This window comes from Schistocerca nitens, chromosome 8, assembly GCF_023898315.1.
Source record: "Schistocerca nitens isolate TAMUIC-IGC-003100 chromosome 8, iqSchNite1.1, whole genome shotgun sequence".
NCBI classification, from domain to species: domain Eukaryota; kingdom Metazoa; phylum Arthropoda; class Insecta; order Orthoptera; family Acrididae; genus Schistocerca; species Schistocerca nitens.
In genome coordinates this window covers 359,988,534-360,132,712 of record NC_064621.1, presented here as the reverse complement: position 1 = coordinate 360,132,712, position 144,179 = coordinate 359,988,534, and the positions used below count along the sequence as shown (strand labels likewise).

Sequence of the window (144,179 nt, the reverse complement as noted above, 5' to 3'; positions counted from 1 at the left end):
CGTGCTGAAGCTCGGCCGTTCGTAAGTGGCAGGTGCACCATTAAAATTTCTTACATTTGTGCCTAGTTGAATGTCTAATTTCTACATCTACATCTACATGACTACTCTGCAATTCACATTTAAGTGCTTAACAGTTAACTCATAATCAAGTTTACCACGTGCTGAAGCTCGGCCGTTCGTAAGTTGCAGGTGCAGATTCCATGTCGTATATCTACTATACAAACCTTGTGAATCGGATAAACCAATTTCAAAGCTAGAGCGTGAGCATAATGGTGATAGGCATCTCTCGGAACTATTTCTTTCGTGCGTATGTAGATGAAATGATTGGATTATTGTGTTCCACTTCCCTTTTGTGTGTTTTTCCTTTTTTAATTGCGCTATTCTACCATTTTTGGAGAATTATTTAGTTAAATTTTTCATTCAGGCGCCAGTCATGTGTATTCATAGGATGTGCATCAAATTCAGTAATGAAATAAACGTGCTACATAAAAGATAAACCCTGTGTCCATTATCTTTCTCATTGATGCCAGTTTTCAAATTAATTTTCTATTCCCTGATTTTTTTTATATATGACTACAGTGCTGTTCATTTTGTCAGTTTATTTTAAAAAATTGCATTCTTATTATTAAATTCTTAATTGAATTAGACACATAGTTTCCAGTTCGGTCTTCTCTTAATTGTTAGGAAGGGCTTGGGCTGGTGGTGACCCTGTAATTTTTAAATTTATGATTGTCCTTATGAAGTGGTTTAACCAGAAATTGTGCACAAGGCTTACATCCACATTATTCTTGGTACATAATGTATGTCGAGCCTTGGCTAGGATTCATTTACAGTTCTACATACATACATTACATGTGGCGACCCTGGCCTAGGATGCGCTAGACCTGCGAAATTCTGATGTAAAGTTAGATTTAGCAGTGTGTTAACTATATGCAAATTTTTCCACAGCGCTCAAACAACTTCTGTGTTGCTTGAGAGAAAGAGTTTGTCTCAACGTTGTGAAAAGCATTGTTTGTTGTCTACTGTATTTATGTATATTTTTGAATTTGTGTGACATTTTGATATGTTATTGGTTTTTTGTGTGTGCCAAAAATGAGTACTGGCTGCATTGCAAGTAAAATAATCGTGTGTTGTCGAGGTCAGGGGACGTGTAACTTATTCTTTTTTTATTATGTGGATTTTTGAATTTTAAAATTACGGATAGACGCGACCGTGCGAAAAACAATAGTCGTGATAATCAGGACGACAATAGTATCAGGCTGAACGTAAATAATGAACCTTTAGAACACACAGAAAACGGGATGTTGAATGCAGTTGAGCAAACTGAAGAGTAGAAACTCGTGTGAATCCGGATTGTCAGAAACTACAGGTCACTGAGAATCTTGATAGGGAAGATAAGAGTAATGGAGCCAGCTTAACAGTGCGCTGGAGAAATGGGCCCGCTTTTGCAGAATATGATGGGTCAATTAAGTAAGATCGACGAGGTACATAAATCTACGAAGGAAACTGAAAAGCGATTGGAGGCGACAGAAAAGCGGTTTGATGTTGTGATACAGTGTAGTAAGCACACACAGAAGCGATTGGAGGCGATAGAAAAGCAATTCGATAAACTAGAGAATAACATAGTAAATAATCTGAAAGAGTTACAGATCACGTTACGAGAAGAAATAGCTATAGAAATTGGGAAAGCTGTTAGTGTTGTGGAGCAACGTTTCGGTCATGTTGAAAACGAACAGTCAAGGCTTAACAAGGTGGTCGAAAAACAGGCACGCATAATGACCGAGAAATTCCAGACTTTGGAAACTCAGTCCAAACGGAACCCTGCAGAGCTATTGTCCAAGGTGCAGGTTGCGAGCGCGCAGTTTCTGGAAGCTATTAAGACCCAAGTGGACCTGAACAGCGGCGCGATTAGTGCTCTCCAACAAGTTCTGGATCGAAACAAACAAGAAAATGCTTCTAAAACCCAAGATCTGTGAAATGAGCTTGCAAAGATGGTTGAAGTGGTAGGCAACAGTCCAAGGGCAGGTATTAGTGAAAATACCAAAGAGGTCCGGTCTTTGCTGAAGTTTCAGCATGGACAATACCAAATAAATCGACAGCAAGCGGGGGTAAACCGTGATTTGAATAAACGTGTGGGGAACCTCGAAACACGTATAAAACAAGGTCGAGGGGTAGCCGGACGAAATAAAGCACACGGAAGTGCTGAGAGGGACTCTGGGCATGAGGACGGATGGGACTCTAGCGATAACGATGCCGCCGGAAATACATGGGGACAAACAAGGAATACATGCAAATGTCCGTCAACTGCACATACGGTTCACGTCCACGCTGTCGCGGCATGCTACCAGTGTTAAAGACTGCGATGGAGCTCCGTCTGCCACGGCAAACTGGCTGACACTGACGGCGGCGGTGCACAAATGCTGCGCAGCTAGCGCCATTCGACGGCCAACACCGCGGTTCCTGGAGTGTCCGCTGTGCCGTGCGTGTGATCATTGCTTGTACAGCCCTCTCGCAGTGTCCGGAGCAAGTATAGTGGGTCTGACACACCGGTGTCAATGTGTTCTTTTTTCCATTTCCAGGAGTGTATTATTTCTTCGTATGTTCCACAAAACTGTCTATTTTTAAACAGAGCATTAGAGTGCTGTAGTGGCTAGCTCATAATTTCTGGCATATCCCTTGTGCTAGTGCCACCAGTCAAATGCCGCACAACTTTCGAGAAAGTCGATAGTATATCGAGCGCTTTGGCGTATTGTGAAATCTCGAGTCTGTTCGAACGCAACTGCTGTTTGCTTAGCACTAGTGATGGGATAAATTGCGATTTCTCGATATCAGTGATTTCTGTGAATGCTACTTTTCAGTATTTGTTATTCTTAACTGTGTATCCCTCCACACTCTACCACTGCTACAAGACCACCTAGTCACCTACAATAAAGTCAGAGGATTTAGATTTCTGATGGCACTATTCAGTTTTTAAAATTAATCATTAAATTGTGGACAGTTTCTAATGTACAGCAGCCCATGAAAGGCAAATACACATCAGATGATAATTCTAGCCCAATCACAGGACCTACTGACTCCAAACTTCTGTTTCTTGATAATTTCAAAACATATCTTAACATCTGGCATGCACTGCCTACTCATGGAAAATTAACCAATGAAACATATACTGTTTTCTCTCACACACTTGCAACAACAGTTGAATTACGCAGATACATTTTTAACACTTACAACTGGTCCTACATTCTTACACTAAAATTACACAGTGATGCTTTAGAAGCAAGATTTGGAGCTTATAGAAGGCTAAGTGGCACCACGTATAATGTTTCAGTCGAGCAAATCTTGGAATCTGAGAGGAAGCTCAAAGTAATAAGTCTACTAAAGCTCAATTCTACTACACATGGTGAATTTACATTAAGTGATTTTGCAGCAAAAGTAAATTACAGCATAAAACACCAAAAGTATGAAAATTTAGATAAATTAGAAACTGCTCTAGAGGAACTATCAAACATTCCCATGATGGATGAAGATTTGAAAGTCTTGGTTTGTATTGCTAGCTACACCAGCAAAACAGTGCTTGAAAAGTTGCGCAAAGGTGGAAAATGTTCAGGTTGTGAGCTTTAGTTACACGCTTCACTTATAATTGCTATGTAGCTTCTATTTTGCAAATTGTTATTAGTGTCCAAATATGCCATTTACATGTATTGTGTAGTAGTTGTTTGTATTTGATTTTGAGTTGCACCTCCAAATTTTACTTCATCATAGTACTTATTGCATAATTTGTGACTTTAGTAACAACTTTTTATTTAAGTTTGAATATAGAAAAATACATAACAATACGACATTTCTTACCCAATTTAGAATCTACTTTCCATTTATGAAGTTTAGAAATAATTTGTATTAGGGTACCGCTGAAATAATTGGCCTAAGACTGCCGCCATCTTGGTTTCTGTGTTGTGGTCTGATGATTGTAGGTGGGTGGTCTTGCACTGCTATTTCTGCGATTTCTGTGACTCCTGCGATTTCTGTGACTCCTGCGATTTCTGCGACTTATCACAGTATGAAAAAGTTACACTTGTTCACACAGAAAATTGCGTCTCAACAAAACTGTCATTCGTAAGTATGTTTTCGATTTGTTCTTCCGTTGGCTTTTCTTTCGTATTAAAGAAACAACTGTGAAAATATTAATAGTGTAATTAATATGTAAGTAACCATACATTACCGTGAAGGCCCGTCCACATGCAAAAATCTGTCTGCGCAAATGTCTGCGCACATCACATCTGCGCAGACAGATCGTTGCGTGTGGACAGAAGATTTACACCAATCTGAGGTGTGTGCAAACCTGCAAGTTGGAGTTGGAGCTTCGACCATAGATATGGTCGAAGAGTTGGAGGTTTGAGCGAAACCTCTCAAATCTGTGGGTTCAAACCACATCTGCGCAGACAAGTTGGAGCGTGTGGACAGGAGATCGCCGCACATCTGGCGCGAAACAGCTGTTTGCTCAGTCTAGTGTTTGTATTTGTGCGCACAGGTCATTAAAATGGCCGATACTCGTCAGTGTTCTCGAGAGTTTGGTAGTGAATTCATTGAAATATATAGAAACCACCCCTGTTTGTGGAAGATTAAAAGTAAAGAATATAGAGACCGAGACAAAAAGACAGCACCATACAATGCTCTAATTGAAAAATTGCGGGAAGTTGACGCCTCGGCAAACAGAGAAACAGTAATAAAAAATAAAATAAAAAAAAAATTCGTTGCGAACTGTTTACCGAAAATAGTTATCCAAAGTTCAGAAATCTAGAAGATCTGGTGTAGGACTAGATCAAGTATACCAGCCAACGTTATGGTATTTTGATCCGTTTGGCTTTCTTAAGGTTCGCCCTGCAAATCTCGCAGTAAATTTACGTGAGAAAACTGCTTTCGCTTTAGCAGCCACTGTCTACATCATTTTGACCGCTTTCTCTGTTTCCTGTGGTTGGTCTGAATGTTTTTTGCAACACAAGTTGCGAACACAGACCACAACAGAACTTCCTCCATTTCTATATTTAAAAATTACTGAATTAAATTTTTGACGTTTACAGGGAGCGTAGTTGCTTGCCACTGATATTTCTTTTCTACACCGACAGATGGCGGGCGAGTAGTAGATTGGGATTTGTGTCGTGTGAACACATCACATTTGCAGCGATCTTTTGCATGTACAGACATCTGCGCCGATGTCTGCTCAGACAGATTGTTGCATGTGGACCGGGCTTTAGTAGTTCGTCTTTGGAAAACGAATCCTAAAGTATTGTTATGTTCATAGGTACCCAAACTACATTTCAGTCACTCAGTAAAGCGATAATTCAAAATATCATTGTTAACAGATCTGGAGAAACTGCCACTGCGTCTTTATACTGTCTTCGTCAGACGAGAGGTTATTTTGTTTTTTGATGAACTTAATTACTTAAATAAGATCGTTCTTGCACATGTGAAAAATTATGCAAATGGAAAGGAACATAACGGAAACTATTGAGAGGAGAAGGTTACTATGAAATGGTAGTTTAAAATAAATGAATGGTAATGGACAAAGAGTGTATGCCGATGAATCCCGAAGGGAAAAAGGAAACAAGGGCAGACACCTGGTGACAGATCTCAAGGGATTTATGGACTCCCACAAATCTCCAGAGCAGTACTGGGAAGACTGTAAACTATGGAGACCGTGAAGCGAGAAACACATTAGATTCAAACAAGTTGACTGACAAAACAAGCCACAAATGAAAGGAAAACCTGATACAAGCAAGACAGTGTTTAACATATGTTTTCAAAGACAATCAAGGCAGTTCACAAAATATCGGGAATAAAGCTGCAATCAGTCACTTAGGCATCCACTGAATACTACATTATATTTAATCCTTTCCACATCATCTTTCATTAGGAGCTGCACGAATGTGATTTCTAGTAACAGATTTTGTTTTGTAGACTCAAGATTATGTCTGTAAAAGCCAACAAATCTTTCTTGGACATGGCACCTTTTACTGCTACTGCCATAGACATGTAAATTCACACAATGTCACCATGAGTGGTAAAGAAGACTCACACCATGAATGGTGTGACTAACAAATTGAGTTTCAGCAGCAGTACAGAGTAATATTGATTCTTCTGAAACAATATCACTGGCTCACATTTTTACTGAAAACACACTAACCAGCTACATACATACCAGTTTCCTCAAATAGCATTTTACCATCAGTTCTTGGTGATATACACCAAAATCATGTCACAGTATTTATACACCAAAATCATGTCACAGTATTTGGTTTCAGTATTTCAGTTCTGCTCTGGGACTTGCAATGAATGAGATATACCTATATAATAGATAGGATGTGCCATCATTCTTATATGGCCCACAGCTAATATCAGGCTGATGGCATGTTTTTCTGTGGAACTTTGAAGCATTGTTTTCTGGACAGCACAAATGCCATCAGATGATTTCGAGAAATATATTGTTGTCAGTATCTAAAGTCAGGCAAACTTTTCAGTCTACTCTTTGTTCTCCACATACCAATTTCCAAACTGCATCAGTGTTGATGGAAATCATATTGAGCATTTAATCTATGAATAATACATGTGTGTTGGTTGCTTGTTCTTTATTCTTCTGCCATTTTAATGTCTTATATTACTACACTTTTGAAATCAGTTCTAAAATAGTACAATTCATGAAGTTGTTATATTAGAACTAAACTGATTAGACAAATTTGGTGTCAAATTGGCGTTCCTGATTCCTTGTAAGGAGAAATTAAGTTTTGAGTGCATTTTTTAAAATAACAAGTAGAATTTTGTTTTATTTCTCACATTTCCTCAGTGTGACTGATAAATAATGTGCTTATGAGTGTTGTCACATAGCAGACTAGTGTAACAACGGTTCCTTATTGGGCCTCACGAGCTCTATTTTTATTGTCGAATAATATTATGTCACTATATAGTGCAAGCATGCGAGGCCAAGACTGGCACATTAATATTGCGCTATATTTATGCCGAGGAGAAATCAGTTAGAGCTCTCCCTTTGTGGGGAACACATCAGACTTCGATAGCATAGAGCTTGCATGTACTGTGACTGCAGTAGCTGCGTGTTGCAAAAAGAAAAACAAGACGAAGCAGCGATGTGTGAAAATGTGGATTGAAAGCTGTTCTATATATGGCCATACTAGCACACTAAGAGATCTCGGAGAGCCAAATGACTATCGGAATCTTTCAATGAATTGCTGAACCTATGTATAAAGAAAAGGTACTGTTCATATATTTGTCAGATTTCTCTTTCCGCAATGCTGAAAGCAGTCAATAAACTTGAAAAGAATATAATACATTAGAATAGAGGGCAGGCAGGTTGCACTATTATATATTTCTGCAACAAATAATTAAAGCTTCTGAAACAAAGAGACAAATGGTTGCAGAGTTATCTCCCTGCACTTAAACATCTTTTTCGAATGTTTCTACAGCTAATTACTGAATAAGTATTAAACATGTAATTAGATTATTCCCCTGGATGCAGTTCAATAGATGTTTTCTTTCATCTAGTCTTTTCTGATGTATTCAAGCTCATATGGCATTGCTCTATCAGTTGTTCACGTTGTTGTTGTTGTTGTTGTTGTTGTGGTCTTCAGTCCAGAGACTGGTGTAATGTGGCTCTCCATGCAACTCTATCCTGTGCAAGCCTCTTTATCTACAAGTAACTGCTTAAACCTACATCCTTCTGAATCTGCTTAGTGTATTCATCTCTTGGTCTCCCTCCTTTTTACCAACCACACTTTCCCTCCAGTACTAAATTGGTGATCCCTTGACGCGTCAGAACGTGTCCTACCAACCGATCCCTTCTACCTCCTCATTAGTTATGTGATCTACCCATCTAATCTTCAGCATTTTCCTGTAGCACCACAGTTTGAAAGCTTTTATTCTCATCTTGTATAAACTATTTATTGTCAATGTTTCACTTCCATACTTGGCTACACTCCACACAAATACTTACCTCTATACCCGATGTTAACAAATTTCTCTTCTTCAGAAATGCTTTTCTTGCCTTACCAAGTTTACATTTTATATCCTCCCTACTTCGACCATCATCAGTTATTTTGCTTCCCAAATAGCAAAACTCATCTACTACTTTAAGTGTCTCATTTCCTAATTTAATTCCCTCAGCATCACCCGATTTAATTCGACTACATTCCATTATCCTCATTTTATTTTTGTTGATGTTCATCTTATATTCTCCTTTCAAGACACTATCCATTCTGTTCAGCTGCTCCTCCAGGTCCTTTGCTGTCTCTGACAGAATTACAGTGTCATTAGCAAACCTCAACGCTTTTATTTCTTCTCTAAGGATTTTAATTCCTACTCCAATTTTTTCTTTTGTTTCCTTTCTGCATGGTCAACATACAGATGAAGACATCGGAGATACTCTACAACCCTGTCTCACTCCCTTCTCAACCACTGCTTCCCTATCTTACCCCTCTTCTCTTATAACTGCCATCTGGTTTTTGTACAAATTGAAAATAGCCTTTTGATAACTTTATTTTGCCTGCCTTCAGAATTTGAAAAGAGTATTCCAGTCAACAGTATCAAAAGCTTTCTCTAAGCCTACAAATGATAGAAATGTAGGTTTGCCATTCCTTAATCTATCTTCTAAGATAAGTCGTGGGGTCAGTATTGTCTCACGTGTTCCAACATTTCTACGGAACCAAAATGATCTTCCCCGAGGTCAGCTTCTACCAGTTTTCCACTTGTATGTAAAGAATTAGTGTTAGTATTTTGCAACTGTGACTTATTAAACTGATAGTTCAGTAGTTTTCACACCTGTCAACACTTGCTCTCTTTTGGATTGGAACTAACATCTTCGTCTTGAAGTCTGAGGGTATTTCACCTATCTCATACACCTTGCTCACTAGATGGAAGAGTTTTGTCATGCCTGGCTCTCCCAACGCTATCAGTAATTCTAATGTATTGTTGTCTACGCCTGGCGCCTTGTTCCAACTTACGTCTTTCAATGCTCTATCAAATTCTTCATGCAGTATCATATCTCCCACTTCATCCGTCCTCTTCCATTTCCATAATATTGTACTGAAGTACATCACTCTTGTGCAGACTCCACCTTTCCGCTTCTCTTCCTTGCTTAGGACTGGTTTTCCATCAGAGCTCTTGATATTCATACAGATGGTTCTCTTTTCTGCAAAGGTCTATTTAATTTCCCTGTAGCCAGTCAGTATCTGTCTTACCCTAGTTATATATGCTTCTAGATCCTTACATTTGTCCTCTAGCCATCCCTGCTTAGCCATTTTGCACTTCCTGTCGATCTCATTTTTGAGACGTTTGTATTCCTTTTTGCCTGCTTCATTTACTGCATTTTTATATTTTCTCCTTTCATCAATTAAATTCAATATTTCGTCTGTTACCCAAGGATTTCTACTAGCCCTCGTCTTTTTACCTACTTGATCCTCTGCTGCCTTCACTATTTCACCTCTCAAAGCTACCCAGTCTTCTTCTACTGTATTTCTTTCCCATGTTCTTGTCAATTGTTCCCTAACACTCTCGCTGAAAATCTCTGCAACCTCTGGTTCTTTCAGTTAACCAGGTCCCATCTCTTTGAATTCCTACTTTTTTTCAGTTTCTTCAGTTTTAATCTACAGTTCATAACCAATAAATTGTGGTCGGAGTCAACATCTGCCCCTGAGAATGTCTTACAGATTAAAACCTGGTTCCCAAATCTCTGTCTCACGATTATATAAGCTATCCAAAACCTTCCAGTGTCCCCAGACTCCTTCCATGTAAGCAACTTTCTGTAATGATTCTTAAACCAAATGTTAGCTATGATTAAATTATGCTCTGTGCAAAATTTTACCAGGCGGCTTCCTCCTTCATGCCTTACTTCCAGTCCATATTCAGCTACGATATTTTCTTCTTTGCCTTTGCCTATTATCGAATTCCATTCCCTCATAACTATTAAATTTTCGTATCTCTTAACTATCTCAATAATTTTTTTATCGTATCATACATTTTTTCAATTTCTTCATCATCTATGGAGCTAGTTGTAATATAAACTTCTACTACTGTGGAAGGTGTGGGCTTCGTCTCTATCTTGGCTGTAATAATGTGTTCACTATGCTGTTCATAGTAGCTTATCTGCATTCCTATTGTTTTACTCATTATTAAACCTACTCCTGCTTTATCCATATTTGTTTTTGTATTTATAACCCCTACCCCCATAAACCATGGACCTTGCCATTGGTGGGGAGGCTTGCGTGCCTCAGCGATACAGATGGCCGTACCGTAGGTGCAACCACAACGGAGGGGTATCTGTTGAGAGGCCAGACAAACGTGTGGCTCCTGAAGAGGGCAGCAGCCTTTTCAGTAGTTGCAGGGGCAACAGTCTGGATGATTGACTGGTCTGGCCTTGCAACACTAACCAAAACAGCCTTGCTGTGCTGGTACTGCAAATGGATGAAAGCAAGGGGAAACTACAGCCGTAATTTTTCCCGAGGGTATGCAGCTTTACTGTATGGTTAAATGATGATGGCGTCCTCTTGGGTAAAATATTCCGGAGGTAAAGTAGTCCCCCATTCGGATCTCCGGGCGGGGACTACTCAAGAGGACGTCGTTATCTGGAGAAAGAAAACTGGCGTTCTACAGATCGGAGCGTGGAATGTCACATACCTTAATTGGGCAGGTAGGTTAGAAAATTTAAAAAGGAAAAAAGATAGGTTGAAGTTAGATATAGTGGAAATTAGCGAAGATCGGTGGCAGGAGGAACAAGACTTTTGGTCAGGTGAATACAGGGTTATAAATACAAAATCAAATAGGGGTAATGAAGGACTAGGTTTAATAATGAATAAAAAAAATAGGAGTGCGGGTAAGCTACTACAAACAGCATAGTGAACTCATTATTGTGGTCAAGATAGTCACGAAGCCCATGCCTACTAAAGTAGTACAAGTTTATACGCCAACTAGCTCTGCAGATGATGAAGAAATTGAAGAAATGTATGATGAGATAAAAGAAATTATTCAGGTAGTGAAGGGAGACGAAAATTTAATAGTCATGGGTGACTGGAATTCGAGAGTAGGAAAAGGGAGAGAAGGAAACATAGTGGGTGAATATGGATTGGGGGAGAGAAATGAAAGAGGAAGCCGTCTGGTAGAATTTGGCACACAGCATAACTTAATCATAGCTAACACTTGGTTCAAGAATCATAAAAGAAGGTTGTATACATGGAAGAATCCTGGAGATACTAGAAGATATCAGATAGATTATATAATGGTAAGACAGAGATTTAGGAACCAGGTTGTAAATTGTGAGACATTTCCAGGGGCAGATGTGGACTCTGACCACAATCTATTGGTTATGAACTGAAGATTAAAACTGAAGAAACTGCAAAAAGGTGGGAATTTAAGTAGATGGGACCTGGATAAACTGACTAAACCAGAGGTTGTACAGAGTTTCAGGGAGAGCATAAGGGAACAATTGACAGGAATGGGGGAAAGAAATACAGTAGAAGAAGAATGGGTAGCTCTGAGGGCTGAAGTAGTGAAGGCAGCAGAGGATCAAGTAGGTAAAAAGACGAGGGCCAGTAGAAATCCTTGGGTAACAGAAGAAATATTGAATTTAATTGATGAAAGGAGAAAATATAAAAACGCAGTAAATGAATCAGGCAAAAGGGAATACAAATGTCTCAAAAATGAGATTGACAGGAAGTGCAAAATGACTAATCAGGGATGGCTAGAGGACAAATGTAAGGATGTAGAGGCGTATCTCACTAGAGGTAAGATAGATACTGCATACAGGAAAATTAAAGAGACCTTTGGAGAAAAGAGAACCACTTGTATGAATATCAAGAGCACAGATGGAAACCCAGTTTTAAGCAAAGAAAGGAAAGCGGAAAGTTGGAAGGAGTATATAGAGGGTCTACACAAGGGCGATGTACTTGAGGACAATATTATGGAAATGGAAGAGGATGTAAATGAAGATGAAATGGGAGATACGATTCTGCGTGAAGAGATTGACAGAGCACTGAAAGACCTGAGTCAAAACAAGGCCCCGGGAGTAGACAACATTCCATTGGAACTACTGACGCCCTTGGGAGAGCCAGTCCTGACAAAACTCTACCATCTGGTGAGCTAGATGTACGAGACAGGCGAAATACCCTCAGACTTCAAGAAGAATATAATAATTCCAATCCCAAAGAAAGCGAATGTTGACAGATGTGAAAATTACCGAACTATCAGTTTAATAAGTCACAGCTGCAAAATACTAACGCGAATTCTTTACAGACGAATGGAAAAACTGGTAGAAGCCGACTTCGGCGAAGAATAGTTTGGATTCCGCAGAAATGTTGGAACACGTGAGGCAATACTGACCCTACGACTTGTCTTAGAAAATAGATTAAGGAAAGGCAAACCTACATTTCTAGTATTTGTGGACTTAGAGAAAGCTTTTGACAATGTTGACTGGAATACTCTCTTTCAAATTCTAAAGGTGGCAGGGGTAAAATACAGAGAGCGAAAGGCTATTTACAATTTGTACAGAAACCAGATGGCAGTTATAAGAGTCGAGGGGCATGAAAGGGAAGTAGCGGTTGGGAAGGGAGTGGGACAGGATTGTAGCCTCTCCCCGATGTTATTCAATCTGTATATTGAGCATGCAGTAAAGGAAACAAAAGAAAAATTAGTAGGTATTAAAGTCCATGGAGAAGAAATAAAAACGTTGAGGTTCGCCGATGACATTGTAATTCTGTCAGAGACAGCAAAGGACTTGGAAGAGCAGTTGAACGGAATGGACTGTGTGTTGAAAGGAGGATATAAGATGAACATCAACAAAATCAAAACGAGGATAATGGAATGTAGTCGAATTAAGTTGGGTGATGCTGAGGGAATTAGATTGGGAAATGAGACACTTAAAGTAGTAAAGGAGTTTTGCTATTTGGGGAGCAAAATAACTGATGATGGTCGAAGTAGAGAGGATATAAAATGTAGACTGGCAATGGCAAGGAAAGCGTTTCTGAAGAAGAGAAATTTGTTAACATCGAGTATAGATTTAAGTGTCAGGAAGTCTTTTCTGAAAGTATTTGTATGGAGTGTAGCCATGTATGGAAGTGAAACACGGACGATAAATAGTTTGGACAAGAAGAGAATAGAAGCTTTCGAAATGTGGTGCTACAGAAGAATGCTGAAGATTAGATGGGTAGATCACATAACTAATGAGGAGGTATTGAATAGAATTGGGGAGAAGAGGAGTTTGTGGCACAGCTTGACAAGAAGAAGGGACCGGTTGGTAGGACATGTTCTGAGGCATCAAGGGATCACAAATTTAGCATTGGAGGGCAGTGTGGAGGATAAAAATCGTAGAGGGAGACCAAGAGATGAATACACTAAGCAGATTCAGAAGGATGTAGGTTGCAGTAAGTACTGGGAGATGAAGAAGCTTGCACAGGATAGAGTAGCGTGGAGAGCTGCATCAAACCAGTCTCAGGACTGAAGACAACGACAACAACAACAACAACATTTATAACCCTGTATTCACCTGACCACAAGTCTTGTTACTTCTGCCAATGAATTTACCTAATTCCCACTATATCTAACTTTAACCTATCCATTTCCCTTTTTAAATTTTCTAGCCTGCCTGCCCAATTAAGGGATCTGAAATTCCACGCTCCGATTTGTAGAATGCCAGTTTTGTTTCACCGGATAATGACATCTTCCTGAGTAGACCCCACCTGGGGATCCAAATGGTTGACTATTCTACCTCCAGAATATTTTACCTAAGAGGACGCCATCATCATTTAACCATACAGAAAAGCTGCATACCCTCAGAAAAAATTAGACTGTAGTTTCCCAGTTTCCCCTGCTTTCAGCCGTTTGCAGTATCTCCACAGCAAGGCCATTTTGGTTGATGTTACAAGGGCGTACCAGTCAATCACCCTGCAACCCCTCTTCAGGAAACACATATTTGTCTGTCTTCTCCGCTCCACTGATTGCACCTATGGTACAGCTATCTGTATCTTTGAGTCATGCAAACCCTCCCCATCAATGGCAAGCTCCATGGTTCATTGGGGGGGGGGGGGGGGACCGTGTGGTGGGGGGAGGTTGTTCATGCCTTACGCAGTACAGTATATTATGAAATATACTGAGCATGGATCAATATTTTTAAAACTGAACAGTATCCTTCAATATATTGTGGAATCCATCAGTATCACTCTCAGATGGCCAGTATTACTGCGCAAAAAGTATTGAGCATGTGATGGACACCTTGACATGTAATGAAAAGCCTGATCCAAAATCGAGAATGTTGTAATGTATAATAACTACAGTTTCAATTTTGTCAATTCGTCATTTAATGATGTGCGCATTCATATTCTGCCCCATGAACCACAGACATTGCCAAGGTGCACTGGCTTGTGTACCTTAATGATATGTGTAGTTGTACTGTATGTGCAACCACAATTGATGTTTATCTGTGGAGAGGCCAGACAAACACGTGGTTCCTGAAGAGTGGCAGCAGCCTTATTACTAGTTGCAGGTGCAATTCTGGATGACTGACTGACCTGTCCTTGTAACATCAGTCACGATGGCCTTGCTGTGCTGCTATTGTGGATGAATGAAAGCAAGCGGATGCTACTACCATTACTTTTCCCAAGAGTATGCTGCTCTACTGTGTGGTTAAATGACAATGGCATCCTCTTATGTAAAATATCCCAGAGGTAAATAGCCCCCCATTCAGATCTCTAGCCAGGAACTACTCAGGAGGACGTCATCATCAGATAAAACAGAACTAACATTCTACAGATCGGACTGCAGAATGTTACATCTCTTAACCAAGCAGGTAAATCAGAAAATTTGAAAAGGGAAATGAATGGATTGACATTACATATAGTGGGGATTACTGAAGTGCGGTGGCAGGACGAATAGGACTTCTGGCCAGATTAGTACAGGGTTGCATATACAAAATCAAATAGAAGTAATGCAGGAGTATATCTAATAATGAATTAGAAAATAGTAATGCAGATAAGCTACTATGGGCAGCATAGTAAATGAATTATTGGAGACAAGATAGGCACAAAGCTAAAACCAACCACAGCAGTACAAGTTTGTTTGCCAACTAGCTATGCACAAGATGAACAGATTGAAAGAACATATGATGCAGATTTTTAAAGGAGATGGATATTTGATTGTAGTGGGAGACTGGAATGCAATAGTTGGAAAAGGGCAAAAAGGAAAAATAGTGTGTGAACATGAACTGGGGGAAAGGGATGAAAGAGGATACCATCTATTAGACTTTCTGCACACAACATAATTTAATCATTGCTAATACCTGGTTAAAGAAAAAGAAAAGAAAGAAAGTTGGACACACAGAAGAGACCTGGAAACAACTGAAGGCTTCAGACTGCTTATATAATGGTAAGACAAGACCTTTCAGATCTAGTTTTTAAACTGTGAGACATTTACAGCGGCAGATGTGGACTCTGATCCCAACTTATTTTTTATGAACTGTAGGGAACAATTTGCAAAAAGGTAGGAAGGAAATTAAGAAGATAGGATCTGAATAAGTTAAAAGATGCAGAGGTTACTGAGAGTTTCAAAGAGATAATTAGGCAACAATTGACTGAAACAAGGGAAATGAATAGATTACAAGATGGTGGGTAGCTTTGAGAGATGAAATAGTGAAGGCAACAGACGATCAAATACGTAAAAAGATAAGACCTAATAGAATTCCTTGTACAATACAACAGATATTGATGAACGGACAAAATCTAAAAATACAGCAAGTGAAACAGATGAAAGGGAACATAAACATCTAAAGACTGAAATTGACAGGAAGCACAAAATGACTAAGAAGGCAAATGTAAGGCTATATAAGCAAGTACAACTAGGCGAAAGATAAATACCACCTACAGGAAAATCAAAGCGGTCTTTGGAGAAAAGGGATGCAGTTGTATGAATATCAAGAGCTCAGATGGTACTAAGCAAAGAAGAGAATGGTGGAAGGAATATATTGTGTATCTATACTCAGCAAATGAAGTTGAAGACAGTATTATAGAAGACAGGGAAGAGCTAGTAGACAAATACGAGGTGGGATATGATGCTGCACGATAAATTTGACAGAGCACTGAAACAGGGTTTATACACGGATAAGGAAAAGAAAAATTCTCGGATTTTTCCCGGATCTCCCAGTTAAAAACGCACTTTTTCCATGTGACAATACAATTTTCCATAAGCGACAGTGTACTTTCCCTCGGAGGTGTAAAAACAACAATCATTTGAATGGCAAAGGTTTTATACACCAGTGAGAATTTCCCGGCACTTTAGAAAACGAAACTCGGCAAGGGGAAAAGAAATGCGTTTTGGAAAGATCTTTGATGTGCAGCAACATGTACGCTGCATATTTTCTTATTACGATACGCTGCACGTTTTCACATTACGAAAGTGTAAATTCCAATTCCACCAAACACAGCACATTAGTTTCCGAAGCATTGAAACAGAGATTGCAATGCACTATTGTAAGCCAATCATAACTCATGCCACGTGATCTCGTTAGCCAATCACAGCAGATATCCAGAGCAGAGGACACATGATGTACTCAGCCAACAGCAACATCACTGTTAAGTAGCGTGAATGCACATATAGGAAAAGTTAATGGTTTAAATTAATGTACATAGTGTAGCTCCAAGAAAAGCCAAGCTTACACATATAATGTTGGTCTCGAAGATTAACAAAACAGAAGCTAGGCTTTCACATGTAACATTGGTCTTTCTTTGCGTGTGTTACACTTTAAAGCGAAGTTTACACGACGACATTGGGTTGCGTGGACTGAGTTGCACGCAAGGGTCTCATATATGACTGACACGGCGACACCAGTGTACACTTCAGTTTCGTCGTTTTGTGGGTCCCTGAGTCGTGTCTGAAATGGAAGTTTTGGCAGCTGCTCGTCGCACGACTTGTGATGGAGTTAACGCTTGTTGCCTGGAATCGCTGCACAAGAAAAAAATAAGAAACGTGTTTCAATTCATGACTAGATGAAGAAAAGACGTCAGCTCGGTTGCTCAGCATCTTTGCTGAAATAATTTATAACGGAAGATCGAAGAAGTTCTTTTAATGATCTTATAATGTCACCAGAACTGTTCAAGTTTCCTCTAAATAGAGTTAATTATGCGATAAGGAATAAAGGTACTGTAATGCATGAAGCACTGTCGCCAGGACTGAAATTTCGCATCATATTGCGTGCATTACAATCGAGCATCATATTGCGTGTATTACAATCGAGAACACTTGGCATGCTATAAGAAACGGTTTTAGTTGGTGATGACGCTATTTCATTAACACCGATAATTATTAACATTAATACCAATGATTATTAACATTAACACTAATAATTATTCGAAACTCGCCACATTAACAAGAGAATGGTTTGCAAACTACTCTCTCGAAGATAGATCTGTACAGTGGCAATATGACAAAATTCTAACGTATGTGAATGGGGAGCACTGCAGCGACGTTTTAAATAGATGAATATCGAATAAAGAATGCAGCTTGTTGAATTTGTATAGCCTTCAAATTGTTCAAATGGCTCTGAGCACTATGGGACTTAACATCTCAGGTCATCAGCCCCCTAGAACTTAGAACTAGTTAAACCTAACTAACCTAAGGACATCACACACATCCATGCCCAAGGCAGGATTCGAACCTGCGACCGAAGCGGTCTCGTGGTTCCAGACTGCAGCGCTTAGAACCGCACGGCCACTTCGGCCGGCTGTATAGCCTTCCCTTATGTCAACAATATTCCTTAACAAAGAGTTGCCCAACTCAAACGATGGCATTTTAGTGTTGTAGACGAGAACATTGTCACAGCCAGAATTACTCTTGCTTGTATTTTTTTAATTCAGTTGTATATGTGCTCCTAACTCAATAAATTTTGCCCTGCACATCAGATATTGTCAAGCCATCTATGTTATGACCGCACATGATAGTCTCAGGGGCAGCAATACGTTGCTTATTTTTGTAATCAGCATCACTGAAATCCCACAAAAACCTATGCAAAGAATAGATACCCAAAAAGCGAACATTATTCTCCGTTCTCCATGTCATATTTCAGTTTGTCTACACTCTACGAACACACACAACCTCATAACTCATACAACTAGTGTCGCCAAAGTTGGAACACTCCGAAAGTGTTTAGTTTCACCAATGAGTTGCGCAAACGCACGGCGCGCATGCGCAGTGGCCGGTAGCGCAGTTGCCTGCAACCTAGTGTCGTCGCGTAAACTAGGCTTAAGAAACATCAAACAAATGTGCCAGTAAAGTTTCAAACAATGACATTAATAAATCTTCCTGGCAGATTGAAACTGTGTGCCGGGCCGAGACTCGAACTCGGGCCCTTTGCCTTTCGCGGGCAAGTGCTGCATAGGAGTTTCATAAAACATACTAAAATGTATAATTTGGCTTTAACGACACATTCGTATATCCAGATTCACAGTGAAGTAGGCCCCAACATGATATTAAACTTTTCAGTGGGCTTTTCGAAATGCAAATTTTCTTGGAGTACCAGTACTGTATTCTCTCATGTTTGATTCTTTATTATGGCATAATGCCATACGTGGCAGAAGATGAAAATGTTCACTTGAATTTCAGTGAACTGTTGAAACTAGCCAATAGTGTGGAATGAAACACTTTTTTTTCTTATAAATTGACTGCATCTGCGGAAAAGATTAATAAAAGCCACATTTATTTAGCAAATCAACAAAAATAACTTCATTGTTGTGCAAGCCCATTAATGCTTGACTGCCAAGAACGTGGAAATTAAATAAAATCAGAAAACTGACCCTAATGAACAGCCTTGAGTAGTTACGTGGACGTATTTTAATTCACTTGATAGCTGCCAGCCACAGAAATCCGTTTAGTTTTCATTTGACATGTGAACTGTAAATAAAGAGGAATAGGGCATCAGAACACAGCAAAATCACTAAACGTAAATACGGTTCATCATCCCCTCCACACTAAAACCCACACTGTTCTGCGCATGCGCGAATTTGGCAGCTTGGGTGCAACAGAAAAAAATTTCTGTAGCATGACCGCTTCAGCCACACTTCAAGTAGCCAGAAGTGGGAGAAGGTACTGCTCATACACAACTCAACTGCACCCGGTGGCAACTGCTCAAAATGAACTTAATGTAAAAAGTTGCGACGTCACACTCAACGGAAGCAGTTAGCCGATATGAAGTGTTTCATGGTCTTCGTCCTAAAGCCTCTGACACATTTTGCTGTTTATCTGTTATTATCAGTCAAAATTACAAAAATTTAACAAAAGACTAAAACAATGAAAAATTCCTGGAATGCTGGAAAATTCCCGGGTTTTTCCCGGTTTCCTCCTGGATAAAAAAATTCCCGAATTTTTTCCCCAGATCTCGCAGAGCGTATGCACCTTGTGAAAGGCTTAACCTGAAACAAGGCCACTGAAGTAGTAGCTAGAACTGCTGAAATCCTCGGGAGAGCCAGAGATGACAACACTATTACACAAAGCGTGCAAGATATATGAGACAGGGGAAGTATCCTCAGACTTCAAAAATATTGTAATAGCAGAGGTTGAAAATACCGCTTCAGTTGTAAATTTCTTTTATTTTCACACGACTGGTTTCGAACTGTTATAAGCCCACCCTCAGGTGTCATGCTGGAAATAGCAAAAGAAGGGGGAAACTTTCACACACTGCAACACACACAAGAAACAAAAAACAGAAAATTTCTTAGTTTTAAAAACTTTAAAAAAACATTTGGAAACCGCCAGTCGGGCTAAGTGCTGTGAAACTTATGTCAATGAGGAAGTGGCACCAGACAGTAGTACAGACGACTGCCTGGGTAGGGAAATATACAAATGATATCACAACACACTGCGCTGTAGTCCCCGAACACTGCATGTACCAGGCGCAGTGTGCTGCCTATAAGCGCAGAACAGGGAGTAGCGGATGTGAACGAGGAGAAAAATTGGTAAACCAGAGTGGCAAAAGTGCTGCCATCTATTGACGGAAGAACGCGGGGCCACTAGCCCGGTCATTCACAATTTGAATTTAGTGGTTTATATTTGAAATGAAGAAAAAACAAAACAAAAAAATTACATACAAATACACAAAATAAGTTAAAAGTGCACTATGCTTAGTAAAGGAGTGTATTGAACAGGTCGGTACAGAACTGTGGTACAACTGTGGTATTAGCTCTCATTACTGATCAACACGGAAAGTAGCGAAACCTTATAGTCTATACTGTCAGGAAGCAATATGTCAATTAATAGCTAGCAGCAATAGCACTAAAAGGACACATTAAGAGTGGGGTCAATTTGAAACTGCAAACCAACAGTCGACAACTAATCGAGGCTTACATTAGATAAGACCTGAAACGCATTTTACATCATGAAAGACAGGTAAATTTTTAATTAGTGAGGGCACAGATAATGCCACAATATTATAGTGTGCCTTAGTCATAGGATAAAATGAAAAACATGCAACTTTTATTAAGAGAGGACAATTTTACAGCTATGTAAAATGAACTGTGTGGACTTTGTGGACCTCACTATAGGAAAGAGGCATATGCCGTACATACGTTAAGCCTACTGAAGTAAAAAGAAAATCACTGACTTGATAAACAATAGTATACATGTATGGCGTACAGTAATCAGGGACCAGAAAGAGAAGAAAATGAGGCTAGACGCTGCTTCAAAAAAGGAAAGTTGTTCAGCAGGACTGCATGTTTAAGCGCAGTTTGCTCGTTCAAAATGCCAGATGAATCACGGAAAATGCTGTGGACGATTTCTACTTCTTCTAAAATTTTTAAAAGCGAGCCCTGTTATAACGCTCGGTTGCAGATGTTCTTCCAACAGGATTGTTTGAAGATAGAAGTAATTCCAATTCAAAATTCAGTCCTCTAAAATAGTGCATTCCATTAACGATTTAACAATTCAAAATTTTAGGGAAAGCTTGCCACAGTTAGATTGGGATGAGGTGTACAGGGAACATGACGCTAATTTAAAATTTTACCTACACTATTGGCCATTAAAATTGCTACACCAAACGGGTATTCATTGGACAAATATATTATACTAGAACTGACATGTGATTACATTTTCACGCAATTTCGGTGAAGATCCTGAGAAATCAGTACCTCTGGCTGTAATAACGGCCTTGATACGCCTGGGCATTGAGTCAAAGAGAGCTTGGATGGCGAGTTCAGGTACAGCTGCCCATGCAGCTTAAACACTATATCACAGTTTATCAAGAGTAGTGACTGGCGTATTGCGACGAGCCAGTTGCTCGGCCACCATTGACCAGACGTTTTCAAATGGTGAGAGATCTGGAGAATGTGCTGGCCAGGGCAGCAGTCGAACATTTTCTGTATCCAGAAAGGCCCGTACAGGACCTGCAACATGCGGTCGTGCATTATCCTGCTGAAATGTAGGGTTTCGCAGGGATCGAATGGAGGGTGGAGCCACGAGTCGTAACACATCTGAAATGTAACGTCCGCTGTTCAAAGTGCAGTCAATGTGAACAAGAGGTGACCGAGACGTGTAACCAATGGCACCCCATACCATCACGCCGACGCGAGTATGGCGATGACGAATACACGCTTCCAATATGCGTTCACCGCGATGTTGCCAAACACGGATGCGACCATCATGATACTGTACACAGAACCTGGATTCATCCGAAAAAATGACATTTTGCCAATCGTGCACCGAGGTTCATCGTTGAGTACACCATCACAGGCGCTCCTGTCTGTGATGCAGCACCAAGGGTAACCGCAGCCATGGTCTCCAAGCTGATAGTCCATGCTGCTGCAAACGTCATCGAACTGTTCGTGCAGGTGGTTGTTGTCTTGCAAACTCAGTGATCGAGACGTGGTTGCACGATCCATTACAGCCATGTGGATAAGATAATCATTTTTTAAGTGTTGTAGAGCAAACAGGATCCAGCTATTCATTAGAAAATGCAAAGCAGTATATGGAAGAGGCAGTACCTATGCAATTTGATTAAACTGAAATTCAACCCACCTTTCCTACTGAAATTAGGAAAATAATAAATTCACTCAAAAGTAAAAGATCACATGGAATTGATGGCATTTCCAACAGAGTACTAAAAGCTTGTTCCTAACAAATAAGTAGGATTCTCAGCCACATATGTAGTAGCTTACTGAAACAGGGCATTTTTCCTGATAGACTGAAATATGCTATTGTTAAACCACCGCATAAAAAAACGGGATAGATCTGATGCAAACAACTACCGCCCAATCTCACTTCCAACAGCTTTATCCAAAATGCTTGAAAAAAGTAATGTATTCAAGAGTAGCATCACATATTTGTAAAAATGAAGTACTAACAAGATGTCAATTTGGTTTTCAGAAAGGATTTTGAACAGAAAATGCTATATATGCTTTCACTGATCAAATATTAAATGCATTGAATAACCGAACATCACCCATTTGGATATTTTGTGATCTCTCAAAGGCTTTTGATTGTGTGAATCATGAAGTTCTTCTAGATAAGCCTAAGTATTGTGGTATGAGTGGGACAGTGCACAAATTAACAGTTCAGATAGTCTCAAAAAACCAGCAGAGTCCTCTAACTGGGGAGGTATCAAGAATGGTGTTCCACAGGGTTCAGTCTTAGGTCCCTTATTGTTCTTAATATATATTAATGACTTGCTATTCTATATTTATGAAGATGTAAAGCTAGTTCTGTTGCTGATGATACAAGTGTAGTAATCACACCCAAGAAGCAAGAATCAGCTGAGGAAATTGCAAATAATGTCTTTCAGAAAATTATTAAGTGGTTATCTGCAAATAGACTCTCCTAAATTTTGAGAAAACACAGTTTTTAATATTCTGTGCAGTAAATGGCATAACACCATTGATAAATATAGACAAAGAATGTAAGTCTGTTGCTAAGGCAGAATACTCAAAATTTCTGGGTGTGTGCACTGATGAGAAATTGAATTGGAAGAAACACATCGATGATCTGCTGAGGGTTATTGCAAATTTTGGTGATAAACATATCAGTATATTAGCCTACTACACCTGTTTTCATTCACTGCTTTCATATGGCATCATATTTCAGGGCAATTCGCCTTTAAGAGAGAAAGTATTCATTGCACAAAAGCATGTAATCAGAATAATAGCTGGAGCTCACCCAAGATCACCTTGCAGACATTTATTTAAGGAACTCGAGATATTCACAGTGCCTTCACAATACTTATATTCACTTACGAAATTTATAATTAATAACCCATCCCAAATCAAAAATAACAGTGAAGTGCATAGCTACAACACTAGAAGAAAGTATGATATTCACTATTCTGGATTAAATCTCACTTTGGCACAGAAAGGGGTGACTTATGCTGCTACAAAAATCTTTGGTCATTTCCCAAATAGTATTAAAAGTCTGACAGAGAGCCAACCAACATTTAAAAGCAAATTAAAAGAATTTTTGAATGAAAACTCCTTCTACTCAATAGATGAATTTTTAGATATGAAGAAGTAAAAAAAGTTAATTAATTAATTATCTTGTGTAAAGAAAACTTATGTTAAAGTGACATGTTCATTATGAAATGTTGTATTCATGATCTATGGAACAAGAATATATAGAATGCAGGTACTGACAGGCATGAATATTATTGATCAATTAGTTTCTAAAGCCATGGCTGCAAAATACTGACACAAATTATTTACAGAAAGATGGAAAACTGGAAGAAGCTGACCTTTGGGGAGATCAGTTTGGTTTCCCGAGAAATGTTCAATACATGACGCAATACTGACTGTATGACTTATCTTAGAAGGTACATTAAGAAAAGGCAAACCTACATTATACCATTTGTAGATTTGGAGAAAGCTTTTGCAAACGTTGATTCGAACACAGTTGTCAAATTGTTGAAGTTAGCAGAAGTAAAATACGGAAAGCAAATGTTATTTAGATATTGTACAACAGAAACTGAACGGCGGTTGTAAGAGTTGAAGGGCGTGAAAGGGAAGCAGCAGTTGAGAAGGGAGTGAGACAAAGGTTGTAGCCTATTGCTAATGTTATTCAATCTGTACAATGAGCAATCTGCGAAGGACAGCAAGGAGAAATTTGGAAAGGAAATTAAGGTTGGGGAGAAGAAATAAAAACTTTTCGGTTTGCCAATGACACATTATCTTTTCTGTGCAGGTGCACAAACAAGCCCAAACTCCAATGGAAATCAAATATCTCTGTGAGTAGTGATGGTAATAGGCTGGGGCATTACGTCAGTAGTATGTAGATAAGTTGGAAATTTGAGTCATTCATGCTCCATGCCCAGGTAGCAGAGTCAGTGGTCAAGGCGATCGTTTGCAAGAAACAGAAATATACAGGCTCGAGTCCTGATCCGAAACAAATTTTCAACTTTCCCCATTGATTAATTACAATGTCCACTAGCAGCTAATGATGTTATTCCTTTGATTAAATGTCATATAAAGGGTGCAGGGTACGCAATGTTGTCTGTCCTTTTGGACATGTCTGAAAGAATAGGCACCATATATATATAATAGAGGGAAACATTCCACGTGGGAAAAATATATCTAAAAACAAAGACGATGTGAATTACCAAACGAAAGTGCTGGCAGGTCGATAGACACACAAACAAACACAAACATACACACAAAATTCAAGCTTTCGCAACCAATGGTTGCTTCGTCAGGAAAGAGGGAAGGAGAGGGGAAGATGAAAGGATGTGGGTTTTAAGGGAGAGGGTAAGGAGTCATTCCAACCCCGGGAGCGGAAAGACTTACCTCAGGGGGAAAAAAGGACGGGTATACACTCGCGCACACACACACATATCCATCCGCACATACACAGATACAAGCAGACATTTGTAAAGGCAAAGAGTTTGGGCAGAGATGTCAGTCGAGGTGGAAGTACAGAGGCAAAGATGTTGTTGAAAGACAGGTGAGGTATGAGCGGAGATTGACGCCTGGCGGATAACGAGAAGAGAGGATATACTGAAGGGCAAGTTCCCATCTCTGGAGTTCTGACAGGTTTGTGTTAGTGGGAAGTATCCAGATAACCCGGACGGTGTAACACTGTGCCAAGATTTGCTGGCCGTGCACCAAGGCATGTTTAGCCACAGGGTGATCCTCATTACCAAAAAACACTGTCTGCCTGTGTCCATTCATGCGAATGGACAGTTTGTTGCTGGTCATTCCCACATAGAAAGCTTAACAGTGTAGGCAGGTCAGTTGGTAAATCACGTGGGTGCTTTCACACATGGCTCTGCCTTTGATCGTGTACACCTTCTGGGTTACAGGACTGGAGTAGGTGGTGGTGGGAGGGTGCATGGGACAGGTTTTACACCGGGGGCGGTTACAAGGGTAGGAGCCAGAGGGTAGGGAAGGTGGTTTGGGGATTTCATAGGGATGAACTAAGAGGTTACGAAGGTTAGGTGGACGGCGGAAAGACACTCTTGGTGGAATGGGGCTGGATTTCATGAAGGATGGATCTCATTTCAGGGCAGGATTTGAGGAAGTCGTATCCCTGCTGGAGAGCCACATTCAGAGTCTGATCCAGTCCCGGGAAGTATCCTGTCACAAGTGGGGCACTTTTGTGGTTCTTCTGTGGGAGGTTCTGGGTTTGAGGAGATGAGGAAGTGGCTCTGGTTATTTGCTTCTGTACCGGGTCGGGAGGGTAGTTGCGGGATGCGAAAGCTGTTGTCAGGTTGTTGGTGTAATGGTTCAGGGATTCCGGACTGGAGCAGATTCATTTGCCATGAAGAGCTAGGCTGTAGGGAAGCGACCGTTTGATGTGGAATGGGTGGCAGCTGTCATAATGGAGGTACTGTTGCTTGTTGGTGGGTTTGATGTGGACGGACGTGTGAAGCTGTCCATTGGACAGGTGGAGGTCAACGTCAAGGAAAGTGGCATGGGATTTAGAGTAGGACCAGGTGAATCTGATGGAACCAAAGGAGTTGAGGTTGGAGAGGAAATTCTGGAGTTCTTCTTCACTGTGAGTCCAGATCATGAAGATGTAATCAATAAATCTGTAACAAACTTTGGGTTGGCAGGCCTGGGTAACCAAGAAGGCTTCCTCTAAGCGACCCATGAATAGGTTGGCGTACGAGGGGGCCATCCTGGTACCCATGGCTGTTCCCTTTAATTGTTGGTATGTCTGGCCTTCAAAAGTGAAGAAGTTGTGGGTCAGGATGAAGCTGGCTAAGGTAATGAGTAAAGAGGTTTTAGGTAGGGTGGCAGGTGATCGGCGTGAAAGGAAGTGCTCCATCGCAGCAAGGCCCTGGACATGCGGAATATATTTGTGTATAAGGAGGTGGCATCAATGGTTACAAGGATGGTTTCCGGGGTAACAGATTGGGTAAGGATTCCAGGCGTTCGAGAAAGTGGTTGGTGTCTTTGATGAAGGATGGGAGACTGCATGTAATGGGTTGAAGATGTTGATCTACGTAGGCAGAGATACGTTCTGTGGGGGCTTGGTAACCAGCTACAATGGGGCGGCCGGGATGATTGGGTTTGTGAATTTTAGGAAGAAGGTACAAGGTAGGGGCGCGGGGTGTTGGTGGAGTCAGGAGGTTGATGGAGTCAGGTGAAAGGTTTTGTAGGGGGCCTAAGGTTCTGAGGATTGCTTGAAGCTCCGCCTGGACATCAGGAATGGGATTACCTTGGCAAACTTTGTATGTAGTGTTGTCTGAAAGCGGACGCAGTCCCTCAGCCACATACTCCCAACGATCAAGTACCACGGTCGTGGAACCCTTGTCCACCGGAAGATCACAGATAGCCTGGGCTTCAGCAGTGGTGATGTTGGGAGTAGGATTAAGGTTTTTTAAGAAGGATTGAGAGGCAAGGCTGGAAGTCAGAAATTCCTGGAAGGTTTGGAGAGGGTGATTTTGAGGAAGAGGAGGTGGGTCCTGCTGTGACGGAGGATGGAACTGTTCCAGGCAGGGTTCAATTTGGATAGTGTCTTGGGGAGTTGGATCATTAGGAGTAGGATTAGGATCATTTTACTTCATGGCAAAGTGATATTTCCAGCAGAGAGTACGGGTGTAGGACAGTAAATCTTTGACGAGGGCTGTTTGGTTGAATCTAGGAGTGGGGCTGAAGGTGAGGCCTTTGGATAGGACAGAGGTTTCAGGTTGGGAGAGAGGTTTGGAGGAAAGGTTAACTACTGAATTAGGGTGTTGTGGTTCCAGATTGTGTTGATTGGAATTTTGAGGTTTTGGGGGGAGTGGAGCTGGAAGTGGGAGATTGAGTAGATGGGAGAGACTGGGTCTGTGTGCAATGAGAGGAGGTTGAGGTTTGCTGGAAAGGTTGTGAAGGGTGAGTGAGTTGCCTTTCCAGAGGTGGGAAACCAGGAGATTGGATAGTTTTTTGCGTGGAGGGTGGCGTGCTGTTCTAATTTGCGGTTGGCCTGTAGGAGGATGCTCTGAACAGCCGGTGTGGATGTGGGAGAGGAAAGATTGAGGACTTTTATTAAGGATAGGAGTTGGCGGGTGTGTTCATTGGCTGAGTTGATGTGTAGGTGAAGGATTAGGTGGGTGAGGGCAATGGATTGTTCAGTTTGGAACTGGTATAGGAACTGATGGAAAGAAGAGTTACAGCCAGAGATGGGAACTTTAAGTGTGAGGTCTTTGGGGGTAATGCCAAATGTAAGACAAGCCTGAGAAAATAGAATATGGGAGCGTAATCTGGCTAGGGCGAAGGCATGTTTGCGGAGTGAATGTAAATAAAACTTAATGGGGTCGTTGTGGGGGTGTGAAATGGTATTAGAAGGTGGAAAGTGTAACATGAGGCTGAAATGAAAATGGAAATAAAATATATGGGGAGAGATAAAGGTGAACTGGAAAGTAACTGGAGATCTGGTGTGAAAAAGGGCGAAAAAGTGTTGGTTACAGCTGGGCTATGTCGGACTTGGGTTGGTAGACAACGATGTGCACAAAGGTTAGGTGATTGTGTTGCCGCCAAAACACGTGGAAGGACAGAGGAATTCGGGAAAATTTCGAAAAAACTGCGTGTAAATGTATTAAAAGGAGTGGTTTTGTGGTGGCAGATTGTGAAAATGAGGCTAACAATTGTCTGACGAAGAAATAATGACGTTAAAACCTGTGGGAAGCGGCTAATAATGATCAGTGATGTGGGAAAAACGGAAATGGAAAAAAAGCGAAAGTTATTAGAACTAGCCGAAATGGCTGTTTAATAGGTGAAAGGAACTGTTTGTGAACTGGAAACGGTGTATTTTATAGCAGAGGTAGTGTTGAAAGCGGATTATTTTTTTTGTTGTTGCGAAAGCTTGAATTTTGTGTCAATGTTTGTGTCTCTATCGACCTGCCAGCACTTTCGTTTGGTAAGTCACATCGTCTTATATATATATCTAAAAACAAAGATGATGTGACTTACCAAATGAAAGTGCTGGCAGGTCGACAGACACACAAACGAACACAAACATAGACACAAAATTCAAGCTATTGCCTCATCAGGAAAGAGGGAAGGAGAGGGATAGACGAAAGGATGTGGGTTTTAAGGGAGAGGGTAAGGAGTCATTCCAATCCCGGGAGCGGAAAGACTTACCTTGAATTTTGTGTGTATGTTTGTGTTCGTTTGTGTGTCTGTCGACCTGCCAGCACTTTCATTTATATATATATATATATATATATATATATATATATACAAAGATGATGTGACTTACCAAACGAAAGCACTGGCAGGTCGTCTGTGTATGTGCAGTTGGATATGGGTGTGTGTGCGAGTGTATACCTGTCCTTTTTTCCCCCTAAGGTAAGTCTTTCCGCTCCCGGGATTGGAATGACTCCTTACCCTCTCCCTTAAGACCCACATCCTTTCGTCTTTCCCTCTCCTTCCCTATTTCCTGATGAGGCAACATTTTGTTGCGAAAGCTTGAATTTTGTGTGTTTGTTTGTGTTAGTTTGTGTGTCTATCGACCTGCCAGCGCTTTGTTTGGTAAGTCACAGCATCTTTGTTTTTATATATATATATATATATATATATATATATACAAAAACAAAGCAGACATATTTGGTTGTGTCTGTATATGTGTGGATGGATATGTGTGTGTGTGTGCGCGCGATTGTATACCCGTCCTTTTTTCCCCCTAAGGTAAGTCTTTCCGCTCCCGGGATTGGAATGACTCCTTACCCTCTCCCTTAAAACCCACATCCTTTCGTCTTTCCCTCTCCTTCCCTCTTTCCTGATGAGGCAACATTTTGTTGCGAAAGCTTGAATTTTGTGTGTATGTTTGTGTTTGTTTGTGTGTCTATCGACGTGCCAGCGCTTTCGTTTGGTGAGTCGCATCATCTTTGTTTTTGGATGTATTTTTCGCACGTGGAATGATGTGACTTACCAAATGAAAGTGCTGGCAGGTCGAAAGTTGCATCCAATCTTCACCACCACAAGTATGAAGAAAAAATACTGTTTCTAAGATCAGGCCAAACTCCACAGAGTGATGTTTATATCTTCATTAGAAGATACAGTTTCTTTCTACCAGCCTTGAAAGTGTATTTACAAAATTGTTTCATTATTATTATAAAAATTCAATGAAAACCTTAACAAGCCATATATCACTGAACTCCTTTTTCCAAGAATTTTTGAATGTATCAGTATCTCAGTAGGTGTGTTTTTGAAAACTAAATACAGAAAGGCCTTATCATTATCAAATATCACATTATTTGACTAAATACGAGCCTCAGTACAATTAATGAAACTACACTTTTAGAAAATGTGTATGAAGATGTAATGAGCACAATAATATTATGACCATCAGGTTTTTTCAGCATATTTGACGATTTACGTGTTTGTGTGTTTTATAGCTGAGTTTATTTCTACATGATATTTCAATAACTTCCCTAGTTTTCTTCGTGCAAAGTTGAGTGCAGATTTCAATGCTAACTGTTTGGTTGGGGTCAAAACAGTGCGGGATGAAATCTATCCTCAACATCAGATGTTGATAACTATGGAAACTGTCAAATAGTGTAACCCAGAGACTTGAAACAAGAATAATGGCTCTTTCAATGTCTTTTTCATGCCATTTTCAGCAATACATAAAACTGCACAACGTATACCACATTTTTTGGGTGTTATTTGCTTTCTGTAGGTAGTATGAGATCAGAAAATCATTTTCATTAAAGATAGAGGGGTGATGATGCTATTTCTGAACACAGAGTTTTCCAAGAACATCTACCACCATGATACTTTGTGGGGGGTCTCCCTTTTGACTTCAGTTTTTACTGCAAGGTCTCTCTTAAATCACTGTATATACAATGGAGACTATATGAAAAATATTTTATTTGGAGTACTCCATTCCTCATTTCCTTGGCAGAGGATAATGTGACTACTGGTGATCTGCACGATGTTTTCCATGTCGTTGTCAAGAGCTCCACTTGGTTTCCAACATTCTCTTTTGACTCTTCCCTACCATAAGCATTTTATTATCTACTAGGTTGAACAGTCTAACTTGCTGGCCCAATCATTAGTCATGCCAAATTTTTGTTAATATGATGAAGTTCAACAGAGGATGAACACTACAGACAGTTTGGACAAGCAGCAGATGCTTCCATAACGTGCGTGCAATATTTAGTTTCTTCATGTTAGTTGTATTAAATTTCCCAGATAACACGCATATCATTATTTCATATCTGATCTGATATGTACACTGCCCTGAAAGAACATATATACAACTTTGAACTCACTCTCACTCTTCCAACTCATCTACACTTGGCACAAACTACTCAGTAACCTATGTCCTATTCAAACCTATGCTGAGTTTGAGAGGAGATTAAAGTTTTTCCTGTCATCATTGGCATATTTCTCCATCTGTCTTCCTACAGCCAAACAGCTTATCAGTATATCTGTCCTGTGGCCAAACTTCTCCATTCCCTATTCTTTAATTTATTGCTCTCCTCCGAACAAATTACATCTAATCTACAAACATACTGTCCAAGCCTTTGTACAGTGCACGGCAGAGGGTACCACACACCACTACTAGTCATTTCTTTGCAGTTCCACTTGTGAATACAGTGAGAGGCAAACAATTGTCTAAGGGTCTCCATACGAACCCTAATTTTGCACATCTGATCTTGATGGTCCTTACACAACATGTATGTTGGTGGCAGTAGAACTGCTCTCTGCAGTCAGCCTCAAATGCTGGTTCTCTAAATTTACACAATAGTGCCTTACAAAAAGAACACCATCTCCCCTCTAGGGATTCCTATTTGAGTTCATGAAGCACCATCGTAATACTTGTGTGCTCACTGGACCCACCAGTAACAAATCTAATCTAGCAGCACACATCTGAATCACTTCAGTACCTTCCTTTAACCTGATCTGGTGTGGATCCCAAACACTAACAATTCTCAAAAATTGGTCGCACTAGCATTCTATACACTGTCTCCTTTGTGGATGAGCTACTCTTTCCCAAAATTTTCACAATAAAGCGATGTCGACATTTCACCTTTCCAACTACCAACCAGACATGTTCATTCTATTTCATTTTACTGTACATTGTTAGACCTACATATTTAATCAATGTGACTGTGTCAAGCAGCACCCTATTAATGCTGTATTCGAAAATTGCACAACTGTTTTCCCACTAATGTGCATTAACTTACATTTTTCTACGTTAGAGCAAGCTGCCATTTGTCACGTCAACTAGAAATTCTAAGTCATCTTTTATACACCTACAGTCACTCAACACCGATGCCATACCGTACACCACAGCATCACCACCAAACAGTTGTAAACTGCTGCTCACCCTGTTTGTCATCACATCACTTATGTATAAACAAAACAATAGTGATCCTATCATCTGTGGCACTCCTGATGATACCCTCATTTCTGATGAACACTCACCTTTGAGGACAACTTATCTAATTCTATTGCTTGAATGGTCTTAGAGCCATTCATAGATCACACATCTGGAAATCTAAATTTTCATCAACACTCTGCACTGGGCACCATGTGAAACGCTTTCTGGAAATCTAGGAATACGGAATCTGCCTGCCACCCTCCATCCATGGTTTACAGAATATTATGTGAGAAAAGAGCAAGCCAAGTTTTGCACGTGTGATGCTTTCTTAATCTGTTCCGATTTGTGAAGAGAAGCTTTTCTGTCTCAAGGAAATTTACTATATTCAAACTCAGAATGTGTCCAAGAATTCTGAAGCAAACTGGTGTTAAGGATATTGGTCTGTGATTATGCAGTAGTCATCTGCACTTTTTCCAGTCACTTGGGACTTTGCACTGTGTGTGAGACTTGCAACAAAAGCAATTTAAGTACGAAGCCAGCACTGCAGAGTACTCCTGTGTAAAACTGAATTGAAATTCCATTAGGACCTGGTGGCTTACTTTTTTTTCCATCTCTTTCAGCTGCTTCTCTATGGCATGGATGTCTATTTCTATGTTCTCCATGCAGGAGTCTGCACAAAAGTCAGATGACAGTATGTTTGTACAATCCTCCTTAGTGAATGATTTCTTAAATGTGAAATTTAAAATTCCAGCTTTCTAAAGACACAATTCTTCTGGTCTTGCTTTCATGGCTTTCTGTTAGTATATTCTCTCTTTCACGATGCAGGAGAATTAAATCACCTTAATGCAACTGACATTTGCCCTACCACCACCAATTTTGTATCCACTGCAGAATAGAGGTCCATCTATTATGCGCTCCAGCGAGAAACACTCAGGCTGCTCCTGCATGCTTTTTTAATGTCACCACTAACCTTGCATTAGTTCATCTTTGTCCTTCCTTCTCTCTGGAAATACAGCAAAGAACTTCCGTAGCATCCCTAATATTAATTCACCTCCCTTGACATTACTGTAATAAGTATGTTCACAACTATATCTCTATTATGATGTGTAACTTATGTACTATACTCATTGTGATAGCACATATAATGAGAACCTCTAAGGATGTGTGGTTAAATGTAAGATAGGGCCTGAAGGTCCTAATCTTATCAGAAAAACTAAATGCTTCAATGAAAGACAGATATAGAAATGGACGAATGAATCCCCAAATGATGTCGTGCACTTCAAACACAATGCTTGTCTAATACAGTTAATTATAACTATTACATTATGGAAAGGATAGATTGTTACTCACCACATAGGAGGCATTGAGTCACAGACAGGCACAATGAAAAGACTGCTTAACATGTTGAGTGGTCTTTTCCTTGTGCCTGTCTGCGACTACCACCACCTTCACGTGCTGAGAAGCAATCTATCCTTTTCATAATTTTCTGTTACATCATGGACTTTCTACTTTTTAATCATAACTTTTCTGTACATGTTGTAATGGAACGAATCTAACCAAATGTTGTTCTGAAAAAAATAGCTGTCTGTTGTGATTCATTTCCCACTGCTTTCTACATTTCTTTCTTTTGCATTCTCTCTCTCCTAACTGAACCAGTTTTCCCTCTCAACAGAATTCCCCTTGCCTGCTTACTTTTCACCTCTGAATTAAAATATAATGTTTATGGTTTGCACAGTTGCACTAGTAGTTTTGAGTTTTGCTAGTGATACTGAAGTTTTACTCACATCAACTGTTAAATATACCTTTATTAATTTTTCCCATATATTGTGTTCATTTTATTGTACCATATGACATTTTGAAATATTATTTCATAATGTTTTACATACTTTGGTCTCGAAATAATATTTTTCTAAAGATACTATTACCTACAATCTTACATATAATCCTTAATTTAATTTTACCCTGCATGTTTCACCACAGTCCATGGTGTTGTGGAGTTTCTATATGTTTGTAACATTAGTCCTATCCTGGATACAATTTACATCATGATAAATAAACACTTTTTATTTGTCTCCGATAATGTTATTTAATATTGACTATTACAAAGGGGAGCGTATTTCCACTAGGGGTTTATGATGAAATTTAAGCTGTCAACACTGGAGTATGTTGAAGTTTTGTCTGCCCTAATACATTGCAAAAGATAAGTTGTACTATCCAACGCCTGAGTTTTACGAACGTGAGTTCTGAGTATAATTACAATATTACTACAAGTATAAATCATAGAGGGGAGATAATAAATACTTAGAGAGAGGACAGTTTTGTACTATGTAGCGATTTGATCTAATAAGTAACCGGTAAACAGAGAGAGAGAGACAGAAAGACACACACACACACACACACACACACACACACACACACACACACACACACACACAGAGAGAGAGAGAGAGAGAGAGAGAGAGAGAGAGAGAGAGAGACGTTGGGGGAGTGGGGGAGTCTTATCATGTCTAACTTAAATGCACTTGTAACAACACACTTACAACAGCTGGAGACCACGCAAGAGTAAAATGAGTACTTCTTTGCTCCAGTACCTGCCCAGTGATATTTTATGAAACAATGAAGAAATTTTATTAAAATGAATTAACTGGAAGTCATAAATTTTTTGCACTAGAGCACATACAGCATGCAATAACTCAAAATTACATTTTTATGGATAAGCAGATTCTTCTGCCACCTGCTTCATTTATCTCAGGAATAATCCTCCTAACATTACTGTGACTAAGGAGACTTCACAACTCTATTACAGCTTTTCACCTTGCAAAAGGAAAGTTTGCTTTTGTAGAGGAATTTTAAGGGTGAAGGGTGGATTTTCACACAATGTGAAATCACTAGGATTTATCTCAACAGTAATCCACATACATACATAAAATAAAGATTTCTTTATAATGTCAGTTGTGTTTGTATCATATTTTTTCTACAAAATGATCTCTCTTGTAACACTGGAGTAACACATACAAAAAATTATGTAAAGGGCAATATCACGCACAAACTTGCAAGATTTATAAAAGGACACACTTTTTTTCTGAAAAATATACCTAGCTAGGTTAAGTCTCACCACATTTATGCATCAATAACATTTGAGAACCATCAACAATTTTTGTAATTCACTCTCTCCTGCATAACGTTTTGAGATTCACACAACTTTTCTGACATATAGTTTTCATGAAACTCCGCACAATCCCATTCATTCATAGAGTTGTGCAACTACTGCTACCAAGACTCTTAATCTTCCGCTACGATACAAATGACTCAACAGTACAGTATTAGTATAACAGCATCTGCTCATTTTGATTACTTCTACAGCACAGACTGGAGTATTAACTCTTTCTGACTTCACTATAAGACTCAGAATTTCTATCATATCATATGAAACACATTACACAAAATTGTAGATGGCAATAGTAGTAGATGCTTAGTGATGGCACGCAATTTCTTTCTAAATATTTGAGGCAAGTAACACAGTTCCACAAGTTAAGTTTTTGCAACAATGCAAAATAGTGTACAATGAACTGAAAGTTATAACCAGTTTTCATATGTCACTGTTGTTAAATAATTAAGAAGCTGTATATAAAATCTCTTCATTATATACAGAATAATGTATATTAAGCTAATGTAATCTGAAACTGTCATTGCAGAACAGCTAACAATCTGACATATTTTAAGCACTGTACTAATCTGTTACTATCAAGTTATCTTCAAATTTTCATGAATACTTTCCTTTGTACTGAAACAATTAGTGTAAACAATTAAGCAATACCTAGCATTAAATTATATTTAGAAGTCAATTTGTTAAGATAACAAAAACACACGAAACAACATTAAAAGAGAGCACCATTTGACACACACACTAATATTAACAGTCCATTTTTCAACAAGAAAGAACATTTCTTTAAAAAAATACACAAACGGCAAAAGATGACACCACAAATATGAACAAACTTCTTGTTTTTCAGTAATTGTCTTGTCTTTCACTTTCTCTCTGAAACCTTTGATTCTTATGAAATGAAACTTTGATTAGCAAGACTCAAGCTTCAGCATATAGTTTCGTGCACTGCTGTTTTTAAATCTGTTTTATGTTGAGTCAAGTGAGGATTCTTCCGTATATGTTTCCTAAAACAGCTTATCCAATAGTTAAAGTGTGTCACAGTGAAATTAATAATGTGGGAAACACACTGTCAAACAAATGAGAAGTCTCGACTGGCGATCAACAATGTGCTACAGAACTAAATAACTCTGATAATGGCACACTTTTTCAATAAACTTTCACATTTTTAGCATCCTAAACAAATTATCACAGAATTATCTGGTTCTTGTACTTGTCACTAATTTTAAAGGAAAGAATACACAAGGCCACAAAAATGAAAATGATAATGTTTGTACAAGTTGAAAGTGGAACATGCAATGGAAAAACTATATATTTAATTGGTTTCAGTTTTGGTAACATTTTGTTTTTATAATTAAGGTCTATGAGCTGATTTACATTATGTTCCTTTGGCCACTCCCAAATGGTCACAAGAGCAGAAGCCACTTACTTGAAAAGCTCACATATTTACTTCATCTCTTTGCTTGTGCAAACTGTTACATTTTTGTTTTCTAGTAACACAAAAGAGTTGTCTTCTCTAGTTTCCATGCATTTCTATAAGAAATCCTAGGAAGGTTTCATTTATGCAACTTTTATCTGCACATCAAATAACTAATTCATTTTCAAAAAGTAGCACAGGTCATAGCGAAACACAATCACTTTAAGGAGACACAGAGTAATAATGAGAGATATTTGTCTGTAGTCCATGTCTCAAATTACAAAAGAATGTGTCACACAAATACAGCAAAAGAATCTTAATTCAGCATTTTTCATTACTTCACACCGTTTAAGGCTCTCCACGATGTGATTTATGGAGTACAATGTGTGAATGAATGAATTAATTATTAAAGTTCATTAAAATGGTTTCCATATCTTTTGTCTGCAACATATTATAAATTTTAATTAAGTATGAGCACAATGTTGAATGAAGATATCACAATAGGACATGTCAGGTATTACTTCCTTTGGGGAGGGTGGGGGTGTCAAATTTCCGTGGGGGGTGTCAAATTTCTCAGACATTTCACAAATAAAATGCATTATGCCTAGCAAAAATTAGTAATCTTTTTCTCCATATAGAGAAAATGTTGAGTGCACAGACAGACAAAAGAAGACTGCTATACATGTGAGCTTTATGCAAAAATGGTTCTTCTAATGTAGAAAACAAACACCCATTCATGGAAACACAACTCCCATAAATAAAAACCATGTGTGGCCAGTGAGTCTGGCTTCAGTGGTGAGAGACAGTTGTTGTACTTGGCTGAATGTGTTTGGGTTTTCTACATCAGAACACAGCCTTCTGGCCAAAAGGTCAAACATACAGTGTCTTTTTGTTGTGTCTGTCTACAGCTCAACATCTCCTCTGTATGGTGAGTAGAAAACTATCCTTTTCATAATAGTGTTACTACATCCTGGATTTTCCATTGTTTAACCTTTTTTTTCCATTTGAAGAGCACAGGGAAAGAACATGCTTTGTCCACTTTTTTCCAAAAGTATGTTACGTATACCATCAGATGTAGGCTTCCGTGTTGTTTAATATTTGTAATCAACCAGTGTGATAATATAAACAGTCCACATTCTATAACTCTACATTAGGGATGCAGGGAAAGAACGCTACTGAAAACCATTGCTTTAGTCTGAGACATTCTGTTCAGTAATGCAGGTGTAGTAAGTGACTCATTTCAGTGTGAATAGTTAATTATTTATATTGAATGATGTGTACTTCATCTGAGGATGAAAGACAAGAGTCCTTCAGACTCCCACAGTGTTAGGAAAACCCATAGATGAGAGCAAATGAGTACAGTCATGAAGAAATTAAGAGTTGAGCCACACGAACTAGGAAGAGGCTGTAACTGTGTGTTAAAGTGTTTTGTGGTAGTAAGGGCTGGAGAAAGATAAAATATTATATAAAAATTTAGTGATATGGGACACTGGAATGAACTCATTGTATCTGATAGGTCTCATTACAATACTTTCACTTCAAGAGTGCTATCAAGGGAGAATGAAGATGAAGCTCAACTTTGAGCATACTACACACTAGAGTGAAAGGTGACGACATTGTACATGAAATTCCTATATGCAGAAAAGCCTTTATGAGGAAGTACATGGAGTACCAAGGCAATGATTAATAAAGGGTCGTAATTTTTGAAGCTGGGCAAGACTGCTCATGCTGAAAGGAATATGCGTGGCAATAGGCTATAGAAAATTGAGGAAGAAGTAGGAATGGCAGTTAATGATCACATTCATTCATTTAAGGATAGATCATGTCATTACAACAATGACAAGACCAAGAGGTTGTATCTCCCAGAGGAACTTTTGGTGAAAAAAAACTGCATTAAATGTTCCAGGAAAACTACCCAAATTTTCATGTGTCATATGAAATGCATAGAACAGTATTTAAGAGCAAATTCAATATAGCTTTTGGGTATACAAGGCATGATGCATGCTCAACCTGAGATAAGTACACTGCTGAGTTGAAACTGTGATGAATGCAGTGTTACCTGAAAATTTAAAAGACGACATGAAAACACAAGTACTGAAATAAATAAATAAGATCACTATTGATCAGAAAGTACACAAATTCAAAGGTGAAACATTTTATTCCAGAAAAAGACATTCATTTAAGAGGCCAACAGTCTAATGAAACAGAAGCAACCTGCATGGACAAACAAAGAAATGTACGCTTACCAAACATAAGTACTGACGACGTCTATTACACAAGGCAGTTTCAATGTTCTCAGCTTTCAAGTGCAACTTCAGTTTTCTACAATTACATTGAAGATATTGAAAGGAAAGGGGCCAATGAAGTTGTTTCCAATCTAAGTCACTTTGTGACAAAATTATTGGACAAGAAAGTCAAATGTCTTGAAGTCTTTGTGATTCATCTTCATCCCAGAAAAACAATTACATTGTACCAAAGTATCTTAATTATTGTGTGAGTGAACTGAAACTTTTGGAAACAATGGAAGTAGCTTCCCCTACTACAAGACACTATTTTTGGAGTGTGATAAGAATATGGGACTGATTAACGTGACAAGCATTAGCAGGAGTTACAGTGGATAGTGTGCAGATAATGGTTAAAGCTTGATGTAAAACTAAGCTTTTTAATGTTGTGCTGGTCAATTAAGATATGATACAAAATTGTGGGTCATTTCTGAAGAATAAATATTTGAGGAAATGTCCTTTCCTAACAAGACTGGTTAGAGTGATAGTCATCGTAAGAAATATCTGTGCGTCATTCAACATCAAGAAACTGATAATGAAGCTTAGATTTTATAGGTGGTGAGAGCTTCACAGTGACTTCAAAAGTAGCAATCGCTTGAATACCCATCTCCTGCTTACAGGGGTAAAATGTAAAAATATAAAAATTTATTTCAGTATAATTTTGTATAATGCCAACAACAATAATAATAAAATGTATCTATAGGTCCTCTGGCAACATTAAAAGAAAAGTATCACAGACCTCCAGGTTTTGAAGGAGTATTGCAGAAGAGAACCAAGAGTGTTTTACATAAACATTTTACACTAGGCTGAGAAGTGTATGTTGGGACAAGGTGATATTATGTTTAACTCTAATTACCACTTTGCCACACGAAGTTAAAATAGCGAAGAGAAATTGCTTACCAAGAAGTGTCTTTATTCCAGAATGAAATTTTCACTCTGGAGCAGAGGGCACAGTGATTTGAAACTTCCTGGGAGATTAAAACAGTGTTCCAGACTCAGACTCTAACTCAGGACCTTTGCCTTTCACGGGCAAGTGCTCTAAAATGTTTTAATCAGCCAGGAAGTTTCATTTTAGTATCTTCATTGTTTCAAACATTGTTTTTCATTACAAAATAATCAAACACAATTTCTAACAAAAAATATAGGTTTTCTTGATTATATTCTATTCTGCGGTATACAAGTAGCACATTTTTCCTTTGTTACACATGAGATCACTTTAAACATTATGCCAATAAAATTACAATTTAAATATCTAAGGAATCAGTTTATATTTAATTTAATGCATATAATGTGTCCTTCCAAATGACTTTTGTATTGATTAATTTTGTTCATTATATCCATGAAATTCAGTTTCAAACTTTCAAATTTCTCTCCTGAACAGTTTGATAATATGGAGAAAGCACATTCCTTTCCTGTGCTCTTCATCTGTCACCATCAAAATAAAAATTTAAGTGCCTATTGTATTTGATATCTCTCACTAAATCTAAGGTTTTTAATCTGATTACAACAGAACAATCCTGAGAGAAATAAATGGCCAAATGATAGTGTTAACCACGAAAGAATTCCTGCCTGACTGGCAGTTTTCCAGAATCAGTTACTTTTCTGACCATTAATGTTAGCACCCTTTCAGTCACTTATCATTATTCCACAGTAGCCATTTGTTATTTGCTTTGCATCAACAATATTATGGTCCTAAAATGGAAAAGTCCACATGCATTGCTCTGTAAATTCTATTATAGTCTCAACACAGATTATGAGAAGCATGATTGTCCACAAGATGTAGGAGTGGCAAAAGCCAGCAATGAGATCCTCACCCATCAATCACACAATTACTGCTGATGCCAATCTATACTGTAACCAATTTCACAGCAGAACACTTTACCCCAGCAGATGAGAAGTGATTTCTAGAAACTGTCATTTACTTGAAATGTAGTACATATGTATTGTTTTGGAGTGGAAGGTCATGAAATGCAACATCTGTAGAAAGCACTGTAGCCAAAAATATTTAATATTTCTTGTCTTGTGACAATTCTGAACGTCAGCAAAACGATAATACATCAAAAAAATTAAATGTTTATGAGTTGACCATCATGGTGCTGACTGTTTAACAAGGGACAGACATTTGCTGCTATCGTGAAAAAATAATTTTCAGCATATGTCAGTAAGGAATGCAAACATGAAGGAAACAAGTTGCACAGTAACTATAATAATGAAATTACTTGTGTTATTAATTTTTGTATGTATCAAAAAGAGAGTCTCGAAATATGACATTTTGTTCATTAGCAATCAACATAGATTAACAACAAAGAGGGCAGGTAGCATACTTCTTCCGGAGGCAAACTGTATGGTACACATGTCCACATGGATATGCAGTAAGGCCCTGCCCTTCTCTCAGCAAAACTTGTGATCCTAAGGGCAAGCAGCATAGAGCACATGTATCACGAGAGAGGTCAAGTCGTGCTCCCCAGTGATGATTATTTGCTCTTTCTGTGATGTTGTTATATCCTGTCTGTTTCAAAACAAATCCATCTTCACGAAGAGCTTTGTTGATCCTGTCTGCTGCCTGCAGATACAAGAAAAAGCAATAATTATCTCCTTAATGCCAAGTTAGGGTAACCTGACAGTTAACACTTTGAATTTTTAGCTTTTCTTTCAGAACAGATAATACAAAAACAACTTACAAAAAACTCTTAGAAATAATAATTAAATTTCACACGCATGGTGCACGATTTTACTCAAGCAGCTTGCTACATAACTTCTTCATAAGGCTGAAATCTTTAATGCTACACAAGCCTTATTAGTACTGTTCCATACCTCTATCATCATATTGTAACATGTGCAATATTATACTGTGAACAGCATTTATTTTCCTGAAAGTTTGTCCATTATAAATTAAGTAATGAAACGAAGCACCTGCATTAAGCAGTTAGATTTGGGGAGAAGTGCAATAATGTGAATCCTAATACACTGAATGAACAAAAAGTGCAGCAAAAAACAGGTCATAACCTCTTTATCGAAAGATGAAGTGAGTTCAGAATCCATGTTATATAGATGTTTCATATCTACCTCCCCTTTTGCATGTGAATAACATATTTTATGAACAAGCAATGCACACAGATGGATGAAGTTTACAGAAGCTGAAACCAGCGTTAAAAAGCACAGGTGGTGACAAACTGTGGCTACTGACATGAATTGTAAAAGACTGGACAGCCTGACTGGTGCAGACATAATTGAGTTACCAATTTTGCGTAGAAGAAGAGTGTATCTATTCAAATGCTCAATTTACCTTATAGAGATGTCGAGCTGCAGAGATGCACAACAAAATGACTGCTGTACATTTGAAATTTTGGCTAAAAGGCCTTGCAGTAGAAAACACATGCACACGCATGTGCACACATTTACGCAAGCATAACTATACCCATGACCACTGTGTCTCAGGCCACTGAGGCCACACTGCAAGCAACTGCACCTGATGGGAAAAGCAATCCTTGGGTGGTGGGGGTAAGGAAGACGCTGGGGTGGGGGAGGGCAGGGTAGGGGTGGGGGAGGGTGTAGTGCTGCTTGTGGGAGCATACAGTGGCGTGATGGGGACAGTGTAGGGATCCTAGGTGCAGTCAGGTGGCTTGAAGGAGGGGGGGGGGGGGAGCAGAAAAGGAGAGAAACAGAGGAGGGGAGAAAGACTAGTGGATGTGTTTGTGGAATTTTGTAGTTCTGTAGTGGCAACATGTAGGGAAATATGTGGGTGAAGACAGGACTACCAAAGGTTGAGGCCACGGAGGGTTGAAAGAACTCTCCCTGCACGATATCCTACATTCCAATAACCCCACCACCACCACCTTCAACCATCGCTAATCCCTGTCCTTCACTTGTCTATCCCCTTCCCTTCTCCGACTCCAGCACTACACAGCCTTTAGTTCCCGAGTCTGTTCACTACAGTCCTACACAGTCCCTGCATGCACCCACAAGCAACACTACACCTTCCCCAACCTCTACCCTTCTATCCTTCCCCCTCCTCACCCCAGCCTCTTCCTTATCCCCACCATCAAAGATCTTCTCCCATCAGGGGCAGTTGTTCGCAGTCCAGCCTTTGTGGCCTGAGAAAGTAGTCATGTGTATGTGAGTTGTGCTTGCACTTTGTGTGTGTGTGTGTGTGTGTGTGTGTGTGTGTGTGTGTGTGTGTGTGTGTGTGCGCGTGTGTGCGTGTGTGCGTCTCCTTTTCATAATGTTGTTGTCATTCTGTTGTGCATTTTGCATTGTTCAAATGTGTAATGTCAACTAAGTATGTCAGTTACTAGAAAGTTACTTTAAATTGTCCATTACTTTCAGAACAGATCTTATATTAAATAGTGGTTGTGTTTTCAAGCTTTGTGAAGAAGCAATTGTGAAATTGCTTCTTGACTGTCGGCATAGTTGGGCATTATGGAACAGCTGAACTACTGTGGAAATAGCCATCATGGATAGCAGCACATATGTTCCTAATGGATTGCAGTGGAAGTAAGTAATGACATGCAAACAATGAAACGTGATGTAATATTCTTATGTCACTGGTCCCTCTCAACTGCGCAGAAAATTCCATGGAACACAGAAGCAACACACTGGTACAATGAAGGAGGGGTGGGGAGATTTCATTAACAAAAATTGCCTCAAGGATTCAGGTTCTTTACAAATTATTTGAGTGGATCTTGCAAAATCCTCTAGCTCCACAATTTTGTTTACTTGTTGGTGAAATATGATTAATTCTGATTTGCTTAGAAGAATCATTGTTCCTGTCTGGCTGTAAAACTAAACTGTGATGTGCTTTAAGAAAAATTTTGACAGTCAGTCATTTTCAATTCAGCATCTTTTAATGTTTTCATACCTTGCGTACGGTTATCTCATAAGCACGTCAGAAAGTCAGTCCAATGTTAAAATTAATTATGACTGCTTAACCATACATCAAGGAACTCCTCTATCTTTGTTTGCTGTCACCATTTGTGTGAAGCTGTAAAAAATTAATTCAGGAATTTCATATGACACGAAAATACAGAAATTAATATACTTATCTGCTACATGGTGTGTGTTACACCCAAAAGTGAATAAATCAGTTAGCATCACGAACATGTAGATGAAAACAACGGCTACATGAGAATAGACAGATGTAATCTCCAGTCCTGGTCTATCATGAGATATATAACTGTGGCACTCAAATGAAGTTCATGAAGACAGATTCTGTACAGGGTATAAGAAGTTATGTCCTACTGCTAGAGACTTAACCCACATTCTACTGCAATGGTGAGAATGATCAATTAGGAATAGGGTAAATCAATCACCTTTGTAACATATCTCCACTTAATGATGTCTTATGGAACAATTTTCTGGGTTAACACATCACTTAGACAAACACATTGACTGCAAGAAAATGAGAGGTAACCATAACATCGATGTTCACTCACAGTTATCTAGCAGGTAGCTCTTCAAGAAGCTTGGAATTTTAACTACACCTTTACAACATGTATAGTCCCTAATGAAATTCACCCTAAACAATACATCACAATTTGAGAAGGCTACCAATGTCAGTACCTACATCATCAGAAGAAAAAATGACCTTTGTTACCGACTACTAAAGCTGTCAATGGACCATAAAGCACTTCAATATGCATCAATGAAAATCTTTGATTACCTCCCCAATAACATCAAAAGTCTGGTTGGTAGCAAAGAAAGTTTAAAATTTAAATTAAAATCATTTCTTCTGGATAATTTTTTCTATTCTACACAAACTTTCTATTCAAAAATTGATAGCTTATAAATAAATGAACTAGTTTGTAAGTGTAGTTGCATGAATGAATAGGACTGAAAAATAATATGTTCATTAAAGTTAAAGCTAATTATGTATACATATCACATACAGTAAACTGATTCGTTCCACATCATTTTGTAAAAAACATTCAAATAATCTACGGAACATGTAATTAAATAACTTTGATGCACTTAACCTTGTACTAAAACAATGTGAGTAGTGTGAATAATGTTTTATGACAACGCTAAACAATGTATGTAAGTACTGCAGCTTAACTGTTGTGGGTACACTCTTCACTGCAAAATTTCAACATAGTTCATGAGAAAATTTTGAGTACGTACTGGAAGATGAAATACTGCAACAGAAGAGTTGCTGTGTTGCTTGATTGTTGAAGTCAGTTGAAGGGAATCCGAAATGAAAATAATCAATTCAGTCAAGCACTTGTGTAATACCACACTATGAAGAACTGAAAAACTGATATTTGGAGTTCATGCTTTTTAAAGATACTGGAAGATTTGTCAAAACTAGTTCAAAAGGACTGCAGACTGTCTCATTCAAAAAGTAATAAAATAAAGAACACAGGTGGACGGTTTTTTTTTTAGCTAAAATGCCTGTATCTGGTAGCCACTACTCCAGCAGAGATTGTGGGAAAAGTTTTTTGTCACTCATATGAGCAGAGCAGTGTAGTACAAAGACTATTCTACAGAGTTTTGTGAAGACACTACTCCTGTCTCTTAAAGACTCTTCTGTAAAGAATTCCATGAGATGAAACACGACTATGGCATGACACATGGGCCAAAATGGCCCATAGGATTACAGGAAAAACTAAGTTTTATCTTATCCTGAAACAGCTGAGACCGCAACCACTACACCGTCCACTCAACTGAAACATATTCACACTGGTGCTCTGGGCTCTCATGACCTCCAGTGTTGACCAAACAGCCTCTTTAACTTACTGCATAGGCCACAAAGGCCAATGTGTCACACAAAGAGTTAAAGAATTTAAAATTGATGATAGGTTGCTTGTAACATGACTGGATTTGAAAATTAAACTGTCATCAGACTAAGACGTAGATACTGTAGTGTACCAACCATATATGGGCAGAATACTGTGAGCCTGAGTTGTGTATTGCAGCAGGTGAGTGCGGAATGTAATCACCACAAGATTTCAATAATCCGATGCAATGTTGTAGGCAGGTCAGCTTACTGAAACAGCAGGTTCAGTGGTACTGCATGGCCTCATGCAGCAAGGGAGGTTACCACACTGGCACGGGCTGTGGTGCTTTGGGATACATGGTGGATAGTGGCACACATACACAACAGGCCACCACTGCTGACTATAAATACTGGACATTTTGTAATGAAATTATTCTCAGTCTCTCAGCTTTACCAGGATGACATGGATGGGCCAAATGAGGTTGCCACATGGACCTGACAGCAGAAGCAACCAGTGAGAGGTCACGGCAGGTCAGCAACTCTACGCCCTAAGTCCATCCTGGACTTAGAGCCATGGTGCAGCAGGCCATCCAAGACCTACTTTGATTTCTGCCTAGGGGACATCAGATTGCTCTCCATGCACACCAGCCATATACCGCCAGCATACGACGGATGCCTCATCTTGTTTGGCATCCCTCACTATGACCTAGCCAAGTCTCTGTCTGGAGCCATAGCAGATATGACAGCACTGAGTACACATGTCGCTGGTGCAGAATCTGGCTCGGCTGACTTACATAATGAGGTGCTTGTGCTTCACATGGCATGCTAGCAGCCAGCCCAGCAGAACTCAGCAGCCAGGTGGCCACTCACCCAGTGTACTAAGCAGTGCAGATGCTTCAATAAAGGACTTGCCACCTTTTCCGCTGTTTTTCTCTGTAGCCTCCTGGACTCAAACCTTGCCTGAGGGATGACAGTTATCACTGCAACAACCCTTTTTTGGTTATAACTGTTTTTTTCAGCTCTGGTTTAACCCAAATGTGAAAACTGTTCAAAATAACCAGTTTATGAAATAACCAATTTTCAGTTTCTTATTGCTATTATTTCCAGCAACAAATATAGAAACTGAATAAATAAAGAGTGAACAATTTTAAGACTCCTCCAGACTTTTGTATTTTAAATTTATAAGTAGCCACAATAAGTCAAAATATTAAATAAAATAAGCAAATAAAAGAAAACTTAGTCATTCCACCATTTGCTGCTCTTCTTAAAAAGTGGTAAGCAGTTGAACACTACAAAAAACACCAGTTTCTTTCTTCTGATTCATATTTTTGAATCTCTAATCAAAAATCATGTTGCAATCGAGTATCACATCATTATTTGGGCATTCGAATAGCTGGTGGTAAAGCTGAAATCTGAGGTTGAAGAACTCCATTGTTCATGTTAAACTGTCCGTTTCTAAGGACTGCAAGGTGATAAAGCCATATCATGTAGACACAGGTAGCTGATCAGCTACTTTCTACTTTTATTGTAAGCTATGAATGAATTGTTAACTTTTAAGTTTTCTTTTTATATGATGTCACAAGTTTGTTGTGCCTCCTTCATTTGTAATGTTGTAAATCAAATGGAGCATTGCACTCCATTGCTACTGCACTTTGGGAAATATTTCGAGACTACGGATGGTGCCATTCTGTAATAGAACCGATGTCAGATGACGAAAGTGGGACACTACCATATATACCAAGTGGAGCAAGTCCTGCAAACTTCACACACACACACACACATACCATCTAAAGGTGGCTACATATGCAACTGTATGTTGACAAGCACACATCATCAAGTGTACCTGCACAAGCATGCAAAATTTCCTTGCCCTTCCACATGAACAAGCATGCTTGTACAAGTCACAGCTTGTTTACCAGAAAATGTTGAGCTCAGATGATAATCTGGCTTTGGCAGCCTTTTACTTTTATTATGAAGAAAAAACAATCAGAAGAGGAAATGTATTATGAGGAGTAAAAAGAGGGGAATGAAATGAAAATATTATTCTCATATTAACTATTTGTGGTAGACACCCTATAGAAACTGTGTTAGAGTATTGCTGTTTCCCTTCTCTATTTCTTCATGTAACATTGTAATCTTTAACTTTCCTTTGTCCTACATTACAGTACAGCCTTTGTAGGGTGTAATTTAACACTACCAAATAAAAATGAAATCATATCACCAATGAATGCTTGCACAAGCCTCCCTATTCTTGGTACATACGCACAATCATGCATAATCAAAATTTGATCAAGCATCATGCTGCTTGTACAGTCCTGATGCTTTGGCAAATTTATCCTATGCACATTCGAGAATGCTTCAGCAAGCACGCTTGTCCACGTGTGCTTGTCAAGCATGCAGATGTAGCTGCATTAATAGACCAAGCCATGTGGTAACAATTACACTATTGTCTCAGCGATACTGTACCAATTCTTCATATGCCATGTGTTGCTCTTTCCAGCTGTCAGCATTTATTAAAAATAGCATTGATCACTTTTCCCATTTTCTATAATAACCAGATATTTCAAACCAATGGACATTTAATGAATAAACATTACTCTTTTTTAATAAGTTTTATTTAAAAACGAAAAATTTCAGCACTGCTGATAAAGCAAATTGAAAGACCAGTTTTTTTACCCAGTTATTGGGAAAACATAAAGACCACCTGATACAATCTAAATCAAATGAATACCAAAAAATACAGTTATTCAGAATTAAAATATCAGTATTGGTTTTAACAGGTCACCTTTTCCCATTCCTACCTTGCCTCTACCACCAGTTTGCACCATCCTGCCTCTAAGCCACCACTCCCTGCCCTGGGGGCACTATAGTTTGGTTTCAGAATTAGTTGTGGTATCTTCACTCAAACTGGTGTCTGGATCACAGCCTATGGTGTTAACACAGTGCAGTGAGTGATGTATCACTTTGTTATCTTTTGGAGGATGTAATAGACATTGAAGTGAAGTGTGACCGTGATCATAACTCGAAAATTACTTTGTCAAGGATGGAGGAGCCAACTGACTTATCTGAGTTTAGGAGTAATTGCAGAGAGTAGTATTTGGTGTCTGTAAGGTGTACACACTGTAACTTGCTTGGGCATACTGTGCCACACATGGAGTCAGTGCCTCTAGCCTATTATGTGTATTGTCAGTGTGGTCACACTGCAAGGCAAGAATAGAGATTCTAGATGGCTCATGATAAACAAAAAAAACTAGTTTCACTTTATTGTGTGTAATGGAGAGTAGTGTCGTGATGGCAGAGTCAGACACGCCAGGTTTAACAAGCTGCAAGCAGTATGGATATTGTTGGAATAGGTGGCACAGCTTACAGCTGACAAAATTCAGTTGTATGGGAAAGTGATAGCTAGTGACAAACAGTTTGCATGGCTTCAGGTACCACATCAAGAGGTGAATCCAGCTGCCACAGGATTAATTGTTCCCTTGTTTTGGAAAATCATCTGAGGATGGGAGTCACTGACTGATACTCAATTGTTTTGGGCAGCAAAACTGCGACTAGTGGGAGATGTGAACACATACATAAAGCACACACAGGAACTAAAGAATGCAGAAATTTTGAATGGATGGAAAAGGGGTGTTTGCAAATATGCAAAAACAGAATAGTGTGAGATATTTTCACGAACAGTTGAGCACAGTTGTGTAGAGGCATGGCGAAACTGTGGAAGATATTGCAGACATAATAAGTAAAGGTAAAGAACAAAAATGTACAAAGAGACAGGTTGCTACTTACTGTAAAGAAGTGAGACATGCACCATTCACACACAAACAACTACCAACTCCAGCATCTCCGACAACTATCATGTGGGATGCAAGCAACAGTCTGGCGGGGTGGGGAAGGGGTAAGGATAGTAGTGTATGGGTGGGGACAGAGAGAGGAACACTGTCTGCTGGAGTGTGCAGGAACTAGACTGCCAACAGGTGCACCATCAGGGGGCAGGAGGTTGTGAGGCAGGGAGGTGGGAAAAAAAAGAGGGGGAGAGGAGTGGGGAAAATCAGGTGAATGCATCAGCAGCGGGCTGCAAATTAATAGGGTGAGAGATGAGAATGGGGAGGAGATGATAGGACAGAGGGGGTGGAAACTATTGGGTGGAGGGTGTGGGGACAGTGTGTTATCATAGGTTGACGCCGGGTCAATTAGGGAGCAGAGAATTTGTTGTAAGGATAACTCCCATCTGCTCACTTCAGAAAAGCTGGTGGTGGAGGGAAGGACCCAGATGGCTTGGGTAGTGCAACAGCCATTGAAATCAAGTGTGTTATTTCCAGCAGCATGTTGTGCCCCAGGTTGGTCTACTTTGCTCTTGGCCATAATTTGTGGTGGCTGTTCATCCTGGTGTACAGCTGGTTGGTAGTCATACCAATATAAAAAGCTATGTAACGATAGCAGCAAAACTGATAATTAACATGGCTGCTTATAAACCCTGCCATAGTGATCCCATCCCACAAGTCCAACACACAATCCTTGCTTAAAGCCTTAGGCCCCTCCCTGAACATCTCCCCTGAATCCATTTCCCTCCTCACCCCTATGACACCCTGCACACTCACCTTTTACATGCTCCCCAAAATTCGCAAACTCAACAATCCTGGACACCCCATTGTGGCTGATCATTGTGCCTCCACTGAAAGAATTTCGGCTCTCACTAACCAACACCTCCAACCAACTGCCTGCAGCCTAGCCTCCCATGTGAAAGACACCAACCACTTCCTTCACCGAATCACCACCATCCCCCACCCTTTACCTCCTGGATCTCTGTTTTGTCATGTTGACGCCACATCCCTCTACACCAACATCCCTCACACAATGGCCTTACCACTACTGAACACTACCTTTCCCAACATTCTTCAGACTCCAAACCAGCTGCCTCATACAGCTTACTAACTTTAACCTAACACACAACTACTACTTATTTGAAGGGAAGGTGTATAAACAAATCCACGGCATCTGCATGGCACCCTCCTATGCTAACCTTTTTACGGTCCATCTAGAGGAGACCATCCTAGCTTCCCAAAGCACCAAACCTCTTGTCTCGTTCAGGTTCATCAATGATATCTTCTGACCTGGAATTGGGGCCAAGACATCCTATCTTCATTCCTCCACAGTGCCAAGACCTTCTCTCCCATCTGCTTTACCCAGTCCTCCTCAAACCAGCCAGCCATCTTCCTAGATGTTGACCTCCTCCTCTCTGATGGATCTATCCACACCATTGTCCACATTAAACCCACCAACCACCAACGGTACCTGATTTTGACAGCTGTTGTCTCTTTCACACCAAAAAAATCCCTCCCATACAGCCTGGCCACCCAGAAACTGCAATCTGCAGTGAGATTAACTCCCTTGCTCAGGACACTGACGGATTCACCAAGGCCTTCAAAGAAAGGCACTATCCCCCAGATCTAATCTGCAAACAGATCTCCGGTGCCATTTCCCCTCACATCCCCAATCTCCCATCACCCCTAAGTATCACCCTTTTACCACCCAGTGCCACCCCGAACTGGAACAACTGAACCATATCCTTCACCAGGGCTTTGATTACCTATCATCATGCACTGAAATGAGGGACATCCTACCCAAGATACTTCCCACCCCTCCTAAAGTGATGTTCCATCGCTCACCCAACCTCTGCAACATCCTAGTCCATCCCTATGCCACTTCCAAACCCAAACCCTTGCCACAAGGATCATATCCCTGTGGAAGACCCAGCTGCAAAACCTGCCCAATCTACCCATCCCAAATTTCCTATTCCAGGCCTGTCACACTTTTATCCTACCCATCAGGGGCCAGGCCATGTGTGAAAGCAGCCACTTCATTTACCATTCCTGCTGCAATCATTGCACAGCTTTTTATAATGGTGTGACTACCAACCAGCTGTCCACCACGATAATGGTCACCACCAAACAGTGGCCAAGAGCAAAGTAGACAAACGTGTGGCACAACATGCAGCTGAACATAACAAACTTTATTTCAATGGCAGCTTCACTATGTGAACCATCAGGATCCTCCCCTCCACCACCAGATTTTCTCAACTGCGCAGATGGGAGTTATCTTTACAACACATTCTCTACTCATGCAATTATCCCGGCCTCAACCTACACCCTCCGCTCAACAGTTTCCACCCCATCTGTCCTATCATCTCATCCCCATTTTTGTCTCCCACCTTCTTTGTTTACTGCCCTCTTTAACACACCTACCCGTCTTTTCCCGCTCCTCTCCTTTTTTGCTCCTTTTTCCCCCACCTCCCGCCCCACAACCTCCTCATGCTGCAACTGGTTGGCAGCCTAGTTCCTGAACACTCCATCAGGCAGTGGCCATCTCTCTCCCCACCCGTACGTTACTATCCCTTCCTCTTCCCCACTCCCACCAGACTGCTGCTTGCATCCCACGTGACAGTTGCATTCTGGTCCAAGATGCTGTCAGTCTGCAACTTGATATGTCTTCTTTATGGTAAGTAGCTATCTGTCTTTTTCCTACATTGTTGATATTCCTTGCTGGATTTCCATTGTTTGAAAGTTAATGAACACACATACAAGTTTGGGGCAAAGCAAATGCAATTTCATTACAAGAAGCTGAGTAGAGGGTGCTCAATGCTTTTTGAGGAAGTTGCTGTTGTACATGTCAAGAGGGGTGCGTATAGGTGCAGCAAAGGATCTGTATTCTGCTATTAGGTTAGTGACGGAATGAGAAGAAACTGACATATCAGCAGGGGTACGAGACAGACGTGGGGTATTTTCTGCGAACATAGAGTGTTACAGGTGTGGACAGCTGTGCTGCCAGCCAAAGAGAACCACAGAATGGAAGGTATCAGCAGTAGATTTTTGGTAATGGACATAGGGTGGACGAAGACGTGAAAAGAAGCCTTCAAATGCAAATGGGAACTCTAAGTCCACCTAAAAGCATTCCCGGTAAAATTAGATACAATGAATACACTTGCAAAGATGGAGTGTGCAGTAGTGGGTGTTTTAAGAGGTAAGGAATATAAGTTTTTTGTTAAACATGAGGAGATTGTGCCAGTCACCAGTGATGACTTATTGGGTCAGAGGCAATGGAACCTGTCATGCTACAGGTTGAAAGGGTGGGCGGGTTGGTTGGTTTAAAAGGGGGGAAGGGAGGGGAGGGACCAAACTGTGAGGTCATTGGTCCCTTGTTCCCAGTAGAACAATTACCCAAGGGAAAAAAGAAAATAAAGAAGACATACGTCAGGAGGAAGGAAACCCCACAAGAACGACAGAAGGACAACAAACACTACAATGGACAAAACAGGATGGGAAAATCACAGACAAGCAAGAAACAGGGAGAAGAGATTAAAAACAAGAAAGCAGATTACCATGGCTTGCTGACCATGAGAATAAAGAAGGAGAAGCCAGCCACTCTGCAACACATTAAAACCTCCACCCTAAAAGCTCCAGGGTGGAGGACACAGAGGGACAAAGGACATGCGCTAAAACTCAGATCAAATGATAAAACCAACCCACACGAATAAAACGTAAAACTAAAGCTGCTGTTGAGGCAGTGTTGCCCAACACCAAAGATAGGATACTGGGAAAGTTAAAAGTCCGCCACATAGTGGCTAAAAGTGGGCAGTCCAGCAAGAGAGGGACGACTATCATTTGGGAGCCACAGTGACACTGAGGTGGGTCCTCGTGACGGAGGAGATAACCATGTGTGAGTCTCGTATGGCCAATGCGGAGCCAACAAAGAACAACTGATTCCCAGCAAGAAACCCACAGGGAAGACTTCCACACATTCGCAGTCTCCTTAATGACACACAGTTTGTTGTGCATACTGTTATGCCACTCCATCTCCCAAAGCCGAAAAACCTTGCGTCGTTAAGACAGAACGCAGGTCAGTTTCAGAGATGCCCATCTCCACGAGCGGTTTCCACGTAGCCTGTTAGGCCAGCCTGTCAGCAAGTTCATTGCCTGGGTGTCCTGGAGTCCACACAAACACCTCTGAATGACTGGATCATTCCAGGACAGAGAGAGACTCCTGGATGTTCGCTACCAAACAATGGTGGCCGGGGGGGGGGGGGGGGGGGAGGGGGGCACTGGTCGATAGCTTGTAAGCTGCTCAGGGAGGCAGAAGAACACAGAAGAAACAACTCACCATAACAGGAACGGATGTTCTGAAGTGCACGAGATATGGCCACAACCTCTGCAATGAATATACTGCAGCCAGCAGGCAAGGAATGCTGTTCAATATGGCCTCTGTGGGCATAGGCGAAGCCAACATTAATGTCAGCCATTGGGCCATCGGTGTAAACAACTTCAGGGCCCTGGAACACATCAAGAATCAAGAGCAAGCGACAGCAGCGGGGTTAACGGAGTCCTTAGGGCCATGCAAAAGGTCCAGACGAAGCTTCAGCAGAGGGGTGCACCATGGACATGTACATAAATGGACCTCAAGTAGAGTTGGTAAAGGGAAGGACTCCAGTTCGGAGAGAAGGGATTGCACGTGAACTGCAATCTTGATCCCTGACCTGGGCCGCTTATGTGGGAGACGAACTGCCACAGCTGGGAAAAGGAGACAGTAATTCAGTTGCTCAGGAGAACTACGAATGTGTGCAACATAACTGGTGAGCAGTTGTGCACGTCAGATCCACAATGGCGGGACTCCAGCCTCTACTGGGACACTAGTCACCAGACTCGTTATAAAACCTCCCATTGCTAGGCGAATGCCACAGTGGTGCACTGGCTCGAGTAAACGCAATGCTGAGGGAGCTGCCAAACCGTAAACCAGACTCCCATAGTCAAGGCAGGATTGAACAATGGCCCTGTAGAGCTGCAGCAGCATAGAGCTATCTGCACCCCAGCTGGTGTTGCTCAGGCTGCGGAGAACATTGAGGTGCTGCCAGCACTCCTGTTTAAGCTGACGAGTGTGAGGTAGCCAAGTCAATCAGGCATCGAAAACCAGTCCCAAGAATTGATATCTCCACTACAGTGAGTGGATCATCATTAAGATAAAGTTCAGGTTCCAGATGAACAGCACGATGCCGACAGAAGTGCATGACACACGACTTCGCGGGTGAAAACTGGAAGCCGTGGGCTAGAAAATGCAGAAGTCATCCGCATACAGAGAAGGGGAGACCAACGGCCCTACAGCTGCTGTCTAGGCCACTAAAAATAGAGACACACTCAATATGGAGCCCTGCAGAACACCATTCTCCTGAATATGGGGGGGGGGGGGGGGGTTACTATGGGAGGCACCAACTTGGATATGGAAATTACAGAGCGACAGGAAATTGTGGATAAAAATCAGGAGTGGGCCCTGGAGACCCCACTCATACCAATGTGGCAAAGATATGATGTCGCCAGGTCGTGTTGTATGCTTTACGTAAGTCAAAAAAGACGGCAAATAGGTATTGGTGTTTGGAAAAGGCTGTTCGGATGGCAGACTCGAGGGACACAAGACTATCAATGGTAGAGTTACCCTGGTGGAAGCCGCCCTGACATGAAGCAAGTAGGCCACGTGACTCCAGGACCCAACCCAACCACCGACACACCATATGTTCCAGCAACTTACAGTGAATGTTGGTGAGGCTGATGGGTCGATAGCTATCCACATCAAGAGGATTTTTACCGGGTTTTAGCAGCGGAATGATGGTGCTCTCCCACCAGTGTGATGGAAAGATGCCATCGCATCACATCCGGTTGAAGATGACGAGTAGATATCGCTTGCAGTCAGATAAGAGAGGTTTAATCATCTGACTGTGGATCCGATCTGGCCCAGGAACTGTGTTGGAGCAATGCGCAAGGGTGCTCAGGAGCTCCCACTCTGTAAATGGGGCATTATAGTTTTCACTGTGGCATGTAGTGAACGACAGGACTTTCCGTTCCATCCACCATTTGAGGGTGTGAAAGGCTGGTGGGGGGTAGTTCTCTGATGCAGAGGCTCAGCAAAGTGCTCGGCAATTGTGTTTGCGTCGGTAGAGAGCACGCCATTCATGTTAATGCCAGAGACAACCGTTGGGGTCTGGTACCCAAAACGATGTCTGATCTTCGTCCAGACATGTACCTCTCCCAACACTCCTGTTTCCGTTGTTTTATAAGCAGGCGAACGTGGGCACAGAGCCGCTTAAAGGCTATTAGGTGCTCTAGGGAAGAGTGCCGTTTATGTCGCTGTAGAGCTCGCCAATGCTCTTTAATTGCCTCAGCGACTTCTGGCGACCACCAAGGGACTGTCTTTCACTGGGGGCACCCAAGAGAAAGAGGGATGGCATTTTCTGCCATGAAAATTATTGTTGTAGTGACCTGCTCAATCACAACATCGATGGCACCACGTGGGGGAGATTCAATGGTGACAGCAGAGGTGAAGGCTACCCAGTCTGCCTTGTTTAAAGCCCATTTGGGTAGGCATCCATGGGTATGATGCCGGGAGAGTGACAGGAAGATGAGGAAGTGGTCACTACCACACAGGTAGTCATGCTCTCCAGTGGATAGATTGGAAAAGTCCTGGGCTGCAAATTGATAAATCAATGGTCAAGAACTACCATGAGCCACAGTGAAATGTGTGGTGGCCCCAGTATTTAAGAGGCAGAAGTTGAGTTGTGACAGTAAATTTTTGACCTCCATACCTTGGCCAGCAAGCATGGTGCCGCCCCACAAGGGGTTATGCATGTTAAAATCTCCCAAAAGTAGGAAAGGTTTAGGGAGCTGATCAATCAGTGCAGCCAATACGTTCAGGGGTATCGCGCCATCTGGAGGGAGATATATGTTGCAGACAGTTATTTCCTGTTTCATCCGTATCCTGACAGCCACAGGTACAAGAGGAGTTTGAAGGGTAACAGGTTCACTACATACCGAGTTCAGGACATAAACTCAAACTCCACCTGACACACTATTATATTCGCTGTGGTTCTTTTAATATCCCCTGTAGCTGCGAAGGGCAGGGGTCCGCTTTGTCAGGAACCAGGTTTCCTGGAGGGCAATGCAGAAAGCCGGTGTAAAGATTACCAGTTGCCATAGCTCAGCCACTTGGTGGAAAAAACCGCCGCAATTCCATTGGAGGATGACGTGATCGTGAGACTGGGAAGGCATGAAACACTCAATGAGGCAGTCTACGCCTCAGGGTCATCTGCTGCTGCCGACTTATTTCCTGAACAGGCTATATCCATTGTGTCTGAGGGTCTGGCGAGATCTAAGTCCTCAGTGGATGCCAGAATCTTCACATCATCCTCAGACGCAGAGCTTGTAGGCAGCAGTGGTGTGGGTGCCACCGCAATTCCCTTGGTCTTGGAGGATCTTCTTTCTGGATTTCTCTTGCTAATTCTTGGGTTTCTCTGGCTGGGAGGGCTTCACTAATTCAGTCTCCGGGACTGAGGATGATAATGAAGCCCTACAACCAGCTGCTTTTGGGCACTTCAGCCACTGGCGGATGTCATCTATCCCACTAGCAGAAACCTGGGAAGGGGGTGACCCAATGGACCCCTTCCCAGTGAGAGGAGCTGAAGAAGACTTACGCTTCTCAGGCCAAGAAGTGGGGACTGGTGTCCCCGATGGTTGGAGGGACAGAGCTCTCGAGGTAGGTGGTGCAGGAACAACAGGGAGGGAAGCGCCTCCCACCATCAACGGGGTAGGTGTAGTCTTCTGGCTCAGAGAGCTGACTGGAGCTCATGGAACTGATGGGGCTACAACTGTTCTCGTAGCGGTGGCATAAGAGCAGGTCACAGCCACAGGATGTAGGTGCTCAAATTTCCTCTTGGCCTCAGTGTAGGTCAGTCGGTCCAGGGTCTTGTATTCCACGATTTTCCTTTCTCGCTGTAAAATCCTGCAGTCTGGTGAGCAAGGAAAATGAGGGTTCTCCACAGTTGACACAGATCAGAGGTGGGGCATATGGAGTATTGGGATGGAATGGACGTCCACAATCTCGACATGTGATGCTGGAAATACAGTGGGAAGACATATGCCTGAACTTCCAGCACTTGAAGCACCACATTGGGGGAGGGATATACGGCTTGATATCACAGCGGTAGACCATCACTTTGACCTTCTCGGGTAATGTGTCACCCTCAAAAGCCAAGACGAAGGTACCAGTGGAAACCTGAATATACCTCGGACCCCGATGGACGTGCCGGACGAAATGAACTCTCGTCGCTTTAAGTTGGCACGCAGCTTGTCGTCAGACTGCAAAAGAAGGTCCCTTTGGAATATAATACCCTGGACCATATTTAAGTACTTATGAGGTGCAATGGTAATGGAAACATCCCCCAGCTTATTGCAAGTGAGTAATGCCATGACTGAGGAGAGGATGCTGTTTTTATCAAGACTGACTGACCGCATTTTGGACAAGCCGTCCACCTCCACAAACTCGTCCTCTGAATGTTCTACAAAAAACTAAGGTTTCATCGAGACAAAGGAGTCCCCATCAGCTCTCGTACATACTGATTCATGGATATTATCCTCGAGTTCCTCTATCGTGTGAGGATTTGTTGTGTACACTTTGTCCTTCAGTGCACCCCACAAATAAAACTCGCAGGGAGTTACATCAGGACTTATAGTGAGCCAGATTGTGTTACTACTCACTCTTTCATCAAACACATCGTGAATTGCGTTCAAAGAAACAATGGCCATATTAGCCCTTGCTGAATCCTGTTGAAAAAATGCGAAGCTTCATTCTCTTTCACCCAGTTTGTTAAAAAAGGTCACAAAATGTTTTGCACATAACTTTCTCTTGTAACTGTCATTGAAAAAAAAAGTCCTATTTTTCTGTCCCACTAACTGTTGCACCACATCCCTATTTTCTGATCATGAAGGGGTTCCTCATGAAGAACCTGCACTCCAATGTCAACAGTTTTGGGAATTAACATACTCATGAAAATGGAACCAAGCCTCATCTGAAAACAGAATGAGGTAATGATCCATTTCACCCTCATGAACTCGTCTTAAAACACATTCACAAAACTTAAACCTGAGCGCAGGATGGTCAGGTCAAAACTTCTTGTACAACTGATACTTTATTGGGTCTTAGGCCAAGCAGCTTAGCGCCTCTTTGTACAGAGGTGCATGATCTTTGTGTTGGCTGCGAAACAATTCTGAGAGACTTTTTAGGGGAATTTTCCAGGTGGTATGCAATGTCATAGAGATGAGCTTCTGCGAGCACTGTACGTTCTCGTTTACACTTCTTGTCTTGAACACTTCCCATTTCATGAAATTTATTCACTACTTTGTAAACTGCATCACGACTCTGAACTCAAACACTTGGAAACTTCTGTTGAAACTATCTTCGAGCAGTATGAGTGGACTCTGTAGACACATACGAACTGCAAGTAAACACTCATGGTGGAATTAAATAATTCACTCTTGCCATTGTTGCCTTTGCAAACTTCACTGTTACACTCATGATGCTTGTTTCACCGCTCGAATGACACTGGCTGACAAGGTGCATATTTCTGTATGGCCCTCAGCCTAAAACCCACAAAAAAAAAGGGAGGGGGGCATATGGTGGTCCTGTAGGACCCATTCGACTGGCAGGCGCAACTTCCATGGCCAGTCTGCAATGCCCAGGCATGTGATCATCAGATAAATGGAATACCCTGTATTACTAGAATCTGTTGATTGGCTAACAATACGAGCCCCTGACTACCAATCCATTCTGTGAAATCCATGCATCAATAACACTTTCCATTTCATCAATATCTGTGGTGCAAGTTTTAGGTTATTCATCCTGTATAAGCAGTCTTGGTTAATCTAAAGGTAAGAACAAAGCAACAAATTATTACATCCACAGTTCTCTCTCTCTCTCTCTCTCTCTCTCTCTCTCTCTCTCTCTCTCAAGTTAGTGGTTTGTAACTATGTGACGATCTACAACAACAAACACATCACAATGTTATAATCCAGTAACAGAAAACAGGTTCTTGATGAACAGAAACAGGTGTATGAGAGAGAATGCTCAGAGTGAAATATCTGAATCATATAGAAATAACAGCATAGTGAGAAACAGAGGGAATGATATAAAAGGAGGAGGCACAAAACTGGTGTTTTATATAGACTAATAAGGTCACTATCCTATGGAGAAAATTTCAAAATTAGTAGGTGTAAAGGAGAAGGGACAGAAACTGGAAACAAAATTGAAAAATTTATAAGATGGGTAGTACCTGGAATTTATGTATGAATACGAGAATGGAAGGATAAACGAACCCATGGAAGGGATAGTTTCATCCGAGATCAGGTAAATCCATTACAGGACTGACACAAACTTGCCTCCTGTGCTACCGTACATACAGACCTATTCTACAGTATCAGTTTGCAGAATACCAGTGTGTAATGGATACTGACTACTAGCAAATGTACCCAGGGTCATATAAAATGAAACTACAAAACAATTTTTTCACTTATTGGAAAATTAGCAAGTTCATCACAGATATAAATGGATTATTTTAGGAGATGTGAGAAAGGTTTGCAGTAGTGCTGATCTCATCGCAAGACAAAACTTTTAAAAAAGTAATTGTTTCTGGGAATCAGATGATTCAAAGCATGGTATTTTGTAAGAGAATGAATACATATTTATTGGTTTTATAGGCAACCATTATCATGCTTAGAACAAGAGCGGCAATATGAGATATTTCTCATTATCTCATCTCTACCATTTTTAGTAGACAATAAAGCATTTTATAAATACAGTACAAACTGTTACATAAACAGGAGATAGAATTAACTCTGTTTACCTTATGAGACAATTTTTAAAAAAGACTGCATGTGGTGGAAATATAACTAAGAAGATAATGAATATTTTCTTATTTCTTTCAAAATCAATGTCTGGGCAAACAGCTACTTCGATAGAAATATTCCAGGAAATAAATATTCCACAGCTGAAGTTGGCTTCTTTATTTTGTCACAACCAGTTTCACGGCTAAGCCTCATTATATTGTCTTTGATCAGCTCCTGCTTATTACTGTTAATATGATGGAAAAATGTAGTTTCGTTTAACAGCCATATGTAATTTCAGACTTCATTTCCATTATTTTTGTGGACTTTCTACAATCATTAATGCTGTTTGATGACAATGATGTCAATCTTTTGAAAATGAGATTTTTTTATCAGAATTGGCTGTGACTAAATAAAGAATTCAACTAACCTGTGGACAGGTTATTTCCAGAAACATTATCATCAACTGTGGAACCAGAATGATTTTCCCTGCAAGAATGGAGATGATCATGAAGTTCAATAGAAATGTTTTAACATGAGATAATGTAATGGTAAACATGAGAATCACTAGCAAAAAACATTAATCAAAATAAACATAGCAACATGAGGCACAGAAAAAAGGGTTTCGGTTTAATATAGGAATATGGTAAGGAGAAATTTAAATATCAAATTTCCTAAAAAACAGTTTCAAATTTTCTTGCATGTATCATTTACCTTTGATGAGAAAGTGGCGACTTTAGATGAATGTCCGGACAGCCCTTGTACTCTATCAACAACAGCACTTTGTAGACCATCCTTTTTTACATTTACCATGGCTGCAAAGATGCAGGACTGGAAAAACCTGAAAAAAATTGGTCATGACAGGAAACAGTCCACAAAATGAGACCAAAATTGTTCCCCTCCCCCTTCACCCTTCAACATCTAAGTGCAGATAATGTTTTCAGCTAACATACATGTTAACAGTATGAAAATAAAATTATTTTCTTATGGATTTAATACACAGTGAATCAATATACACCAGCTGACCAAAAAAGTGAAGCACCCAGAATGATGATGATGATTATTAGTGTTTTAGGGCAAACAACAACAAGGTTATCAGTGCCCGGTGAAGCACCCAGAAGAGATGGCAGACGTCAATATAACTTAATACATGTACACATGATCAGCAAGTATCTAAATACATAGAGCTGCAATTCTCTGTGACAGGTACTATGGCCAACAGAGTGCATTAGTGTCGTTCATGTTAAGTGTTGTTGATAAGTCTGATCCGGTATATAAGGGGTGTGAACAGTGTCAGAAGCTGAGAGGTCACTTTGAAGATCATGGAGATGACGCCTGTGTGTAACAGCATCGTCAGCACCTGACAGAGTTTGAAAGGAACCGCACTCTGGGTCTCCATTTGGCCAGCTGGTTGAATCGTGCATTATCCTGATTTGGGAAGGGCAGAAGGAAGATTAGAGCTTAACATCCCAGCAAAAGTGAAATAATTAGAGATGGAGCACAAGCTCAGATTACGAAATGATGGGGAAGGAAATTCACCTTGGCCTTTTCAAAAGAACCATCCTAGAATTTGCCTGGAGTGATTTCGCAAAATTACAGAAAACCTAAATCTGGATGGCTGGAAGTGGATCTGAACTGTCTTTCTCCCAAATGTAAGTCCAGTGTACTAACAACTGCGCCACCTCGAGCTGTTATCTTGGGTGACCTCGGGCTGTTATCTTGGGTGTCACCTATGGTTCAGCCACCAATCAAATAGCAATGTACCGTCCTTGTTGTACACCAGCAACACAACCACTGGGAGTTCACTATTCTCTGAGCTTAATGCCAAACATTACACAGTTCCTCAATAAGAGTTTCATTCGATGAGTGCACAGTACACTCTGGGCTATACCGCATCCCGACTGTCGAGTCGCCTCGAGTGCATACACCACGGGCTACATTATGATACCCTATTAGGGCATGCCAGCAGACTCAATTCAGTGACTACATCTAGCATTAACAATATGGTTTATAATTTCTAACAAACTTTTACTGTATATTGTGTCATTCTCACATCAAATCTGGACAATCCTTTAGATGGATTATTCCGAAGCTACTTTATGTTGAACTTGCTTGATGTGTTGTGTTGTGTTAATAAAGTTCCATTGTTCTTCGGCTAGCCAGGGACATCCATTCATTAGTAGTGTGCATCTCTCTCATCAGTTGGTGACACAGATAAAACTTTTATATAACATTCTTGTCCTATCAGTAGCCAATGACTTCCTTTGTTCTGGGACCGTGAACCCTGACAACCAAGAACTCCCAGCTACATTCTGTCTCAAACCAAACCACTGGTTGGAGACTAGCAGCAGACAAAATAGTGAATTACTATCCCATATGTTGGATAGGTACCGTGATTTGGAAGCAAGGACTGCTGACGGTGTCACAGTGTGTTCAGCAATGAACCCACCACATTCTGCACTACCCCAGCGAACACTGTTGCCCTGTATAGCTGTGACCTGGAGAGGTCCCTTCTTCCAACTTTTTGGAGAGAGACAGCGGTATTACTCGTTGCGTCATGGTGTCTGGAGCCATTGTGTATGGCTTCCGGTCATGGCTCATAATGATTGAGGGAACTCTCACAGCACAATGGTAAGTAACAGACATCCTGTGTCCTCATCCTTGCCTCTCATGCAAATGTATTTAGGTGCAATCTTTCAAAGGAACTATGAACATTCACACAAAGCCCTATGAACTGCCTTAATGATGTTGCGATTCTTCCGTGGCCAGCAAAATCCCCAGACATGTCTGGAACAGAACACGTGCGGGATCACTTCGGACATAAACTATGCTAGTGATAGTATCAGAAGTCAGAATATTAAGAACCAGTTGTAGGCCACCTTGCCTCAGGAGAGGGGTACTATGGCTTCTCAATGAAATCAATACATGCATCCAGACCACAAAAGGGCCACAGGGGAGAGGCTGCAACATCATATTGGGCTCATGCTACCAAGTTCCTTGTAAACTTGAGTCAATTTGTAATCACTGAAATAACATTGTATATCTTCTCAACCCATGAAGTTTCACTTTGTTTCATCCACACCTTCTGGGTACTTCACTTTTTTTTGTCATGCAGTGTATTTCATGAAAAGGACTTGACACACAAACTTAAATAGCGGCTTATTTTTAAATACAAAAGAATCGGTCAGGATTCAAATACTAAATACCTGCTTTCTTAATTAGGCACTTTCTTCCTACAAGAGCAGAGCCACATGGAAAATGCTACAGGTAGTGGAACAGGGTGACAGTACTCAAACAAACCAGTAATGGGAATGAAAGTGCAATTACCAAGATTTTTATTCATTCATAGTAGACACATAATGACAAGTGAAACTTACTAATTAGGAAATTGGCAGTTTTATTGTAACACATATCTTCTCCTAAAGTTCAAGCAGCTTTCCAAGGATTCTACCAATATTAAACACACACACACACACGCACACACACACACTGGCAATACTAAACCATAAACCTTTTCTATTACCAGAAGTGTTAAAATAATAGGTTACCTGGAAAGTTGTTTCCACCTTGTTATTAACAACAACATGTAATCAAATACTGTGTACACCTTATACCAAAATTGTCAGTTATTTCACAGCACATGAATTTTTTATACTGATGCATGAACTTCTGCACATAATCATCACAGGGCTATGTCACCAGTGGCCTTAAGCATGATTTGATGGTATCTTTGAAAATGCTGTAGTAAGAATAGCTATTTTTTCAAGACAGAGGAGAGGTGCATATCACTGGGAGCTAAGTCATAACTATATCTAGCACAGCAAAGTAATTTCAATCTACAGCTTGTCAATCATTCTAGAATTTTTATTTAAATGCTTACATTTGGAACCTATGTTTTATCACGTCACAATGTCACGCAGAAAATGATCACCTTCATCTGCGCACCACTGCAGAAACGTGATAGCTGAAGCAATGCTGAGGGTCTCACAATAACAAGAAAATTTTGGCAGATAAGTTGAGGTAGCTTAACCTGTATGTTATTACAGCTCACAACTGTTCACGGATGAGGAAACTTGTTGAATAATTACCGCAATTGCAAACTGTTAATTTTCTCCATATATTCTGCCCATTTTTTGTATGACTTCATCAATGACTAAAGATGGTTGTCTATTCAATGCCTCATCATGCACATCATTTAGTCCATCCCCTAACATTCTGCACAACTGTTTCACATCACTATCACTCATGACAACCTCTCCATACACCGCACAAATTTCACAGTGAATTTAAACCTTGTTCCTTCTGACAAAGTCCTTTATCACAACTCTGCCATCAAGGAATTCTTACAATGACATTACAATACACCGACTCTTTTGTGTGATTTATGTTTGGCAATATAAACTTTTCTAACATGAACAACAAAATCAGTTCAGTGAATACATGAGAGAGAATGAGGTTTATCTTTAACTACAATGCATAAAAGTGACCATCACTCTACAATAGTCATTTTCACTAAGTTTTTGAAAGAGTGACAAACAGCATGTTTTCTAGTAGGCGTATCGTTTAAGTCATTTCTTCTGGGAATCTCCTATTTACTGCAGTTATACTTCATGTCTACATAGCTGTCCTGAAAGTAAATCACTATAGTGAAGGGAATATTAGACAAAACTGTCCACAACAATTACCTCAGTTCTGCGTAAGTTGTAATAACTGTAAGCCATTAAAACGCATCGGGCAAAACAAAAACCATTCATAAAAAAAATATTTTTACCTATTCACCTGATTTGTAGCACCAAACAAAACATACCTTGGTTTTATGTAGTACACAGAAAGCCAAATGGAGAAAATAATGCAATAACTTCTAAAAACATTAAATCTTACCCTGTGGTGGATATATCTGTTCGCATAATAACAATATTTGTGCCGCAGACAGAGAGAGATTCTTTTACTTTTGGTTCAAATAAAATGCAAGAACAGCATAAAATCACCGTTCAAATATGCACAATGTAGTTTTACCAATTCTCCTTCAGGCAATGAAGACTTTGTAAATTATTTGTGTTACTTAAAAAGATTTTTCATAAGCTGCGGTTACTACCTCATGTACTTCACAATCTAGCCCATAAAATATGACTAAGCTGAGATTATGAAATGGTCACAGCCACACAAAATCCCAACAGCTGACATTCTCTCATTAAATGTGGTAATTGGTGATGATGCAAACCGCTATTTTATTGTATCAGTCCAAAAATCCAAAACTTTCTCTCTATAATGTAATAAATGTACACTTTCTTTTCTTGGAACAGACATCATAGTGAAAAGTGGCTTGTTTTAATCTCTCTGCAAAGTAACCCGGTACTGATGTTGTTGTTGTTGTTGTTCTCTTCAGTCCAGAGACTGGTTTGCTGCAGCTCTCCGTGCTACTCTATCCTGTGCAAGTCTCTTCATCTCCAAGTACCTACTGCAATCTACAACCTTCTGAATTTGGTTAGTGTATTTATCTCTTGGTCTTCCTCTATAATTTTTACTCTCCATGCTGTCCTTCAACACTAAATTGGTATCCCTTGATGCCTCAGAAAATTGTCCTACCAACCAATCCCTTCTTCTAGTCAAGTTGTGCCACAAATTCCTCTTCTCCCCAGTTCTGTTCAGTACCTCCTCACTCATTTGTTACATGATCTATCCATTTAACCTTCAGCATTCTTCTGTAGCACTACATTTCAAAAACTTCTAATCTCTTCTTGTCTAAACTTTTTATCATCAATGTTTCACTTCCATACATTGCTACATTCCATACAAATACTTTCAGAAATGACTTCCTGACACTTACATCTATACTCGATGTTAACAAACTTCTCTTCTTCAGAAATGCTTTCCTTGCCATTGCCAGCCAACATTTTATATCCTCTTTACTTTGACCATCATCAGTTATTTTGATCCCCAAATAGAAAAACTCCTTTACTACTTTAATTGCCTCATTTCCTAATCTAATTCCCTCAGCATCACTCAATTTAATTCAACTACATTCCATTATTCTTGTTTTGTTGATGTTCATCTTATATCCTCCTTTCAAGACACAGTCTATTCCATTCAAATGATTTTCCAGGTCCTTTGCTGTCTATGGCAGTTACAATGTCATTGGCAAACCTCAAAGTTTTTTTTTCTTCTCCATGGATTTTAATTCCTACTCCAAATTTTTCTTTTGTTTCCTTTACTGCTTGCTCAATATACAGATTGCATAACATCGGGTATATGCTACAACACTGTCTCACTCGCTTCTCAACCACTGCTTCCCTATCGTGCCCCTCGACTCTTATAGCTGCCATCTGGTTTCTGTACAAATTGTATATAGCCTTTCGCTCCCTGTATTTTACCCCTGCCACCTTCAGAATTTGAAAGAGAGTATTTCAGTCAACAGTGTCAAAAGCTTTCTCCAAGTCTACAAATGCTAGAAACGTAGGTTTACCATTCCTTGATCTATCTTCTATGATAAGTTGTAGGGTCGGTACTGCCTCACATGTTCCATTTCTACGGAATCCAAACTGATCTTCCCTGAGGTCGGCTTCTATGAGTTTTTCCATCCATCTGTAAAGAATTCATGTTAGTATTTTGCAGCCGTGACTTATTGAAGTGATAGTTCGGTCATTTTCACACCTGTCAACACCTGCCTTTTTGGTATTGGAAGTATTATATTCTTCTTGAAGTCTGAGGGTATTTCGCCTGTCTCATACATCTTGCTCACCAGATGGTAGAGTTTTGTCAGGGATGGCTTTCCCAAGGGTATCAGCAGTTCTAGTTGAATGTTGTCTACTCCTAGGGCCTTGTTTCGACTTAGGTCTTTCAGTTCTCTGTGAAACCACGGAGTATCGTATCTCGCATTTCATCTACACCCTTTTCCATTTCCATAATATTGCCCTCAAGTACACTGCCTTTGTGTAGGCCCTCTATATACTCCTTCCCCCTTTATGCTTTCACTTCTTTCTTTAGGACTGGTTTTCCACCTGAGCTCTTGATATTCATCCAAGTTGTTCTCTTTTCTCCAATGGCCTCTTTAATTTTCCTATAGGCAGTATATATCTTAACCCAATGATATATGCCTCTACATCCTTACATTAGTCCTCTAGCCATCCCTCCTTAGCCATTTCGCCCTTTTTGTTGCTCTCATTTTTGATACATTTGTATTCCTTTTTGACTGCTTCATCTACTCCATTTTTATATTTTCTCCTTTCATCAATTAAATTCAGTATTCTTCTGTTACACAAGGATTTTTGCTAGTCCTCGTCTTTTTACCTACTTGATCCTCTGCTACCTCCACTATTTCATCTCTCAAAAATACCCATTCTCCTTCTACTGTATTTCTTTCCCCCGTTCTTGCCAATCATTCCCTAATGCTCTCTCTGAAATTCTCTACAACCTCTGGTTCTTTCAGTTTATCCAGGTCCCATCTCCTTAAATTCCCACCCTTTTGCAGTTTCTTTAGTTTTTATCTACAGTTCATAACCAATAGATTGTGGTCAGAGTCCACAGTTGCCCTGGAAATGTCTTACAATTTAAAATCTGGTTCCTAAATCTCTATCTCCAGGCCTCTTCCACATATAGAACCTTCTTTCATGATTCTTGAACCCAGTGTTAGCTACGATTAAGTTATGTTCTGTACACAATTCTACAAGGTGGCTTCCTCTTTCATTACTTACCCCCATTCCATATTAAAGAACTACTTTTCGTTCTCTTCCTTTTCCTACTATCAAATTCCAGTTCCCCATCACAATTAAATTTTTGTCTCCCTTCACACTCTGAATAATTTAATTTATCTCATCAAACATTTCTTCAAACTCTTCGTCATCTGCGGAGCTAGTTGTCATATAAGCTTTTACTACTGTGGTAGGCATGGGCTTTGTGTCTATCTTGGCTACAATAAAGCATTCAGTATGGTGTTCGCAGTAGCTTACACACGCTCCTATATTTTTATTCATTATTGAACCCACTCCTGCATTACTCCCATTTGATTCTGTATTTATAACCCTGTATTCACCTGACCATAAGTCTTGTTCCTCCTGCCACCGAACTTCACTAATTCCCACTATATCCAACTTTAGCCTATCCATTTTCCTTTTTAAATTTTCTAACCTACGTGCCCGATTAAGGGATCTGACATTCCACGCTCCGATCTGTAGAACACAAGTTTTGTTTCTCCTGATAATGACGTACTCCTGAGTAGTCCATACTCGGAGATCCGAATCGGGGGACTATTTTACCTCCGCAATAGTTTACTCAAGAGGATGCCATCATCATTCAACCATACAGTAATGCTGAATGCCCTAGGGAAAGATTACAGCTATAGTTTCCCCTTGCTTTCAGCCACTCGCAGTACCAGCACAGCAAGGCCGTTTTGGTTAATATTACAAGGCCAGATCAGTCAATCATCCAGACTATTGCCCCAGCAACTACTGAAAAGGCTGCTGCCCCTCTTCAGGAACCACATATTTGTCTGGCCTCTCAACAGATACCCGTCCACTGCTGTTGCACCTATGGTATGGCTATCTGTATCACTGAGGCATTCCCCACAAACGGCAAGGTTCATGGTTCATGTACTGACATTACAGGGTCAAAACTTTGTAATATTGTTATTTCTCAGAGTTGGTAATCTCACTTCTTTGCATGTGTGACAAGGTTTGAAATCCCATGCTTCTTCACCTGAGATTGTATTTTTATTCTGAATTCAGAAAGAAATTATTTCACCTGCCTTTTAACAAAGTTTATAAAAATGACAACTAAATGCACAACATTGTTTATGGCAGTGGTCTTCTCGAACATAAATACAATAGTAACTGGCTATTATCTTTGATTTTGAAGCACACTGCTGGGGGGGGGGGGGGGGTAAACCCTTTAGCAGTTTCCAATTCATTCAAGATTTATTGCTGCAACAGTGCATATGGAGCTCATGAAATGATTATATTTGCAGACCAATGGCAGAAGCAGTTCTGAGGTACCAGGTATCCATCCACTCTCGAACACCCATATTAGTACTTGATGTAGTCTCCAAGCGTGGCAATGCTGGCACCGACTCTGGAATCCAGTCAACTATACAGATGGTGAATACTGTTATTCCACATCTGCTCGACCTGTTCATGTAGTTCTGCAAGAGCTGCTGGTTGAAAAATTGCACTAGTTACTTCTCACCCATCAGATCCCACATGTGCTGGACTGGAGACAAGTCTGGAGGTCATGTTAGCCAGGGAAGTTGCATGCCTTGCAGAGCATGCCAAGTTTCAGTGGCAGTGTGTGGGCGAACATTATCCTGTTGGGTAGACACATCACCTTCCTATAGCAATAATGCCAAAAGAATGGGTCTACCAACATTCTGCATGTACCAAGCACTGATTAGTATGCCCTCTGGAAACACAAAGGGTGAATGAGAGTTGCAGCGTGTTGCATCCCAGACCGTAAGGCCTGGGATGGGGTCAGCGTGTCTTTGACAAATTCACTCTACAAGACAACACTCACCAAAGCTGCGATGTATACACAACCAACAATCATTTGCATGCAGGCAGAGTCTGCTTTAATCGCTGAAGGCCGCAGTGTGCCATTCCATCTTCCAAGTGATCCTCTGACAGCAACAGTCCAGCAGTGCACATTGATGCTGTGGCGTGAGTGGAAGACAGACTAGAGGTGTGTGTGCCCATGGTTCCATTGCCAGTAACAGGTTCACAACAGTTTGTATTGACACATCTGGACTTACAAGACCTCCTATCTGTACTGTGGCAGCTGTACAATCCGCCCCTGTTTCCCTTACAATACAATGATCCTGGCATGCATCTGTGCTGTGGGACATCCAGAACCTTAGCTATCGATCTGAGAATGTTCACGTGACCACTGATATCAGCACTGTTGCACAACTGACACAGCACATCCAACTTGCGTAGCAATTTTCTGAAAGGACCATCCCACCACTCTGAAGGCCACAGTTTGACCCCTTTCAAATTCACTCAGTTGGCTGTAGGAAGCACAAGTGCATCTTCCTGGCACAATTGCCTGCTCACTTCACATGTTTGCACCACACTGAGCCTTTTGGATATGAGCATTCCCTATTAAAGGGTAGACATAGATGGCGCTCTGTTACCCATGCCAATATGATACCTCTTGGCAAACGATACTGAAACTATTATCAGTACATCTACTATCCTCCAGCTGACATACGCCATCATCAGATCAAAATAGACATTGTCTTTTGATGTGTATTAGTTTTCTTTTTTTTTCTGGAAATGTATATCTGACAGTGATTATAATACACATAAAATGAAAATTAAATTAATAAAACATTTAATATTACAGAGAGACACAAAGGCTGGCCAGTACTTACTTTCAGGAGGCTCAATCCCAATACATGTAACAGAAATACTTCAAGGCAATTTCTTCTAGTTTTTGGAACCATAACCTACTAGAAAGGAAGTAGGATTGATTGGAGAATGTAGGTGTGGGAAGGTAATTTCAACAGCAAACAGAGACAGGCCCACATGTTGTGAAATGGAAGGGAAGCAGGTAGAATCTCAATAAAAATGTATTATTTTTTCCCTTTTCCCACTTTCCATTTACTCTTGCTCTTTTAATCTATTTTTACTTTTGTTTCCTTTTTTAACCACTTTTATTTTCACTCCTTCTTTTAACTTATTTTTACTCTGTTCCTTCTGTCTCTGAAGTGAAGCTGGCATAGTGTTTACCACTGTACTACCAGTGACATTTTTGCCACACTTCCTCCCCTACCTACAGTTTGAGTGACCTCTCACTCAACCCCCCCCCCCTGTTGTGGGTAGATATATGTGATTATAGAAACTGTGACAATATTGATTAAATATTGATTATCCATGACTTGATCTGTTTGATATTCCATGCAATATGTTTCTTTGTGTGAAATAAATCGATGTACTGTAATCATGGTGCTGTACATCCATAATATTCTGGTGCTGAAACTTGGAACAAATTACGATTTCCTGTGTGATATTGACAATTAACAGCTTACTTCACCCTGCAGCAAACAAGAGATGACATCTAATATAATATGATCACATGAATTGCTTGCTTCAAAATAGTGTATGTGGTAGATTCGGAGACTCTTTCTTATACTAAAAGTTTGACACCTTCACCCTGTGTAGCTAATTTGACAGCAAAAGCTTCTTTCATTATACATCTGAGCATAGACTCTTTCAGATTTCTACGCAATTCACACACACACTCCAACAGTTTTGCAAAAGCAGTCTTTAGTACGACATAATCCCAGACGAATTAGAAAAATAGTTAGCACAACTTCAGAGCGAAGTGAGTGAGAAAGAGGGCTAATACTATGCAGTTTTGTATGGCTCTTGTTGGACTTACCACAGAAAGCCCATTTGACAATTTTGAACACTACACAGAAGCTCATTTCATTACATTATGCTATTCATAATTTTCTCTGTGACCACAAATATGACCAGACATGCTCAACTGCTAGGAATATGTAAGACTTCATAGCTATAAATGAACCCAAAAATGACTTCAAGTTTCAGCATATTTTAGTCAAAGTCCAGTGCACAAGCATACTCAGGATTTTATTATTGGTGATCTTCAAAATTTTGTAAATCATTATTTGGAGCTTTAAAAGTGTCTTTATATGTCTATATATGATGTTAATTATTAGAGAATATTTTCATTAGTAAAAATGTATTTTTTTAACATAATTTTAAAAAATTTTAAGGCAAGGGGTTAACTCTACATGAAAATGATATTTAACTTGTAGGTCCCTGTGGTTACATCGTGTTCAGAGAGGCACATAACACCTATTACTTCAGAATTTTCCGTATCATCTGTGCATGTAATAAACTAATCTATTTTGTTTTTCAACTCTCTAATGTTCTGATGAAACAAACTTTATTTTTCTGGAAACTGTTACATGTATTATGGTTTTGTACTGCTCCAATTTCTTTCAGCACTCTTTGTTTGTGATCTGACTCTAGACTAAAAAATGTGCCCCCTTGGTTCCAGAAATTACAGGGATTCTGTCTTGTGTGCTTGTGCCCCCCCCCCCCCCTACACTTTCTTTGAGGTGTTCAGCTAATCTTTCCTTCCCCCTCCCATTCAGTGTAGGCCATGATTAGTGTATACCCATCTCCCAATCACAGCAACAGGTAATGAGACTTATGTTTCAGTTAAAAGCAATTCGCTCAGCTCTTTGTTTGCTTGGCTAACACCCACGTTAACCCAGGTCTGGTTATGTCACTGCAAAATCTTGACAAACCCCACACATACGAGACTGGAATAGAAGGGAGAACCGATAGAGGTACTCAAGGTACCCTCCGCCACACACCGTCAGGTGGCTTGCGGAGTATGGATGTAGATGTAGATGTAGACAAAAGTGTAGAAGGAAATTATATCACAATTGATGAAAAGATTACACACCACTTTCCCAGCTACCTTTCAATCTTAACTGCAGCCTCGCACAAAGGACTCGCTAAAATGCACAAAACAAATTTTCCTCAAGCTGCTTTACTTTTTGAAGATAACATGTATATGGATCATTTTGTAGCAGGTGCTGATGATGACAATTCAGTGATTAACTTACATTACATGTTTACCTCACTCATGGCATAAATCAGTCTATCTATGGCGAAGTGGGCCACAAATTCAGGCCAACTGATTGCCATATTTCAATCAGAATGTGTTGTGAAGACTACAGATATGGAGTACTTGGGGTCCATAGGACACAGAGGCTGACATGCTCAGACTGTCCACAATGTCATTGACAATATTAGAGAATGTCCTGCCACAAAGTGAGAAGTACTTTGAAGCACTGCCAGATTCTAGACCCACTGGGTCTGTTGTTGCCTGTGTCCCTCATGGCAAAAATAATTTACCAGGAAATTTGGCCAAGAAGAACTGAATAGGTCAAACTCTTACCTCTTGAACCTGCCATATGCTTGTAAATGTGGATATCAACTTTGCCAGCTCATTCGCACATAAAAATGCCCTGAAGGGTTGGTGTTTCTGAAGACACTGAATCAGAAATCCATCTATTTTCTGATGCATCAGAAAAGGCATAAGGTGAAGTCCTTTACGTACGACATCACTACAAACATAAAATCAATTCATTTAGTTTGCAGTAAAGATGGACAACCTTCCATCAAGAGAAAAAAGTTCCCATGTCTTGAGCTTCTAGCAACATTTCTTGCTTCAAGACTACTTTATTATCTCAGTAAGGCCACGAGCTATGACACAGGTTGTGCACCACTGTGGACTGACTCATCTGTAGCCTTAGGAAGGATACGAAATGACCAAAATTGATGGAAGGCCTTTGTGTCAAACCATGTTATCGACATATAATGACGAAGAAATCCATCACAGTGGAGAGACAGCCCTTGTGAGGAAAACCCAGCTGATCTGATCTCCAGAGGTACCACTGCAGACAAACTTCAGCACACTACTATATGGTTCCATAGGCCTGCTTGGTTAGCAATGAATCCGACACAGTAGGATTCTGGGAACAGATGGTGGGATCTGTCAAATGCTGCCTGAGAAATGTTTTAGGACAGTCACAGTTAGATGAAGGAGGTCTCAACACAATCCTGGTCAAAGGAAGCAGCACTAAATTCTAGACCTATTATTCAAGGGGAAAAGAAATCTCAACCACTGAAACCTGCTCATTTCCTTGTAGGTGAGCAACTCACAACATTACCCACAGGCCCAGAACCACCAGTTACAAAGGATATGTCCAAGGAGTTTCAATGACAGCATAAGATGGTTGAACATATCTGGAACAGGTGGAAGAAAGCATACGTGATTCTGTTCAAAAACTTTCATGAAACTCATCAACCAAGGTCAGGTTCAGGAAGACTTCAGTTGGATGATGTCATTCTTCTTCAAGAGGATGTTCGCCCATAACGCTTGTGGAGTAAGGTGCAGGTAGATCTTCATGACGGAAGAGACAGGAAGATGTGAACTGTAACATTATGAACTTCTGAAGGGTCCATAACCTCACGTCCCATTCAACTGCTCATTTCTCTTGAAACTGACGAGGTTGGGGAGGATGTTGCAGATCGATATTTGTAATTACATACACTCTGACAATACTGATTATCCATGACTTTATATGATACATATTTCATGATGCACATTCCTTTGTGTCAAATAATCAAATGTTGTATTGGAATCATAGTGTTGTGTGTCCATAATATCACTCTAATCAATTCGTCCTCTCTCTCACAAAAAGGGAGCTATTTTAAATGTTTTATTTCACCGTACTTGGAATTGCGCCTCCTAATGTTAGTTACCGCCTGATCACAGTAAAAATATCGATGAATCATCATGTTATTTTTAATATTCAAATTTACATTATTAGTTTGTTTTGGGATTCAACATTACTCAAGCAAGGTATATAACTAAAATGACAGAAAATCAAATGTGTTATTACTTAAGGTATTATACAGCAATTACAAACACACTGGTCAGACAAATTAAGAAATCAAATGTATGTATAAGACATACAACATTCTAGAATAAAGTATTTTATTAAATTAATTAATTAATACTGTACTGCACTTACTTTGCATCAAGTTCGCCAGGCTGAATCTGTGGACTATGCTTCCTGAAGAGAGAGGTTGCTCCATGAGGGCCCAGGGTTTTGACAATCAAAGCACCCAACAAAGAGAGAGACAGTGATCCACGGAAATCCTTCTCTACCGTAAACGGGTAGCTACAGCCCAGGCAAGTACCAGAGCGAAAAGTAAACACCAGAGATAAAACATGATTCCAGAAACTTACATCTGCTTCAGATAGATATTCTTCTAAATCTTGTATACTGCCCAACTGCACAATCAATTTTAAGTCTGTATCTGACCTATCACACTTCTTATGTAACATATGATACCAAAAATGAGGAATCTGTTTGCATAGAAGTAATGCTCGCTCATGATCAGTCCTCTGAAAGTAATCTAAAACAATTGTACCTATTTCAATAAATTTAACTTTCTCACTACTCGGTGTTTCCAGAGGATATCCACACTTGCATGTCTTTCCACAATCCTGGTTAACTGATTCTAAAGCTGCAGTGATGAAATTTGCAAGGAAGCTGTCATGTACCGAATCCAGTACAGTGTTTCTGAAGTTAGGCAATTTAACAACACAAGAGAGGAAGAGAAAATGGCAGTGACGTTTTGCAGATTGTTCACTTTCACCATGTTTCACCATATATTGCTCCAACTTTATGGCTAAATAACAAATATCCTTTACATACATTTCCTTTCGAACTGAATTGTACATTTCGGTCTGACCCATCTGCATTGTAATGAACAGAGCATTAAGTAGCAGCAATTCTGACCAACCATTGCTACTGTCGCTCTTCTCTATACTTCTAGAACCAAGAAAATTTGATGCACCTATCTGGACTATATTTAGTAACACAGAAAGAGAGGTAAAGTAACAAGGCACTTCCAGTTTCCTTAAATCATCAAGAACAGTCTCAGGCTCAATTATTTCTGAACACAATGACAAAAATCTACCAATAGCAATATCTAATTTTAAACTATCTTCTGAAATAACAGTAAAGTAGTCTTTTAGAGAGCTTTCTGGCAGTTCTATATCATATAAGAACTCTTTTAAGTGTTTGACTAGAGATTTATGCTTCAAAACATCATGAACTAAGAGTTTCATAGTTTCAAGTCTCTCTGGAGGAAAGTAGTGGTGAAATGGAAAGGCTGTTCCCACTACCAAAGAATAAACACTTTCATCCAAATGTTCACTTTCATCTTTAAAATGTGAATTGTCACCTTTGCTACAATCTAGTTTAGTATTCCTTCTGTTTATATAATGGTTATATTTACAAGAAATTGCTATGACACTACTACAAAAATTCATTCTTAGTGATTCCGTATCAGCAATATCAATTCTATGATATTCATCACAGATGTTAATCAAATCAGATAAATTCAAATTTGGATACTCTAAGACACTTTGTTTTTCGTATGCTCTTTCTGAATTAACAAGAGAATTATCTTCAGTTAACTGACAATCAGACAAAGCTTCAGATGGCTGAGAAGAGTTTTCCTGAGCGAAATTCTTGACCTTGTCTTCCAGAAACTGCCACTTCTGCTTCAGAGACTTTGTACTGTTGGTAATTGTCCATGTAACTGATTGTCCTATTTCTCTCAGTGCTTGAACTGCTTCCTGGGATGGTACAGCAGATGTTTGAAAATCATCACTACATTTGCTATCAAGGTCCATATAATTTCCACAACTTTCTTCTGTTATCCATTTATTCATGTTGTTATCAACAAAAGGACGTTGCTGATCAATCAAACTATTTGTCACATCTGGCAGAGAACTGTGACTGACACATCTTTTGCTGTTTTCAAGTTCATTAACTGTTTCTAATTTGTGTGAACTGTTTCTTTCAGGGGAAAGACTTAGTGATCTTGATTTATCTTTGAGATGTTCTGTTCTTCTTACATTAGGGACATCGGAAACAGTGTTCTTCTCATTGCACAGAAAGTAATCATTACCGACAATGAAAATTCCTGAATCAAGACGCTGAGCTATCTGTTTCTGTTCAGCATGTTTTGACAATTCTTTGAGAAGTGGTGATAGTGACAGGACTAAATCTTGATCAAGTTCCAACTTTTCTGTAAGATCTGCTAACACACACAGTTTTGGAGACGAGTTTATTGCTTCCAATAACCATTTCTCATGAAGTTTACACATTAGACCACATAATGTATACTGTTTACGAAAGTACAGTAGTAACAAGAATTTCTCCAATGGATGAAGTGTAAGTACATGCATTTTCCCTGTGGCTGTCCAGACGTAAATGCTATTGTCTACTGTGACAGCATCCACAATATCAGTAAAGCTGTTATTCCACAGAATCACCCTGGCGGTATACGGATCAAAAATGTAAAGTCCATCACTTTTGAAAGTAAAGAGAAAACTATCAGATAAAGTGAGCAGCTTAGCAAAATTAAATGACTGCTGATTCCAACAGACACTGGAACCTTCTAAACTGACTGGCAAATTCTGACTAGAATAACTTATAACTGGTTCTGGAGGTACAGCAAGAGCAAGTTTGAACTGATGTGTGCTCAGAACAGTTCCATCTGATGCAGCTTCCCAAATACGTGATCCAGGTCGAGCGCAAAACATATGTGGTTGTCTATCTTCGACATGCTTTGCAAAGCAGCCTCCAAATTCCCCTTCCCGAAGCTTCTGTCCTATCTGCCTATATTGTTCTCTAATTGTATCACAGATAAATGATCGTGTGAGTGTTGACACCAATAGAAGTCCATCCTGTCCATCCATTTGTACCACACGTGAATCAAGCTGCATAAGCTGGAATGATGGTGTGCTAAAAACATTCTTCCCCTGCAAATAACAATATTGTTACAGTTAATACTTATAGCACAAAAAACACTGTTTCTGTGTATAAATAAACATTACTATAATCACTTTCCCTAGCAGATTACAGATTACAAAACAGGCATTTCACAGACGATGAAAGATTCAGAAGATGTAACTAGGAGCTCAGTACTCAGTATCGTATGAGATACAACAATGATTGATTTTTATTACAAAATAAAAACAATCATACAACAAAATAATATGCATTCTATCAACACCTGGCAACAGACTCCTCCTAGGCATTTATCAATATATAGTTAAACTAACAATACTGAAAGTACCAGCCCTATTTTAAGCATCAGTAATGCACATTAAAAATGCAGAACCAATAAGAAGATACTTATCCTCATTTCCAGTACGAAGCTTTCTTTTCAGCAGAAACATTATATTGGATAAGACAATGGATGATGGAGAAAGAATAAAACTCAAAACCATGCAGTTAGTATAGTCTGTCTATAACTGGAAGAGCAAGCAACATTTGTGTTGGGGGAAATGGTCTTTCCCAGAAAAATGTTCAGGGCTGGTTTAAGAACATTTTTCCATGCAAGAAATGCAGATCTGGCCTCCAGCCTACTACCCTCCCCCTTCCCTTCCCCTGACATTACATTAGTAGCCTTTCCCTGGGCAACAGACATTCTTCTATTTGAAAAATAAACTTTTTGATTAAGCATCCATGTAACGGGATTCAAATTTCACCCAAGTGCTCTTGATTCACATCAGCCTATGCACATTAATGCCATTTATTCAAAGCCCTCTGCTTCACATGCTTCTACTGCTCTTCGTGTGACTCACGTTTCGCCAGACACTTCCTCTCGCATTCAGCACGGTGCGAGGAAACTTTTGTTTGTGGACGTTCTGTTCCCATGCAACTGGACACTGGTGCGTCAGTTTCTTTACCGAACCGATCAACGTGTGACTTGCTTGGTTTAGTCCCGCTTCGTCGTTCGAATTCCACACTGACTGCATTTACTGGACAGGAAATCTCAGTGCTCGGCGTGTGTAGTTTGCAAGCCATGTATGGTGCAACGACAAAAGCCATCTCTTTCCATGTGCTCCGCTCTAGTGATGCTACAAACATTTTTGGCACGGACGCATTTGAACTTTTTGGCCTCGCAATTCAGGACAATGTACTTTGCATCAACAATAGTGACCATGCAGACAGTGTTGCCGCACTGTGCGATGATTTTGCTGAACTCTCTTCTGATGGCCTTGGTTGTGCCACAGACTTTGCAGCAGATGTTGTAGTTAAAGACAATGCCATGCCTATTTTCCAGCACGCACTGTGTGATGCCGTAGCTGCTGAACTTATGTATTTGCAAGACAGTGGTGTCATTGCACCTGTTTCTGCTTTGCCATGGGCTTCACCTATAGTGTGTGTGAAGAAACCAAACTGTCGTCTCCGTATTTGTGCTGACTAAGTCTACAGTAAATCCCCAGACAGTCCTAAAGACATTTTTGATATGCTTGGTGTGGGAAAATTCTTTTCCATGATTGACGTGCAGGACGTATACTTTCAGATTCTGCTCGACAAACAGTCGCAGCGCTATTTTGTGATCAATACCCACCTTGGATCGTTCACGTTTCGCCACCTTCTGTTCGGTAGTGCTTCGACTCCTGCTATTTTTCAGTCTTATTTGCAGCAGTTGTGTGCCACTGTCCCTGGTTGTTCCAATTATCTGAACGATATAGTTGTATCAGGTCGCACCCCTGACGAACATTTGCAGAATTTGCGTGCCTTATTTACTGTACTTTTGCAGGTAGGACTAAAGTGTAACAGAGACAAGTGCAAATTTTTTCAAACTGAGATTCAGTATTTAGGACATATGATTAACGGACAGGGTATCCATCCCTCACTGTCACATCTCAGTGCAATTAGGGACTTGCCAGCACCCAGGAACTTGAAAGAACTTCAGTCTTTGTTGCAAAATTACATATTACATTCAGTTTATACCAAATGCAGTGCAGATTGCAGCACCTTTGCATCTCCTTAGGCGTAAGAGTGTTTCTTTTGTTTGGTCTACGGAATGTGACGCTGCTTTCCATAAACTCAAATCTGCTTTGTTGAGTGGTCGCTGTTTGATTCCTTTCGATCCCTACAAACCGCTTGTTTTGGCTGTCAATGCATCTTCTCATGGCATTGGATTGGTTCTCTTGCACCGCATTAATTCTGTTGATCGCCCGATCGCTTTTGCGTCTAAGTTGCTCAGTTCTGCCCAGCAAAACTATTCTAAAATTGAGAAAGAAGCTTCAGCTATTGTCTATGGAGTGACAAAGTTTCATGATTTTTTGTACGGTCGCAAGTTCTATTTGGTCACCGACCATAAGCCTTTGACGCCGTCGTTTCCCCCGTCAAAGCCAGTTCCAGCGCATACGGCACAAAAGTTGCAACGTTGGTTTTTGTTTTTGTAAAACTACAATAACAAAATTTTGTTTCGGCCTATGGCCCAGCATGGCAATGCTGATGCTTTGTCTCGTCTACATATCGGTCCTGACGCAGTGTTTGGTTCTTCCAAATTGTCATGCATGTTTATAGATTAGCAGGATAAGGAATTAGCTGAATGGCCTCCATCTGCTACGCAGATTCGTGGTCCACTTGTTTGACGTTAATTTGCGCAACATTACAACTTGTCTGTACACCACGAACTGACAATGATCAGTCTCGTGTGGTTGTACCTCATTTGTTGCAGTCGGAAATCCTCCGATTGCTGCACGCTGGTCATTGGAGTATAGTACAGACAAAGCAATTAGTGTGTCGTCACTACACTTGGATCAACATTGATAAACATATTGAGAATTTGCTTGCTAATTGTCGCTCTTGTGCAGAGCATCAATCTGCTTCTTTGTGTGGCCGACTCCTACTGTGCCTTGGCAGTGCATCCATGTTGATTTTGCGGGTCCTTTCTGGGACACCCGCTGGTTGATAGTTATTGATGTGTACAGCAACTTTCCTTTTGTTGTGCCTACTACATCTGCGAGTACTGTTCACGCTTTGACGTCTATTTTTTGTATTGAGAGCCTTCCTGAAGTTATTGTCTCTGACAATGGCCCCCAATTCGTGTCCTCAGAATTTGAAGCATTTTGTGCTGCTAATGGCATTCGCCATCTGACCTCAGCCCCGTTCCACCCCCAGTCGAACAGTGAGGCTGAACCCTTTGTGTGTACGTTTAAGTTTAAGATGAGCAAGTAGCGCACAACGCACGCTCGCAAGCACACACTGGACTTTCCTTTATTCCTATAGCTCTCAGCCGTGTGGCACCCGTTCCCCAGCAGAATTTCTACATAGCTGCGCCCATCGGTTGCTCCTGCAGCTATTGCACCCACCGCCGCGTCCTCCTGCTGCTTCGCCTCATTCTGGCTTGGTGCCACATGATTTGGTGTTCTAACACATATTCTCTGGCAGGCAGCGCTGAGAGCAGGGGCGCATTCTTCGCCATCTTGGCCGCACCTTATTTGTCATTTCTGGTCCCTCCGGCACTGTCAAATGACACCGGAACCAGATCCGTTTGTGCCGTCCTCTGTTTTCTGCCGCTGGTTGGTTTCCGGCAGAACTGAAGGCTTCGCGGCTTCCGCCGCCTCAGCCCACGACTCCACTGACAGTGCCTCCGCCGCTCGGGCCTCTACCATAGGTGCGCCTGCCATTGTTGCTGCTGTTGGTCCGGTCACCGCTAATTATCTGTTGTCTGCAGTAATATTTACAGTTTTAGTTGTAACAGTAAAATACACATAGAAGTGATTTTCAGTTTTTATTTGAAAAGTACGTTGTTATAGACTGAAATTCAATTTACAAATGTTTTTGACAAGAAGTCATAAACCTGTCTCATTTGTTTATGTATGTTTTTCTTGAAATAATTCTATCATGTATGATGTATTGGAACCATCAGCATCATTTGCTGCAGCAGGAGATGTAGCTGTGCTATTGCAGCCTGGAAGTAAGTTTTGAGGAAAACTTACATAGCCTGATAGTAAACGTACTTTGACTGTGGTGTAAAGTTCTTGTAATCGGAGTGGAGCATCAGGAACAGGCCGTGAGGAAATTGAGGATCCATAATTTCCACCATCTCCAGATGGCCACAGTCCAAAAGGGGCGTTACTATAAGTAGCTGAATGTGACTAATGTAGTGGGGCTTATTCTTCAAACTGGGCTTCATTTATGACTCTCTCACTTCCCAGTGTTTTTCCAATTCACTTTCCGAGTAGTCCTGACACGGAGTGTACAAAGTTGCTGATCTCATCTGAATCTCACAGATAACAGAGTTTGTGTCAATTCTGTAACATGATTTCTTTTTAAATGGAGCCCCATCAAATCAGAAATAATCTTCTTTTTCTTTCTCTTTTTTTTCCCTTCACCTTGCAATGTCTTACTGTGGCCGTGTGCAGTCACAGACTTAAAATGCTAGGTCGCAGTCCATTCCGGATGTTCTAATTTTTGTTCTTGCACTCCTTTTTCCTAAATAAATTCAACAACAGCAAGTTTTAAATCAAAAAATCATTCCAGACATGCCCTACAACTTAATCAATGTACTTTAAAGTTCCATCAAACTGTTGCAACTGACAGTGGAATAGCGGGTGCAACTTCAGAAATTTTACAATTCATACCACCATTTTCTTCACTTACTGCATGCCTGTAAATTAACACAAAGTACTTCTTGATGTACAGAACAATGAATCCCATCTGTCGTAAATTTTTGCTCTTTCATTGTCAACAACATCTTTAATTTATTTCTGCATGATACTGTAAAATCATTTCATATTAAATTTGCAGTACCATTCACTTATGCAACTGCATGACAGATCTTGAGACTTTTCATACTCTCTTCTGTTATTCCTGCTCATTTTTAAGGGTTTTCCATGATAGACCTCTAGACTTTCTTTTTGTGTTAACATCCACTGGACCTGTGAACATCGTTCATATCACAAAAAAATTGTGAAGGGTAAATAGCGCTGAATGATTCTGCCGAACTGAAGAGAGTTGTGCCAACCAAAAAATGGCACACTGCAGTAATCTTGTGCTGTACCAAGTACTTCCAGGAAGAAACGGCCAAAACCGAGACATACATGCAATCATAGAGAACTTAGTGTAGAACAGTCATTTACTTTGAAATTTTATGACTGGGCGTAGGTTAGTTAATGGTAGGCATAACCATAACACCACCAGTTGTAAAATTTTGAAGTAAATACCTGTTCTACATTATGTTCTATATAGTTGTAATTTGTTATTTATTGCATTAATGGCAATGCCAATTGGGAACAGAACTGCAGTAATACAATTTGTTGATAAACTGTGGTAAGGAAGCATTCCAAATATTGTTATTTATCTTTTGATACCTGCAGCACTTAGTTCAATGTCACAGACATCAAGGTTACAAAATCTTTAATTCAATCACTAATGAAGGGATGTTATAGATTTATAATACCTCCATAAACCCCTAAAAGAGCGCAGGTTATCATGAAAAACAACCACATATGTCATCAATGCTCCCACTATATTTTTCAATGGATTTCACAATGATATTAGCGAAGTGATGATTATTTTATGTCTCAAAAACCTCTGAACACTTACCAGCACAGGTGCACTGAGTACTGACACTCGCCCCAAGGCATCTCCAATGTACAGCTCATTTTGAGCACCCCAACACAAGGCAGTAACTTCAGTACCAACATGTTCAGATGACTTGTGCAAATGACGTGATCCAGCTACATGGTTCCGCTCAAGCATACACACTGCTCCCTTAACAGTGGCAAATGCAAACAGCTGCTCATCAGGAGAAACTGTCACATGCTGAATAGGCCCCTCCTAAGAGTAACAGAAAGTAATTTAATTACTGCTTTTTTTTTTCAGGCAGGAACAAAGCTATATCAGTACTCTGGAAAGGAAAAAAAGTTAATTAATGCAACAACACTGTGGAAAGTAGTAAAATTATTTGAGTGAGAGATGATACGAAAAAACTGAACAGGTCTTGAAAACTTCTTCGAACTCTCGGAATGACTGAGTCCTTCAACTCTATCAGAATTTCGGTGTTGCAGGAGGTGTGCCTGGCAATATCCCACACGAAAAGAATACCAAACTAAAGCAATTGCTCATATCACAGTATTATCTTACGAGTATTTCAGCCCACTAGTACTCCACATAATCAATGGATATAATCCTGAATCATTTAACTGCTCCAGTAGAACACAGACAGAGAGCAAAAATACTGTTTCCTTTCATAAAGTGATAACACAGTGTATGATTATATTAGACTGATAACAATATTATGTGTGTTCCTTACGATCAATATACTGCCACTGAGCAGCACAAGACTTTTGGGTTTTACAGCAAGATGTGAACTACTACTTCTTTTATTAGTACTTTTATCTACTTTTGGTTACAAAATTCTTCACCCTATTTCAATGAAATGATGATCAAAGAACTGCAATCCATGAATAATGTTTTAAAATGCATATTTCATGACTGTAGTCATTTTCTCCACTTACATGTAACAGGAGTATAGTTATTTACTATTATTTTATTTGAGTCTACAATTTATTATTATATCACAGCTGCCCACTGTTGTTTTTATTCATCTGTAGATCACTTTTACAAGGATATTGGACATGACATGGTATTACAATTTACGAATAACAAAAATAACGTAATTCATATACACAGACATTTGTGCTACTTCACTCATTTTATCCTTTGTGCACAATACCATTTTGCAAAGAAATTATTTAATAATGTAAAAAACTATTGCTATACTAGTCATTCATTTCACACCCCCATTCACCGCGCGCGCGCGTACACACACACACACACACACACACACACACACACACACACACACACACACACACACACACACACACACACACACACACACACACAGTTTCAGTATGTAACACTACAAAATCAGCTGAGGTGAGGACCATAGCGATGCTGGTTGGTTCCCATTTTGTGTGCCAAAACTTCCCATTTGCTAGCCTTGAAGACTGAGTAACCATCCCTCTATAGTGAGTGAGATGTTGAGATCAGAACAAGAATAAGGTGTTAGTTTTATGCACTGCATAGTTTTGGGAGTAAGTTTTTCAGAAAAGAAAGAAAAAAACAGTGAGAAAATGTTATGGAAATGACATGTGTTTTATTATTGTTACAGCATTACATTTCTAACCAAACTCATACTCTGTTATTAAAGTAATCATTCACTGTACAGAATATATATTCCTCAATAGGTACTTTTAAGTGCCTTTGTAAATAAGTTTGTTTTGAAATCTCTTAAATTTCCTTGGGCAATTTATTTTACAGTAAAAAAAGTTTCTGTTTTATGTTTATTCATTCTTGATAAACGTGAGACAGAGCTGTCCATGTAGTAATTATCAATGTTATTCTTGATGTGTACAACCAATCAGTGAACTTACACACATGGTGTAGTTAAAATTCCCAGATTTTTTAAAAAGATCTTTACAATGAGCTTGACTGCCATTTTTAGTTATTATTCTTATGGACTACTTCTGTAGTCTGAAACCTGTGTTCAAGTTTTGTGCTTTTGTTCCAAAGAAAAGAATTCCATAGCTACAAAAGAATATAACCAATAGACGCTGACTGCGGACTTCCTGTCTAGGAGACACCATAGGGAGGGGTCCAAGAAGGGAGACCTATCACTGGCAGATGCCGAAGAAGGGGGACACTTCCCTGGCTGGGTAGGGCTAGCAGCATCCCGAGGGGACGGCATGGGAACCACAGAGGAGAAGGAAAGGAGAGAGAGAGGGGGACTGGGATAAGGACGGGGGAGGAATAGCAAAGGGTGTAACAGAGGCAAAGTTAGATGTTATACACACATAGTGAAGACGGTTATATTTCAGGTGAGCCACAATGTACTATAAATGATGAAGGGACTTCAATTTGCCAAGTGCGGAAAGATGTACTTGTGAGAACTGATGTACATGGGCAGTGGAACACAGGAGAATCATGGAGATTAACAAGTTTGTCCAAGTGAATGTGAGGATTTTCAGGTGCCTGGTATCTACATCTACATCCATACTCCACAAGCCACCTGACGGTGTGTGGTGGAGGGTACCCTGAGTACCTCTATTGGTTCTCCCTTCTATTCCAGTCTCGTATTGTTCGTGGAAAGAAGGACTGTCTGTAAGCTTCTGTGTGGGCTCTAATCTCTCTGATTTTATCCTCATGGTCTCTTCGCGAGATATACGTAGGAGGGAGCAATATACTGCTTGACTCTTCGGTGAAGGTATGTTCTCGAAACTTTAACAAAAGCCCGTACCAAGCTACTGAGCGTCTCTCCTGCAGAGTCTTCCACTGTTCCACTGGAGTTTATCTATCATCTCCGTAACGCTTTCGCCATTACTAAATGATCCTGTAACGAAGCGCACTGCTCTCCGTTGGATCTTCTCTATCTCTTCTATCAACCCTATCTGGTACGGATCCCACACCACTGAGCAGTATTCAAGCAGTGGGCGAACAAGCGTACTGTAACCTACTTCCTTTGTTTTCGGATTGCATTTCCTTAGGATTCTTCTGATGAATCTCAGTCTGGCATCTGCTTTACCGACGATCAACTTTATATGATAATTCCATTTTAAATCACTCCTAATGCGTACTCCCAGATAATTTATGGAATTAACTGCTTCCAGTTGCTGACCTATTTTGTAGCTAAATGATAAGGGATCTATCTTTCTATGTATTCGCAGCACATTACACTTGTCTACATTGAGATTCAACTGCCATTCCCTGCACCATGCGTCAATTCGCTGCACATCCTCCTGCATTTCAGTACAATTTTCCATTGTTACAACCTCTCGATACACCACAGCATCATCTGCAAAAAGCCTCAGTGAACTTCCGATGTCATCCACCAGGTCATTTATGTATATTGTGAACAGCAACGGTCCCATGACACTCCCCTGTGGCACACCTGAAAGCACTCTTACTTCGGAAAACTTCTCTCCATTGAGAATGACATGCTGCGTTCTGTTATCTAGGAACTCCTCAATCCAATCACACAATTGGTCTGATAGTCCATATGCTCTTACTTTGTTCATTAAATGACTGTGGGGAACTGTATCGAATGCCTTGCGGAAGTCAAGAAACACGGCATCTACCTGTGAACCTGTGTCTATGGCCCTCTGAGTCTCGTGAACGAATAGCGCGAGCTGGATTTCACACGACCGTCTTTTTCGAAACCCATGCTGATTCCTACAGAGTAGATTTCTAGTCTCCAGGAAAGTCATTATACTCTAACATAATACGTGTTCCAAAATTCTACAACTGATCGACGTTAGAGATATAGGTCTATAGTTCTGCACATCTGTTCGACGTCCCTTCTTGAAAACGGGGATGACCTGTGCCCTTTTCCAATCCTTTGGAATGCTACGCTCTTCTAGAGACCTACGGTACAGCGCTGCAAGAAGGGGGGCAAGTTCCTTCGCGTACTCTGTGTAAAATAGAACTGGTATCCCACCAGGTCCAGCGGCCTCCCTCTTTTGAGCGATTTTAATTGTTTCTTTATCCCTCTGTCGTCTATTTCGATATCTACCATTTTGTCATCTGTGCGACAATCTAGAGAAGGAACTACAGTGCACTCTTCCTCTGTGAAACAGCTTTGGAAAAAGACATTTAGTATTTCGGCCTTTAGTCTGTCATCCTCTGTTTCAGTACCATTTTGGTCACAGAGTTTCTGGACATTTTGTTTTGATCCACCTACCGCTTTGACATAAGACCAGAATTTCTTAGGATTTTCTGCCAAGTCAGTACATAGAACTTTACTTTCGAATTCATTGAACGCCTCTCACATAGCCCTCCTCACACTACATTTCGCTTCGCGTAATTTTTGTTTGTCTGCAAGGCTTTGGCTATGTTTATGTTTGCTGTGAAGTTCCCTTTGCTTCCGCAGCAGTTTTCTAACTCGGTTGTTGTACCACGGTGGCTCTTTTCCATCCTTTACGATCTTGCTTGGCACATACTCATCTAACGCATATTGTAGGATGGTTTTGAACTTTGTCCACTGATCCTCAACACTATCTGTACTTGAGACAAAACTTTTGTGTTGAGCCGTCAGGTACTCTGTAATCTGCTTTTTGTCACTTTTGCTAAACAGAGAAAAATCTTCCTACCTTTTTTAATATTTCTATTTACAGCTGAAATCATTGATGCCGTAACCGCTTTATGATCACTGATTCCCTGTTCTGCGTTAACTGTTTCAAATAGTTCGGGTCTGTTTGTCACCAGAAGGTCTAATATGTTATCGCCACGAGTTGGTTCTCTGTTTAACTGCTCAAGGTAGTTTTCAGATAAAGCACTTTAAAAAATTTCACTGGATTCTTTGTCCCTGCCACCCGTTATGAACGTTTGACTCTCCCAGTCTATATCCGGCAAATTAAAATCTCCACCCAGAACTATAACATGGTGGGGAAATCTACTCTAAATATTTTCCAAATTATCCTTCAGGTGCTCAGCCACAACAGCTGCTGAGCCATGGGGCCTATAAAGACATCCAATTACCATGTCTGAGCCTGCTTTAACCGTGACCTTCACCCAAATCATTTCACATTTCGGATCTCCGTCAATTTCCTTTGATACTATTGCACTTCTTATCGCTATAAACACACCTCCCCCTTCACTGTCCAGCCTGTCTCTGCGGTATACATTCCAATCTGAGTTTAGGATTTCATTACTGTTTACGTCTGGTTTCAGCCAACTTTCTGTCCCTAGTACTATATGGACGTTGTGACCGTTTATTAATGAGAGCAGTTCTGGGACCTTTCTATAGACGCTCCTGCAGTTTACTATTAGCACATTAATATTGTTATTCCCTGTTGCATTTTGCCTACTCCTACCTTGCCGCATCTCAGGAGGCGTCTTGTCGGGCCTAGGGAGGGAATTCTCTAACCTAAAAAACCCCCATGTGCACTCCACACGTACTCTGCTACCCTTGTAGCTGCTTCCGGCGTGTAGTGCATGCCTGACCTATTCAGGGGGACCCTACATTTCTCCACCCGATAGCGGAAGTCGAGAAATTTGCACCCCCAGATCTCCGCAGAATCGTCTGAGCCTCTGGTTTAAGCCTTCCACTCGGCTCCAAACCAGAGGACCGCGATCGGTTCTGGGAACGATACTACAAATAGTTGGCTCTGATTCCACCCCGCGAGCGAGGCTTTCCGCCTTCACCAATTCCGCCAACCACCTGTATGAACTGAGGATGACCTTTAAACCCAGACGGCAGGAGTCATTGGTGCCGACATGAGCAACAATTTGCAGTCGGGTGCACCCAGTGCTCTCTATCGCAGCCGGTAGGGCCTCCTCCACATCTCGGATGAGACCCCCCGGCAAGCAGACAGAGTGAACACTGGCCTTCTTCCCCGACCTTTTCGCTATTTCCCTACGGGGCTCCATCACCCGCCTAACGTTGGAGCTCCCAATAACTAATAAACCCCTCCCCCCGTGTGCCTGCTCGGACCTTGCTGAAGGAGCAGTCACATGTCCACTCACAGGCAGAGCGGGCAATGCCACACGGCCAGCCTCCACATTTACCCTCCGCCTCGTGCGCCGCGAACGCCGCTGAACCCGCCATGCAGCTGTGGCAGTTTACTGTACCATTTTGTTTGAATTGTGCCTCATCAGACCAGATTACCATGCACAAATGTTCACCCTTGCAAAGCACGCCTTCAAATCACTTTAAGTACTCCATCCTTCGATCCGGTTCATCCTCATTCATAGCATGGAATTTACACTTTCCACTTCAGATTTTTGTTGTATGCTTTATCAGCTTACCCTGCTTTCACATGCACAGTGCTTCACGGATTTGTGAGTTGATCTACTAAAATTTTGCAATGCAGCAGCTCTGGAAGCTGGATTTGTTGATGTTTTTCCTCATGCACCACCTGAAGAGTATCGTCAGTTTCAAATTTATCCCAAATATGATTAATTGTTGTAAGTGTTGGTGGCCTAGATCTGTACACATCATACCATTGCCATTGCACCTGCATCATGTTTTCGTACTTCCAGTACCACTTCAATATGGGTTTGCGTTGCTCAAATGAAAATATTACTTCATTCATTGCTGCACTGTCATCTGCTGGAAAATGCACGCTAATTTCTGTTGAGAAAACAATGGACTACTCTACCGTGCAAAATTGCAATGATATGTCATTTTGATCCAAATATATTATCTATCAAAATGAATGTACATTTTTATGGACCCCTCTGTTGTGTGTTTCTCTTACACATTGTGCAGATTGTTTTGTGGTGAAATGAGAAATTTCTGTTTTTGCAAGTTTAATTTCAGTTATTTTTTACCCATGTCTCTACCTTCCCAAGTGTTTGCTCGGGACAGTGGATTAACTCTTCATTAGTTTTACAGTGTTAAGTTATCTGGTGTTAAGTTATCTGCATACACAATGGTATCAACCTAAACATGCATGATTATCCCATACACTGCGTGGTCCTAAACTATATGTAAAAAATGTAAAGGCAGGTAGAAGGGACCTAAATAAGCAGATTTCGAACACAAAGTGTGTGGTAATGACACATTACAGTGCTAGCTTGTACAGTGGTATGAATCACAGGAAACTGAAAAGACATGTAAAGACAAATAACATCAGAAATTTATTAATAGTTTTCAAGAGATGCTCGAAACAGCGGCAACCAACAGCGATACACGATTCAAAGGGATGCCGCATGGATTGGCATACATTAGGAAAGATGTCAGGCATTTTGATCACATGACCAGCAACAACAGACATGCAGGCAACTACATCTTCTTCAGATGAGACAGGACTCTTGTACACCAGGCTTTTCAAATGACCCTGCAAAAAATAATCCACACAGGTCAAACTAGGAGAACACGGTGGCCAGGGAAATGGACCACCCCAACCTCCTCAGCTGGTCATAGACAGCATCCAGCTGATTCCTGACGTTTCAACTGAAGTGAGCTGGGACTCCATCATGCTGGAACCACATTCATCTGCAGATGGCTAGAACAACAACATGCAGAAGTTCTGGTAAGACCTCCTGTAGGAAGATGATGTCCGTGTGGACAGTTAAATGACAGAATGTACAGCCCTACTAAGTTATTGTGCACTATGCCTGCCCAAACATTAATGGAAAATTTTTCTTGGTAGGCATGTGCTATTGTGACGTGGGTTACCATGTGTTCACAGATGAGAGTTAGGGATGCTCAACATACACAACTGTGTGAAGGTAGCCTCATTAGTAAATAAAATATCTGTAGGGAAGGTTTCATTGGCTGTAGTTCACTGTAGATACCAATGAGCAAGGTGGAGACATGGAAAATAATCATCACGGGGCATTGCTTGTACTCTCTGTAAATGACATGGGTGCATTCCACCTTCAAGTAAAGTCCTCAAAATACTTCGATGGCTAACACCCAGCGCATGTCCTACAGCTCCTGAGATTTTCGAAGGATTATCCTCTACTCTGTTAAGTATTATTTCTTCCATTACAGATCTTAGAACGCCAGTTCCACGCCTGGAAATATAAAATGAGCTACTCACGTGTAACTCTCTACGAAGACGCGCGAATGTTGGGCGATCCGGCCGATTCCTATCCAAGAATCACCCCCTGTGCATCCTTTGACCACCTAATCCATTTCCTTGTGCAGCTCCATATACAAAATCTATGTCAGCCAGCTCGACACTGGGGAAACGATGCATGCTGACTGACATCCATGCGGGAAATAATGAAACACTAGTCATCAGTGCACTCTAATTCCAACGGCTCAAGGTGGCATTAAAACACACACACATTCCTATATGACATCTGCTTATTTTGGTCTGCAATCCAGGATGCAACTGCAGAATTAAACACACATATAATAAAAAATGAAATATTTGTGAGATGCATCATTGTAAACAAATTGCAGCAATTTAAACAGTATTACTGTTAAGTTCATGCCTAACCAAAACCTCAGAAACCAAGAGACTCGCAATAAAAAACTAAATTTTGTAAGCAGCAGTATAGTAACTATTTCAATTTTTAATAAAACCTCTCAGACTCTTTTACAAACGCAAAGAGAGTGGGGAGAAGAAGAAAGTCTGCAGCAGGACGTGAACTATCTCCATACCTAATGCAACTTCATAATATGACATTTCTAGCTATGTGGCTACATGGAACACACGGCAATAAGCATTTCAGATATTGTGTTACTAGCTCATCTTGGCTATTACTGCCAATATGGCAGTAATAGCCATTACTACAAATCATACCACATATGTTAAGTTTGTGATGGATCTTCAATGAGCTGTTCCCTTGAACTGGAATGGTGTCATAACACAGTTTCAAATCTGGAAATTAGCATTTACGCAGTGCCTATTTTGATTTGTTTAAACAAATGAAGAAAGTACATACATAAATTTACAAAAGCAGAAATATTACTTCAGGATAAAATCATCGCTAAACTCCATAACAATGTAACATATGCTCATGAAAATATTTCACAGAATGCACAATGTGTATTCGATTGTGATATTATCAGGATTCTTAAATAATGTTTTCTCTTTGGATTTCAGTGAAGTGTTTTGGACTGTAATCTTTGACCACAGATGTCAGAGGTCTGATGTTATCAGGTTTCTTAAATGTTTCATTCTCTATGGTGATTTTGATTGTTTCTAGCTTTTGAAGGTTTGCTTTTAGGATACTGACTGATTTTTGCTGGTTAAATTTGAGTGGTTCATAGTTTCTTTGGTGATCTCATTGGTTTGTGCAATCTGTATAGGTTGTTTTCCTGATAAATTTGTTGCTTTCTGCATTCATTTACTTGGTATTTGTAGGATCTCAACAGTTTGTTTCTCCATTACATTTATAATTCATTTCGTTCATTTACTTGGCATTTGTTTTGTTGTCTACCAGATAAATTATTTGCTTAGCAGCTCCTATAGCATCTCCCAGTTTTGCTTCTGCTGTAGATACGGCAGTCAGTCATTACCTATCTTGAGTGAGCCAGGAGATAGCACCATCTGCATGTACAATGAAGCCACCAGATATTGACAAGTTTTGTTGCATCCCCCACAGGCCACGTCAGCATAACAGTCTGGTGCCCCATTGCTAAAACTGGATGGCAGATTATGGCTAGGTCACATATACCAGCTAAATACCAAAATATTCATTTTAATCTCACTACATCATCTGCTGGTGCTGAGTGAAGTGTCTGATACATAAAGCTCACAATGTAAGTCAAATCGAGACCCATTCCAAGTAGCAGAAACATCAGTGCTCCAACTGGTTGTTCATAGATGATGCATCTGGTTTCTTTACAACAGATGTTGAAAGAAGTTTGCACTCCTGAAAACTGAACTGCTCCAGAATCTTTCTTGCATAAGTTTGCTGACTTATCTAGACTGCACCATCATCAAATCATTAAATCTCGAGTCTGAGGATACACAGTGCTAGTTTCATGATGATCTTGCATTTAATTTTCAACTCTTCAATGAACTCCTGGCTTCCTGCTGCTCACTCACCATAACTAACCCACCATCTAACATAAAGAGCGAATAACAGTTTGTCACCTTCTTCTCTGATGTATAGGAAGAAATCTGCATCGCTTGCCTTGAAACCTGCTGACACGAGAAATCCTCAAATGCATTTATTCTCTAGCATCTCAGTACTTGCTTAGGTCCATATAAACTTCACCTAGATTTGCAAACTCATTCTGTGCCATCACTGTATCCTTCTGGTTGTTGCAAATAGATTACATCTAAATCCCCGTATAAGAAAGCAGTACAACTATGCTCAGTTTAGCTACTGCACTAAAAATGGCTCTGAGCACTATGGGACTCAACTGCTGTGGTTATCAGTCCCCTAGAACTTAGAACTACTTAAACCTAACTAACCTAAGGACATCACACCATCCATGCCCGGGGCAGGATTTGAACCTGCGACCGTAGCAGTCGCACGGTTCCGGACTGCGCACCTAGAACCGCGAGACCACCGCGGCCGGCTACTGCACTGAAAGTTTTACTGCAGTCTACATCACAGTGCTATTAAACCCCTCAATGACAAGTCTTGCATTACATAATTGGAAGTCATGGCAACTATTTACTGTCTCAAAAATGGTAACAAATCAAAAAAAGGCTGGAATATGCAAATGGAAGGTTAATTCATTTGTAAACATTACATATAGGGAGACGGATGAACACATGCCACCATACAGATACAGCACAAGAAAAAGAAACATGAAAACAAGGTGGTTGTCACAACCCGGTTTTACTGTCAGTTGCAACAGTACATAATAGTACATCACAACCTACACACATTTCATGGCATCGTCAGGAGTCTCCCCAAGAATCGACAATAATGTAACATTACACTAGATGGCAGTCTTTTTCCAGGAGAATGAAGTGTGAAGAGAGGCTACACTGTGAGTTGCACAGCCATTCAGGATGAATGTTACCCAACTTTAACAGCACTCTTAAGTAAATACTGTAGTTGACCATGGGAGAAATGCACTACAATGCTTATGGAAGCTATGGGAAATGTTGCTCTAGCACACCAAATAGCAGCTCAGTAGGTAGATGCATTCAGGCATGGCAGAGCTGCGACAGCCGACATGCAACAATCTGCGCGGCCTGTCAGTGTGTGTACAGACTGTGCTCATAGCCAGATTGGCCAGTGCTTGGAGAACAACAGATTGGACGCTGCAAGAATTACAGTACCATAATGGTACTGAGGTTGTTGGTTAGTGCTTCAGGATGGAAAAATACAAGCATCTATATCAAAACATAGCAAAAAAAAGCATTAAATAAAAACATGAGATGAAAAAGGCAAAACCCAATCAAGCAACTTTAAAAGAGGAGCAACTAAGGACAAGGACAGCCCTAGGGAAAATTTCTCAAAACATTGTTGAGATGGCAGAGGTCCCCCACGAAGAGGATGGAATCAAATTTGCTTCACCATGCCACTGCGGCAAATAAGAAGTAAGATGCGACAAGGCAGACAGCAAAAAATGGGCACCGGATCAGAACGTGGCGCACCATCAAGGGTTGAGAGCAGTAAGCATAGAGTGGGGCAGGGTCGGCACTTAATAAATGGTGGTGACTAAAAGACAGTGTCCTATAATCAGGTAGGCTAGAATTATCTCCTCATGATGTGAGGACCGAAAGTCGACAATGCTACGGGAAGAGGTTTATGTCCCAAAGTTTGTTCTCCTGGAGAGAAGACCACTGTGCACTCCAAGGTCATACTATATGAAGACACACAGTGACACGAAGATCATCCGAGGGAATGGAATGACTAGCAGTCCGAGGGAGAAGAGCTACAGCCCTTGCAGCAACATCAGCAGCCTCGTTCCCTGGCACACCGACATGACCAGTGAGCCATAGGAATACCACGTTAACTCCCCCCACAGTAAGTGAGAGAAAGCATTCTTGGAACCGTTGTACTAAAGGGTGGACTGACTTAAGTGCACTATGGCTCTGAACAGCACTGAGAGAATCTTAGCAGAAAACACAATTTGGAAGCCCGTTTCAGCAAATATACTGGGTGGTATGATAAAAGGGTGTAGAGCTCCGCGGTAAAAATCAAGCACTGGTCAAGAAGCAGATATTGAAAAGGGTCATCGCCAAGTAAAGAGGCACACCTAACACCATGCTCAGTCTTGGAACTTTCGGTGTAGACGAAGACACTGTCCGCAAGCCATGCGCCAAGAGCGAGAAACTCACTGCAATACACCAGGCCGGAAGTAGTGTCCTTAGGAAGTGAACAGAGTCCGAAATGAGCACATACGTCAACACAAAGTGAGGGCGGTGAAGAGCTTGCACCTATGGGGAATGATGCATAAAGCAAAGCTTTCAAAGCAGAGAGAAGATGGACACAGCCCATACTGGTGGTCAAGGGAATCGTCAAAAAATGGAGCATAGGATGGGTGACTTGGCATAGAAGACAGATGACTTGTGTAACAACTGAGGAGAACATCCCGCTGGTAAGACAATGGTAAGTAAAGAGTAAGTAAGAGCGTAAAGAGTCTCAATGGTACTAGTATAGAAGGCACCAGTGGATAAATATATCCTGCAATGGTGGACAGTGTTAAGACACTGTAAGATAGACGGATGTACAGATGAATATACAATACATCAATAATCCATTTTCAAATGGGCAAGGGACCGGTATAAATGGAGGAGGATGGTTCGATCCACTCCCCATGAGGCACTGCATAAAACATGTAGAATATTGAGGAAGCAAGTACAACAAGCTGTCAGATACGAGACGTGGGAAGACCAAAAGAGTTTCCTATCAAACACAAGTCCCAAGAATTTTGTTGGGTCAATGAATGGAAGAAAAAATGAGCCAAGACATAGGAATGCGGGAAGAAACTCCTGGTGCTACCATATGTTCATACAGACAGACTTGTCAGCGGAAAAGCGGAAGCCATTGTTGGTTCTCCATGAGTAAACATGATCAAGAAATCACTGAACATGCAGCTTAAGTCAGACAGGTTCATTGAGAGCTGCACCAAATTGCAAAGTCATCAACAAAAAGAGAGCCTGAGATACCTGGCAGGAAACAATCCATAACGGGGTTAATGGCTTTGGCAAATAATATGACACTGAGCACGGAACCCTGAGGCACCCTGCTCTCTTGAATAAAAGTGTCTGACAGAGTTAAGCCCACCTGTACCTTAAAAACACAGTCTTTTAAAAATTCCCAAATAGTAAGGGGCAGGCGACCTCGGAAGCCCCACTCATACATAATACAGAGGATATCCATGCTCTAGCAGTTGTTATAGGCCTTCTCAAAAAAAAAAAAGGTCACAGTTTGGCACTCCCCCAAAAAAATTGTTCATAATATGAGTTGACAAGATGGCAAGATGATCGACTGCAGAACAATGCCTGTAGAATCCACATACAGTTTTTGTGAAGAGATTCTGAAATTCGAGCCACCACACAAGCTGACCATTAATCATACGTTTCATCACCTGGCAGACACCGCTGGTGAGGGGCACAGGGCATTAACTGGAAGGAAAGTGTTTGTCCTCACCAGGCTTAGGTATGGGAATGACAATGGTGTTACACTAGCAACTGGAAAATCTGCCATCTGTCCAAACACGGTTACTATATGTATGGAGGACAAAGCATATGAGCCCTCAGGACATAGGTATTGCAGCATCAGAATGTGAATGCTGTCGGGTCTTGGAAAGTACAACTGGGACAAAGAGAGCTCAAGTTTAAGCTCCCTCATAGTAAAGACAGTACAGTAGCATTCACGATTCTGGGAGGAGAAAGATATCTTCCACCACCTGTTTCAGAGGGAGGAAGGCAGAATGGTAATGGGTGGGACTCTGTCTGCAAAATATCGACCCAAAGTATTGGATAGATCAAGAAGGCAAAATATTGGTCCAAGGTATTGGATAGATCAAGAGGGTCCACAATGACATTGTTCATTATGGTTGAACCAGAAACCAAGGTTCCTGAAATCTGATGGAGATTATCTCAAATGACGGAAGAGAGAGAGAGTAAAACTGGTAAAAGAGCTTTGAAAAGGAAGTCAACTAACTTTCTTGCTATCTCTGAAAATGCAGCAACTCTGCGCACATAGCTGTTTATAACAGATACAGTTCACCATCGTGGAATGTAATTTAAAAACACAAACTCTGCTCCATACGCGGATTGCTTAGTGGCATGCCTCAGTCTGCCAAGGGATGGGGGCACATCATGGCGAGGAAGAGGTGCAGGTATGGAACATACCGCAGCAGTAAGGATAGCATTTGGGTCATTCCACGTCAAAGGGACCACTATTAAAGGGTGTTCCCACTTCACCATCTCCAAATCTAATGAAATTTGGTGTGAAGATTCTACATGGACTTTGATGATTATATACCAAATTTCAGTCCAGCACCTTCAGTGGTTGAATTTTTAGGGGCTTTTAAAGAGAGGTTACTCATGTTCGCATCACATACAGAGGTGCAAATGTGCCAAGTTTGCTAGGCTTTTTTAAAAAGTTCTAGCAGACATTTGGTCATTTGGTTTAGTATACATCAGACAATTTTTTATGCTGAACCACATCACAGCAAAAGTTAGGGATTTAGCCACACCTAAATATAGATACCAGCCCGTACGCAGCTAAGAAAAATCATCACACTATTCTGAGAGCCTAGGTTTGACCGACCACTGATACTTTTCATATGAACGAATCACACCAAAACTTCAGGGGGTTATTCCTTCCTATGATGTCTATAGTCTGGGAGACGAGTCTTTGGTATTGACAGCTCGGTAGCGTCTTTCCGTTGCCTAGCGACCGCAGGCAGGCAGCCAATGACGGCCTGAATTTGAGCGTGTAGCAAAGGCCACGTTGCCACTCTGAAACCCAGTCGCGCGCGCTTGTGAAACTTACCAGTGTCTCGCGTGCAGGCGGTGCGGTCGTTCGTCGTTTGTCTGAAGTTGAATTCGCAGTTTATTTCGTTTTTGTTGTTTTTAGTGTTTCTTTGTTTATTTTTCGTTGTAAACAATGTCTAGTGCGGCGGGTAGTACCAGCCAAACACAAGAAGTGAAACGGAGGAAGAAAAGTGTGCTACACACCCAGGCCCGTGAATTCGTGTGCTCTGTGAGGGATTACTTTGAGAAAGAAAAGGACAAAGGTGGGCCCTTAATTCCTGTTGTTCAGGTTGTGGAGAGAACTGCAGCAGCATTGAAAATAAGTAAGAACACTGTTGTAAAGATAGGGAAAGAACAGTATAGTGTAAATTGTGACGAGAGTGGCACAACAAAGCTGCACACACCAGGAAAGAAGCGACCAAGAAATAGGCAGGTGACAGCTTTGGACGATTTTCAGAAAGACGCTATTCGTCGTCATATATACAGCTATTATAAGAGAAGGGAACATCCCACTCTATCTAAATTACAGGTGTCGCTTCAGAAAGACAATCTTTTTAAAGGGAGCAAATTTTCATTGCGTACAGTGTTGAAAGACATAGGCTTCAGCTATTCACTGTTTAACGGACGCAAAATATTAATGGAAAGGACAGATGTAGTTGCATGGCGGTGCAGATTTCTGCACAGGATCATGGGTGTGGAATTCGAAAATATAGTGTGGTTGGATGAAACTTGGGTCAATGCCAGCCATTCTTTACGTAGAGGCTGGAATGATGGAACGCCCGAGGGGACAATGGCAGTGCCTGTTGGCAAAGGAGGGCGTATTATTGTCTTACATGCAGGAACATCGAAAGGTTTTGATCGAAAGGTTTTGTGCCAAACTGCTTGAAAATGTTTCGGTCAAAAAAGACGGGAGATTACCATGAAGAAATGAACAGTGTAGTATTTCAAGAATGGTTCGAGACATCGCTTATGACGAATCTGACAATTCCATCAGTGATTGTTATGGACAATGCGCCTTATCATTCCGTTGTTCACGATAAGGCACCAACCTTGGCAACAAAAAAAGACGATATCATTCAGAGGTTGAAACGGCGAAAAGTAGATTTCAGAGAAGATTTAAGGAAGGCGGAACTGCTCGAAATTGTGGCACAAAAGAAACCCCAATTTCCAACATATGTAATTGACGAGATTGCTAAAAGGCACAGGCATGAAATCGTTCGGCTTCCTCCATACCACTGTCACTTCAATGCAATTGAAGGAGTGTGGGCGCAGATAAAAAATTACATTGCTGCAAACAATAAAAAATTCACGATCTCTGAAGTGGAAACTCTCCTTCCAGCAGCTATCAATAAAGTGAAAAGCGAGACTTGGGCTAAAATTGTAAACAGCACTGCAAGTGTGATCAGAGAGGCAGTCAAAACCGAAGGGGTTGTGGAAGAATGCATCAAAAATTTAATTATACATCTGAGAGAGAGCAGTGATAGTTCGAGTAGTGCTGAGGAAGACAATGTCAATCAGATTCTGACAGTGATGTGAGTGGTGTTTCTCCATTACAGTAACTACAACGTATTCAGGAATGTAAGGAGGGAGTTTGCTATCGATCTACAACCAGATCATCATATTGTGAGTACTTTCTTCAGATTATAACTCTTAATACACTGACCAATTATTCTGTAGCTTGTAGTAGAACAAATTAATAATGCTAATACTTAACAATGGAAACCAAAACTGCTAATGTTCAACAACTTGCGAAAATAGTTTTCATTTCAGTTGTGAAGTTTAACAAATAACTTTATTATGTTTCAGCATCTTAGATACTTGTACTAAATAGCTCTTATCAGTTTTCGAGTTAATATATTTCAAGCATCAACTTTAAATAAATTCGCTCGTACCAATACGACTTGTATTTTGTCTCGCTTTTATTTCTGCTGCTAGAGAATGCGTGTAGCAGACAGGGCGCCGCGTGCTGTGAGCCACGTTCGGCAACAGTGCCGTCTGCCCGCCGGAACTGTCAGTACCAATCACTCTTCTCACGGACTATATACACTCCTGGAAATGGAAAAAAGAACACATTGACACCGGTGTGTCAGACCCACCATACTTGCTCCGGACACTGCGAGAGGGCTGTACAAGCAATGATCACACGCACGGCACAGCGGACACACCAGGAACCGCGGTGTTGGCCGTCGAATGGCGCTAGCTGCGCAGCATTTGTGCACCGCCGCCGTCAGTGTCAGCCAGTTTGCCGTGGCATACGGAGCTCCATCGCAGTCTTTAACACTGGTAGCATGCCGCGACAGCGTAGACGTGGACCGTATGTGCAGTTGACGGACTTTGAGCGAGGGCGTATAGTGGGCATGCGGGAGGCCGGGTGGACGTACCGCCGAATTGCTCAACACGTGGGGCGTGAGGTCTCCACAGTACATCGATGTTGTCGCCAGTGGTCGGTGGAAGGTGCACGTGCCCGTCGACCTGGGACCGGACCGCAGCGACGCACGGATGCACGCCAAGACCGTAGGATCCTACGCAGTGCCGTAGGGGACCGCACCGCCACTTCCCAGCAAATTAGGGACACTGTTGCTCCTGGGGTATCGGCGAGGACCATTCGCAACCGTCTCCATGAAGCTGGGCTACGGTCCCGCACACCGTTAGGCCGTCTTCCGCTCACGCCCCAACATCGTGCAGCCCGTCCCCAGTGGTATCGCGACAGGCGTGAATGGAGGGACGAATGGAGACGTGTCGTCTTCAGCGATGAGAGTCGCTTCTGCCTTGGTGCCAATGATGGTCGTATGCGTGTTTGGCGCCGTGCAGGTGAGTGCCACAATCAGGACTGCATACGACCGAGGCACACAGGGCCAACACCCGGCATCATGGTGTGGGGAGCGATCTCCTACACTGGCCGTACACCACTGGTGATCGTCGAGGGGACACTGAATAGTGCACGGTACATCCAAACCGTCATCGAACCCATCGTTCTACCATTCCTAGACCGGCAAGGGAACTTGCTGTTCCAACAGGACAATGCACGTCCGCATGTATCCCGTGCCACCCAACGTGCTCTAGAAGGTGTAAGTCAACTACCCTGGCCAGCAAGATCTCCGGATCTGTCCCCCATTGAGCATGTTCGGGACTGGATGAAGCGTCGTCTCACGCGGTCTGCACATCCAGCACGAACGCTGGTCCAACTGAGGCACCAGGTGGAAATGGCATGGCAAGCCGTTCCACAGGACTACATCCAGCATCTCTACAATCGTCTCCATGGGAGAATAGCAGCCTGCATTGCTGCGAAAGGTACTGTACTAGTGCCGACATTGTGCATGCTCTGTTGCCTGTGTCTATGTGCCTGTGGTTCTGTCAGTGTGATCATGTGATGTATCTGACCCCAGGAATGTGTCAATAAAGTTTCCCCTTCCTGGGACAATGAATTCACGGTGTTCTTATTTCAATTTCCGGGAGTGTATATGGATCAAATTTAACTAACATTGAGTGCCTAGATGAAAAGATATGCATCTGCAAAAGGTGGCCAGAATTTTCTATGTGCAAATTGTAGGGAATTTTTGGGAGGAAAGATCTCAACTGTGTCTCGTTCTTTTTTTTTTTTTCCACAGCTGGAAAAAGCATGCTTTAACCTTTCAAAGCTATATTGTTTAATTTCTGAGTCTTGCATATTGATGAGTAAGAATACCTATCAAAAGCAGGGAAAAATGGATTATCGATAAATTAAAAAAAAAATAATACAATTTGAAGTTGTACATCAAAAAATTTGTAATTGTACTATCTTCTAATAGTATAAGATTTTCCTGTGGTTTAGGGAATGTAACTATGCTAATAAGAAGTGTTTTTACATTATTTTACAGTACGGAATATAAATATAATAAAACCTCAGAAAATACTCTTTAAGATTACAAAACCTAGAAGATCACAATGGAATGCTATGTTGCTTTAAAAAAATTTAACCCTATAACCCACGGAGGTGCATGATGCTCAGTTTACATCGGCATTATAAAGAAGCAATGGTTACGATAAGGCTCTATTCTCACAGCAGTGATATAATGCTGAATCACCACTTTCAATTTTTGCTTTCATAATTGGCAATTTTCACAGCATCACTCCTGTGGGGTGTAGTCTTTGGTGCTGACACTGTACAATCTTAGTGTTGAGTGCAAAGTATTTGAATAATCAATAATCATTGTTTGCAGCCAAAGTTAAGCACTAAAACAATGCATTTGATAGGCAAATTTGTTTATTTTATCTGCCAGAATCTGCTATGCTTCAAACCAGGATATTTATGAGCTTTCAAAACTGCTTGTTATAGGTTAATAAACTATTGTATAAAATGAACCAAGAGACCCTTGCAAACTTTGCTGAATCAGATGGAGCTGATTGTCGTAAGTCATTACCATACTATTACGGCAAAAGTCAACTACAGTCAGTTAGGAAATGTCAACAGTAGACAAGGAGCTTTTATGGCGAAATAAATCTGACAATGCTTTCTATTTCCATGTTGGCCAGTGCCGGTACAGAAGGCCTGCAAGGAGAGGTTGGCTCCTCTTTGTAGTTTGTAGGGGCCAACAAGCTCATCTGCTACTCTGATGATAGTCTCACCATCAAATCATCTTGGAGGCAAATAACTTAAAACCTGTGCGAGCACTGATCATGGCAAGGTCAAGAATGCTGTAAAAGACATGCACAAGCCATTGGTGGGTGCCAGCTCGGGCACTATGGAGCCTAGTCATTCAGTCAACTATATCGACTCCTCCCTTAGTTTCATTGTAAAACTTCAACTACGGTGTGTACGCAGACAAGGAAGAAAGTTTCAGATTTTACCTGAATTTCCCAGTTAATAATGCACTTTTTCCAAGGTGAAAAATATAATTTTTCCCTTGGAGCTGTAAAAAGATCAATCCTTTGAATAGTAAAGATTTTGTACACCAGCGCGGAACTTCAGAATACAAAAAAACTTGGCAGAAAGAAAAAGTTTTGGAAAAACCTGTGATGTGCAGCAACATTTATGCTGCATATTTTCATATTATGATAAGGTGCATATTTTTGTATTCTTATTACGAAAGCATAGATTTGTAACAGCACACTAGTTTCCAAAGCACTGAAATCAAGACTGACATGCACTTTTGTAAGCCGGTCATAGCTCATGTCACATGATCTTATCGGTCAATGACAGCAAATATTCAGAGCATACGACATGTAATGTAGTCAACCAATAGTAACATCACTGTTAAGTAGTGTGGACACACAAATAGGAAAAGTTAATAGTTTAAATTAATGTAAACAGTGCAGCTACAAGAAAAGCTAAACTATCATGTATAATATTGGTCTTTCTCGCATGTGTTACACTTTAAGATACATCACACAGATGTGCTAGTAGATGACAATGTCTGGTCTTCTGGGTTCGAAATTCTTCAAAGTGGTTAGTCCTCAATGCATTAAATTTTAAATGAGAGCCAAACACACTGCGATTTAAGAAATTAATTGCACATTTGCACATGTAATATAATTCATCTTGCATAAAAGGAAATTTACTTTGAAACTAATGCTTTTAAAAGCACCATTCACAATATTTTCCTACGATCTGTTAGAAATTGTTTCATCAGTTGCCAGAGAGTACCAGAAAACAGGAGTTATTGCACATGGGCAGCTACAATTACGTAGGAAGTCCATATCTTCATAGATAAATAGTATTAACAGATCTTACATGATGTCATACAAGAAATACGATACTCCAAGAGCATCGGAATTTCATACACCATACTAGGATGCATAATTAAGCTTAAAGTACACATGCATACGAGGGGCATTTGAAAAGTCTGTGCCAAAATATAAACTACTTATGAGTTTGGGGAGAACCTTTTTTATCTTTCGACATAGTCTCCTTTTAGACTTATACACTTTGTACAACGCTGTTCTAATTTGTTAATCCCTTCCGAAAAATAGGAATTGTCCAAGTTTGCAAAATAGCTATTAGTTGCTGCAATCACCTCTTCGTTTGAATGAAATCTTTGTCAGCCATTTCTTCAAATTTGGGAACAAATAGTAGTTCAAGGGAGCCAAGTCTGGAAGTAGGGGGGGGGGGGGGGGGAATGAGCTGGAATCCTATTTCCATTAATTTTGCTACCACAACTGCTGAGGTGTGTGCTGGTGCATTGTCGTGATGGAAAAGGACTTTTTTGCAGTCCAATCGCCAGCGTTTTTCTTGCAGTTCTGTTTTCAAACGGTCCAATAACAATGAATAATATGCACCTATAACAGTTTTACCCTTTTCCAGATAGTCGATGAGGATTATCCTTTACGAATCACGAAAGACAAGTCACCATAACCTTTCCGGCCAAAGGAATGGTCTTCGCCTTTTTTGGTGCAGATTCTCCCTTGGTAACCCATTGTTTTGATTGTTCTTTGGTCTCAGGAGTATACTAATGTATCCATGTTTCATCCACAGAGACAAAACAATGATTCAAGTCCTGCGGATTCTTCCTGAAAAGCTGCAAACCATCGTTGCAACACTTCACACGATTCCATCTTTGGTTAAGCGTCAGCAGTCGCGGAACCCATCTTGTAGATAGCTTTCTCATGTCCAAATGTTTATGCAAAATATTATGTACTCATTCATTTGAGATGCCCACAGCACTAGTAATCTCACGCACCCTAACTCTTCTGTCATCCATCACCATATCATGGATTTTATCAATGATATCTGGAGACGTAAACTCCACAGGGTGTCCAGAACATTCAGCATCACTTGTGCCCATATGCCCACTCCGAAAATTTTGAAACCACTTATAAACTGTTCTAATCGAAGGTTCAGAGTCATGGTAATGTTAATCAAGCTTCTCTTTAGTCTCCTGGGGTGTTTTGCCTTTCATAAAGTAATCTTTAATCACCACACGAAATCCTTTTTTGTCCATTTTTTGACAATCAATCGATTCCTTGATTCACACAAATGCCAAACCCAAAGAAATAGACCAATATGGCTGAAACTTGGTGTGCATTCTTTCCAAAGATGCTACTAACTAAACATGACCTCAATATGCACTAGTGGTGCCATCTCTCGGACTTTGCACGGACTTTTCGAACACCCCTCGCATGTCCAGATTCCCAATGACGTAGGTCCCTACCTGATCTTAAGATTTCAGTGCAGTTTTAAGGATGCAAATTTTCTTGGAATACCAATAGTGTATTATTTCATGTCTGGTTCTTTATTATGGCATAATGACATATGTGCTAGAAGATGAAAATGTGCACTTGAAATTCAGTGAATAGTTGAACCTAGACAACATTGTGGAACGAAACACTTCGTTTCTAACAAATTGACTGCCTCTGGGGAAAACATTAATAAAAGCCAAATTTATTTATCAAACTGACAAAAATAACTTCATTATTCTGCAAGGCGACTGACTGCCATAAACGTGGAAATAAAATCAAATCAGAAAACAAACAAATAACATACGACAGCCTTCTGTAATTATGTGAATGTATTTTAATTCACTCGATAGCTCCCAACCACAGAAATCCATTTTATTTTCATTTGATGTGAGAAGTGTAAACAAAGAGGAAACATCAAACTCACTAAACGTAAGCATGGCTTACATGGAGACTAACCCGCTCCGTACTAAAACCCAGACCTATAAGCGCGTGCAGCAATCTGGCAACTTGGGTGTATCAGAAAATTTTTCTGGCTACCATTTGACTGCTTGTCGCTACTGCTAATACAGCTAACAGCCACACTTCAAATAGCCAGAAGCGGGAGAAGGTACTGCCCATACGCAACTACTGCGCATGTGTGTGAGCCCACAGGCAACTGGTCAAACGAACCTAATGTAAACAATTGTGATGTCATGCTTGTCGGCAGCAGTTTATTGTTATGAAGTATTCCTCAGTCTTCGTCCTACAGCCTTTGGCACATTTTGCCACTTACCAGCTCTTACCAGCCAAAATTACAAACATTTAACTGAATTTTAAAACAATGAAAAATTCCCAGAATTCTAAAAAATTTCCAGGGTTTTCCTAGTTTTCTCCAAGATGAAAAAATTCCTGGTTTTTTTTCCACATGTCCCGGATTATATACACAATGTTCACAGTTTCTGAAAATTTCTTCTCAGTATTCTCATTGAAGTGACATCCAGCATGCATGTTACTCAGAATAAGAACTTTTTTTTTCCTTCTTTTTTGTCTTAGTATCCTGTAGGAAGATTATCAATGCGTCATCTCCACTTCGCACCACAGGAGGGACCTCTTTCAGTGATCTCTGCATAGTACCAACTAAAATAGTTCATTTTTGTTTCAGCTCATTTGCCAGATTCACAGAAGTGAAGAAATTGTCATTCGTGATGTTAAATGGTCACATTTGAGGACTGCCTGTGCCAACTTCATAAGATGGTGACCAAGACCTTCGCTCAGACCAAGAGTTTCATGTTTGCCGCAGTAAGGCAATCCGTTCAGGCAGCAGCACTTGTCAGCGTCACACAAAAGCCAGTATTTTATCCAACACTTATCTGGTTTCTTTGGCATATACTGTATGAATGGGCACCTGTAGTTGCAAGGATACAACACCCATCAGCAATCATGTTCTCACCTCGCTTTTAACAGGCAATGCAGTATATAGGTTCCATATTTCTGAAGGAAGGAAAAATTTATCAGTTTTCTTGTGTTGTCTCCTTGATGATATAAAATTAAGCCTAAGAAGACAGCATGTTGCAAGTCCGTAAGGAACGGAAAGCCACAGTGATACATAACATCGTCCGACCTCCAAATTGTTCTTATTTCAGGTTATTTTTTGTCCTAAACTGCCATAATACGCTTCAACATCTCATGAATCGCTTTGAGCCATGCTCAGAAACTATTTGAAATCTGTAGACCAGTGTTATTGAAATCAAATTACATTAAACTGCACATGGGTAAAAAATGGCCTACATGGTACATCAGGTATAATAGGTAAATTTTTCGTACTTCTAAGTAAGCTATAGGGATGAAATTTTGACGAGTTGTATAACTCCAGAAACGACAAAGTCACAGGAGCGTTTGGTCTTGAAATGATTATGAAGGGGGCAGGACCCTTCTGCGTCAAAAATGATTCATGTGGCACTCCTGATGTTAAATTCAACTTCTTATTGTATTTGCTAGCATGTTTCAAGTTCTCTTCTCAACACTTAATTGCACTACCACAGTAAAGAGGGAACATGGTGCTATTGCCACTTTCGTGTCAGTCATGCAGTGAGCCAACTTTATTGTCACACCTGCCCACTATTCACGACATGTGCTATGGTGACAAGAATTGATGAGACACACATCTGCAGTAAATATATTTATTCTACACAAAAGAGTAAATGAACAACTGACATATGAAATGTTCACAATGACTAAGAACTTGCGATCATGACACTGATGGCCTCATGACCACGATAGGTCCACTCAAACACTGTCCTGAAGGGTACACACTTCTCAGTGACGTGGACCAGAACGAAGCAAACTTTCTTCGCCATTGCGAGGTGCTGTGTACTTCATGGATGTGATAAAATGAAAGCGAAAACAAACAGAGAGCACCAAGCTAACTTCAATACATGCCAGCAGAGCACTCGCATTGGACTCGATTCGTGGTCCATCTGCACTGTACAGTGGCTCAGCTCACACTGCCTGTTACTTCCTGCTGACCTGCACCCTTGATCTCACACCGCTGTCAGAATTCTGCCCATTGGTAAGTGTGTGTGCTGATGGATACCTGACACAGCTAACTTGTGCCAGCTGCGAGCAACTCTGGCCCGTTCACACATTTCTGCAACATGATTGCACATAGATCGCCCTTTGGAGAGCAGAGCTACGGAGCTGTAACAAGGCACAGGCATCCAGCCTGCATATGGCTTGTAGACAGATGTTTGGGTTTCATGCAGATCATCGTGACGTCAGTGCAAGTACCATGACGGTGAGCCATCAGTGGTGACTGGACACGCGCACAGTAGGTGTGTCCTCCTGCAGCTGACTAGTGGCAGTAGTGGCACACGGTGCTAGCCGCAAACACATGTAACATGTAGCTGACCTCACGGCTGTGAGTAAAAAAGGCCACCTAGAAAAGCACTGATGATAAAAGATAACAAAATAAAGCATTCATGGGCTGCACTGTTCAGAGTTAACTGACGCACACAGAGACAGAAGCATGGTGCGGGATTCAAAGCGGTCTCAATGCTTCACCATAGTGGAACCACATAGTTTAAGCGAAGTGTCTATTCTCTTGCAACATTGATCTCATCGTGACTTGAACTAATGTCCTGGAACTGCAAAGGACAAGCCCAGCAGCACAGAGTGCAATGCCCAGAGCTTGATGGCAAAGAACATAAAAACCAGTGTGGAAGTTCATCCCACCTAGACACCTGATACAGTGCTGGCACAGGGAAGTGAACATGAGTCCAGGAGCTGCAATGGACAAGCAGCCAGTCATGTGGTAGTTGGTGTGTGGAGCTCCAGTGGAGACGATGTGCTGATTATGTGGCCCGCTGGAGACAAGGCACCTACATCAAATGGTGATGAGGTGCCAGGTTGTAACCCGTTAAATACCTGGATTACAGGCAGGCTGTGCCCCATGGTGGGATGTTGTTATGATGTAGCTTGACTGTTTGAAGCAGACAACAGAATGAAAGCAAAAACTTTGGGCAGTGAAGTATGGAACTTATGGGCACCACTGCTTACGCGCAAGTCATGCAGTGAGTTTGCTCTAATGCTGCACCCACGCACTATGTTTAGGACACAGGCTATAGTGGTGGGACTTGATAAAGTACATATTTGCCATAAGTATATTTATTCTACACAAAAGAGTAAATGAACAACTGACAAATGATATGTTTACAATGACTATTAATTGGCAAAAGAGGTAAAGGTGTTTGTACGATAATTCCACTCGAACGCTGCCCTGGAGGGTGTACACTCCTCAGTGCCCAGTGTGTCAACCAATCCCATGACAGAGAGAGAACAATAGACCTGTGTCTGGAACAAAGCAAGCTAGTTCCACGATTGAAGGGTGCCCTATACTTTGCTGATGCAATGAAATGCAAGCAGAAAATAACACAGATCATCAAACCAACTTCCATACGCATCGATGCAGAGCTCGCATTGGGCTCGACACACTTAGTCTGCAGATTGTGGAGGGAAAAAAATGCATCTGCACTGCTGCTTTATGCAGACCTACTACACCCATGCGTGTCACACCATTGTCAGGACTTTGGTTATCGGTAAATGTGCATGCCAACAAATACCTGATGCAACTAGCTTGTGCCAGCTGTAAGTAGCTCTGTTCCATTCATGCATTTCTGTGGCACAGCTGCCACACAATCTTCAGAAAAATATCGGAACGGTATCCATACACAGTGCCCAAACTCTTTGCCTTTACAAATGTCTGCTTGTGTCTGTGCATGTGCGGATGGATATGTGTGTGTGTGCGCGCGCGCGAGTGTATACCTGTCCTTTTTTCCTTTTTTCCCCCTAAAGTAAGTCTTTCCGCTCCTGGGATTGGAATGACTCCTTACCCTCTCCCTTAAAACCCACATCCTTTCGTCTTTCCCTCTCCTTCCCTCTTTCCTGATGAGGCAACAGTTTGTTGCAAAAGCTTGAATTTTGTGTGTATGTTTGTGTGTCTATCGACCTGCCAGCACTTTCGTTCGGTAAGTCACATCATCTGTTTTTAGATATAAAATACGTATTGTGATTGACAGAATGTAATATTTTCCAATGAATTAGTATTTTCTACAGGCAATGATGATCCAGCATATGTATATAGTACACAGCCATAAGGACAAAGAAAGAAAACTGCCAGTTCAATTTTTATTGTAAAGTACAAGTTGTGAAACCTGTAATTGAATTCAAAACTGGTGCATGTGCAGAACAAATACCACATGAAATTACCACATATACATTAAAAGTATGTTTACATCTCAATTATTATTCATATATTTACCTTGTTAGGAATCAACTGTAGAAAGACACACGATTCTCTGCGAAACACATAGAGGCCTCCACTTGTGGCACCAAATATTAGAAAACTTTTTGAGACAGTGAAGCAGGTGTACTGAAAAAGAAACAGCTGTGATAACCTTATTTTGTTTTCAATAACAACATTTATGAAACCTGTTAAATTACGCATATATAATGTATTTTTTTTATTTTCCCATTAAAATGAAGTATTTTCAGTTTTACATAATATAAATCAGTAGTGACTGAGAACTCCACACTTATTTGTGACATGCAAATTACTATTATAAGCTTGTGTGGGTCAGTTGAACTTATCGACACCAGATGTAATAACAGTGAGTTTTGCAGCTTTGTATATACATAAACAGAGAAAAAAAAAGAACACTGAAAAATTTATTGTGGTCTTAATTATTTTTTTTGCAATATAGACCATTGTGACAAACTAATCTGCAGCACAACTCAATGTCTTAGATTAGATTGGAAGTTGGCAATTTAGTTACGAGTTGGCAAAGCCAATAAATATGATGTCATGATGACAACTTCAACTCTTGCTATAATGTGTATCCTACACTTACTGGATTTCCACACTTGATTTATGATGATTTGTGAATATGTCTTGGGTCAAACCTGATGGGTGGGCTTGACAGGATCAAAATTTCTGCTCACGATTCACTTTGTTGTTGTTGTTGGTGTGTGTGTGTGTGTGTGTGTGTGTGTGTGTGTGTGTGTGTGTGTGTATGTATGTGGGGGGGGGGGGGTTATAGCCACAGCTACATCTACATCCGCATCAATATTCTGCAAACACCGTCAGGAGCAAAGTAGAGGGTACATCCCACTGTAACAGTTATTACCAGTTGCACCAGTTATTCCATTCACATATGGAGTATGGGAAGAATGATTAACTGAATGCCTCTGTGTGTGTGTGTGTGTGTGTGTGTGTGTGTGTGTGTGTGTGTGTGTGTGTGTGTGTGTGTGTGTGTGTGTGCAGTAATTATTCCAATCTTGTCCTCACGATCCCTACCTGTGTAATAAGTACAAGGTACTAGTATATTCCTAGAGTAATCATTTAAAGCTGGTCCTTGAAATTTTGTTACTAGATTTTCTCAGGATAGTTTATGTCCATCTTCAAGAATCTTCCAATTCAGTTCCTTCAGTATCTCTGTGACACTCTCCCACAGTTTAAACAAACCTCTGACCATTGCTGCTGCCCTTCTCTGCGTATGTTCAACATCCCCTGTCAGTCCTATCTGATACAGGTCCCATATACTTGAGTAATGTCCTAGAACCAGTTGCACAAGTGCAATCTCTTCTATAGACTGATTACACTTCCCCAGAATTCTACCAATAAACCGAAGTCTACCACCTGATTTACCCACAACCGAACATATGTGATCACTCCACTTCATCCCTATGAAGTGTTACACCCAGTTATTTGTATGAGTTGGCTCATTCCAACAGTGACTCATTGACATTACAGTCACAGAATACTAATTTTTTTCCTTTTGTGATGTGCAGAATTTTACATTTCTGAACATTTAGGGCAAGTTCCAGTACCTGCATCACATCAAAATCTTAAGATTTGACTGAACATTTATGCAGCTTCTCTTAGACAGTACTCCACTGTACAGATAACTGCATCATCTACAGTAAACCTGATTTACTATTAATATTGTCTGCAAGGTCATTAATATCCAACATGAACAGCAAAAGTCCCAACACACTTCCATGGGGCACACCCAAAGTTATCTCGACATCTGACGACTCTCCATCCAAGATAACATGTTTTATTCTCCCTAGCAAAAAGTCCTCAATCCAGTCACAAATTTCACTTGATTCTCTATATGATCGTACTTCTGACAATAAACATAGGTGTCATACTGAGACAAATGCTTTTCAGAGAGCGAGAAATGCTGCATCTACCCGGTTGTCATGATCCAAAGCCCTCAGCATGTCATGTGAGAAAAGTCCGAGTAGGGTTCCACAAGATCGATGTTTTCGAAATCCATGCTGGTTGTCATTGAGGTCATTCTGTTCAAGATACCTAATTATGTTTGAGCTCAGAATATGTCATAATATTCTACAACAAATCGATATAAAGGATAACGGACAGTAATTTTGTGGATCACTTCTACTACACTTCTTGTAGACAGGTGTGAGCTGTACCTTTTTTTAAGGGCTGGGATGGTTTTTTGTTCAAGGGATCTATGGCAGATTACAGATAGAAAAGGGGCTAACTGAGCTGCAGATTAAGTATAGAATCTGACAGGGATTCCATTGGGGGCCTGGAGCTTTGTTCAATTTTAATAATTTTCTCAACACCACTGACACATACTTACTGCATTCATCTTTTCAGTGGTATGACAATTAAGTTGGGGCAATTCTCATGGGTTTTCCTTTTAAAAGGAATATTTGAAAACAAAGGTAAGCCCTTCAGCTTTTGCTTTGCTACCATCAACTTTAGTTTCTTTGTCATTCTATAGTGACTGGACACTAACTTTGGTGCCACTAACAGTCTTTACATATGATCAGAATTTGACAATATTCTGCTACGGTAGTCATTAAAAGCATCATACACTGCTCTCTTGGCAGCCAAATGCGTTTCATTCAGCATCTCTCTAGCTATAGTCTTATCCTTTGTTTTACACCTATTATGCAGTAATCTCTGTTTCTTTAGAGTGACTGTATACCATAGAGTTTCCTTCCCATCATGAACTGTTCTACTGGATAAATATCTATCCAGTGCACTGTTAATTATTCTTTTAAATTTGAGCTACTGTTTCTCTACAAACTCCTGCCCCGTTCTGAAAGTTTCGAGTTCCTCATTGGATATGAAACTACTGATTTTTTTTATCTAGTTTACTGAACACATATGTCTTTCTGCTTGGTTTGGTTGTTCTAGTTATATTTTGGTAATCACCTTTGCCACAACCACATTATGGTCACTGATACCAGTTTCAATGTGGACATCCTCAAGGTCAGGTCATGTCTATTTGTTGCCATTAAATCCAATACATTTCCCTCATGGGTTGGGTTCCTAACTATCTGTTCTAAGTAGTTTTCAGAGAAGGCATTTAATAATGGCTCACGGGATGTCTTATCATGCTCACCATTTACAAAACTGTAATTTTCCCAAATTGATTGTTGTATGATTAAAGTCTTCCCCAATGATTACATTACGTTTGGGAAACTTGCGTATAAGTGAACAGAGGTTTTCTGTAAAGTTTTCGGTTACATCAGGAGATGAGTCTGGTGGGCCATATTATGACCACCCCCGATACTGAGTCTTGCCCCAACAATCTCACATGCAGCTTCAACCTCTATCTCAGTGGATTTTAGTTTCCTGTCTGCTGCGACAAATACACCAACTCTGTTTCCCATTTGCCTGTCCTTTAATAAACACTCAGATTTTCAACAAAAATCTCACTGCTATCAATTTCAGGTTTCAACCAGCTTTCTATACCTAGTATTATATGAGTTTCACTACATTTCATGAGCACCTCAAACTCTGGCACTTTGTTGCTAATGTTTTGGCAGTTATACATTAGGATTTTAATATTCTCACCTGCGTGAGGCATTTCTTTCTATCTTTGATACTTCTGGTTTTTCTACCACTATTATTATCTGGATTTGCTGGAGAGTCACCTGATCAAAAAAAAATCTTGTGTGCACCCCACACAGAGTCAGCTACCGGAGTAACAGCCTCTTATGTGTAGTGCACACCGTACCTATTTAAGGGGACCCCTACAGTTCTCAACACTACAGTGCAAATACAGGAAGTTGCAGCTTAGCTTGTCCCAGAACTTTCGAAATCTCTGGTTCAGTCCTTCCATTTGACTAAGAACTGAAGGGACACAATCAGATCTGGGAACCATGCTGCAAATTGTGAGTTTCCTTGAAACTTTACGCACAGACTGGTCTACTTAACCTTCAATGACAGTCGCCGGGATGACCCATGAATGACCTCGGAGCCCAGATGACAAACATCATTTGTTCCAATGTGTGCCACAATTTGCAGTTGGTTGCACTCTGTTCCCTCAATGGCTACTGTAATAGTCTTTTCCAAAAGCTGAATAAAGCTCCAGGCACACACACATAGTGCACCTGGTGTACCTTCCTATCCCCTGCTGCTAAGGGGTACCATCATTCACCATACATTTGGACCGCTGACAGTTAATAAACCCCTATCCTTTTGCGTTTGCCTCCTAACACCAGATAAAACAGATTTCCCAAAACAGGTGACGTGAGTCCCACTGGCTGTTTCAATATCAGTGAAAGGCAGCACCTCGAACTTGTTGGTTATAGGGATTGGTACAACACCCGAATCCACCCTGGACAGGACACCTTGATCTACCATTGACACACCACTTGCAGTCGAGTTAACAGGTAATGACAGATCTTGTACTTTCTGCAGAGGAGCCAGGATCCACAGGAGTTCCTGAGGTATCTCTGGTACAGGTATCACAGGTACAAGACTCTCAGGAGCTCTTCCAACTCACTGATTCACAGCAGCTGCCAATCGCTTGGCAGTAGTCAGGGCGATATCAGTATCACCTTGCCACTTTGAAAAATGATGCAAAATTTAAAAGAATGATATACAGGAAAGTTCTATGTCAGAGTCAACTTCGTATACTTTCTACACCAGCACTCGAAAGATCTCTCCATCTACCAATGTAGTAAAAAAGTGGTAAAGCTGTCCACAAGAAGCCCAAGGTTGGTTTGAACATCACAGTGCTTTACTGGATATGATCCTGTTGAAGATTGCGTACCCTTATTCCTATCAGAGATTTAAAAAGACTTCAACAAATTCTATGGCACCTACAGTTTATTGTGAACTACAAATCACAGTGCAACTTGGTAACTTTCACTTTAACAAACAATTATTGGAGATTAACTGCTGACAGCAAACTTCTAGAGCTGGCTGGGAACCTAACTCTAGATCTTTGTAGTCTAGTCACAATTTACAATGTGTTACATCTTCATTTGTAGAATATTTGGGATATTAAAAAGTACTGCAGCAGACCCAGTGTCTCAAGATGAGGTAAGGAAGAAATTGTTGCTCATTGAAGAAACAATACAGATGGTGAATTGAAGTGCATACATAAATTACACAAAACCTATTTCAGAAAGGCATGGTACCAATCTGAGACCCGCTTCAGTTCAGTAAGAGGCCAGTATTTTTACTATCTTCCTAAACTGGAGCAAATAAAAAGCAGTTCCAAACTTCATAAGGAACACTACATAAAACCAAGGAGCTGGCGGTAATAATGGGAAATTGTCGTAACAGACAGATTCCAGTTCTATAGCAGTAATAATGACCAACAGAAGTTCAATAAATGTAAGGTAAAAACAGAAATCTGATAAAATTCTATGAGTAGTCATTGAAACCGGAGGTTTGGGATATTATCAGAGATAGGCACTGAAAACATCAGCCCCCAGCCCTCCTCCTTTCCATAAACCACAGACCTTGCCAAGCTACGCTAGCTTGCATGCCTCAACAAAACAGATAGCTGTACCATAGGTGCCACCAAAATGGGTAGGTATCTGTAGAGAGGACAGACTAACAGGTAGGAGACAAGGTACTGGCAGAAGTAAAGCTGTGAGGACAGGGCGTGAGTCGTGCTTGGGTAGCTCAGTTGGTAGAGCACTTGCCTGCGAAAGGCAAAGGTCCCGAGTTCGAGTCTCGGTCTGGCACACAGTTTTAATCTGCCAGGAAGTTTCATATCAGCGCACACTCCGCTGTAAAGTGAAAATTTCATTCAAGAAAACAGAAGTTTTGAGAATTTCAAAGGGACCAAAGTTGTGGGCAATGTTGGATTGCAACAGAGGAAAGGAATACAATGGAAGATGAATGGGTAGCTTTGAGAGAGGAAATAGGGAAGGAAGTAGAGGGTCACATAGGTAAAAAGACGAAGCCTAGTGGAAATCACTTGGTAAGACAGAAGATATTGAACTTAATTGACACACGGAGGAATATATAAACACACCAAATAATGCAAACAAAAGTGAACACAGACATCTAAAAAATGAGAATGACATAAAATGCTACATGGCCAAGCAGGAATGCCTAAAGAACAAATGTAAAGTTGTAGAAGCATACATAACTAGGGGAATGATATACACCATCTATTTAAAAATTAAAGAGATCCTTTGAGAAAGAAGAAGCAACCCCAGGAATATCAAAGCTCAGATGACAAGCCAGTGTCAAGCTAAGTAAGAAAAATTGAAAGGTGGGAGGAATATTTAGAGGGCCTATATAAGGACAAAAAACTTGAGGATAATATTACAGAAAAGGAGAAGTAGGTGAAGATAAGACGGAACATATGATACTGCAAGAACAACATGACAGAGCACTGAAGACTGCAAGTGGAGAGAAGGCCCCCAGAGTAGAAAACATTCTGTCAAGAATTACTGAGATCCTTTTAAGAGTCAACCAGTACAAAATTATTCCAACTGGTGTGAAAGATATACAGGATGATTCACGAAGATAGGCAAATATTTTAATATATTATTCTACAAGTAAAACTAAAGAAAAAAGTTCTTATAAACATAGGTTCACAAATGTTTGGTTACGGAGTTACAGGTGATAAAAGCTTTTGCCTGAAATTTAGCAACTTCACTGATATAAAGCAATCACAAAACTGTGCGAAGTTAAAGTGAAGCACGATTTCCATTTATCTTGCTGTTATGGATCTGGTGAATCTAATAAAACATGTCCCAAATGTGTATCTGCAGTAATTTTCCAGAAATCCAGAGAAGCAAAGGTTATTATACTAGTAAATTTGTTTACTTTTCATTAAGAATGTAGAAATGTTTATGTCATTGTTGGCAACCATTAGAGAGTTGTTTCAGTCGTTTGTGCAATGGTCTGGCAATTAAAAAACAAATTGCACCACGTAGTTAACAAATTAAAAATTTTACAAAATTACGACTTTGCTTCTCTGGATGTTTTGGAAAACTGCTGCAGATACGTATCTGGGACGTGTTTTATTAGGTTCACCAGATCAATAACAACAAAATAAATGGAAATCATGCTTTACTTTAACTTTGTACAGTTTTGTGATGGCTTTATATTAGCAAAGGTGCTGAATTTCATGCAAAATCTTTTATTAGCTGTAACTCCGTAGCTAAACATTTGCGCACCTATGTTTATATGAACTTTCTTCTTTCATTTTACTTGTACAGTAACATATTAAAATATTTGCATATCTTCGTGAATCACCCTGTATAAGACTGGCGAAATATCCTTAGACTTTAGGAAGCTTGTAACAATTCCATTTTCAAAGAAGGCAAGTGCTGACTTGTGAATACTACCGAACCATCAGTTAAACAAGTCATGGCTACAAAATACTGACAAATATAATTTACAGAAGGATGGAAAAATCAGCAAAGTCCAGCCTTGGGGGAAGATCAGTTTGGATTCCAGAGATATGCAGGAACATGTGAGGCGATACTGACTCTACGACTCATCTTCAAAGACAGGTTGAGAAAAGGCAAACCTATAGTTATGGTATTTGCAGATTCACAGAAAGCTTTTTACGGCGTTTTCTTGACTATACTATTTGAAATTTTGGAGGTAGTGGGAATAAAATACAAGGACAGTAAGATTTTTTGCAACTCGTACAGAAGCCAGGCTGCAGCTATATGAGTCGAAGGAAATGAAAGGAAGGCAAGGGTTGAGAGGGGAGTGAGGCATGGCTGTAGTCTATCCCTAACATTATTCCATCTGTACATTGAGCAAGCTGTGGATAAAACCAAGCCAAATTCGGAAAGAGAATTACAGTTCACAGATGGGGGGGGACTGAAGTTTGCCGAAGACGTTGTAATTATGTCAGAAACAGCAAAAGACCTGCAACAGCAGTTGAACAGAATGGACAGTATCTTGAAAGAAGGATATAAGATGAACATCAATAAAAGTAAAACAAGGACAACGGAATGTAGTTGAATTGTATCAGGCAATGCTGAGGGAGTCAGATTAATTAGGAAACGAAATACTAATAGTAGTACAAGAGTTTTGCCATTTGAGCAGCAAAGTAACTTATGTTGACCAAAGTACCGAAGTTATAAAATGCTCATTGGCAATAGCAAGATGAGCACTTCTGAAAAAGAAGATTTTTTTTTAATGGATTAGGTACTTTTCACTCCAACAGATCCATAGTGATGAAATCCTCCAGGATGTAAAACATATCAGAAAGAATAAACGGTAAATATTTGCAAAGGAAAGCAGGTGTGCAAATGTACCTTTTAAGATCCCAAGTGAAATGGTCCTCCACATCTTTTCATTTAATCAGTAATAACTAACTTGTTACAAAATACTTAAATGTTCAGACTAAGGTACACATGATAATTCTTCGGCTATGGTTGCCATGGATCATGAAAAAGAAAATCACGTAAGAAAACTCACTCAAAATGATCTCATTGCTGTACCAAATTTGTACAGAGATCCTTCTGCATCTATTTGCTGCATTCATCTCTTAGTCTCCCTCTATGATTTTTAACCCCCCGCCACACACACACACACACACACACACACACACACACACACACACACACACACACACACACACACACTTCCCCTCCAATACTAAATTGGTGATCCCTTGATGTCTCGGAAAGTGTACGATGAACCCAATCCCTTCTTTTGGTCAAGTTGTGCCACATATTTCTTCTCTCTTCAATTCTATTCAGGACTTCCTCATAAGTTACATGATCAACCCATCTAATCTTCACCATTCTTCGGTAGCACATTTCAAAAGCTTCTATTCTCTTCTTGCCTAAACTGCTGATCATCCATGTTCCACTTCCACACATGGTTACTCATCATACAAATACTTCCAGAAATGATTTCTCGACAATTACATTTACATCTGATATTAACAAATTTCCCTTCTTTAGAAATGCTTTTCTTGCCACTGCCAGCCAACATTTTATATACTCTGTACTTTGGCCATCATCAGTTATTTTAATGCCCAAATAGCAAAACCCATCTACTACTTTAAGTGACTCATTTCCTAATGTGATTCTCTAAGCATCACCTGATTTAATTCGACTACATTCCGTTATCCTTGTTTGGTTTTGTTCCTCCTTTTAAGACACTGCCCACTCCGTTCTACTGCCCTTCCAAGTCCTTTGCTGTCTCTGACAGAAATACAATGCCATCAGCAAACCTCAAAGTATTTATTTCCTATACCCAAACTTCAATTTCTACAACAAATTTTTCTTTGGTTTCCTCTATTGCTTGTTCAATACACATATTGTAAGCCATCGGGGATAGGCTACAACCCTGTCTCACTCCTCCTTCAACCACTCCCTCCCTGTCATGCCCCTTAACTCACGATTGCTGTCTGGTTTCTGTACAAGTTGTAGATAGCCTTTCATCCCAAATATTTTATACCTGCCACCCTCAGAATTGCAAAATGTGTGTTCCAGTCAACATTGCCAAAAGCTTCCTCTAAGTCTATGAATGTAGTTTTGCCTTTCCTTAACCTATCTTCTAGAAGAAGTCGTAGGGTCATTACTGTTTCACATGTTCCTAAATTTCTCCAGAATCCAAACTGATCTTCCCTGAGGTCGGCTTCAACCAATTTTTCCACTCTTCTGTAAAGAATTCATGTTAGTATTCACAATGAACACTCATTAAACTAATAGTTTGGTAATTTTCACAAATGTTAGCAACTGCTCTCTTTGGAATTGAAATTACTACATTCTTCTGTAAGTCTCGTCCATTTTGCACACCAGATGGAAGAGTCCTGTCATACCTAAGCTACACCTTTGGCTAAATTACAGATCACTCACTCACCACAACTTACATTCGAAAAAAAAAAATAATAATAATACAGATGCAAAAAACATTGCCAGTGGTCTATTCTGTTTCTCGGTAGGTTCAGCTGATGCAATAAAAAGTCCCTTAGGTGCAAAAAGAATTTTATATTCAATATCTCTTAGATCTGTTGCTGCTGTTCCAGTTTCAGCTACTGGCAAATAGCCACTCCTCTCATGTCATAACTTTGCTTAATCCGACTTTCATATGATGTGCATGGCTAGCTATCAGCCTGCATAACAGACTCAAGTATCGAGCTTTTTGTTTTATCACATTTAACGTCCTCATGTTCAGAGCAATGTTTCCTTAAACTGGCATATTTACACTATTACGTTTCACCCTTCTATTTCCGAGCACTCACGAGCCACATGATGGGTGTGCCCCTGAGCTTATAGTACAGAGGTTGGAAACTGATGTGTTGTGATGATTAATATCAAAAGCTTTAGACATATTACAGTGTACATCAATGATAAGCTCCCCAAGTGTAACTTCTGGTGCAACTTATCTAAAACTCAGAAAGACTTACAGAAATTTTTTATTGAAGTTGTGTAGTATTGTGGTAAGAAAATCAGAGATGCAAGTTGGACAATTTTTCATACATTTTTCAGAAACAAGATAGACTATAATACTCTAAGATGCATGTCATTTGCCACATCATTTCTTTTCCCTTTTCTGAACAGTGGCTTGAGCTTTATGAGCCGTGCGTGGCTCGTGTTCCCGCCATTATGTATTTTACAACCTGTTTTTAACATACTTCCACCTCACTACATTAGTATAAATTACTACTGTCACCGAGTTTCTGCTTTGCCTGACTGCGAGCGTCGTTAGCAGCATGTATCGATATACCCCCTCTCGTAGTATCTTTGCTTGACTGCTATTACTTCCTGGTCGTTGTCTGTCGTAAGCGACTTCGGGTCGTGAGTTCGGGCTGCCAGTCAGTCTGAATACATCTGGAGTGCAGTCTGGACCTGACAGTCAGGGAGTTGCAATGTGGCACTAGTGCAGTCGGGTTGGAGCAGTGGGGTCTGCATCGACATGGCTCACCCGACCATTGCCGCCATGCATCACTTGAGCCAGGCCACGGTCTTGGTGGATCGTCAGTTGGTCGTCCTACCAGATGATGCATTTTGGCTCACCGATCGTTCATGAGTCAGGTGTGTGTGTGTGTGTGTGTGTGTGTGTGTGTGTGTGAGAGAGAGAGAGTGCGCATGCGCATCGAATCCCGATTTGTCTTCATGTGTGCTTAGTCACTGTTGGGTATCGTTCAGGTTTTTGTGCAAAGTGTTTGTCAGGTTGTGTGTGTTGTTGGCCTTATGTCCACTGACGACTATTTTAGATGTTGTCGGCATCCTGAGGCGAGTCGGTCGGTTGCCGCAGACCAGGAAAGTTATCTCCGCACGGTGCAGTCGGCTGGACCCACTGGCAATCCCTAGTGTCGGAGCGTGTGTGGAGCTGCCCGATCACTACGAGCTTCTTGGATCACTGATCCAGGACGTCAAAATTGAGTAGTGGTTTCAAGTACCCAAGCCACGTCCATTCATGTTGTGTGGTTCGTTTCGGTGGTTCGCTGTTGGGGAGGTTTTCCTGTGAGCAACACCGAGTGTTTGTATTGCTGAAATTTAGCCTCCATGGGCTGGAATTAACTATAATGGTTGACTACAATTCAAGTGAACCAGTGGAATTTTCTGCCTTGTGGGCATTAGTGTTCCAGTTACCTGCCCTGGCCACTAACATAATTTCAGGCAGTGTCCTTTCCTCACCTGTTGTCGCTGCCCAACACTGTGTAGTTTTGACAGCTTAATACACATACATATTTGATTGTGGATAATCACGCGCGTAACATTTTGTGTTTGAATACTCATGTACCGATTGGTGGCAAGCAAGTCGTTTGTCGGTCGATCCGTGGCTGTCCCTTGGTTGGGTTCCGAAGGATCAAGTGTAGTTGGGCTCACCACCTGTCTCACCTAAGTGAACAAAGGTAGACCGACCCCCTGAAGGCTTCTGAGTGCTGTTGTCTTTACTGTCTTTCTCACTAGTGTTTAATTGTCTGTTTATACTCTATCATAGCCAATGATAAAAAAATTCTTGGTTTCACTGTGTTTTATGTAAGTAAATTTGAATTTGGGCAAGTGGATATTTGCTGAAAGGTTATTGTCGTTGTGTTGTCTTTTCTTTTAGTCCAGCTTCAGCTACTTAAAACTTAAGGCTTATGGTTATATTTTTTAAAAATTTTGGAAAATTAATTTGGGCCTTCAAACCTTGGAACTTTATTCTTAGAATTACCTTTCAAGCTTAAACAGTGCTTCCTTCTGTCTCTGAAACGTTATGGTAACTTATTTTAAAATCTTGAAAATTTTATTGTGGGCTTTTATTTGATTTTTTAACTGCATTTTTATCTTGTTGATTTTTAAGATTTCTTGTTTGGAGGCCTTCAGCCGTGAAAGAATTGCAGTTTGAAATTCTTAGTTGTAAAGGTTTGGCTATGTGCCGTTTTGGTTGTAAATATGTTATTAAATTACAATTTTAAGGTGAAACTGACCCCAACCTCATTTGACCCTTTCCACAATCCTAATCACCTGTTCTGCCCAGCGGGTTTAGCGGGCAAATAACTATACTTTATTTGAACATCTAGGGAAAGTCCCAGTTTGCGATGAATTGTTCATAATAACGTAATCGGGGAAGCCAGCTATAGAATATCTGGAACTTAAATTTCTCATTACCACTGACATTCTTCCAGATTGGCAAGACTAAGACAGAAACAGGGTTGTTACTTGAGCTTTCTGGTAATATCACTTATTACTGCATGATTTGAGTCCACTGACTGTTCGCTTACAATTTAGGAAGTTACCATAACTCTCTTTGGATTAGATTGCTGCTTTACAACCATCTATACAGCTTTCACATTGTTACTGGCAGTTCTGTTATAAGTGGCCTAATTATGTAAGTTTTTTCTATTTTCTGATTCAGAAAGTGGCATTCAAATACGTAAATATTTTTAGAAAACAGTTTAACTTTTTACACATATTCATACATGCGCCCATTTCAATATAAATTTCCCTCCTTAGTAGGTGCCCGAAATATTTTACATAGCAATAACAGTGTCTATCAACAGATGTGTAAAACTCACATTCATCATTTTATTTATTTAATGGTTTAACTAGCTGTGTTAGATTAGCGTCTTTGGGTACATTCTTACAACATTAAACAGTTTATCCAACTAGTGTCACTGACTTTATCCTTGAGTTTATTGATTATAAGGAAAATCAAAAATTGGGCAAGATCCAAAACACGCTTCCACACTTTATAATAGGTATGAGGGAGGAAACTACTATGTGTAGAATTCAGTACAAGTGACAGTTGGAAGTAAACACACCAGTTATGCCTTAATGAGCATCATATGACAAACAAAATTTAAGGGCTGCAACTTGAGGGGTAAAATTATTGTAGAACAAGCAGAGAGAAAGGTGGTGCTGTAATTTATATTGATAGCAAAATTATTTATAAATCTTTAGATTTAAAAATATTCTGCAGACCAACATTTTGAAGTCTATGGGATTCAAATAACTAGAAAGAACCTGTCAGTTACAATGCTTACAATTTACAGAGCTCCAGCAGTGAAGTTTGTATTTTTCTGAATAAGTTGGAAACACTTTTGGGAAAATTTTTTCTCATATCCAGAAATTGAACCCTGTAACTGCTCTGAACGTATTACGCATGCCCCTTTGTACCCGTCCCTGTGTGCTCTGGATGGGTGAATGCGCGCACCTTTGTACCTGCCCTTGTGTGCTCTGAATGTGTTTAAGTGTGCCACCAGTCCTACCTGGTACTCTGAACATGTGCACGCATAGACACTTTCAGAGTACCAGGTAGGACTGGTGGCGCACATAAACACGTTCAGAGCACACAGGGACAGGTAAAAAGGCATGCGCGTTAACACGTCCAGAGAAGTTAAAGGGTTAATAGTTGCTGGAAACTTAAAAGTCAACTTCTTAACTGATAGTAACAATAGGACGGACCTTTTACATTTAATGAATTCTGACAACTTGGCAGCTATGGTTAACTCCCCCACTAGAGTTACAGAAAATCGCAAAAGTCTGATAGACAATATTTTCATTGACAAGAATCGAATGAACAATGCAAATATAAGCCAAGTCATAAACGGCCTTTCTGATCATGATGGCCAAAGCTTAAGGTTAATAACACCAGTTTGTGCAACAAAATCTCCCACAACTACTAGTCCTTTAGATGCATCAACACTGAAACTCTTTTCAACTTTAATTACCATCTATCGCAAATAGATTAGGACCCAGTTTGTGGGATACCTGATGTGAATGATAAATTTAACATTGTCTTAAATGAATTTATCTCCCTGTTTGAAATGTCTTTTCCAAAAAGAATTACGAAGAACACTGAGGCTGCTTCTAGTAAACCATTGATTACAGAAGGAATTAATATTTCTTGCAAGACTAAGAGAGAATTACATGCCTCATTGAGATTCTCAAATGATCCCCTTAAAAGATCTTATTATAAACTGTACTGTAAAGTTTTAAAGTGGGTGATAAAGAAATCCAAAAACTTATATATAACATCTGAAACTGATAACTCTAAAAACAAAATCAAAACAATTTGGAATGTAATAAAAAGAGAACATGACAAAAAAAATTAATAATAAGACCACAGAGATAAGCCATAATATCATGGTGGTACTTAATCCTGTAGCAATTTCGAACATCAGATCATTTTGGTTGTCAGCGTTCATTAAATATGGCCATGAATTTAATACAAAGAGCTGACCACAACAGATGTGACCCAATTTGTATAGCTCCAGTCACCACTAGTGGAGTCAAAAATATAATCAAACCCTTAAAAAAGCAAAATTCCACAGGTATCGACATTTCATCGGAAGTTGTAAAGCACTGTAGGGATTATATACATGTCAAGTCCTGTGCCACATTTTTAATGAATCTATGCAGCAAGGTATTCTCCCAGAGAGATTGAGGATTGTTATTGTGAAACCACTTTTTAAGAAGGGTGATAAAACTAATTCAACTAACTACTGTCCAATATCTGTGTTAAGTTGCATCCCAAAAATATTAGAGAAAGTAATGTACAAGAGAACTGTAGAGCACCTCACCACTCACAACATCCACAACAAAAATCAATTTGGCTTCCAAAAAGAACAGAGCAACGGGTCAAGCTATTTTCTCTCTCACAAATCAAATTCTTCAGTCATTAAATAACAAAATGTCGTCTATTGGAATTTTCTGTGATTTGTCAATGGCTTTTGCCTGTGTTGACTACAACATTCTCTTAAAGAAGGCTAATCTTTATGGTTTGAATTGTAATACTGGTAGATGCATTGAATTATATCTACACAATAGTAAGCAGAAGGTCATACTAAATGGTTTTGATGGCTGCCCTGTCTTATCGGACTGGGGCACATTAAAATGTGGAGTGCCACAAGGATCCAGTTTGGGGCCTTTACTGTTTCTTATCTTTGCCAATGACCTCCCACTCTGTACAAACACTGAGAGCAAATTTACTTATGCTTGAAAGTCAATCAATCATTGGACTAGTAAATAAATACAATGCTGAACTTGTCGATTTCGTACACCGGTTTAAGTCTAATAGATTAACACTAAATATAAAAAAAAGAACAAGATGGTCAAAATATATTAAAATGTGACACCTCTAAGTTTCTGGGCATTGTAATTTAAGACAAGTTAAACTGGTCTGGACATATTCTAGATCTTCATAAAAGATTAAGTCTAGCAACTTATGCCCTGCATGTAATTATCCCAGTTGTTGATATTAATGCTATCAAAGCAGCTTACTTCGACTATTTTCACTCCACCATGTCATATGGCATAATTTTTTGGCGTAGCCAAAACGATCTTTACTACACAAAAGAGGGCAATTAGAATCATGAGTGGTGTTCATCCAAGATATTCTGGCAGAAACCTGTTCCGTAAGCTCCAAATATGATACACCACAGGTCAGTACTTATTTTCTTTGATGAATTTTGTCTTGCATAACGATTCACTTTTTACATCCAATAATGCCTACCATGATCGCAATACAGGGTCTAAAAATGATTTACACATAGATCTAAAAAAGCTAAGAATTATACAAAAAGGTGTTAATTATACTGCTACAAAACTCCAACAGAAGTTCCATGTGACATCCAAGACCACATTAATTCCCCACCTACATTTAAATTTAAATTAACAAACTACTTTATGGATAAGTCCTTCTACTCTCTGGTGAGTACCTGCAGAGTAGGCCCATCAGTGACAGTCTTTTGCAATTTTTTATTGTATTTCCTATTTATATTCTAGTCTCCTTCCCCCCCCCCCCCCCCCCAATGAACCATGCACCTTGCCGTTGGTGGGGAGGCTAGTGTGCCTCAGCGATACAGATGGCCGTACCATAAGTGCAACCACAACGGAGGGGTATCTGTTGAGAGGCCAGACAAACGTGTGGTCCCTGAAGTGGGGCAATAGCCTTTCCAGTAGTTGCAGGGGCAACGGTCTGGATAATTGACTGATCTGGCCTTGTAATATTAACCAAAACGGCCTTGCTGTGCTGGTACTGTGAACGGCTGAAAGCAAGGGGAAACTACAGCCGTAATTTTTCCCGAGAGCATGCAGCTTTACTGTATGGTTACATGATGATGACGTCCTCTTGGCTAAAATATTCCAGAGGTAAAATAGTCCCCCATTCGGATCTCCGGGCGGGGACTACTCAAGAGGACATCGTTATCGGGATAAAGAAAACTGGCCTTCTATGGATTGGTGCGTGGAATGTCAGATCCCTTAATCGGGCAGGTAGGTTAGAAAATTTAAAAAGGGAAATGGATAGGTTAAAGTTAGATATAGTGGGAATAGCGAAGTTCGGTGGCAGGAGGAACAAGACTATTGGTCAGGTGAATACAGGGTTATAAATACAAAATCAAATAGGGGTAATGCAGGAGTACGTTTAATAATGAATAAAAAAAATAGGAGTGCGGGTAAGCCACTACAAACAGCATAGTGAACGCATTATTGTGGCCAAGATAGACACGAAGCCCACGCCAACTACAGTAGTACAAATTTATATGCCAACTAGCTCTGCAGATGAAGAAATTGATGAAATGTATGATGAGATAAAAGAAATTATTCAGGTAGTGAAGGGAGAAGAAAATTTATTTAGTCATGGGTGACTGGAATTCAAGAGTAGGAAAAGGAAGAGAATGAAAAGTAGTTCTTTAATATGGACTGGGGGTAAGAAATGAAAGAGGAAGCCGTCCGTTAGAATTTTGCACAGAGCATAATCCTGGAGATACTAGAAGGTATCAGATAGATTATATAATGGTAAGACAGAGATTTAGGAACCAGGTTTTAAATTGTAAGACATTTCCAGGGGCAGATGTGGACTCTGACCACAATCTATTGGTTATGAACTGTAGATTAAAACTGAAGAAACTGCAAAAAGGTGAGAATTTAAGGAGATGGGACCTGGATAATCTGACTAAACCGGAGTTTCATGGAGAGCATAAGGGAACAACTGACACAAATGGGGGAAAGAAATACAGTAGAAGAAGAATGGGTAGCTCTGAGGTATGAAGTAGTGAAGGCATGAGAGGATCAAGTAGCTAGGTAAAAAGACAAGGGCTAGTAAAACTCCTTGGGTAACAGAAGAAATATTGAACTTAATTGATGAAAGGAGAAAATATGAAAATACAGTAGATGAAGCAGGCGAAAAGGAATAAAACGTCTCAAAACAGAGATCGACAGGAAGTGCAAAATGGCTAAGCAGGGATGGCTAGAGGACAAATGTAAGGAAGTAGAGGCGTATCTCACTAGAGGTAAGATAGATACTGCATACAGGAAAATTAAAGAGACCTCTGGAGAAAAGAGAACCACTTGTATGAATATCAAGAGCACAGATGGAAACCCAGTTCTAAGCAATGAAGGGAAAGCAGAAAGGTGGAAGGAGGATATAGAGGGTCTATACAAGGGTGATTTACTTGAGGACAATATTATGGAAATGGAACAGGATGTAGATGAAGATGAAATGGGAGATAGGACTCTGCGTGAAGAGTTTGACAGAGCACTGAAAGACCCGAGTTGAAACAAAGCCCCGGGAGTAGACAACATTCCATCAGAACTACTGATGGCCTTGGAAGAGCCAGTCCTGACAAAACTCCGCCATCTGGTGAGTAAGATGTATGAGACAGGTGAAATACCCTCATACTTGAAGAAGAATATAACAATTCCAATCCCAAAGAAAGCAGCTGTTGACAGATGTGAAAATTACTGAACTATCAGTTTAATAAGCCACAGCTGCAAAATACTAACGCGAATTCTTTACAGACGAATGGAAAAACTGGTAGAAGCGGACCTCGGGGAAGATCAGTTTGGATTTCGTAGAAATATTGGAACTCTTGAGGCAATACTGACCCTACAACTTATCTTAGAAGAAAGATTAAGGAAAGGCAAACCTACGTTTCTAGCATTTGTAGAAAGCTTTTGACAATGTTAACTGGAATACTCTCTTTCAAATTCTAAAGGTGGCAGGGGTAAACTACAGGGAGCGAAAGGCTATTTACAATTTGTACAGAAACCAGATGGCAGTTGTAATCGTCAAGGGGCGTGAAAGGGAAGCAGTGGTTGGGAAAGGAGTGAGACAGGGTTGTAGCCTCTCCCCAATGTTATTCAATCTGTATATTGCGCAAGCAGTAAAGGAAACAAAAGAAAAATTTGGAGTAGGTATTAAAGTCCATGGAGAAGAAATAAAAGCTTTGTGGTTCGCTGATAACATTGTAATTCTGTCAGAGACAGCAAAGGACTTGGAAGAGCTGCTGAATGGAATGGGCAGTGACTTGAAAGGAGGATATAAAATGAACATCAACAAAAGCAGAACAAGGATAATGGAATGTAGTCGAATTAAGTCGGGTGATGCTGAGGGATTTCGATTAGGAAATGAGACAAAGTAGTAGAGGAGTTTTGCTATTTGGCGATCAGAATAACTGATGATGGTTGAAGTAGAGAGGATATAAAATGTAGACTGGCAATGGCAAGGAAAGTGTTTCTGAAGAAGAGAAATTTGTTAACATCGAGTATAGATTTAAGTGTAAGGAAGTCGTTTCTGAAAGTATTTGTATGGAGTGAAGCCATGTATGGAAGTGAAACATGGACGATAAATAGCTTGGACAAGAAGAGAATAGAAGCTTTCGAAATGTGGTGCTACAGAAGAATGCTGAAGATTATTAGATGGGTAGATCACATAACTAATGAGGAGGTATTGAATAGAACTGGGGAGAAGAGGAGTTTGTGGCACAACTTGACAAGAAGAAGGGACCGGTTGGTAGGACATGTTCTGAGGCATCAAGGGATCACAAATTTAGCATTGGAGGGCAGCGTGGAGGGTAAAAATCTTAGAGGGAGACCAAGAGATGAATACACTAAGCAGATGCCGAAGGATGTAGGTTGCAGTAAGTACTGGGAGATGAAGAAGCTTGCACAGGATAGAGTAGCATGGAGAGCTGCTTCAAACCAATCTCAGGACTGAAGACCACAACAACATTCTAGTCTCTGTTTATATTATGTTAGCTGTAATTCGTCTTTGCTGCCTAAGATGATCAATGTAGGATACTAATTTTCTTTTGTCTGTATCAAAAGTTACTTTCAGTAGTTTAAGTCATGTTCATTTGAACTGTATCTATTTAATTTTAGTTCATCCTTTAAGCTTATATCACCAGATTGCTACATTCTTGTCGTTAACACAAACTTCTGTTGCTTATAAGAATTTGTCAGCGTGCACAATATCACAATGAAGGCATCTTTTACACTAAGTGAGAAAGGCGTATGTTAGTAACTTACCTTGATTCTCTGTGTGGATCTGAGAGGAGCGTACAGCGATGACACATCTTCTAAACTGGATAATACGTAGGGCACAGAGCCCATGTTTCTGACCTTATATCATCTTGAGTTTAAATTCCTGAGGAAAAATTGTACTACCTATATTTATCTCGTTATGAAAAAAAGCACGTACACTTCTGACGAATGGCATGATGAAATGTCTTTGACATTTACTCTATTTTACACAGTCTCTTCTAAGCCTACTATCCTCGTAAAAATAGAACGGATCCATCACTTTAACATCGCATTAATAACTTAATATGGACCCAACTCAGCTGCGCCAGCGAATAAACAACACATGTTATTATGTAACAGTACTACACAACACAAAAACAGAGTATGTCTTAACTGACTAATTCATTACTGCTGGAATATTGGCCACATCCGTCCGGTACGTACTGTCCTCACCACCGCCCCCAACCACTGCTACATAATCAAAGATAATATTTACGTAAATATTTGACATTTACCAATGTGACTTATTTATTGATGTCGATGTCCGGACTTTTCATTAAACACGGCGACTTACTTACTGCGAACATCTTTCTTTCTTTAAGGAAGATTGAGCATTGTGTAATATTTTTATGAGGCAAAGTGTCCTTATTGTGAGCAGAACTTTATTAACAAGTCTGTGTCGTTCGCCAGCCATGGCTGGAGAGACTAAGACAAAAATTACAAAATTGATATCTACAAACAATGTGTAACAATACAAAATATTTTAATAGATTAAGCTTTTTACTACATATACTTTTAAGCTGCTGTTGACATTAGATTTCTCTGAAAGATTCACTAGTTTTGGAGAAAGTTCAGTAGATCCATTTACTTTCTTCACAGTAAAAAATTCTTTGATGGAGTACAATGGACGTAGTTTCAAGCCTCTTGAAATTTTGTTCTTGAATCTCTCCGGGGATAGGATCCGCACTTCCATAGGGCAGTGTTCGGAAGAGTATCTCTTGTTTTGGGTCGACAAGTTGGTATATTAACGCTCTATTTGTTGCGAGTTTTGAGGTCATGTATGTCATCTCTCTTGCTGAGGGAATCTACATTTTTATTAATGTGAATGAGGTAGAAAAATACATAATAACTATAAAGAGTCATTATTCGCAATTTTGTGAACGATGGACTGCAGTGCTCCTCTGGGCTACTCAGTACTATGAATCCGATTGCTTTTTCCCTTTTTGCTTTTTAGTAATAATACTTTCTTGCAGCCTGTAAGATGACGTGATAGTAACAGCCTAATAATCGATACTGCTGTGAAACAGTGAGTAATTACTATTAGGAGATACTGATTGGCTATCACATGTTTCAATTTTCTCAGGAGGTATATGTCTCATAACACTTTTTCATAAACATGTGCAGCGTGATCTTGCCAATCAAGTGTGCTGTCCACCACGAACGCCAGTAATTTTACAACCCATACACAGTTTATGTATCCTTTGTCGCTGATGCTTCTTATCCATTCTTGCGGTTTTTCTTCAACGATGTTCGTTTTGTTTATAACAAACCATTCTTTTGTCACATGAAATAAGGCATCTTATTCTTGAGCCTTGCTGTCATCGATACCTTTTGAGTAAAGAGTTGTGTCATCCGCAAATTGCAAGAACTGCACTTGAGAGCCTAAGTCATTTACAAATTAGTAGCAGGAAGGGGCTCATTACCAATCCCTGTGGCAGATTATATTCCAATTTCTATTCACACAAAATCGCTCCAAGGACTGGCACTATCTCCTGGTGTTTTCGAGACAATATTCGAGAGTTGCCAACTCCATACTGACTGAGCTTATCTGGAAGGACCTTATAAGGAATGCAGTCAAACACTTTTGTAAGGTCACAAAATGCCACTGGAAAAGATTGTTTTCCTTCAAAACTGTGCTTTATTGCAGTAACCAGATCTAGTGCTGCTGTTGTAAATTTGCCTATCTGGAAACCATGCTGTGCATCTACGAAAAGGTCATAAATTTAAAAGTAGTTGAAATGTGACAATATTATTAAAAGGATAGTTGCTACTCGCCACATAACAGAGATCTGAGTAGCAGATAGGCATGACAAAGAGACTGTCAGAAAGTTAGCTTTCGACCAACAAGGCATTGTGTGTGTGTGTGTGTGTGTGTGCGATGGAGGCCTTGTTGGAAGAAAGCTAACTTTCCGACTATCTTTTTGTTGTGCTTGTGACTCAACATCTCTGCTGTACAGTGAGTAGCAACTATCCTTTTCACAATATTGTAACAGCCTATCCTGGATTTTCCATTGTTTCATTTAGTTTGATATTTGATCTTTCAGTGTAGTCTCAATGACTCTAGCAAAGATTGAAATGATTGAGATGCGTCTGAAGCTTGCTACCATGACTGGGTCACCCTTTTTATAAACTGTACTGTCCTTGAAAAGTTTAAGAAAGTAAGCAGAGAGACACTTATTAATTACTGTAGTTAATGGTTAAGTAATGCTGTGGATAATTTTCTTGAGCATGATAGAGGTCATCCCATACATATAATGATTGTCAAAACGATGATAAGATTTTACAATCATTATTATTTCGTTTTTTGTAACTGCCTCCAGTTCATCATTATGCAACTTTGTCACTTCCTACAGCAGCTGTGGGGTCTATAATCAAGTCAGGGACTGCATTTGTAGTGTTCCTCACAATGCCAATAAAATAATTGTTGAAGTTTTCTGGACTACACAAGTTTAATGGAGAAGGGATTTCTTTCCTGTGTTCACTGATCAGGTCCCGGAATGCCTTGCATGGGTTGTGAACTTCTTCAGCGAACCTATCATTGCTTTTCTTTTTAGCTTCTTCTACAGTCTTTCTATAAAGTCTTTTTGTCTGTAAATATTTGCTGCAGAACATTTCCTTTGCACTGGGATCTGTTGCTGTTTCGGAGTGATCATGTGATAGCAGAAAATGCATTTTATTTTCCCACTTTTTTTAGTGTACCTTGCTTTTTCTTTCACCATATAGTGTCTGTGTTATTTCATATTTACAGGACGTTTTCTAGTCGTCTGTGGAGAAATGTAGGAAATATCGTTTCAGTAGTCTGGAAGAACTCTTTAAATGTATCAGTCACTGCCATTTCCTGTAATGCAAGCTGTCACTCAACTGCAGATAGAGCTGTTTCAAAAGCAGTTAACCTTTCATATTTATTTGTGACCATTTTTGTAAACACATTATTAGAATGGCAAGGAACAGTTGGTCGATAAATAGCTCTTTTTGTATAAATTTCCATGACAAATGCTTTGTGACCAGAGATCATCGTGTCAACTACAGTCACCAACTGCAGGCATGATTTGCAACAAGTCGTTCATACCTGGCTATTAGGTTCATAAATTCTCTCTTTAGTACTCTCGTCACCAAAGTGAACACTGAAATCTCCACACAATTCAATTATTCGTTTCAAGTTCATTTACGAATAGTAACACAGGCAAATTCCATTTGGATGATAAAACTTTCAAAGTTGCCATTTGGAGAACGGTAGACTAACACAACAGTTATATGAAGATGTAATAACTCCCATTCTAAATCTAGATCCTGACAGAATTTCTTTAACACTCAATTCTCTGTTGGTATATGCAGATACACCATCAAATGAAGCAGCTGTTCTGAGCCATGCACTTACCTAATTTAGGTATTCAATACAGTCATGGTACTCACCTTTTTGAGCTGATAACTAATGTTCACACAGACACTGTACTTCTGGCTTCACTTTTCCTATAGAGAATGGCAACACATCAAGTATAAACCTAAGACATTGTACAATCTTCTAGGAAATATTTTCAGTGGGGGGGGGGGGGTGCAGTGGGGAGAATGTTGGGAGAACAGAAGAGGCTCTCTCCTGGAATTACAGAGTACGCAGTAGGAACATTTTGATTGGGGAATAGGAAAGGAAAATCTGTGTCCTTCAGGCGTAGTTGGAGGAAGCAAGGATGGAACTCATAAGGATCAAGGGAGGTAGGGGCGATGAGGGTGGTTGGGAACTGGCAGCTGGTAGGAGGATAGGAAGAAAGAGAACGCTTTCTGACAGTTTTGTCATCAACACCAAAAACAGGTATCTACTACTGCCAGAGTTAAGTGGAGAAGAGCCTCAGGTAGAACGAAGAGTAGGAAATGTGCAGCACACTTCAACCAAGGTCAAGAAGCCTAGGAATGTACAAAGTCTTAGGAAGAAGAAAGTGCTGCTGCTAGGTAGTCACCATGGGCGAGGTGCAGGCCCCCAGGTACAAGAAAGTTTAGTGGTAGCGTACCAGGCCACCAGTGCCTTCAAGCCAAATGCAGGGCTAAATCATGTGATAGAGGATCTACGGTCTTTATGTAACAACTTTACAAAAGAGGACCATGTAGTGACAGTGGGTGGGGTGGGAAACAGTTTGGTCAGGGATTGGGCATATGACATAGGTGGTGACCTGGACAAGATAGCTTCCCTGACTCATGGCACCAATGTACACTTTGTTGAGCTGTTCCGGCGTCATGATGGGCCACACCTTGATGGAGCTCTGAGGCGGATCAATGTGGGGTTAGAGATGGCTCTGAGGATAGCCAACTTTGCTCATGTTTCTCTGGCGCCCATTGGGACTATCAACGGATGGGGTTTCACTAGGCATGGCCTACACCTTAACAGGACTGGGAAGGAAAGATTCATGAAAGTATAGGGAGTGGATCTTGGGACACACATGGTCAAATACCTGTTGTTATAGGTGGGAAAAGTTGGTCTTTTTAAGGATAAATCCTGACAACTCGTTCCCCTGCCTAGAGAGTATCTCCAGCACTTTAAAAATACTGAAACAATCTCTCACAAGACAGATTTTAACAGCTCAAATATCACATATACCAGATGTCACAAAGAAAAACAAACCATTGGAAAGAGTAACATGGGGAATTTCACAGACTTAACAATCCTCCATCAAAACATACAATCAATAAAAAATAAAATACAACTATTAATAGTTGAGCTTCAATCTTTGAACTGCACAGTAGTTTGTATTACTGAGCACTGGTGTAGAGACACAGAAATCTAACATTCATTGTATGAAAAGGTAAACTCTTACTGCAGAACTACTTTGAGGGGGGGGGGGGAGATCATGCATTTATATCAGAAAAGGAACACAGTTCAAATCAAGACATGACCTCAGTACAGTAAGTGAAGACAAACACTTTGAAATATCAGCTATTGAATTAACAGGGCTTGATATCACCAAGAAATTAATCATTTTGTGTGTATAGATCTCCCAGTGGTAGTGTGGACAATTTTTTTTCAGTAAGTTAACAGGAGTTCTAGATAAAAGTCTCAATTACAAAGGTCAACATAATTTTATGTGGGGACATTAACATTGACACTAATATCATAAATGAATCCAGCAGCATCTTCATAAACATCCTTCAAAGTTTTGGCATGTCCCTATTGGTCAATAGTGCAACAAGGGTTACTAAAACGACTTCATAAGTAATTGACCATGTGGCCACAAATATGGACAGGGAAAAATGTGATGTAGCTGTAAAAGATCTCATACTATCAGACCATCTCTGTCAAATAACAACAGTAAAATCAAGAATCGAATCATTCCATAAACTACAAGCCTACAAATGACATCTATCAGAAATCAAAATAAAAGATTTTTCAACAGAACTAGAAAAACAAATCTAGAATGAAGTGTGCAAGAAAACCAATGTCAATATGAATTTCTCTGATCTCTCCACATTGTATAAATTGTACTTTGAAAAGGCATTTCCAAAAGTATGCGTTTCTGTATCAGCATCTCACAAAAACAGATGTTTAACAGCAGTTATTAAGAAGTCCTCCCAAACACTTAAACACCTCAGTTCCATGAAAAAGATTCACAGTGATCCAGAATTCTTAAATTGGTATAATATATACAAAAAGATCTATAGGAAGGTGCTGATTGCTGCAAAAATGTCATTTAATGACAAAACAATATATAATGCAGAGAATAAAAGCAAAGAAGTCAGGGATGTTGTAGAAAAGGAAATGGGGAGAGGCAAACAAACGCAGAATAACATACTGCTAAGGGAGGGGGATAGGGTAATAAAAGATCCACAACACTTAACAAACTATGTAAACCAGCATTTTTCAAGTATTGCAGAGAAGTTACAGCAAAAATTCCCCCATACAAATATAGCACATGTAAATAATATTGCACTAAATACAATGATGTTACTTCCAACCACAGAACATGAAGTCAATAAAACTCTTAAAAAACTAGAAATAATAAAAAGTCAGTAGACTTAGATGAAGTACCAATGTGTGTACTGAAACAATGCTAAGGGATTACACAGCTCTACAAAATAAAATTTTTTTTTCGTTGCCAGGGAAGTTTGAACGAAAATGGGATATTGTTATGATACTCATTCCGAGTATATTTGTACTTTTTCCAAATTGGCTCTGGTTTTTTAGATATAGGTTATTTATGGAAATGAGAGTTTCATGTGGATAATATCGACTGCAGGGTCCATATATGGTGTAATGTATTTGCTACCTGTTTTTTAATTAGTGATATTGTACTATCTTTATTAAACAATTGTACTCAGGGAGTGCATCTGTGTGGCTGAGGATTACATCATGCAAACATCACACTGTCAGCATGTGTTCAGTCCTGTTGTGCGGTGCGTGTGTTGAAGATATTGAGGGTTGTGCAGATTTGAATTCGGCGGTACTCGACATTCATTTGTTGGCCGAGGTAATCCCCGCAACAGCCGATAGGTAGCGTTCAGTGTAAACAAGAAAAATGGCGATGGTCGAAAGTCACACACATGTGCAGTGGAGCTTCAAGGAGATAGAACCTTTTCACCGTGACGTAGCAAATAAGAGGTGAGTATTCATTTCACACAAAACAATTAATGATGTTTGTTGGATGTGATTGACATGCAAATACAAGAAAGTTCTGCATAATATGTAGTATTTGTGCAATTTTGTTTTAGGAAAACATGAGTTCTTCACGCCGTCTTTGCGTGAACCATCCAGATGAGTTCTGCTACATTTGTGGTGAATACGTTCTTCAAAAGAACAGGAAGAATATCACTCCTTTTGTGAAGGAAGCGTATCTGGCATATTTCGGAATTAAACTTGGAGATCAAGACAAGGCGTGGGCACCCCATAAAGTTTGTAAATGCTGTGTGGAGTGCTTACGGCAGTGGACAAAACGAAAAAGGAAAAGCTTAAACTTCGGAGTGCCTATGGTATGGCGAGAGCAGAAGAACCATACAGATGATTGCTATTTTTGCATTGTTAATGTGAAAGGTTTTAATAGGTTCAAAAAACGAAAGTGGGAATATCCCGATTTGGAGTCAGCAAGAAGACCGGTGGTGCACAGCAACGATGTTCCTGTACCAACCTTCACAACATTACCCACGCTAACATCATCAGATGACGATGTGCACGGCGAGGAATGTACAAGTAGTGGTTCGGAATACGAAGGACGTGAGACACAACCCCAGCAGTTCGACCAGAAGGAGCTCAGTGACTTGATACGAGAACTCAATCTTTCAAAGCAAGCATCAGAACTCTTAGCATCCAGGCTTAAGGAAAAGAACTGTCTTCATCCAAGTGTTAAAATAACAGCTTACCGGACGAGAGAAGAAAACCTTCTTCCATACTTCAACCAAGAAGAGGTTATAGTGTATTGCAGCAATATACCTGGACTTTTACTTGAATTGGGGCTGCCAGAATATAGACCAGAGGACTGGCGTCTCTTCATAGACAGTTCTACTAGAAGTTTAAAATGTGTTCTCCTACACAATGGCAATCGTTACGCATCTATTCCAATTGCCCACTCAACAAAACTTTGTGAAGCATATGCTAACATCAAGATGGTTCTGCAGAAAATTCAGTATATGCAGCACCAGTGGTTGATTTGAAAATGGTGAACTTCTTGCTTGGACAACAAAGTGGATACACAAAGCACCCATGTTTTATCTGCATGTGGGATAGTAGGGCAAAGCACGAACATTGGAAGCAGAAAACATGGCCTCCAAGGGAACATATGGCTGTTGGTGAAGCAAACATCATTAATGAACCTCTGGTTAGTAGGGACAAGATTGTTCTTCCACCATTACATATTAAGTTAGGACTAATGAAGCAATTCACCAAAGCTTTAGACAGAAATGGTAATTGCTTCACATACATCTGCAATACGTTCCCTGGACTCAGTAGTGAAAAACTTAAGGCAGGAATATTTGATGGTCCTCAAATTCGCAGGCTCATCAACGATACCAATTTTACAAGTGTCATGACTGTCACTGAAGCATCGGCCTGGAACAGTTTTGTCGCTGTTGTAAAATGTGTTTTGGGCAATCATAAAGCTCCCAATTACGAGGAACTGGTCAAAAACATGCTCACTAACTTTCAAAACTTAGGAGCTAACATGAGCATAAAATTGCACTTCCTTCACAGCCACTTGGATCGATTTCCTCGTAATCTAGGTGATTTCAGTGAGGAACAAGGAGAGCGGTTCCATCAAGATATGAAAGGAATAGAGGAAAGATATAAAGGAAGATGGGACAGGCATATGATGGCAGATTATTGCTGGAATCTGCAACGTGACTGTTCTGAAGAGACCTATAAAAGGAAAGCGTGCAGGAAGCGGTTCGTCATGGACGGAAAATGATATACTTATAGAGAAACTTTTCAATTATGTTTTATACATGGACAAATGCCTATCAGGTTTTCATAGAAGCTATTTATAAAGATTATTTTCTTTTTTCATTGTAGTTTGTAGCGCTCGAGTTCAGTATTAGCAATTTTTTCTAATTTTTTGAATAAATCATGCATTATCTCAAAAACTAGAGCCAAACTGCATAAATGGTTGCTATATTCGTCCTCAGCACCACTAACCCATCCTAAAGCCACTCAAATATCCTTGGCAAGAAAATGAGTGTTGACCAGTGTTATACAAAGCCCCTTAACAAATATGATAAATGAATCCTTCACATCAGGGACATTTCCAGAGCAGTTAAAACAGGCAAGAGTTGTACCTTTGCTTAAGAAAGTTAATGCAGAAGACATAGAAAATTACTGGTCCATTTCCCTGCTGCCGGCATTCTAAAAAATAATAGAAACAATTATGAAAGACAGATTAATGAATTACCAGAATAAATACAATCTTTTAAGCAATCACAGTTTGGTTTCTGAAGAGACAAAAATACGGAGTCAGCTATAGTAGAATTCACAAAAGTTGTACTTGATGCTCTTGATAAAGATGAGTGTGTCACTGGCATATTTTTGGATCTTTCTAAGACGTTTGATACAGTCGGCCACGAGATCCTATAAAATAAATTAGAAGCATTAGGAATAAGAGGGATAGCTAATGACTCATTTTGATCATACCTAAAAGATCGGGTACAAAGAGTAGAGATAACAAATACTTCAAATAGATCTAAACATTTAGTAAAACACTTATCAGAACCAAAATACATTAATGTAAGGATTCTGCAAGGTAGCACATTAGGACCAGTACTGTTCCTGATATACATCAATGACTTTCCCAGTAGTGATACTCATGGTGAAAAAATTCTCTTTGCTGATGATAGCAATATTACAATCACTGAGAAAACAAGAGAACTCCTTGCCAAGAAAGCAAATGAAACTATCAAGGAAGTTTATAATTGGTCAATAAGCAATAAAGTGACATTGAACACAAAGGAAACTGATGCCATGAATTTCAGTTTGAAGAGGAAACATAACGTTAAATTAAATGTAGATTGCACCTCTATAGACTGTATAACAAATAAAAAATTTCTAGGAATGAATATTGATTCTCAGTTGAAGTCATGTGAACGCACAAAGGTACGTGTAAACTGAATGTCATCAGCATGTTATGCCCTTCGAATCCTATCATTAGTGTGTAACATGCAGTGTCTTTTAGTTACATATTATTCATATGTACACTCAGTTCTTAGCTATGGCATTCTTTTTTGGGGAACAAATGCACAAAATATGAACACAACTTTTAAACTCCAGAATAGAGCATAAGAATAATAACCAAAAATACTAGTCGAGCTCATTGTAAAGAACTGTTCAAAACACTGCGCATTTTAAATGCTCCATGTGAATACATTTCCCTAGTCAATTGTATACATCAAAGATAACATTGGTAATTAATGCACAAACAGCTCTGTCCATGACCACACATCAACAGATAGACTCAACTTACATTTACCTAGAAAAAATAAACATAAAACTCAAAACAGCATTTTCTACTAAGGAATAAAACTGTACAATAAATTACCAGATGAGATTAAAGAATTTAAAAAAATACACTTATTTTAAAAGGCAGCTAAAAAGTACCTGTTATGCAATACATTTTATACATTGAAGATTACTTAGATAAAACAGAGTTGGGGTTTGATAAAAAAATTTTATACAAATAAATAATAATAATAATAATGATTATAAAATATCCAACATTCCACATAACACTTTCACTTTATGTTTTTTTCCTTCGTTTTTCCTTTCTAGAAATACCTACCCCCAAGCGATGCATTATGAGTGAACAGTTAATAGGTTCCACAACGAAACATTGTCTAGAAATTTGGTAGAAGATCCGAGGAAATTCTGGTTGTATGTAAAGTACACAAGCGGCAAGACGCAGGCAATACCTTCGCTGCACAGTGCCGATGGTACTGTTACCAACGACTGTGCCGCTAAAGCGGAGTTATTGAAACTCCTTCACCAGGGAAGACGAATGGAATATTCCAGAATTTGAAACAAGAACAGCAGCTAGCATGAGTTTCTTAGAAGTAGATACCTTAGAGGTTGCGAAGCAACTCAAATCGCTTGATACCGGCAAGTCTTCAGGTCCAGATTGTATACCGATTAGGTTCCTTTCAGATTATGCTGACACAATAGCTCCCTACTTAGCAATCATATACAACCGCTTGCTCACCGGTAGATCTGTACCTGCAGATTGGAAAATTGCGCAGGTCGCACCAGTGTTTAAGAAGGGTAGTAGGAGTAATCCATTGAACTACAGAGCTATATCATTGACGTCGGTTTGCAGTAGGGTTTTGGAGCATATACTGTATTCAAACATTATGAATCACCTCGAAGGGGACGATCTATTGATACGTAATCAGCATGGTTTCAGAAAACTTTGTTCTTGTGCAACGCAGCTAGCTCTTTATTTGCACCAATTAATGGCCACTATCGACAGGGGATCTCAAGTTGATTCCGTATTTCTAGATTTCCGGAAAGCTTTCGACACCGTTCCTCACAAGCGACTTCTAATCAAGCTGCGGGCCTATGGGGTATCGTCTCAGTTGTGCGACTGGATTCGTGATTTCCTGTCAGGAAGGTCGCAGTTCGTAGTAATAGACGACAAATCATCGAGTAAAACTGATGTGATATCACGTGTTCCCCGGGGTAGCGTCCTGGGACCTCTGCTGTTCCAGATCTATATAAATGACCTGAGTGACAATCTGAGCAGTTCTCTTAGGTTGTTCGCAGATGATGCTGTAATTTACCGTCTAGTAAGGTCATCCAAAGACCAGTATCAGTTGCAAAGCGATTTAGAAAAGATTGCTGTATGGTGTGGCAGGTGGCAGTTGACGCTAAATAACGAAAAGTGTGAGGTTATCCACATGAGTTCCAAAAGAAAGCCGTTGCAATTCGGTTACTCGATAAATAGTACAATTCTCAAGGCTGTCAATTCAACTAAGTATCTGGGTGTAAAAATTACGAACAACTTCAGTTGGAAAGACCACATAGATAATATTGTGGGGAAGGCGAGCCAAAGGTTGAGTTTCATTGGCAGGACACTTAGAAGATACAACAAGTCCACTAAAGAGTCAGCTTACACTACACTCGTTCGTCCTGTGTTAGAATATTGCTGTGTGGTGTGGGATCCTTACCAGGTGGGATTGACGGAGGACATCGAAAGGGTGCAAAAAAGGGTAGCTCGTTTTGTATTATCACGTAATAGGGGAGAGTGTGGCAGATATGATACGCAAGTTGGGATGGAAGTCATTAAAGCAATGACGTTTTTCGTCACGGCGAGATCTATTTACGAAATTTCAGTCACCAACTTTCTCTTCCGAATGCGAAAATATTTTGTTGAGCCCAACCTACATAGGTAGGAATGATCATCGAAATAAAATAAGAGAAATCAGAGCTCGAACAGAGAGGTATAGGTGTTCTGGAGTGTAATGGGAGGGAGATATTATGATTGTGGTTCAATGAACCCTCTTCCAAGCACTTAAATGTGAATTGCAGAGTAATCATGTAGATGTAGATGTGGCATTACATTACAGTAAATTATTTGTAAAAAAAAGTATTGTATACCAGGAGAAAATCTAATGATAGTCACTAACTAGAAGTCTGTAAATATATGTGTATACGAATTAGCTTATTTTAAATTGATCTAAATTTGTAAATACTTTGACATGTCATTTATCCTTGTAAAAGAGATCTTCAGATGAATAAAGCTACTACTACTACTGCTGCTACCATTGTGACTGCTTATAACTATGGAAGTGACATTCTGAGCAGTATGTGATCACTTTAAACTTAATGCTCTTGGTGTCTGCCTGTAACAGAAGAGCTTATTTCACAGGAATATTGGCCATTCTCTGAAATAAAAAATGCTTTATCACAATATTTGTGTGCCATGTAGTGTTATCCATTACTTTATCCCTAAGCTCAAGGAGAACAATAACTCTGAAACTGTTATTAAATCCCTTTGTTTCAAGCATTTAGTCTCTGCAGTTACTATGATTGAGAAAGGTCTTTTTCAGGGAGTTAATGACATTTTCAGACGTTGTGCCATTTTTGACTCTGCTCAGTTGTAGCCATACCCTTTTCTCACCATATGGCATACCTTGTTCATCTTCTGTGTCAAATATTGTTTTGATTCTGCATTTAGAATTGGCATTTCAAGATGCAACAGAATTCTGGTTAGTGAGCCTTCAGTATATTGAAGCGATCTCACACTGTCAACTACACTTACAGACATTGGCAGTAGACAACACGATTTTACAAAGTTAAAATGTCGAAAACCCAAAAGTAAACGTGTGCTGCAGTTAAATTAGCTATATATATCATGCAAGCAACAAAAAACAACAGAAAAGACGAAATGGGTCCAAAGAATGGTTGGATAAAAGGAGCGACTTTTCACATGTCAATTTACTGACTGAAGTCAGAACCATGGACCTGAAAGGTTTCATAAATTGTTTTCTGATGAGACCTGAATCATATGTGAAGTTATTAGCACTGACATGAGATAAAATAGAGAAACAAAATACTTTAGTGAAAGAGGCAACCGCAGCCAACAAGAGAATAGGAGTACGCTGGCGACAGACAGGTCATTCTAATGGTCAAAGTTTAGTTCTATAATATCAGCTAGTACAATTAGAAAAATTCTGTGGAAATCTGTGAAGTGATTATGTCTGCCTGACAAGAATCTGTCCAGGCAATTAACATACAAGAGGTTATTTTTTGCGTTGCGATAATTTGGTGAAACTGACATGTATTTTGCAGACCTCTAATTAGTCATTGCTGATATATGGCATATTTCACGAAATGGGAGCGTTTTTCCGAACTGCTAGTAATACACCAATTCATACTATATTTTCAAATTAAGAAGTAAACAGTGCCATAGAGAATCTTCTGTTAACAATCCTTAAGTGGTATGTACAGTCAATACCCTTGCATAGGCCTATTAAAATTGTTTTGTGTTGTAAGACTCCATAAAAATTGAATCTGAGGTATGGTTTACACAACAGCGTATTGGAAAATAAACAGTGCACACTAATGCTGCATGGCCGGTTCCTAAGCTCTGTCGACATATAAGTGGAGAATATTGTCAAACAGTCAATACTTGACCTCGCATGTTCAGTATGTATTGACAAACTCAGAATATTTTGAGGTCCATCAATACTGCTCATGAATGTTGCTAGCAATGACAACACGTCAATATGCGTCTTAGACATCCAGTATATTGACAGTTTGACGATATTATTGAACAGTTTAGTAATGCACTTTTTAAATGAATGCTTGTGTTCTTGAGCCACAGTCTCAAGATATTTTTTCCCTTCAGAACACAAGAAAGCTTTTGCTTCATTGCTAAAAATATTAATATTTTCCCTTTTTCTTGTGTACTTTTTGGAAGAGTGCTTCTGTATCTTTGGCAAAGTTTTCATCAGTGGTATTTGCAAAATTGTTAGGACTATTTAGATTGTAACATTGGTTGTTTTTCAGTTTCATTCAATTGTTGCTATTTATGTATGCTGCAGTGTGTTTATGTTTACTTGAAGTGTTATTTGTACATATTAAGTCAGTGGCAAGTATGTATGTTATACCTCGATGGTCACTGCACATATATATTTTAATTTCGATGGAGTCTTTCCCACTTACATTTGAACTGCTATCTTCTATAACATATTGTTGATGACTATCAGATAAATGTTTGAGGAAACCAAAACTGTTATCTTGTTTGTTTATGTCTTGAGAGCTCCAATGTATAACACTTCATTTGTTTCCTGGTTCTGCTTTGATTGTGTGAGTTCATATCATTGTCTTGTTCATGAACTTATTTTTTCGGTTTTGAGGAATAACTTTCTAGATACTCCATGCTGTTTTCAGGGGTTTCTTCATTTCGTTTTTCAAAGTGCTTAGTAGAATGCAATAAATATTTTTTCTAATCTTGTATTTGAATTGAGAACTGTATTTAGCTTTGTATTCATTGCTGAGTTGCTGTTTGAAAATTCACTTGTTAACTCAACAAGATTTTGTGCTAACTTCAGTAAG

General features: G+C 40.1%; 1 protein-coding gene across 3 annotated transcripts; it reads right to left on the bottom strand.

Moving 5' to 3' along the window:
- Window positions 1–34,678: 34,678 nt before the first annotated feature.
- Window positions 34,679–129,851, bottom strand: LOC126199326 (Hermansky-Pudlak syndrome 5 protein homolog). 3 transcript variants are annotated; one of them, XM_049936169.1, is made up of 7 exons: window positions 129,608–129,851; window positions 129,395–129,512; window positions 109,701–109,811; window positions 82,995–83,228; window positions 74,589–77,398; window positions 60,737–60,863; window positions 34,679–41,183 (listed from the first exon to the last, which is right to left on the bottom strand). In XM_049936169.1, the coding sequence occupies exons 2-7, from the start codon at window positions 129,476–129,478 to the stop codon at window positions 40,917–40,919; spliced, it is 3,633 nt and encodes a 1,210-aa protein (XP_049792126.1). In that variant the 5' UTR covers window positions 129,479–129,512; window positions 129,608–129,851; the 3' UTR covers window positions 34,679–40,916. The 3 variants fall into 3 exon arrangements, with proteins under 3 accessions (XP_049792126.1, XP_049792125.1, XP_049792127.1); XM_049936168.1 differs by having other exon boundaries at window positions 129,395–129,851; XM_049936170.1 differs by lacking the exon at window positions 34,679–41,183 and adding an exon at window positions 43,478–43,601 and having other exon boundaries at window positions 129,395–129,851.
- Window positions 129,852–144,179: the final 14,328 nt, after the last annotated feature.

Bases quoted from the DNA above. Each gene is read 5' to 3' on its own strand.
- LOC126199326 (XM_049936168.1), bottom strand. From the start codon at position 129,478: ATGGGCTCTGTGCCCTACGTATTATCCAGTTTAGAAGATGTGTCATCG. The intron at 109,812-129,394 runs GTAAGTTACTAA...TTTCTTTTTCAG, and splicing joins GATCCACACAGAGAATCAAG to TACACCTGCTTCACTGTCTC. The intron at 83,229-109,700 runs GTAAATATATGA...TGTTACTCTTAG, and splicing joins TACAGTTGATTCCTAACAAG to GAGGGGCCTATTCAGCATGT.